General features: G+C 44.2%; 7 protein-coding genes across 8 annotated transcripts in view; 3 read left to right on the plus strand and 4 right to left on the minus strand.

The window, feature by feature from the left end:
• Positions 1-1,030, minus strand: part of LOC134504152 (uncharacterized) — a 9,503-nt gene extending 8,473 nt beyond the window's left edge. Inside the window, exons 1-2 of the mRNA XM_063313210.1 lie at positions 812-1,030; positions 472-526 (exon numbers count right to left, since the gene is read on the minus strand). Coding sequence (XP_063169280.1) covers positions 472-526; positions 812-958 — 202 coding nt within the window. The 5' untranslated portion in view covers positions 959-1,030. The remainder of the gene's footprint in view (positions 1-471; positions 527-811) is intronic.
• A 12,946-nt stretch (positions 1,031-13,976) lies between these two features.
• LOC134503798 (C-signal-like) lies at positions 13,977-21,470 on the plus strand. The gene is made up of 6 exons (XM_063312707.1): positions 13,977-16,962; positions 18,169-18,220; positions 18,760-18,950; positions 19,749-19,907; positions 20,094-20,204; positions 21,111-21,470. The coding sequence occupies exons 1-6, from the start codon at positions 16,819-16,821 to the stop codon at positions 21,222-21,224; spliced, it is 771 nt and encodes a 256-aa protein (XP_063168777.1). The 5' UTR covers positions 13,977-16,818; the 3' UTR covers positions 21,225-21,470.
• An 804-nt stretch (positions 21,471-22,274) lies between these two features.
• Positions 22,275-29,722, minus strand: LOC134503799 (C-signal-like). The gene is made up of 6 exons (XM_063312708.1): positions 29,531-29,722; positions 27,626-27,677; positions 26,919-27,106; positions 26,212-26,370; positions 25,543-25,653; positions 22,275-23,063 (listed from the first exon to the last, which is right to left on the minus strand). The coding sequence occupies exons 1-6, from the start codon at positions 29,672-29,674 to the stop codon at positions 22,950-22,952; spliced, it is 768 nt and encodes a 255-aa protein (XP_063168778.1). The 5' UTR covers positions 29,675-29,722; the 3' UTR covers positions 22,275-22,949.
• Positions 29,723-32,019: 2,297 nt separating this feature from the next.
• On the minus strand, positions 32,020-38,220 carry LOC134503800 (C-signal-like). Its single transcript, XM_063312709.1, has 6 exons — positions 38,077-38,220; positions 36,316-36,367; positions 34,622-34,812; positions 33,770-33,937; positions 33,324-33,434; positions 32,020-32,133 (listed from the first exon to the last, which is right to left on the minus strand). Exons 1-6 carry the CDS (start codon positions 38,218-38,220, stop codon positions 32,020-32,022), a joined length of 780 nt encoding a protein of 259 aa, XP_063168779.1.
• Positions 38,221-42,056: 3,836 nt separating this feature from the next.
• On the plus strand, positions 42,057-61,749 carry AARS1 (alanyl-tRNA synthetase 1). Of its 2 annotated transcripts, none has more exons than XM_063313164.1 (22): positions 42,057-42,078; positions 42,161-42,226; positions 44,210-44,370; positions 46,143-46,331; positions 46,774-46,919; positions 47,964-48,155; positions 48,881-49,025; positions 50,305-50,450; positions 50,669-50,777; positions 50,983-51,133; positions 51,907-52,031; positions 52,276-52,420; positions 53,264-53,442; positions 53,724-53,837; positions 54,080-54,286; positions 55,575-55,759; positions 55,936-56,044; positions 56,270-56,383; positions 56,869-56,988; positions 57,611-57,697; positions 57,937-58,050; positions 59,670-61,749. In XM_063313164.1, exons 3-22 carry the CDS (start codon positions 44,230-44,232, stop codon positions 59,853-59,855), a joined length of 2,904 nt encoding a protein of 967 aa, XP_063169234.1. In that variant the 5' UTR covers positions 42,057-42,078; positions 42,161-42,226; positions 44,210-44,229; the 3' UTR covers positions 59,856-61,749. The 2 variants fall into 2 exon arrangements, with proteins under 2 accessions (XP_063169234.1, XP_063169235.1); XM_063313165.1 differs by having other exon boundaries at positions 42,065-42,082; positions 42,164-42,226.
• A 5,336-nt stretch (positions 61,750-67,085) lies between these two features.
• On the plus strand, positions 67,086-69,024 carry EXOSC6 (exosome component 6). The gene has a single exon (XM_063313003.1). It carries the CDS (start codon positions 67,120-67,122, stop codon positions 67,969-67,971), a length of 852 nt encoding a protein of 283 aa, XP_063169073.1. The 5' UTR covers positions 67,086-67,119; the 3' UTR covers positions 67,972-69,024.
• A 1,351-nt stretch (positions 69,025-70,375) lies between these two features.
• LOC134503813 (RNA-binding Raly-like protein) lies at positions 70,376-88,465 on the minus strand. The gene is made up of 7 exons (XM_063312723.1): positions 88,375-88,465; positions 86,442-86,520; positions 75,936-75,986; positions 75,610-75,758; positions 74,535-74,648; positions 74,114-74,268; positions 70,376-70,753 (listed from the first exon to the last, which is right to left on the minus strand). The coding sequence occupies exons 1-7, from the start codon at positions 88,409-88,411 to the stop codon at positions 70,715-70,717; spliced, it is 624 nt and encodes a 207-aa protein (XP_063168793.1). The 5' UTR covers positions 88,412-88,465; the 3' UTR covers positions 70,376-70,714.
• Between the last annotated feature and the right edge of the window lie 27,877 nt (positions 88,466-116,342).

Here is a 116,342-nt window from a genome sequence, read left to right on the forward strand (position 1 = left end):
ACTGCATTTACACAATCTTATCGAGCTTAAACCTCAGAATTACAGAGAACAAATAAATTCCTTCCATTTTTGCAGCTTTCTTTGTAGTCCTTTAAATATCCAGACTATCCTGATCAATGCACCATTTGGGAGACAAAGCGAATTAACCAAAGGAGAAACAGCAGACCTTTGTGCAGAGTTTTATATCCCACTAACAGAATTATAATCAGGGCAAAAGATGTATGAACTGGGTGTAACAAATGCCTGCAATAAATGAAGGACTGATGCATGTTGACATCCCTGCCGCCACCCACAAAAAGGGACCCCTTGCATGTCAGCTCTTGGCCCATCAGGACAGGGGTGGGCAATCAGAGGCTGCTCAGCCCCACTAGGAGGACAATCTTAGCAAAGGCCAAGAGTTAGGATTCAGCAGTATCTGAAGGGCTGTGCGTGTTGCCTGGCCTGAACCAGGGGCAGGAGCCAGGAACCTACCAAGTTGGATGATCTGTACTCGGGGCTGGTGTTGGGCAGCCAGGTTCTTCAAGTCCTGAAAGACATGGAAATGAGAACCTTTGGGAACAGTTTCAAGGCTGGTGGAGAGTGTGACACTGAACAGGAAGGAGGGGGCTCAGTTCCTCCTGGTTTGTGTTCCCGCCATACAGCTTGGTTTTGTCTTTGCAGAAAAGAAGAGAATGAGAAACTCGGGGGTGGGGGACATCATAAGAGACTTCCACCCCATTCCCTTCCCCAACCACCCTGTGCTTGTCATCAGAGCAACGTCTCTTAGGCAGTTACTAATTCCAGTATAAAGTTGATTCCTTCTAGAGCTCACCTTTGCACGTGGTCCCTCTGGGTCCCGGCAAGTGGCAAAGATCCATTCTGGTGGGTTGCTCTTCCCCACCAGCTGCTTCACCAGCTCCAGGCCGATGCCCCGATTAGATCCTGTCACCAGGACACTGCGTGGATTCAAATCGCCCATCTTCCTTGGCAGCCAGAGTCCGGCTGGAAAAGTTATTGACCTGGAGTTAAATAAACCAGACTTTGGCCTCTTTCCCCTACCTCAGCTTCAGTGGACTGTTTCTCTCCTTCCTAGTTCTGCCGCGTATGCTGGGCGGCACTTCAGAAGTACTGTAGGTGGCTGCCCACACCCAACAAGCAAAGGAAGGGAAATGGTTGTAGAAACAGCGGGTTGCTTAGCAAGGGAGGAGACTAGAGAGAAGATTGTGTGTGTGTGTGTGTGTGTGTGTGTGGAGGGAGGGAGGGAGGGAGGGAGGGGTGATCTTTAAAAGTTGCTAGGAAAAGTTGGGTATTCTTTTAAAAGATATAATTTCAGACTCCAGCTTACTATAAAAATTGGACAGCTGATGCATGGCTTGCCACAAATGCAAACAATATTCTGCTGAGTATGATAAAGGGTGTCACTTACTGGATTGTTGTTAGGTTTATATCGCGCACCCTCCTGCCAAATGGACCAGGCAGACCATGTACGTATGTGTGTGTGGGGTGGGGGGTGGGAGTCACTGAGGATTCCATTCGTTCTCCTGAGGGGGGCTAAGAAGCTAGGAAAGTGACCCCGTTAGCCCCTGGTTTGGGCATTCAGCTGTACTGGGGATGAGGAAAGGACAGATGTGCAGCCCAGCTTGTCCTCTGCCTGTTCCAGTGGGACGGCTTGAGGCAAAGGAAGGCTTGCTGATGCTCAGAGTGTCTGGCCACCCTGCAAAAGGGACTAAAGGGAATTAATGCTGGGGCCTGACATGGGTCTCATGATTTATTTTACAGGTTAAGGTTAGGATTACTCAAAGATATAAAGTCCAGAACTGGTTGATCTTGATCTCTCTGTTTTCAAGATCTCTCTGGATCTCTCTGTTTTTATTTCTGCTCCAGCAGAAATAAGAACGTTTTGATTTCTGGGCAAAAATGGTGCCGTCCCAAATAGGGCATCCAAAAGCAGCCCTAACCATTAAATTCCACCCTGAATCTCATGGGGGTATTCATTTTTCCATTCGACAAGATTCCACCCGGCTCATCCCGGGAGGTCGCCGTGACTCCGCGGTCAAGAATTTTTTGATTTTTGGGCAAAAATGGTTCCGTCCCAAATAGGGCATCCGAAACCACCCCTAACCATTAAATTCCACCCTGAATCTCATGGCGCTCTTCATTTTTCCATTCAACAATATTCCACCCGGCTCAACCCGGGAGGTCGCCCTGACTCCGCGGTCAAGAATTTTTTGATTTCTGGGCAAAAATGGCGCCGTTTAAAATCGAGGAACCAAAAGCACCCCTAACCCTTAAATTCCACCCGGAATCTCATGGCGCACTTCATTTTTCCATTCAACAACATTCCACCCGGCTCATCCCGGGATGTCGCCCTGACTCCGCGGTCAATAATTTTTTGATTTCTGGGCAAAAATGGTGACATCCCAAATAGGGCATCCATAACCACCCCTAACCATGAAATTCCACCCTGAATCTCATGGCAGTCTTCATTTTTGTATTCAACAATATTCCACCCGGCACATCCAATGAGGTCGCCCTGACTCCGCGGTCAAAAGTTTTTTGATTTCTAGGCAAAAATAGTGACGTCCCATATAGGGCATCCGAAACCACCCCTAACCCTAAAATTCCATGCTGAATCTCATGGCGCTCTTGATTTTTCCATTCGACAAGATTCCACCCGGCTGATTCCGGGAGGTCGCCCTGACTCCACGGTCAAGAATTTTTTTGTTACTCGGCAAAAATGGTGCCGTCCCAAATAGAGCATCCAAAAGCACCGCTAACCATCAAATTCCAACCTGAATCTCATGGCGGTCTTCATTTTTCCATTCGACAATATTCCACCCAGCTCATCCCGGGAGGTCGCCCTCACTCCTCGGTCAAGAGTATTTTGATTTCTGGGCAAAAATGGTGGCGTCCCAAATAGGGCATCCAAAAGCACCCCTAACCATTAAATTCCACCCTGAATCTCATGGCGGAGTTCATTTTTGCATTCGGCCTGATTCCGCCCGGATCTCCCCGTGAGGTTTTCCTGACCCCGGGGTCAAGAATTTCTTGATTTCTGGGCCAAAAATTGTGCCGTCCCAAATTGAGCATGCAAAAGCACAACTAACCCTTACATTCCACCCCGAAACTCATGGCGGTGTTCATTTTTCCATTCGGCCTGATTCTGCCTGGCTCACCCCGTGAGGTTTTCCTGACCCCGGGGTCAGGAATTTTTTGATTTCTGGGCCAAATATTCTGCCGTCCCGAATCGAGCATGCAAAAGCACAACTAACCCTTACATTCCACCACGAAACTCATGGCGGTGTTCATTTTGGCATTCGGCCTGATTCCGCCCGGCTCACCCCGTGAGGTTTTCCAGACCCCGGGGTCAAGAATTTTTTGATTTCTGGGCCAAATATTCTGCCGTCCCAAATTGGGCATGCAAAAGCACACCTAACCCTTACATTCCACCCCGAATCTCAGGGCGGTGTTCATTTTTGCATTCGGCCTGATTCTCCCTGGTTCACCCCGTTTGGTTTTCCTGACCCCGGGGTCAAGAATTTCTTGATTTCTGGGCCCAAAATTGCACCGTCCCAAATCGAGCATGCATAAGAACACCTAACCCTTAAATTCCACCCCGAATCTCATGACGGTGTTCATTTTTGCATTCGGCCTGATTCCGCCCGGCTCACCCCGTGAGGTTTTCCAGACCCCGGGGTCAGGAATTTTTTCATTCCTGGGCCAAAAATTGTGCCGTCCCAAATCCGGCATGCAAAAGCACACCTAACCCTTACATTCCACCCCGAATCTCAGGGCGGTGTTCATTTTTGCATTCAGCCTGATTCTCCCTGGTTCACCCCGTTTGGTTTTCCTGACCCCGGGGTCAAGAATTTCTTGATTTCTGGGCCAAAAATTGCGCCGTCCCAAATCGAGCATGCATAAGAACACCTAACCCTTACATTCCACCCCGAATCTCATGACGGTGTTCATTTTGGCATTCGGCCTGATTCCGCCCGGCTCACCCCGTGAGGTTTTCCTGACCCCGGGGTCAGGAATTTTTTGTTTTCTGGGCCAAATATTCTGCCGTCCCGAATCGAGCATGCAAAAGCACACCTAACCCTTACATTCCACCACGAAACACATGGCGGTGTTCATTTTGGCATTCGGCCTGATTCCGCCCGGCTCACCCCGTGAGGTTTTCCAGACCCCGGGGTCAGGAATTTTTTCATTCCTGGGCCAAAAATTGTGCCGTCCCAAATCCGGCATGCAAAAGGACAACTAACCCTTACATTCCACCCCGAAACTCATGGCGGTGTTCATTTTTGCATTCGGCCTGATTCCGCCCGGCTCACCCCGTGAGGTTTTCCTGACCCCGGGGTCAGGAATTTTTTGATTTCTGGGCCAAAAATTGTGCCGTCCCAAATTGAGCATGCAAAAGCACACCTAACCCTTACATTCCACCCCGAATCTCAGGGCGGTGTTCATTTTTGCATTCAGCCTGATTCTCCCTGGCTCACCCCGTTTGGTTTTCCTGACCCCGTGGTCAAGAATTTCTTGATTTCTGGGCCAAAAATTGTGCCGTCCCAAATCCAGCATGCAAAAGCACACCTAACCCTTACATTCCACCCCGAATCTCATGGCGGTGTTCATTTTTGCATTCGGCCTGATTCCGCCCGGCTCACCCCGTGAGGTTTTCCTGACCCCGGGGTCAGGAATTTTTTGATTTCTGGGCCAAAAATTGTGCCGTCCCAAATCCAGCATGCAAAAGGACACCTAACCCTTACATTCCACCCCGAATCTCATGGCGGTGTTCATTTTTGCATTCGGCCTGATTCCACCCGGCTCACCCCGTGAGGTTTTCCTGACCCCGGGGTCAGGAATTTTTTGATTTCTGGGCCAAAAATTGTGCCGTCCCAAATCGAGCATGCAAAAGCACACCTAACCCTTACATTCCACCCCGAATCTCATGGCGGTGTTCATTTTTGCATTCGGCCTGATTCCGCCCGGCTCACCCCGTGAGGTTTTCCTGACCCCGGGGTCAGGAATTTTTTCATTCCTGGGCCAAAAATTGTGCCGTCCCAAATCCGGCATGCAAAAGCACACCTAACCCTTACATTCCACCCCGAATCTCAGGGCGGTGTTCATTTTTGCATTCAGCCTGATTCTCCCTGGCTCACCCCGTTTGGTTTTCCAGACCCCGGGGTCAGGAATTTTTTCATTCCTGGGCCAAAAATTGTGCCGTCCCAAATCCGGCATGCAAAAGCACACCTAACCCTTACATTCCACCCCGAAACTCGTGGCGGTGTTCATTTTTGCATTCGGCCTGATTCCGCCCGGCTCACCCCGTGAGGTTTTCCTGACCCCGTGGTCAAGAATTTCTTGATTTCTGGCCCCAAAATTGCGCCGTCCCAAATCGAGCATGCATAAGCACATCTAACCCTTAAATTCCACCCCGAATCTCATGGCGGTGTTCATTTTTGCATTTGGGAATATTCCCCCCGGCTCATCTCGGGACGTCGCCCTGACTCCGTGGTCAATAATTTTTTGATTCCTGGGCAAAAATGGTGCCGTCCCAAATGGGGCATCCGAAACCACCCCTAACCCTGAAATTCCACCCTGAATCTCATGGCGCTCTTCATTTTTCCATTCGACAACATTCCACCTGGTTCTTCCCGGGAGGTTGCCCTGACTCCGCGGTCAAGAATTTTTTGATTTCTGGGCCAAAAATTTTGCCGTCCAAAATCCAGCATGCCTAAGGACACCTAACCCTTACATTCCACCCAGAATCTCATGGTGGTGTTCATTTTTGCATTCGGCCTGATTCCGCCTGGCTCACCCCGTTTGGTTTTCCTGACCTCGGGGTCAAGACTTTTTTGATTTCTGGGCCAAAAATTGTGCCGTCCCGAATCGAGCATGCAAAAGCACACCTAACCCTTAAATTCCACCCCAAAACTCATGGCGGTGTTCATTTTTGCATTCGGCCTGATTCCGCCCGGCTCACCCCGTGAGGTTTTCCTGACCCCGCAGTCAAGAATTTTTTGATTTCTGGGCAAAAATGGTGCCGTCCCAAATAGGGCATCCGAAACCACCCCTAACCCTGAAATTCCACCATGAATCTCATGGCGGTGTTCATTTTTGCATTCGGCCTGATTCCGCCAGGCTCACCCCGTGAGGTTCTTCTGTCCCCGGGGTCAGGAATTTTTTGATTTCTGGGCCCAAAATTGCGCCGTCCCAAATCGAGCAAGCAAAAGCACACCTAACCCTTCAATTGCACCCCGAAACTCATGGCAGTGTTCATTTTTGCATTCGGCCTGATTCTGCCAGGCTCACCCCGTGAGGTTTTCCTGACCCCGGGGTCAAGAATTTCTTGATTTCTCGGCCAAAAATTGTGCCGTCCCAAATCTGGCATGCAAAAGCACACCTAACCCTTACATTCCACCCCGAAACTCATGGCGGTGTTCATTTTTGCATTTGGCCTGATTCCGCCTGGCTCAGCCCGTGAGGTTTTCCTGACCCCGGGGTCAGGAATTTTTTGATTTCTCGGCCAAAAATTGTGCCGTCCCAAATCCAGCATGCAAAAGCACACCTAACCCTTACATTCCACCCCGAAACACATGGCGGTGTTCATTTTTGCATTCGGCCTGATTCCGCCCGGCTCACCCCATGAGGTTTTCCTGACCCCGGGGTGAGGAATTTTTTGATTTCTGGGCCAAAAATTGTGCCGTCCCAAATCCGGCATGCAAAAGCACAGCTAACCCTTACATTCCACCCTGAAACTCATGGCGGTGTTCATTTTTGCATTCGGCCTGATTCCGCCTGGCTCACCCCGTGAGGTTTTCCTGACCCCGGGGTCAAGAATTTTTTGATTCCTGGGCAAAAATGGTGCCGTCCCAAATGGGGCATCCGAAACCACCCCTAACCCTGAAATTCCACCCTGAATCTCATGGCGCTCTTCATTTTTCCATTCGACAACATTCCACCTGGTTCTTCCCGGGAGGTTGCCCTGACTCCGCGGTCAAGAATTTTTTGATTTCTGGGCCAAAAATTTTGACGTCCCAAATCCAGCATGCCTAAGGACACCTAACCCTTACATTCCACCCCGAATCTCATGGTGGTGTTCATTTTTGCATTCGGCCTGATTCCGCCTGGCTCACCCCGTTTGGTTTTCCTGACCCCGGGGTCAAGAATTTTTTGATTTCTGTGCCAAAAATTGTGCCGTTCCGAATCCAGCATGCAAAAGCACACCTAACCCTTACATTCCACCCCGAAACTCATGGTGGTGTTCATTTTTGCATTCGGCCTGATTCCGCCTGGCTCACGCCGTGAGGTTTTCCTGACCCCGTGGTCAAGAATTTTTTGATTTCTGGGCAAAAATGGTGCCGTCCCAAATAGGGCATCCGAAACCACCCCTAACCCTGAAATTCCACCATGAATCTCATGGCAGTCTTCATTTTTTCATTTGGGAATATTCCCCCCGGCTCATCTCGGGACGTCGCCCTGACTCCGCGGTCAATAATTTTTTGATTTCTGGGCAAAAATGGTGCCATCCCAAATAGGGCATCCGAAACCACCCCTAACCATTAAATTCCACCCTGAATCTCATGGCGCTCTTCATTTTTGCATTCGGGAATATTCCCCCCGGCTCATCACGGGACGTCGCGCTGACTCCGCGGTCAAGAATTTTTTGATTTCTGGGCAAAAATGGTGCCGTCCCAAATAGGGCATCCAAAAGCACCCCTAACCATTAAATTCCACCCTGAATCTCATGGGGGTCTTCATTTTTGCATTCGGGAATATTCCCCCCGGCTCATCACGGGACGTCGCCCTGACTCCGCGGTCAAGAATTTTTTGATTTCTGGGCAAAAATGGTGCCGTCCCAAATAGGGCATCCGAAACCACCCCTAACCCTGAAATTCCACCCTGAATCTCATGGCGGTCTTCATTTTTCCATTCGACAACATTCCACCCGGCTCATCCCGGGACGTCGCGCTGACTCCGCGGTCAAGAATTTTTTGATTTCTGGGCAAAAATGGTGCCGTCCCAAATAGGGCATCCAAAAGCACCCCGAACCCTGAAATTCCACCCTGAATCTCATGGCGGTCTTCATTTTTGCATTCGGGAATATTCCACCCGGCTCATCCCGGGAGGTCGCCCTTACTCCGCGGTCAAGAATTTTTTGATTTCTGGGCAAAAATGGTGCCGTCCCAAATAGGGCATCCAAAAGCACCCCTAACCATTAAATTCCACCCTGAATCTCATGGGGGTCTTCATTTTTGCATTCGAGAATATTCCCCCGGATCATCACGGGACGTTGCCCTGACTCCGCGGTCAAGAATTTTTTGATTTCTGGGCAAAAATGGTGCCATCCCAAATAGGGCATCCAAAAGCACCCCGAACCCTGAAATTCCACCCTGAATCTCATGGCGGTCTTCATTTTTGCATTCGGGAATATTCCACCCGGCTCATCGGGAGGTCGCGCTGACTCCGCGGTCAAGAATTTTTTGATTTCTGGGCAAAAATGGTGCCGTCCGAAATACGGCATCCAAAAGCACCCCAAACCCTGAAATTCCACCCTGAATCTCATGGTGCTCTTCATTTTTCCATTCGACAACATTCCACCCGGCTCATCCCGGGACGTCGCCCTGACTCCACGGTCAAGAATTTTTTGATTTCTGGGCAAAAATGGTGCCGTCCCAAATAGGGCATCCAAAAGCACCCCGAACCCTGAAATTCCACCCTGAATCTCATGGCGGTCTTCATTTTTGCATTCGGGAATATTCCACCCGGCTCATCCCAGGAAGTCGCCCTTACTCTGTGGTCAAGAATTTTTTGATTTCTCGGCAAAAATGGTGCCGTCCCAAATAGGGCATCCGAAACCACCCCTAACCCTGAAATTCCACCCTGAATCTCATGGCGGTCTTCATTTTTCCATTCGACAACATTCCACCCGGCTCATCCCGGGACGTCGCGCTGACTCCGCGGTCAAGAATTTTTTGATTTCTGGGCAAAAATGGTGCCGTCCCAAATAGGGCATCCAAAAGCACCCCGAACCCTGAAATTCCACCCTGAATCTCATGGCGGTCTTCATTTTTGCATTCGGGAATATTCCACCCGGCTCATCCCGGGAGGTCGCCCTTACTCCGCAGTCAAGAATTTTTTGATTTCTGGGCAAAAATGGTGCCGTCCCAAATAGGGCATCCAAAAGCACCCCTAACCATTAAATTCCACCCTGAATCTCATGGGGGTCTTCATTTTTGCATTCGAGAATATTCCCCCGGATCATCACGGGACGTTGCCCTGACTCCGCGGTCAAGAATTTTTTGATTTCTGGGCAAAAATGGTGCCATCCCAAATAGGGCATCCAAAAGCACCCCGAACCCTGAAATTCCACCCTGAATCTCATGGCGGTCTTCATTTTTGCATTCGGGAATATTCCACCCGGCTCATCGGGAGGTCGCGCTGACTCCGCGGTCAAGAATTTTTTGATTTCTGGGCAAAAATGGTGCCGTCCGAAATACGGCATCCAAAAGCACCCCAAACCCTGAAATTCCACCCTGAATCTCATGGTGCTCTTCATTTTTCCATTCGACAACATTCCACCCGGCTCATCCCGGGACGTCGCCCTGACTCCACGGTCAAGAATTTTTTGATTTCTGGGCAAAAATGGTGCCGTCCCAAATAGGGCATCCAAAAGCACCCCGAACCCTGAAATTCCACCCTGAATCTCATGGCGGTCTTCATTTTTGCATTCGGGAATATTCCACCCGGCTCATCCCGGGAAGTCGCCCTTACTCTGTGGTCAAGAATTTTTTGATTTCTGGGCAAAAATGGTGCCGTCCCAAATAGGGCATCCAAAAGCACCCCGAACCCTGAAATTCCACCCTGAATCTCATGGCGGTCTTCATTTTTGCATTCGGGAATATTCCACCCGGCTCATCCCGGGAGGTCGCCCTTACTCCGCGGTCAAGAATTTTTTGATTTCTGGGCAAAAATAGTGCCGTCCCAAATACGGCATCCAAAAGCACCCCGAACCCTGAAATTCCACCCTGAATCTCATGGCGGTCTTCATTTTTGCATTCGGGAATATTCCACCCGGCTCATCGGGAGGTCGCGCTGACTCCGCGGTCAAGAATTTTTTGATTTCTGGGCAAAAATGGTGCCGTCCGAAATACGGCATCCAAAAGCACCCCAAACCCTGAAATTCCACCCTGAATCTCATGGTGCTCTTCATTTTTCCATTCGACAACATTCCACCCGGCTCATCCCGGGACGTCGCCCTGACTCCACGGTCAAGAATTTTTTGATTTCTGGGCAAAAATGGTGCCGTCCCAAATAGGGCATCCAAAAGCACCCCGAACCCTGAAATTCCACCCTGAATCTCATGGCGGTCTTCATTTTTGCATTCGGGAATATTCCACCCGGCTCATCCCAGGAAGTCGCCCTTACTCTGTGGTCAAGAATTTTTTGATTTCTGGGCAAAAATGGTGCCGTCCCAAATAGGGCATCCGAAACCACCCCTAACCCTGAAATTCCACCCTGAATCTCATGGCGGTCTTCATTTTTCCATTCGACAACATTCCACCCGGCTCATCCCGGGACGTCGCGCTGACTCCGCGGTCAAGAATTTTTTGATTTCTGGGCAAAAATGGTGCCGTCCCAAATAGGGCATCCAAAAGCACCCCGAACCCTGAAATTCCACCCTGAATCTCATGGCGGTCTTCATTTTTGCATTCGGGAATATTCCACCCGGCTCATCCCGGGAGGTCGCCCTTACTCCGCAGTCAAGAATTTTTTGATTTCTGGGCAAAAATGGTGCCGTCCCAAATAGGGCATCCAAAAGCACCCCTAACCATTAAATTCCACCCTGAATCTCATGGGGGTCTTCATTTTTGCATTCGAGAATATTCCCCCGGATCATCACGGGACGTTGCCCTGACTCCGCGGTCAAGAATTTTTTGATTTCTGGGCAAAAATGGTGCCATCCCAAATAGGGCATCCAAAAGCACCCCGAACCCTGAAATTCCACCCTGAATCTCATGGCGGTCTTCATTTTTGCATTCGGGAATATTCCACCCGGCTCATCGGGAGGTCGCGCTGACTCCGCGGTCAAGAATTTTTTGATTTCTGGGCAAAAATGGTGCCGTCCGAAATACGGCATCCAAAAGCACCCCAAACCCTGAAATTCCACCCTGAATCTCATGGTGCTCTTCATTTTTCCATTCGACAACATTCCACCCGGCTCATCCCGGGACGTCGCCCTGACTCCACGGTCAAGAATTTTTTGATTTCTGGGCAAAAATGGTGCCGTCCCAAATAGGGCATCCAAAAGCACCCCGAACCCTGAAATTCCACCCTGAATCTCATGGCGGTCTTCATTTTTGCATTCGGGAATATTCCACCCGGCTCATCCCGGGAAGTCGCCCTTACTCTGTGGTCAAGAATTTTTTGATTTCTGGGCAAAAATGGTGCCGTCCCAAATAGGGCATCCAAAAGCACCCCGAACCCTGAAATTCCACCCTGAATCTCATGGCGGTCTTCATTTTTGCATTCGGGAATATTCCACCCGGCTCATCCCGGGAGGTCGCCCTTACTCCGCGGTCAAGAATTTTTTGATTTCTGGGCAAAAATAGTGCCGTCCCAAATACGGCATCCAAAAGCACCCCGAACCCTGAAATTCCACCCTGAATCTCATGGCGGTCTTCATTTTTGCATTCGCCAAGATTCCACCCGGCTCATCACGGGACGTCGCGCTGACTCCGCGGTCAAGAATTTTTTGATTTCTGGGCAAAAATAGTGCCGTCCGAAATACGGCATCCAAAAGCACCCCAAACCCTGAAATTCCACCCTAATCTCATGGCGCTCTTCATTTTTCCATTCGCCAAGATTCCACCCGGCTCATCCCGGGAGGTCGCGCTGACTCCGCAGTCAAGAATTTTTTGATTTCTGGGCAAAAATGGTGCCGTCCCAAATAGGGCATCCAAAAGCACCCCGAACCCTGAAATTTCACCCTGAATCTCATGGCGGTCTTCATTTTTCCATTCGGGAATATTCCACCCGGCTCATCCGGGGAGGTAGCCCTGACTCCGCGGTCAAGAATTTTTTGATTTCTGGGCAAAAACGGTGCCGTCCCAAATTTTACCCAATCTCGCTGTCGTAGCAACAGGTAATAACAGTCCCAGCTCTTGAAAAAAGTGCCTGTTTGCAAAATTGCTGTATGCTTCCCTTTATATAAGCTTCTTAGATATCTTGCAAGCCACCAGGGAAATGCACACAAATGCATGTTGTGAAAGGGAGAGAGCCTTAGGAAATGTATTGGACAGGTAGTCCTTGTTTAGTGACCACAATTGGCACCAGCCACTTGGCTGTTAAGTGAAACAGTCGCTAGATGAAACATCACGATTTTATGCTTACTTCAGCTTTCCTTTGCTTTACAGACCTGTAAAGGTTGTAAATGTGAGGACTGGCCGCAAAGTTACTTTTTCATCACCCTTGTCATGCGAATGGTTGCTAAACAAGGACTACCTGGATTTCCATTTTGGGTAGAGTGGGAAGAGGAGATTTTGTTACTCTATGAGCAGTGGTAAAGCAGGAAGCAGGCCACTGACTGAAAGATGTTTTCTGCGCTCAGGTGGGAATATCCGAACTGAACTGAAATTTCTTCACAAACTTGAAAGAATCTCTCAGGGCTTATGTTAAAAAGTATGAACTCTAACATTAATTTGAGCAGGTCTGAGACTAAAAGACTCAGACTTCTGAGGTTTATTTGACACACCAACACACACACCCCAGAGCAGAATGCTAATTTTTCTTTCACTACATCATAGGTAATCTTTTTTTCCATTTTTTTTTCCAGTGAATCTAGTAGTTCATTAAACAGAAGTAACTTGAGAAACCCCAGATGTTGAAATGAAAGATGAATGATCAATCAGATTTCAATTCTTTTTAACTGGTTATGCTTTGCTGCCTTGAATGAAAGTCATTGGTCCATCCAGCTCTTTCAAATGGTGAACAAGCATTGGAGATGGCTTCTTGTGTATACAAGGTCTGACGGGAGCGTTGTGGGGGGAGGTAAAAAAAATCAAGATGGCTGCCAAGGCTGCATGACCAACCCCCCACTCCTTGTTTATATATTGTATATTGCATGAACAATGCAGATAACCCAGGGCTGGGATTTTAATCATGCAGTTTTGGTGCCCATCTTGCCTGCTTTGCGCTTTTAGCATTTTCTTTTGCCAATGTATCATCCTGGGCACAGATTCACTAGCATCCCATATCCTATCTGTAATAAGATCTTGCTCTGATTTTAATGCTGTATGGGTGGCTGTGAAGTTTATGAAACCATTTATCAAGTGGGGGATCAATATATGGGGGTCACTTAAGTGCAGAACATCTTGATACATGGTTGAAGTCTGGACTTAAACCTTCTATGGTGTGAGGTAGAAGAAACACCCTGAGATGGAAGACTTTTGGGGCCTGATGAACAGATGGCCAAGAGCAGGACCCAAGATACTCGAGATCTCCACAACATTTGGACCAATCCTGTGATGATGGATTGGCTGCTACAAACAACTTTGATCCTGAGGTTGTGGACCTGCAGCCTGGGAAAAGTTTAAGAAATATGGCTGTGCAGATCTCAGCCAGAGGTTGCCTCAGCTTCCTGCCCACTGCTGTATCCTCTACCTTGCAAATGGCTACACAAAAGAGACCTGGAACTTGGTGACATTAATTTGGGCTTTGTTGCTTCACTTGATCAAACACAGGAACTCACATTGCTTTTATTAGCATTTGGAGTGTATTTTATTTATTTATTTTATTTATCTAATTTGTCCCCGCCCATCTCCTCCCGTCGGAGGCCTCTGGGCGGTTTACAACAAGTGATTCAAACCATCACAATAATACAAAAAATAAAATACAGTAAAAATACTATAAATAGAAATAAAGAATAAAGAATAAAAAATCCAAGCAATGAAACATCTATTCAGTTGATAAGCAAGTGTTCAACTGTTTTTTGCTTCTCCTTGGTTCTTTAGAGTTATAATTGCTGCTTGCCCATAAAAATGGGAGTTTGTGTGCAGACTTCCTATATCAAGCCATTGGTTTGAGAGAGGGAAAGAAATGTGTTGGCAGCCGATAGCAACTCTCTTAGTTGTTGCTTTGGCAATTCACTTTGCTAAAGCTTTAAATGTCAGATAAAGTTGCACTGCTTATCACTCAAAGTTTTTATCTGTGAAGGCTCCAGCCTTGAACTGAAGATTATTACCCTGTCTACAATTTATAGACTGGGCTGGATATAGAAGGTCATATCCAGTGCACTTGGAAAGGGATAGTCTTTGATCACAAGACGTTGAGTTGTCCTGTCTATCTGGGCTTGTTGGATTATAATATATTGTACCCCTTTTAGTTTTTCCCTTTTAATTTTATATTTCTTGTATTTTTTGTACTTTTATCATGGTTTTTATGACCTTTTGTTTGTAAGCTGCCCAGAGTCACTTCCATAGTGAGATGGGCAGTCTATATATTTAATAAAAACAAACAAACATAGCATAACATTTGGGGAAAGGTGGTTTGAACTGTTGGGCTGCCCATTCCAGTCATAGTAAACACAAGCACAACACAGTAAGTGCCACTGTGATGCAAATTTTCACCAGTTATTGGAAAGGGAAGGCAGGAAAGGAAATATGTACTCCCATCACAGTGATCATAATCACTAGCACCACTATGCAAGGAGAAGGTCAAAAGAAAGACTGCAGTGATGAATCAAGTTAAAGAGCTCATCCTAAAAGCCTTGGCTGAATTTCCAAAAACTCTATAACCCTTGGATTAATGGGATATCTTCCCTTGGGTTTACCATCTGTTCTTCGTCATAAATATGTATAATTTGTGGGTGCTCTTAAATCGTAGGCTCTCTGCAATGGGTGGCCCCTTCCTTTTGAGCATTGTCTTGACCAAGCAACCTAGGCTGTGAGCAGGGAAGCCAATGTCCAACATGGCCACCACCTCCTCGTACATGACATACCTTACTACATTTTCCAGATGAATTAAGCAATAGTCAATAGTCAATAGCCAACAACACCAACTGCAAACTCTTAAGGCTGGGAGAAAGCACAGCTGAGTATCTTCACTTGCTGCCCTAAGCCAGGCTCTATCTGGAATTCAGCCTGATAGGGACAGGGAATATTTGGGGCTAATGCACTGGACAGTTGATGAGTTCTGGGATGTGGCTGCAGGCTCAGACCCATAGTACACCTCCCACATTGGCCTTTGCAGGCCAAAGCATTTCTTCATGTTTGATGCATCAAAGCATTCAGGAAATAGCACTGCAAAGGCACGTAAAGCCAAGGTGGCTACTGTAACATATAATAAGGCTATCAAAGTCTCTGCCAAGGAGAAGAGAGGGGCATGCAGCTGAATAGGACAATCTCATTTGGAGACCAGTGAGAAGTTGGCCGATGAAAGGTTGTACAGAGTAGGTTTAGAAATTGTAAAAATTTCCACAACTGATCTGCTGGGAAGGTCAGCCCACTCATAGATTGTATCACACCCATTACCACTCTCAGGAACAGCATGACAAAGTCTGTGATGCAGCAAACAATCATTTTCTTGTCCCAGTTGCTTCAGTTCCTAGAGGAACAAACATGTCTCCATGCCAATTATACATGAAAGAGAAATAACATGAATCACTTGCACTCTCCCCCACCCCCCGAGTTTTATATCCCACTATGTGCATTTGTCTGGCTGCATGCAAAAACAACCCCCTCAGATTGGGTCCTATGAAGAACAGCTGCAAAGCTGTCAACTAACCTTTCCCTTCAGAAGACTTTAGGGTGTCTGAAGCCCTTAAGTCAAGAGGAAAGGTAAGGCTGCTGAATCAGAATGCTGCTGAATCAGAACACTGCTGAATCAGAAATAAATCCAGTCAGCTCTCAAACATAGCCACATTCACAGGATCACTGATCTCTGGAGCTAATTTTGAGCTGGCCCGATGTAGGAAAATGTCCCCTTAATTCCAGTTTCAGGCAGTTAAAATCAAACAGCTGAAGATTGCATTGAATCTATGATCCTGAATCTGTGATCCCAAGGTGCCACAAAAATTTAGAATCAAGCAAGCAACTTCCCATGTTGGTTTACACACCTTAGGTCACTTTTTCCTGCATACCTTATTAGGAACCAAAAATGGTTCACTGAGGAAAGAACAGCTTTGTCTTTGACCACACGTAGCTAGTTTTAATTTGCTTCTTTCTCTAATAATTTGTACAAGCAGCCGTTTGGACAAAGAAAACTTGTTTCTAAGTCTAATTCTCGTATTGCCTGTACTTCTTATTGTTTATTCCCTTCTCAATCAATACTTTTATTTTATGCAACTTACCTGCTATTGTCATGGCTTCTGGCTTGTTTTATTGTTTGTCCAAATATGGCTTTGATTATAGCTGCACATGTATACTGATTTCATAGTCCAGCACCAGAGCCACCACAGGACTCTCCTTAGGTTAAACAGTCCATTTGTCTTCAGCTATCTAACTGCAAATGGCTGTTCAAGACTTTGGGCAGATATTCGTTTTCTTGGCTTAGAGATTCCAAATAATTAAATTTCAAGTACCAAAGGTTGAATTTTAATCATGCAAAGTTTGTGTGTAGATCATCTCACCTTCTACACAGAACGTCATCCCTCTGAATAGAACATCCATTCAGTTCCTCTTACAGAAATAGTTAACCAAGTTTCCCCAGATACAGTACATCTCAAGTGTCAGCACCGCAGGCAAGTGAGAAGGAATCAAAGGTGAGCACACCCCTTTTCTGAGCCTCACAGCCTCTATTTAAACAATCGCTGTACAAAGTCCAGGGAGTACAAGGCAGCAAACTATGGCTTCGCTGGCTTTTAGTGTTTTGGTGACAGGCTCCAACCGAGGTATTGGGTTAGAACTGGTGCAACAGCTTGTAGAGATGCCTGAGCCTCCAAAACACATCTTTGCCACCTGTCGGAAACCTGATGGACCCAGAGGGAAGGTCTGTAGAAAGTCAAAATGCTCTTGGAACATATGTTTGTAGTGATCAGTGCTCCTGGAGAACATGTTCTCCATAGCAGAAGTATGTTTATTGTAGCCAAAGTTCCCAGCATTAAGGCTGCTGTTCAAGTCCTTCTGTTTGCACAGAGCATCTGATTTCTGTGTTTATCTGGACATTGTTCAAGGTATGACCAATACAGGGTACTATAGAAGTGGCATAATTTTCTGGGCAAGAGCATTAATGTTCCTTCTATTCCAATATTTAGATACGTGCTCCTGCCCCAACAGTACTTTATAGGCAGGGATCAATACATTTAGGAGGCTTCCAAGTATTTTTTAGATCCTAAAACTGATCTAGTGAAAGCTGAGTATCTTAGTAGCCTCAAGGTGTTGGTTGATCGTTGGGGAGAGGAATAAAATATGGGAGAGATGTGGGGCAAGTTTGGAATGGCTTGTCTGAACAGTAACAGAAGCCACCATTGGCCCAAGCATGGTAATTGATAATCTACATTTTTTTAAAAAATAATGCATTGATTGCAATATATTTTATATTTATAAAGCTAGGAGGGAACTAACTTGGTTTGAATACACTTCAGTATCAGTCAGTCTGTTCTGATGTTAGAAAATTCAGTCTGTAGATGATTTGTCCCAAGAATAAGTGTTGGCAAAGTTTTAAAACTGAAAATTGTGCTGTAGGATAATTCAGGTTATTGAAAAGCATCATTTTTCTCTTTTTTTAATATATAATTTTTATAAAAGAAATTTTTAAAAGAATAAAAACAATAAAAATTTTGAAAGAAAAAGGTAAGGAAAGTAAAAAAAAAATCAAGTAAGTGAAAAAGAAGTGCAAAGAAAGAAATAGAAAAGAGAAAGAAGGGAAGGGAAGGGAAGGGGAAAAGTTATAAAGAAGTATCTTCTAATTTTCTTAACAGGAATTACAAGTACATTTATATTTTACCCTCTCTCTCTAAGGTTACAACATAATTTCCTTTTTTCCATAGTCTACCCTTCCTCATCATCAAATCCATAAATCACAGATTCATTTTTTCCTTGTTTCAGCAAACAGTCCATAAGGGGTTTCCCGTCACTAATAAATGTAGCTATTGTTTTTTCTCTAAACAAACAAGTCAATTTTGAAAAGCATCATTTTCCCCCATCCATTCAGTCTCTCATTTGTTTCTTAATTTCTTTCTGTCTTCTATTCCAGGCTCTGGAAGAATTGGCCAACAAGCACACCAACATTCATGTGATTCAGCTAGGTATGAAATGCACCCCTTGCTTTTCTATCCCTCCAGGACTCAATACTTTCATGAATTCCACATATGTATTTATGGAAGAAAGCTTGGCAGTGTAATTGAGGACACACCTTTGGAGAGACAACAGCTCCACTTAAAAAATGTAAACCTAGAATCAAGCGTGCCTTCTCCGCTATAGTGCCTGTCCGCCAGAACGATATCCCCCAGAGATTTATGTGGCTCCTGTCCTTATGATGTTCCAGAAATTACTAAAAACCTGATTGTTCTCCCATGGCTGTGAAATCCGGTGGTTGTAGAGCCCCTTTTAGTTTAGCCTAGTTTTGTTCTTCTGGTTAGCCATGTTCTCTTTTATTTGTATTTGTATTGTATTATTGTATTTTTTTTTTATTTGTAAGCCACCTAGACTCTGCAAGGAGTTGGGTGGCCTCGAAATTGGAATAAATTAAAAAATCAGCACATCCAAACTTATCTTCCACAGAAATCATCTTTCTACAGTATTTAAGTATAATTCCTCTCTTGTTGCCCTTCTTCCCTGCTTGCAGATGTGGAGGACCATTCCAGTGTGAAAGCTGCTGTGTTAGCAGTGGAATCCTGTCTTGGTGGTAAGGGTCTGAACCTGCTCATCAACAATGCCGCCAAAAATTCCAAGCGGTTTCTGCTGGAAGCTGTAGAGCAGCAAGATATGCTTTCAGTGTACAATACTAATGTTGTAGGACCCACTCTTGTGGTCAAGGTAAGAATATCCTTATCTTCTGTTTAGAAATTAGCAGGAATATATTTTCTTGTACATGAAATATATTTATGCTTAGGATCTAGGGACAGTAAATGTGATGTGCTATTCAACAGGGAGGAAATGGAGTTTCAAGGAGCCACAGCATCAAGCAAGGACAGGAACTAATGGGCAAGAATCACTATGTAGCTGAATAGTGTTTAGTTACAGGAAGGACAGTTAAGAGAGTTGGTGCCTTCCCATCACCTGTGAACCTTGAGATAGTCTGCATGGTGATCAATATGTGCTAATGGGATGTTATTAAATAATGGAGTAGAGGTGGTCACAGGAGCAAGACAGTAGCTGGGATTAGTGCAAATAAAAATGGGACTGGATGATGCTAAGGAGCAAGAGAAACAGAGGTAGGTTTTGATTCGCAAGAGCAGTCCTGAGAATGCATGAAGACAGGCAAAGCCCATCACTATCGCATAGGAATATTTGTTTGTTTATTTAAAGAAGTTACTGTATATGGCCACCTATCTCATAGTTATCCTAGGCAACTCACAACCAATAAAAACAATAGAATAAAAGCAGAACAACCCTTCTCACCAGATGCCAGATCAACCAAACTATTAGCCTCCTAACTCCCACCCTAGCCAACATTTGGAGGAAGACCCAGGTCTTCACGGTCTCCCAGAAGGCTAAAAGGGGAGGGGCCCCTCAAATCTCAGACTATTCCAAAAGGCTGGGCACATTACTTAATTTAATTATCCCATTCCACAGCCCAAAAGTTTCTAGCCTGCTATTTCATATGCATTTTAGGAATTCCTGCCTCTCCTGAAGAAGGCTGCCAAGGAGACTGCAACAGAAGAATTGGCTTGCAAGAGAGCAGCTGTCATCAACATATCTTCCTTAATTGGCTCCATTGGGCAGATATTTGATGTTTTAGTTCCCCCAGTATATGCATACTCTGCAAGCAAGGTAAGCTAAAATTCTGCTAGCAGAACAAGAACCACCAGAATTTATCCAGTTAGCCCACCTGCTAGTTTTTAGTGCCAGTAGCCTTTGGTTTGCAAACTGAAATTGATCTTTGGACCAAAGAATCAGTTGGTTAGCATCTGGCAAGAGAAATAATTGGCAGTGTTAAAGATTACTTTTGTTTTATAGGCTGCTTTAAATATGGTCACTGCCTGCCTCACTCTGGAACTGAAAAAAGATGGAATTTTATGCACTTCGATTCATCCAGGCTGGGTGAAAACAGACATGGGAACAGAGGAGGTACAGTGAAGGCTGCAAGATGGTAACTTCTTGTAGTTTTTGAAAATTTCTGAGGGAGAGAGAGAATTATATTACATGTAATTAGGAATTCTTGTTACACCCTTTCTTCACCTCTTAAATTCAGGGATTATAGCTGAAGGGTAATAAGATTTTGCAAGTCAACAGGACTGAGATGAAATAATCAACTGCATCTCTTTGAACTATAGGTAGAGGCTCAATTTGTAGACTGTTCACCTACGTAAAACGTTCCCACTGGCAGAAATCTATATTATTCTAAATTTATATTACCTAAATTTTCTGTCTTCAGAAATTTTCCTTGGAAGGAGGCTGACTCAGTCAAAACAGATTTACCGTCTAGATTAGTATAGGTTGATATTGGATTATCACCTCAACTGCTGTTCAGGAAAGGTAGGCTTAATTTTCAGTAAAAACTCAAGTCAGTTTCTGCTGATGGTCCCAACCCATTTGGGACCTTTTGGTTCCTCCCAAACTTCCTTTTGGCATGATGCCTGAAATAAGCAGGAGAACATTTACAGGTGGGAAGTCATATGAGTCTTGTGGTGAATCATCAGCTACACATTTATACAATGAGGGACAAATGGCATCAACTGAAAAAGGAGTCTGTCTTCTAGAGGGATCCAGGTTTTTCAACATTTAATGTGTTTTAAACATTTACTGTTTAAACTAATCCTTAGTGGTTTATATTTGTTTGTAACAATGTTTGATGAGGGTATCAATTGTATTTTTTTTAAGCCACCTAGAGCCAGGTCCACCCTCCCTCATCTATCAATCTATCAATCTATCAATCTATCAATCTATCAATCTATCAATCTATCAATCTGGCACTCCTCAAAATGCTGACCTTTCTGGATGGTAAAACTCTGTTCCTTTCTTTTTTTCTCAAAGGCACCCTTGACAGTTCAGAACAGTGTGCAGGGTATTCTTAAAGTGTTGGCTAGTTTATCATCCTCGTCTGCAGGAACTTTTCTGGACTGGGAAGGGAACAGTGTCTCCTGGTGAGCGTTCCATGGACCATGATCTACAGGAGGCCCTCAGACCCCGGAACTGCAATCGGTAGAGCCAGAATTTTGAATTTTAACACACTGAGAATATATTGTTTCAGTTTTGTGTACTTTTTTTTTCATATCAACCTATCTATGGATGGAAGGAGCAGGAGATATATTGAACTACATCATAAAATCTGCCATGTTAGACCAATGGCCCTATGAAAGAGATCCCAAAAAGGGAGTGAATGCATCTTTTTATTGCATTCTCCAACATATTTCCTAAAAAGTTTTTCAATCTAGTCCCTCCCCATGTTACATCTGTACACAATAAATACGTCCTCACACATCCATGTTTTAATGTTAAAAGTCTTTAAAATATGACGCTCTGACCTAATTGTTGAAGAGCAGATAGCTTTATGCAGCAGGAATCATGCATGGAGAGGGAAACTATGACTTGGGAGGGCAACTATATAAACAAGTATTCCTGAGGCTGGTGCTTGCACAAAATAAAATGAAGATAAGCATAATAATAACAACAACAACAATAACAACAAGCTGAATTCAGACAGATAAGCATCTGCCACACAACACCCCAGGCTTAACAGTTGTTGATAAGAAAGATAAAGAAGTCTGGATAGTGGACATTGCGATACCTGGAGACAGCAGAAGAGAAGAGAAAGGACTGGAGAAAATCACAAAACACAAAGACCTGCAGATAGAAGTAGAATGACTGTGGCAAAAGAAAGCAAAGGTACTACCAATAGTAAGAGGTGCCTTGGGTGCGATCCCAAAACATCTGGAGCACCCCTTGAACACCATCGGCACTGACAAAATCACCATCAGTCAATTGCAAAAGGCAGCTTTACTTGGAACAGCTCACATCCTGCGACGATACCTTTAATATTATTAAACAACTTCTGCCTATCCCAGGTCCTTGGGAAGGACTCGATAGGTGGACAAAAATGCCAAATCCAGTCTAAACATCTGGCTAACTATGTGACCAACCATAATAATAATAATACATTAACTGGGTAAGAATCACAAAAACAGAGCTGGAGAATACTTCAAGTTGCATGATTCCCAGCAGAGGTAAGTTATATTTACGGACGGCAAACCACAACTAATTTACTATTTAAGTTGATTCCAGCAAAGGACTTTGTCTACAGTACAAACAAGTTAAACACTGGGTGTCACTCTATAATGAAAGTTTCCATCGCAGTTTGTTTGTTTATTAACCATGTTTCTGTGCCATCACTATCAGAACTACCTTGGCAGATGATTCCAAATGCAATATAAAGCATACACAGTACAAACAATAAAAAAACAAGAGCAATACAATATAGGTAGTCCTTGCTTAACGACCACAATTGGGACTGGAATTTTGATTGCTAAGCAATGCAGTCATTAAGTGAATCCAATATGATTTTACCACCTTTTTTGCAGTGGTTGTTAAGTGAATCATAAAGGTAATTAAGTGAATCATGCAGTTCCTCATTGATTTTGCTTGCCAGAAGCTGGCTAGGAAGGTTGAAAATGGTGATCACATGACTGTGGGATTCTGCGACAGTCGTAAGTGTGAGGACTGGTCGTAAGTCAGATTTTTCAGCACCGTCGTAAGTCCGCACCATTGCTAAATGAATGGTTAAATAGGAACTACCAGTAATACAAAGAAAGGACAGAAGAGGATAAGTAAAACCAATTCCTCCTTTTTTTTCTTGGAGGAAACAGCAGCTGCATCTCACCAAGGGAGTGTGTTCCCTTCCCAGTCAAGAAAGGCTCCGTTTGAGGCCAATGATAAATTGGCAAGCACGTTGAAGATGCCTCGCACACTGTCCTGCACAGTCACAGGGGCCTGCGAGAGGAAGAAAGGCAGGGTGACCATCCTCAGGGAAGAAAGCTGGCACACTGAACTCTCATCCATTTGTAAGAGGAGTCCTCGCTGGCTAAAATAACAGCAACAGAAGGGTGGCTGCTACAGGCACTGCATAGCAGGTCAGGCGGCCCCAGTATGAGAAGGCTCAATGATAGAATAAGTTCCAGGTTTTTAAGGAATAAAGAGATTTAAAGCACTTCTTTTTGCACCTTAACCACCCCTCTCCAAAATTCAGAAAAATACAACCCCAAAGCTGAACATTTCGATCTCATCCATTCTGGCGGTAGGTGACCCATGATTTAGGACTTGAAGGCTCAGCTCTGGGACCCCACTTAGCAGAGGCTCCAAAACGCACTAGGCTAGGGCACCAGCCTTTGAAAAGCAGAGAATGCAGAGTGTCATCTGAAGAGGACAGGGGAGAACACCTGAGATAATCTCATGCTCTTTCAGATATGAATGGTTGTCCATCAACTTACTAGCCTCTCCCCCCACCCCCATCCAAGGGCCTCTGGGCAGGTTGACTTATACAGAAACAATAAAATCAACAATAAAACCCGACAGGGTTCCCTTCACCCAGAGGACACAACATCCAAACTCTCTCCCCACTATCAGAGCCAAAAACAGACAAAAAGATATCCCTAGCCATGCTAACCCAAGGCCTGGGGGAAGACCCCTGTTTCAGTGCTCTTTTACAGGCTGGTAAGGTGGCAGTCATATGACTCTCTAGGAGGATGCTTTCCAGTTGGCAGGTGCCACAACACAGATGTCCTGCCTCCTGGGTCCTGCTAGATGAGATAGCTTAACTGACAGGACCCAGAAAAAAACCCACCTCTGTCAGACCTTCCTGGACAGGCAGAACCCATAGGAGACCATCATAGGCATAGATCAGTTCCCTGATCCAATTTTTCTGGAGTCTACAACCCACATCTTTAGCACAGAATGACTGATAAGGTCATCTCAATTAATTTTAATTTAATTTCCAAATTCAGAGGTTGCCTGACTCCTTGATGACTTTGGGTGGCTTACAAATAAAAAAGAAAAACAACATGGCAAGATATAGGTATAAAAGAACCCAGGCCAACTGGAAAACAATACCCCTCATCATTCAGCAGACATAATAGTTTCCTAAATATCACAAGGGTGGGGGCTGCACAACTCTGTGGGGGGGATGTCATTCTAGATGGTGGGCATTGCAACAGAGAAGGCACATTTCCTGGGTCCTGCAAGATGACATGGTTTAATTGATGGGCCCCAGAGCATACCCACTTTGCTCGATCATAGCGGACAGGCAGAAACAATTGGAGATAGTCAGTCTCTCAAATGGTCAGGATTTAAAGGTGATATCCAGCACCTTGAACTGCACCTGGGAGCCAACTGGCAACCAATGCAGCTCGCAAAGCAGTGGGCTCCTGTGAACATAATGCAACAGTCCTAACACTGCCTGCATTACATGCATTCTGAACCAGCTGTAGCCTCCAGATGATCTTCAAGGATCTTCACGTAGACCCTATTACAATAATCCAATTGTCAGGTGACCAGGGCGTGAGTGACTGCTTGAAGGGCATCCTGGTCCAAGAACAGGTGCAACTAACACACTAGAGGTACCTGTGCAAAGAGCCTCTTGGCTACAACTGCCAAGCAGGAGCTGAAGAGTCCAAGAGGACCACAGATTGTACACTGATCTCAAAAGGGGAAGTGCAGCCCCTTTGAGAGTTAACAGTGAAATATCCCTGGAATCCAGGGTCCCAAATAAGCACAGCCATTGGGTCTTGTCAGGATTGAGCCTGAGTCTGTTCTTGACCTGCACAGCTTTCTGGCACAGGCTAGGGCTTTGACAGCATCACTTGGTGTAATGGTATGAGGGAATGACCTTGGGAGACAGGAGGGAGAGCCGCAGACTAGACAACTGGCATGTAAAAGATAGCCCACAGAAGGAGGAAGGGCATGACAAACATCTCAGGAGGGACCCTTCCTAGTTTCTTGGGTGTAAAGGTGAGGGGAGGAGAGATGTAACCTTGCAAGTCTTGCAAGATTCTGTTAATGTAACCTTACGGTAAAGACAGAGCTCATATTCCTGGTTGTGCTTCTTGTCTGGACTACCTTGAAGGACTAAAACACAGCCAGCCCAGGGTTGAGATGTGTCCTGATGGTACCTGACTCCAAACTGATAGATGACCTCACTTAACATGGGTTAAATAGAAGGGGCCCCACCAATAAGGCAACAATTGCAATCTCTCCCCACCCATCAACATTGACTGAAACCAGCCACAGAGAAAGAAGAACTGCCGCAAAATGGTGCCACCACCCCCAGTCCCTGAAGCTGGTTCAACAGTATCAAAAGTTGCTGAGAGATCAAGGAGCACTGGGATGGATCCACCACCCCTGCTCAGCTCCAATAAGGCACCAATGCTGTCTCTGCAGTAAACCCTGGCTTTCCCTCTTATGTCCTTTATGGTACCTGCTCCGTTCCCATGTCTGTTTTCACCCAGCCAGGATGCATCAGCGTACACAAGATCCCCTCCTCTTTTAGTTCCAAAGCAAAGCATGCAGTCACCATGTTCAAAGCAGCCTGCAAAGAAAACTGAACTTTTAACATCAGCCCCTCTACTCTGAGGCCCAGACCAGGTGCAGCTACCAAAATATTGACATGATTTAAAGCAGGAGAGACAGTTTTATACCTTTCAGATATTCTGGACTATAACTCCCTAACCTCTGGATGCATTGGACAGGGTTTATGTGAATTGTAATCCCAAAGAACTAGAGGTGCTGAAAAGGTGAAAGGATTAAAGGATTAAAGGGTGCAGATGTGAAAGACTTAAAGGAGAGCGGGACAAAGACTTCAGCAACTTAGGACCAAGGTGATCTGCAGTGGAATCAAAAAAGTAAAGATGGTACCTACACAGAGCTCTGACCCTTCTTTACATGTGTCGCATCTGCAACACATTTTTAAAAAGGGAGGTCATTGATTGCAAGTGCATGGGCACCATCTGACTATCTTAACTCCCACCCAGATGTTCCCAACAGGGGCCAAGATCTGATAGACCGGACCCATAGGTATGTTCTGCTGTCCCTCCAAGTAAGTCTTCCAAATGAAAGAAATGACTTGACACCCCCAAGGAAAACTTACCTTGCTTGCACGATAAGGGTACATGGGTCCCTTCATGACTTCAAAGCCCCGTGCAATGGAGGCCAATTTGGAAGTTATATTGATGATGGCTGCCCTCTGGCAGCTCATCTCCTTTGTGTCTGCCTCTCGAGCTGCTTTCTTCAGCAGGGGCAGAAATGCCTGAAGTAAACAATAAACACCGAGTTGTGAAATGAGGACATGACGACCCCAGAACAGACTGGCTAGTATCAGCATCATTTATTTATCCCCAAGATAAATAAATTGCCCATTGCTTCCATTGATTAAAGCTACCTTTGCTTCTGATTTTCTTTGGGCTCAGCAGCCCACTTCTTTCTTACTAGTTTCTTTCACATCTCCCTAGTCACACGTCCATGGTTCATCTCAAGTACAACTGGTATTCCCAGTGATCTTCACACATTTCTGTGATCACTGAGCCCACTTCAGTTTTAACCCTGAATCCTCTACTTGTTACATAGAACCTGTCCCTACAATGAGGCCAGGGACCAATGGTCCACCAGACATTGCTAAATAACAGTTCCAGCTACTTGCTTGGTCAGTGGTGATGAATATTGGGAACTGTGGTCCAGCACCTCCTAGAGGGCCATAGGTCCTCCAGCATTGGCATAATCTACAGTATTTTATAATATATGAGCCCAAATGTTCATGCCCTTGTTTCTTTCCCAGAGAGAAGACAATGATTTTCTTACCTGAACCACCAGGATGGGCCCCACTACATTGGTGTTGAAAGCAGATAGCATCTCTTGCTGCTCCACAGTTTCCAGCGTGGCATAGGAGTTCACACCGGCATTGTTGATCAGCAGATTTAGGCCTTTCCCATGCAGAAGTGATTCAACCGCTAAAGCGGCTGCCTTCACACTGGATTGATCCTCCACCTCTTCCGTGTCAATATGAGAGAAAATAAGACCCTTATCAGAGAGGCCAAAAGCTGGTGTGGGGCCTAGAGGATTGTGGGTCAGCACATGGGAAGGAACCAAGTTTCAAGTAGCCCTAGCTAGTGCCTACATGACATTTTGTACTGAGATACAAACATTTTAAAGCTAAAATACACATACCGCACTGTTAAAATGTCCAATTTTTTCAATCCATTCAATCATGTCTGCTTTTCGGAGACTGCCTGGACTAGTCCTTACAGTTTTCTTGGCAAGTTTTTCAGAAATGGTTTGCCATTGCCTCCTTCCTAGGGCTGAGAGAGAGTGACTGGCCCAAGGCCCCCCAGCTGGCTTTGTGCCTAAGGTGGGACTAGAGCTCCCGGTCTCCCAGTTTCTAGCCTGGTACCTTTAACCACTACACCAAACAGGCTCTCAAATTGTCCATAGTCCATGTGGATTTCCCAATGGATTTAAAAAAGATGGAGGCCAAATTGGAACAGAAAAGAAATGGAAAGCTCCCATACCTAGCTGAATTATGTGAATGTTGGAATGCTTGCGAGCCAGATCATTCAGGGTCTGGAATTAAAGAGAATAAGTCAAGACAAGAAAAGGGGATCAAAGAAACAATGGAAAACACTTGTTTTCTATACTTGGTTCCTATGGAACATTCTCCCAAGCAATTCCAATCGCTCTTCAATCGTTTTTACTTAACCAGGACTGTGTTTCTTGTTTCTTTTTTAAATCAGTTTTATTAAAGAAGTTTTCAACGGAATAAAAACAATACAAATTTTGAATTGAAGATAAGAAGAGGAGGGCAAAGTAATAAGAATGTGAAAAAGAAGTAAAGAAAAAGATATAGAAAAGAAAGAAAAAGGAAAAAGTAATAAAGAAGTGGATTCTGATCTTCTTAACAGCAGTTATAAGTACATTTGTATTTTACCCTCTGTCTCTAAGTTTACATCATAATTTTCTTCTTTCCATAATCTTCCCTTTCCAATCATCAAATCCATAAATCACCGGGGGGGGGGGGTCTTTTTTCAGCGAAAAAGTCCTTAAGGGGTTTCCAGTCACTAATAACTGTAGTAGTTGAAACCAGGACTGTATTTCTGAAAGCAATTGATTCTTGATGCCTACTAGTTATGCAAAAACAATTTAATCTAGGTTTTCTCTTTCTCTTCCTGTTCTGTATCTCATGTCAATAAACGTGCGTTGATCTTATTTTAAAACATGTCAAGACAGGCAGGCTTTTAAGAGTGGCGAAGCTTCTCGTTTTGTTTTTGTTTTTTTAATAATAATTTTCATTAGAGTTTTAAAATACAAAGATAAGAAACGAATACAAACTAAGAAAAATATAGAAAAAGAAAAAGTGCCGAGAAAAAGAAAAAGAAATAAAGAAAAAAGATATATAAAGAAATGACTTCCCCCTCCATCAAGACAAGTACAAACGATTTCAGTAACTTATCACCTTCTCTGACATTTCAGCAAACGATCTCTTCTTCCCATATCTTATATCTTATCTATATTCAAATTATAAAGCCTTGTCATTCAGTTCTAATCAGCAAAAGTCCATTAAGAGTTACCAGAAATAACAACATATACTGTATATTTTAACCTTTACAAAATAAATCAGTTTCACGTTTGTTGATTTTACTGTTAACACTGTAACTTATCACTTGCTCTAACAATAGAAACAAAGCTTCTCATTTTGCTTTCTGGGTGGTGTTCCACTTCTGGGTGTCCTGTGGCTGGGAGCCATATGTGATTCCCTGTTTTCTTTTGGCCCCAGAGTGCTTGGGGATCATATTTCCTCACTGTTTCCCATCATTTCAAGATGGGGAATGCACCAGAAGGCACCATTTAAATATCCAATGAACAGGGTTTACTCTGCCCAAGTGCTGAATTTGAGCTGGTCTCCTATGCATCATTGCCTTGTCCCGTGTGACCCTTGACAGCCCACCCCATCCCACTTCTGAGTTCCCAGAGGGTCACACCTGATTTACAACTGTTGTTTAGTTTACTGTTTTGCTATTTCAATCTCCTCTGGCAGATGATGACATCTATTCCACAGTAATTGCCAGCAAGATGGAGTTCCCCAGCAGCACTGATTTACCTGTAGTGTTCCCTGCTTAGGGAGGCCCATGCAAATGTTATTCTTTCAGAGCTAAGTGAATGCCTTGTTTCTTCCTCGACTTCTAGGAAGTTGGCTTTTTCTTTGTTTAAAAACCTCGTATCTTACTTCCCTGGAGTGAGCACTTATCTCTGTAAGTGCTGCTATCTTCTGTAGCTTTACTCCTGCAGCAATATGAAGGTAACTGCAGGAGCCTCCTGTGTCACCTACACTAAGAACTTAAAGGGAAGCTGCTTCAGTGGCATGGAGTGCCTTCTCCCAGATACTCCCTGCTCTTCCGTCATGATGACTTTCTACAAACCTTCCCTTGGGGTCCGGCAGGGGTCCGGCAAGTTGCAAAGATATGTTCTGGAGGATCAGCCATTTCCACCAACTGTTGGATCAGTTCCAGTCCAATTCCCCGGTTGGAACCTGTCACTAGTATGCTGCGAGCTAATGGGGCCATCTTCTCACTGCACTCTTACGTTTTGTACTGCCTGGACTTTGTTCAGTGATTTGGTAAATATAGTGTTAGGAATCAAGAAAGAGGTGTGTCCTTCTGACACAAACTCTTCATTGGCCTGGAGCTATGGCACCTGTTCCTTTCTGTGAGAAGAGCAGATCTTCATGCATTGTTTCTGCAACATCTCGTTGCATGGCTGTCTCAAGAGCACAGTGGGAAGAAGAGGTAGGAAAAATAGGCCTTGCACTTTTTTGGCCAATCCTTGATACTTGCATTTAAGGTGTCAAAGATTGTAGGGTTGAGAAAAGCATCTCCAAGGGTCAGCTGAGATGTGAAGGCACTTGTGCATCCTCCTGCCTGCTACCCACCCAATTTGCACCTACTCTGTGATGTTTCTAAACCTGCCAGTTTAGATCTGGATTCAAAAACTACTGTAAATCAGGAAAAAGTGGCTTTAGACATCAAAATGTTGATCTCACTCCCAGCTTCCTCCATAATGTGAAACTCTGCAGTAATTGGGTTATTTTCCCCCTTGTTTGCTGTTGGAAAGGGAAGGGAGAAGGGAAAGGGTAGAGAAATGCCCCTTCCCCACCATTTATCTATGTCTTCTTACTAGGACGGTTGGGACTTATTGAGATGCACAGACACAAATGTTACACTGCTTCTATGTAGGACATCAGAGCCAGTTTGGTGTAGTGGGGAAGGCACCAGGCTAGAAACTGGGAGACTGTGAGTTCTAGTCCTGTCTTACGAACTAAGCCAGCTGGGTGACCTTGGGCCAGTCCCTCTCCCTCAGCTGGAAGAAGGAGGCAATGGCAAACCACTTCTGAAAAACCTGCCAAGAAAACTTTAGGGACTTGTCCAGGCAGTCTCTGAGAATCAGACATGATTGAACGGATTAAAAAATAAATAAACATCAGTGCTAGCTCCCTTCAGCAGAAACCAACAGATCAGGAGCACTAGAAGGGAACCAGGAAGAAACACCCATCCCTGCTTTCCCCTTTCTCCTTTGGTTTATCCTTGGTTCCACTTCAAAGCTCTTTGTTTCGCCAATCCTGCTTTGCTTAACTTTGACCCAATCTATGTTACTGTACAGGCTAAGTTTGGGGAGATTTTCTGCAGCAGAGCATAAATCCCTCCCTACTTAAGTCAAGAACAAAAGGCAGGGGGTGGGAGGGGAGAGACCACTTTCTGTTTTTAAAGAGGGAGCTGTTAATTCCTCTATGAATTAAAAATAAAGTGGGGAGTGGGTATTGGGGAAGGTAGCTCTGGGCGCTTGGAGAAGCTAGTTGACCATATCAGCAGAAAGCACAGTGAAGGATCTAGAAAGGGTTGAAAAAGAGAGAGAATGAGAATGAGAATGAGAGAGAGAGAGAGAGAGAGAAGGCAGAGAGAAGGACTGAAGTGGGGAACAGGTGAGGAATGCAGTGGCAGATGAGTGGAAAAGTAGGATCCTGGGGTCAAGGGGTGTCACAGGCCATATCCAACATCCATGTGGCCCAAGGCGATACTTTTTGCATTCCCTGGTGCTTAGTTCCTGTGGCACATTCCTCCAGCAAAAGAAAGATAAGGGACTGAGCCTTCTGCCCCACTATTTCTCATCCTATGGTTAAAATGTCATAGGCAGAAGTCCATCTCTTATCCACTGTATAAAGCAGGGTTTCTCAACCAGGGTTCTGTGGCACCCTAGGATTCCGCGAGAGGTCCCTAGGGGTTCCTTGGGAGTTCATGATTTATTTAAACATTATTTCAAATTCGGCAACTTCACATTAAAGAGGTAAGTTTCATTCTTTTCATTTAAGAATACTCTCAATGCATCTATACAGGCCTACCCATGAAACGAATATAATAATATAAATACATATATATAATATTTATTTATAAATAAATATAATAATTTGGTAACTTCTGGCCTATATTTGAGCCTGAATGTGCAGGGGTTCCCCGAGGCCTGAAAAATATTTCAAGGGTTTTTCCAGGGTCAAAAGGTTGAGAAAGGCTGGTATAAAGCCTATGTTTGTGCCATGGATCCCAACAGCTTGGAAAAGTAAACAAAGAGAAGAATGACCCAATCTTTGCCCTCCCCAAATAAATAGCAGCAGCATCCACAGCAACCAACAACACATGCTGGAAAGAACCTTCCCCCATACGGCATTTGGAAGAAAAAGGTTGTGGCAAGATTTTCCATGACCATTGTGCATTTATTGATGACAAAGGCAGTGAAGCAGTCACACTGTGCTTAGGAGCAGGTTTCTCCTGCAGCAAAAACCAGAGGGAATTTCTCTCCTTCCAGTCCCTGAAGGTCTGACGCTTTTCCCCAGCAAGAAGGTCAGGGAGGCCTGTTCTGTTTACCAGGCCACTTCATTCCCCTCCCAGTCCAGAAAGGCACCAGATGATGATGGCTTTAAATTAGCAATGACCTTCAGCATACCCTCGGCACTCGTCTGCACCGTCAGAGGGGCCTGCAGGGGAAGGAGAGCGGGATTATGGTTCCGCAAGTAGAGAGCTCTAAGCTCTGAATGGGCTGGTTCCAAAGACAGGTCTTGAGTGTGCAGCCTGGACACACACACATAGCCCATCAGCACATGGACCAACCCAAAATATAGCACGGCTAAAGTACCATATTTTGAAGTCAGTGGAGAAGATGCAGCTCCATGCTCAGGAGCGCTCTGGATCCTCAAAGTGATCCTCCAGCAGTCCTTCCTTTCTGAGGAATGTTTTTAAAAGATGGCCCTCATTTATACAATATCCATTGTGAGAGCATCTGGTCAAACTTGGCCTGATTTTGAAAAAGCTGGATACCCGGTTAGTCTATGGACTATAGACTAGACTGGACTTTTAAAAAAAAAATCCCAGAAGGCAATAGCAAAACATTTGCCAATAGAATAATACAGATGTGCCCATCTAGTCACCAAGAGTCAAACCCATCTTGAAGGAGATATCAGCTAACACAAGATCGCCCACCAGGAGTCCATGACTCCATCCACTCAGCCACAGAAAATTCATTTTCCTGTCAATCATAGGATCAATGGCAAAGGGAGAGGTGCAAACAAGTCTAGGATAGACTCGTGACGAAGTTCCACCATCTCCATGCCTATCTCTACAATTTGAACTTCCTCATATTAGGAATTCTCACCAATGGAAGGCAAAGGGGTAAACTGCCACAACTCTAGAGCAGCCAACGGAGAGACACCTTCCCCGTAATACTTGGGTGGAAAATGAAGGGGTAGATTGCTGTCTGTTTTGTCCTCCCCCTACAACCCACCCATCTTCCATCCGCATTTCTTATATTCTATTTATTTCTGGTGGCATTCTTCACAGAAGAGTTCTTCATGGCTCACACAGCCATGAGTCACTCAATAAACATTATGTTGTGGTTGACCTGCCAAGCTGAAGTATAAAGCTCATTGGCTGGGGTTCCATGACATATTAGGTTCAGGTACGGTTGGTTTAATGGGCTATGGGAGTATTATCAATGGATTTGGATCCATAGCTTTAGGAAACCTCCATCTGAAATTACCCTAACTATAAGATTGATCCTTCAAGGTCCATTCCTTCCATTGTGCTTGCATTACTCTGAAGTGGAATCAGTCACCACATTACCAGATTTTTTGAGAATATACACATTCCCTCCCCTCCCGCCTTATAGTACCTCTTCTGATCCCATGGCTGTTTTCACCCATCCAGGATGGAGCAAAGCACATAAAATTCCATGTTGTTTCAGTTCCATTGCAAGGCCAGCAGTGATCATGTTCAGGGCTGCCTATAAAAGAAAGCCATCTTTTAACAAGTCTTTCCTTGCCAGGTACACATCTTCTGAAGCTTTGGTCCCAGGGTCAGTTTTGGTCTGCAGAGACTTTATATCAGAGTTTCTCAACCTTGACAAGTTTAAGTTGTGTGGACTTCAACTCCCAGAATTCCCCAGCCAGAATAAATTCTGGGAGTTGAAGTCCACACAGCTTAAACTTGTCAAGGTTGAGAAACACTGCTTTACATTGATCGCAGGCTACAGGAGGCAGAGATTGGCAGGCAGGATGGCTAGAAAAGGTCTGGACTTGCCTATTGGTTATGTTCAGAACAACAGAATTTCTGAGTTACCTTGCTTGCACGGTACGCATACAGTGGGGGAACTGATATCATTAGGGCAGAAAAACCCGCCCCAATGGAGCCAATTATGGAAGATATGTTGATGACCACTGCTTTGTTGCCTCCTGAGTCTTTTGTTGTCATCTCCTTGGCAGCCTTTTTCAGCAGAGGCAGAAATTCCTAAAATGCATAAGAAACAGCAAGCCAAACTATTAAATTTCTGTTCTTCCTGGGCCTCACCCAGATCTTTTTTATTCTCACTGGCTTATTTTATTACCCCAGTCATTCCTTTCTCTTGGTGCCACCCCTGATCCCATTGGCTGATGGTTGACCTTATTGGCAAGTTTAATAGTTGCTGATTACTCCGTATCAGTGGTAAAAGATAACGCTCAGTTTCTTTGATTGCCTACCAGCTCCTTCCCTCCTAACTAGACGCTATTTGGTCCTTCAGTCCCAAGGTGACTCTGCCAATAGCTTGGCCCTCTCCACTTCTTAATATCACAGAACGCTACCCCTACCCCTAACTCTACATACCATGTCTGCAGAGAACTTCCTCCCATATGCATTGCCGTAAGGAAGCAATTCCAAAGAAATTTAAAGGTTCTGTATATGAGCCTGAACTGTCCTATCTACTGATCATCATACAGAGAGAAGATAAGGATGCTCTTCCTTGTTCTTGTTACGGCCACCGAGTCAATCCTGACTCCTGATGATTACAGGGTCAGGTCCCTGCAATATTCTTGGTAATATTTTCAGACATGGTTTACCCAGTGTCACACAACCAGCTCCCATGCCTAAGTCTGGGTTAGAACTCACAGTCTCTTAGCTTCCAATCCAGCACCCTAACCCCTAAACCACACTTACTTTGACAATGAGGAGGGGTCCCACTGCATTGGTGTTATATGTCAAAAGCATATCTTGCTGATCCACATCTTCCAGAAATGCAGCTTGGGAATTTCTGCCTGCATTGTTGATTAGCAGATTCAGCCCCTGACCCTGCAGATGGGATTCCACTACTGACACAGCTGCCTTCACAGTGGAATGGTCTGTCACATCTACCATGCACAGAAGAAAGCAAATGGGATAGGTATCAATAGAACAGTCTGGTTCCTCTTTTGACATGTGCAGGCAAATTGTAATGGTCTGTGGGAATGACCTTGGAAGACAGGGAGAAGAGCCACAGCTTAGACAATGGTGTGATATATGAAATTTGAGTCTGAAGGAGGAGGGGTGGCGAAAGTGTCTCAGAAGGGACCCTCCCTAGTTTTCAGGAGAGTAAAAGTGAGGGATGGGAGAGATACTTTCAGACTTGCAAGATTGATGTTAGCCCTGCAATGTCATCCAGACAAGGAGCACACCCAGGAGTACTAAGAGCTAGTACTCTATATTGTAAGGTTACATTAACAGAGACTTGCAAGTCTGAAAGTACATAAACTAATCAATCAAATACTTAATTTATTCCAATTTATTGTATACCCAGAATATTTTCCATATTACTGTACAACCACCACAAATTTCAGTAAAGAGCTTTTCATCATTTAAAAGGGCCATAATGTTGTCTACATATATAACTTGAATTCAGTTCCTACCACCTATGTACAATGAATGTCACAAGAGTCTGTAATAATAGAAGCCAATGAGTTTAATACCCAATTAAATCTAGGAACAGGCAAGGGACATCCTTGATGAGTCATGTGGTTCTTCAGGGTATGGGGGAAAATAATCCCATTACTAATTACTCAAGCAGAAGGAGTGGAATAATAATTTTAAATTAAGAAATAAAGTTTGACAGGCATCAATTTTTTATAATTTGTTCCAAAACTTTAATTTGCACCATATCATGGGCCTTTTTTGCATCCAGCAAGTCCACTCCCACCACTTAGTAAGTAGAATATATTGCTAAAATATATATGAATGACCTTACTTATCCTTTTACAAAGAAAGATTGAACAGGATGAATTATCTGTAATCTTCATGCCAAGATAGCTGTTGAAATCTTTGAATCTTTGTTTCATAAAGGTGTCAGGGGATTGCTTGCAAAATGTGTAGGGTTCTTTCTCATCAAGTGGTAATAAATAGTCTCTTTCCCAAAGGAAAGGACTCATATATGTCTTCAGCAATATGCAAGCCAAGTTCTCTTCATACTTTTTGTACTATGGAAGCCCATCAGATAGTTGACTTCATAAAGTCAACTATCATGACAAATCTGTCCTGCATGGTTATATGTGGCTAAACTCTAAACATGACAAATCTTAGGAAGTTTTATTCCATTTAAAAAACTATTCACCTGCTCAACTGATATCACTACATTTGTACTAAAGAAATGAGTATAAAAATCCAAAAACTGAGAATTAATTACACTTGATTTTTTATATATTGCCCCTATGGAATCTATGATTATAGATATGATATTACAGTATATTATTTCAATTGTTGCAGTCAAGAAGCTAACAGTTGGCCTGGTTTTTTTCCTGACATATTATGCCATAAGAATGTGATAAAGTACCACATGTGTGGCTTTCACTGCAATAATTACCCAGACAGTAAAGATCCCATACCTAACTGAACCACATGAATGTTGGGGCATTTAGTAGCCAAATCCTGCAAAGCCTGCAAATGAGAAAGAAAAATGTTAAGAACAGGCTGAATGGACAAAAGAAAAAAAAAAGTGTTTTCTACAATCTCAATCCCTTTATAGCAGAATGTCCCAGTAGATTGTTTTTATCAGCAATTATTCTCATTTCTGGACTGTATTTTTTATAACTAGAACTAGCTGGTTATATACACTATTTTTGTTTGTATTATCATCATTGTATTGTTGCTGTTTGTGTTAAATTCACTTCAAAACCCAGTTTGTTACTGGATGATGTTTAAACTAATTTTAAAAGTAGTTTAAACCTAGTTTACTTCCCCACCTCTATCCTTTTTCGCTGATTCAAGATATGCTTGAATGGGCATCAATGGACTATTTAGAAACATGCACCTATAGGCACATTATCAATGGCCAGACTTCCTCTATCACTGCGAGGCTGTCCTCCCAGACTGGAATGGGTGTTAGAACAATCCAGAACAATATTAACTGGTATGCTTGTCTGAAAAGTAGAATTGGAAGGCCTTGTGGAGAAGAATACTAGTCGTCTAGAACTATTGTACTCTGATACTTCCCTAATGGGAATTGGTGCACTCCATAACACTGAGCATGAAAACAGAGAGAATGCAAGATTGCACTCAAGTTATGCTACTTCTCTGCCTTCAAACCAGCAGTCCCTCCTAAGGTAGCATGAAGCTAAACATAAAAGTCAGATACTCTGGGACAGTTTGTTTATTTGTTTATTTATTTGTCGTATTTTTACTACTGCCCATCTCCCCCACTCAGGAGACCCTGGGCGGTTCACAATAAAACAGTTTAAAATTCAATAAAATCAGAATCAGTTTGAGTCTGCAAAAACTCAGACCCCCCACTGAAGCCCTTCTGTGCTGCCAGCCATTTGACTTTTTAAAAGGCGTCCTTCAGGGCTCCAACAAGCCTCAGAGATGTGTTCTGAAGGAGCAATCACCTTGGTTGGAACCAATCATCAGAAAGAAAGACACAATAAAGCCAAAATGCTCACTCTCCTACTGCCTGGACTTTGTGCAATGACTAAGTAAATATAAACTGGAAGGTTCAAGGAAAGGGTGTTCTTACTTTTTATTTTATGCTCAGGTCTCTGACACTTGAGTCTTAAGAAAGGCAGCTTCATAATCTATTTTCTAAAGTGCTCCTACCTCAGGCTGGTAAAGTGAGATTAGTTAGAAGCCAAACTGTGACTTAGCATGTTGTGTGAATCAACCCACAGGAGACTCGGTCCTTGAATTCCAGGTGGGTCAGATTATCCAGTTTTTCTGTGACTATGCCTTTAGCTGCTCTTTCTAGAAGCCAGTTTTGGGTTTTGCCTTGGCTAAGAGGGGATATAGAGGGGCAGGTAAATACCATAATGCATTCTAGTCCCTTGGAGAGTTTGAAAAGTCCAGAACTTGGAGGCAGTTCTATTATCAAAGCACTGCTGATCCAGAAAACTCACCTGGTTTACATCTCATGATAAACCATACTATGATTTTATATGGGTCTTAGTGTGATATGTGAAACCACTCAGGATGACTTAGCATGAGGTCTGAACCCCAAGCCACATTGTATTATTCAACAGACTGCAATTCAAAACATCCTGGCTTGTTATTTTGGTCAACCATGCTTTGTTGATGCCAGCTGTGAAAGCCCACACCAGTATATTACCCCAACTCCTATCTTAAAGATGTTTAATTCGTGTTGACCTTCTACATACCTTTCCTTCAGATCCAGTAGGGTTTCTACAAGTTGCAATAATATGGTCTGGAGGAGGGTTCATTTTCACAAGCTCTTTCACCAGGCCAAATCCAATTCCTCGATTGCTGCCTGTCACCATGACATTCTGAGCTACTTGAGTCATCCTGGCCCTTGGCTTTTGCTCTTCAATACTGTTCACCTTTTTGCAGGTTGTGACATCTCCAAATGAGAAGAGGTTACCAATATTATGCTAGACTGAAGAGGATTCTCTTGGAAGTATAAGTACAGTATGCACAGAAGAACATTAATTCTGACATCCACACAGTTCTATACTATACCATATGCTTTGTATCTATAGACTTCATTCTTGCACATACATGGGTGTGTATGTTCTTCCTCTCCAATTAATGTTAGAAAGCGAGACCAGGCTATGACTAGGATAAGATTAAACTAAACCCAGGACTTATATGTGCCCTTGTATACATACAATATTTCTACCATTTCTCACTGCTTAGGCCATTTAGTGAATGTGGATTAGGGATTTCCTGCCATGTCACAAACTTTAAGATTGGCTTTGCTATTCCACAGCCAGTAGGAATTATCTTCCTGACATCAGTGGTTTGTGGAATAAACCACAGCGGTCTGGTTCACAGAATATACCAAACCATAAACCCAGGTTTGAAAACTTCAGTAGCTGGGTTCACACAACACATTACACCAAAGCCAGAACAACCACATTATAGGTTAATACAATATGTGAAGTAAGTCTCCCTTGTTCTTATAAGTCAGTCCAATGCCACTTTGTAGGCTGCAGAAGTTTTGCTACACCAGATCAAACCATCTATTATCTTTTGACATACAGATAGGGCAGGGATTATTTTACTTTTTAATATATTTTAATGTTGAATAATGATCGTTTTATATTTTTATAATGATTGTATATATATAATTGTTGTTTTTATTTGGTTGCTGTACACCGGCCAGAGTCACTTCTTGTGAGATGCATGGCTATATAAATTAGATAGATAGATAGATAGATAGATAGATAGATAGATAGATAGATAGATAGATAGATAGATAGATAGATAGATAGATAGATAGATCTTAAGAGAAGCAAATGGAATAGTCTCAAGTACATTGCCCTGAACAACTTAGACCAGGGAGGAAGAATACTTCTCTGGTCTCTTGGGATCTATGACTGACCTACAGCCCCAAAGGTAGAATTAGCAGCATTACATAGCACTTCCCATCTCTTTCTTTCTCTGGCACCTTCTCTGTGTTTCTGTTCTCCACTTCACTTGAAATTATGCTTCCAGTTTCTCACCTAGTGAAAAGCCATCCCAACAGCTGTAAGCACAGAACTATAGTCTCCCCATTGGCTGCATGACTATTATTACATCATCTGTCTGTTCCCACAGCCATTGTGGAATGCACTTTCATTCTCTTTGCCGCTGTTGACTTCCTTATCAAATGGAAGAATGCAACACTTGGGCACCTTTATGGTTACTGAACTGGATTCTGCAGCTGAGTTCACACACTGCGCTAAGCTGTGCTATGTTTTAACAACAGTTTAACAATGTTTTGTGGAATAAACCACAGTGGCGTGGTTCACAGAACATACTAAACCATAAACCCAGGTCTGAAAACTTCAGTAGCCGGGTTCACACAACACATTACACCAGAGCCAAACCAACCACATTATAGATTAATACAATGTGTGAACCAAGTCTCCTTTGCTCTTCTAAGTCAGTCCAATGTCACTTTGTGGGCTACAGAAGTTTTGCTACACCAGATTAAACAAATCTATAATCTTCTGACATACAAATAGGGCAAGGATTATAAAACAGATGCAACCTCACATTCCTGGGATTAAGTAGGAATAGAAATTATCTCATTTTAAGCATCACCAGAAATTTATTTAATGCTGCTTTGGGGTCTAACTAAAGCATTCTTGTTTTAAAAAATGTCCCTTTCCCCCAAATTGTGCCAAAAGTTTTAAAAGCTGCAATCTATCCAAATCTTCTTCATAGTCCTGAAGCAATTTGCTTCCTTTTGATCCTATCTTCTAACCTCCAAAGTCCTTCTTCAGTCAGATTTAACATATCCCACAATTTCCATCACCTTTCCTTTTAAATCCAGCAATCCAAGTATTCTCTGGATTCCATTCCAGGAGCTCTTTGACTTCTGCTGTTCCTCCATCCATCCTTCCCTTCTACAAATGGATGTTTTCAACCAACTGGATGGTTCCTTTTAAGGGCAATTAATTTCTTTTTCTACAGCTGTTGACCAACCCTTGTCATGGACTGATATATAGAACTGAGGAGCAATGTCTAATTCAGGACAATATGAGAAATAAATACCTAGTGCTAGTACGTCAGCAAAGGAAATCTGCTATTGTGTCTTCCAGGAACATAAGGACTGAAATCTCTGCTGGCAGAGGTAAACAATAGAATAGCCCTTAACTGCCCAAGGTACAACTAGGAACCTATGAGAATACAATATGGTCAGTGACAGTTACCTACCAGAAAAAGAACAAATGGAGGTAAGTTATTGTTTAATTGCAATATTTTATTTAACAACAATCCAGAGGCAGATATGAACACCTAGAACATGGCCATATGATGTAAGTGAGCCACCTCCCTTGGCTTGTCAAATTCAGTATCTATTGATCCTATTAGAGGATGTCTTTGGGTCTGAATGGCAAGGGAACTGGAGTAGATAGGAGAGGTTTTTGTGAGTTTTCAGACTGGGAGGAGTTGGAATGTAAAGACTGGATGCTGGGGAAAGACTCCATCATCTGCACTGGAATAAGATTTAGAGGCAAGGCCAGTTCTGTATGTGGAAGTTGTGGGGAAAGGCCAAATGACCCAAGATTTTGAAGTTCAGCAAAACGTCTTTGGTCAAATTGAGGTCCAGGGTGAGGAATGAGAAGATGGTCTAGGATCATGTGAAGTCATGGCTGTCTTAGCTACTATGATTTATTGAATCAACTGTAATTGGCTGGGTTCCATTACTACAAACCGAAAAACTACAAAACTAGGTTTGCATAATATGTAAAGATCAAGGCCAAGAAACCCCATGATGACTAAGGGAACTGTGAGAATATGTATCTGCATTTCTGTTTCCATATCTTGTGGGTTATTCATTGCATGGGTGGACAAAATGAAAAGAATCTCCCTTTGAGCTGCCAATAAATATCTTCATTCCTTCCTCCATTCCACCACTCTTCTTTCTCCTAGTTGCCATAGTTTTATCTTTTTATTTAATTTCAAAGATGCTCTGATAATTCCTTGTTCTAACTGATGGTTTCTTGTTTGGCTACATATTTTTCAGCTCTCAAGCAGGTGACCCTTTGACATTTACATTCCTCACTTTTCCATGTTTTCGTGCATTGCTTCTGTTTGCAATGGTTATATGTCCTTTCCTAGCCTGGGACAGAAATAAAAAAATAAAACAGAATTGTGGGCATTTTTACCACATTCTCCCTCCCCCAGCATACATTATCCTATCCCTGTGTTTCTCAACTCCAACACCTTCAAGCTGTGTGGACTTCAACTCCCAGAATTCACCAGCCAGCAGGTCTGGCTGGGGAATTCTGGGAGTTGAAGTCCACACAGCTTGAAGGTGCTGAGGTTGAGACACACTGCCCTATCCAATCAATCTAATACTGTTTACTAGCCCTCCACTTCCACGCCTACCGGACCAGTCCCTTCCCTTAATGGCGGCCCCCTTGCCGCCTTCAAGCCCTTCCCTGAGCGGCCACGTGACTCCAGTTTCGCAGCCATTGCATCAGCCGCGCTAAATCCTCAATCTTAGCGTCATGCTGGCAAGTTGGCGTGACTCGGCCAATGTTGAGCTGATAGACAAGACTTTGGGCCAATCGCCGCCCACCTCTCAATCTTTAGGCCAATAGGATGCGTAAGCTAAAAAAAGATCTACATCGAGCCCGGTTGCGTAGCGCAAGCGCCGTCGCAGCTCCTGAAAGCGACGTCGCGTGTTGGGGGAGCGGTGTAAGAGCGAGGTAGGTGATTGAGATTGTTTGAATGAAAGGAAACAAAATGAATATGTTTGTTCTGCTTCAGTATCCCCTGTCTGTCTTCCAGGAGCTCAAGACGGCGTCCTCAGTGGCTCCCTCCCCCTCCAGTCTATCCGCACAACAACCCTGTAAGGTAGGCTGTGCGGAGAAAGAGTGGCAGAAGCCTCAAGCGCTCAATAAACAAGGTGGTGAGATGATTGCTTGCAGGCATGTGGGGCCATGGAGCTCCCTCTGCATTTTTGCCCCTTTGCTCAACCCTGCAGAGGATCTTAGGAGTTGGGCTCAGGTTGCTGGCTTGGGGGTGTCAGCTGCCTGAATGCCCCATCGTGGTTTCCTGCTGGGTCCTCTTGCAGGCCATCTGTGGGGACTGGGTGGGGGTGTCTCCAAAGATAGCAGATCAGGTGGCCCTTGGGCTCATAGTGGCTAAGGTGAGTTTGATTTATGGCCAAATGTACCTCAGCCACGGACCAGAGTGATGCACCACATCTTGGGCTCATCACACACCTCTTGCCCTAAGTTGTAACATGGCTTCTTCATATCCTATCCCAGGAGCTTAGCCATGGTGGTTTGCAAATTTTAGTTTAAGGGGTAGCATCTCTTGTGAACCCCACTAGGGTGACTTAGTATTCAGTATGTTACAGGGGAGCAAATCCTCAGTTGTTGACTGATAATTATGTGTAAGGGCTTCGGCTTTTATTATATGTTTATTAGATAGAGTTTTCTTTTTTATGCTTTTTTAAGTATTATTTTGGATTGTGAGATGCCCAGAGTTATTTGTGAAGATGTGTGGCCATCTACATTTCTTAAAGAAATAAAAACCTGTCAGAGCCAGTAAGTCTTGAAGACTCAGAGGGACTTCTGGGTGGGGAGAACAATGGTGGAAGAGGGGTTGGTGTCCATCTCTTGCTTTGTGAGCACCTCAGAGGCATCTGGGTAGCACTGTGCGAAATGAAATGCCAGACTAAGGTGCACCTTGACCTGGTGCAGAAGGGCAGATATGAAGTTGTGATGACCAGAGGATTACAACATTCCTGAAGAACACTAGAGTGTGGGAAATGTTCAGGTAATGTTCAGAGACCATGCAACTCCCAAGTCTTTAATTCACCTGGTTAATCGTTTTGTGCAAACCTAAGCAGTTGGTAGATAAGATTTCCTTTTCTGCTTGACCTGACAGTATCAACCAGCAATTTTACTTGTGGTGGCAATCAGTGCCGAGTTAAGTTTGATCACAAGGCCAGCAGCCATCAACACTCACATAATAAATTATATTTCCATTCTATGCCTCCACAGTCCTGGAGTCAAGACCGTTAGATTTTCTTTCCTGCCTTCCACTACCACCTTTATTTTTGCAACTAAATCACAGCTGAGGGAAGATAGCCACTCACCAAAGGTTGGAAGATGTGACTGTATATCTGTTCAAAGGGTTTCAGAGGCAGGTTTTGTAATAGGTTTTACCTGTCTTGCTTGCAGTCTTTGAGGACTGGAGCATCCTTTTTTGTGTGTGATTAGTTAAGTTATTCTGAGAGAATTTCCTTCAGACTGAAAAGGAGGACTACTTGAAGCCATCTGGATCTTCCAATGATACATCTTTTGATTATTGCTGGAGATCTAGCTTGAAGAGACCACTATTTTTGATTGCCTCATGCAGGGTACAGCAAGAATATTGGGTCACTATTTTCTGTTGTTTCTTCCCTGAAACCTGCTGCATCCTTCTTTCATTCACCATCTTTCAGTTTGGATGAGAATCAGATGGAGTCTGTACTTGCAAGTGGGATTAAAGAGAAGCTAGTAAGATTTGTGGAAAGGTTGGGCGTGTCCTTTTTTTCACCTGCTGCCACAAGGCCAATGTCTGGATATTCTATACCACTTTTAGGACAGTTCTCCAGTTTTTATTATGGCTTAGGGGTTTGTTTTTGCAAAACATCATGTTCATATAGGTGCTTAAGAGAGCCATTTGAAGATGGATATCCCTTATAGTGTGAATCACTTAAGGGTTGCCTGCTCTTACAGATGAAAGTGGAATATTTACTGCAGTTGAATGGTCGCCCATGACTTTTTTATCACCTTTCATTTTCTTCAAATCTGATGCTATATCTTTCCACCTCTCTCTCATCAGTACTGAGCAGCAGTCTCACAATGGAGACACTGACAGCCAGCGAGATCCGCCAACGGTTCATCAACTTCTTTGTGGAGAACCAACATACCTACGTGCACTCGTCTGCTACCATCCCTCTGGATGACCCCACCCTCCTCTTTGCCAATGCTGGCATGAACCAGGTCAGTTCCAATAAACACCTATAAAGAAGAGGGAACTGTACTCCCTTTCTCATAATTCTGGAACGTAGGGCCAATGAAAGAGCCTATTGTTTTACTTCACCCATGTCCTTAGTTTTGCAATTCAGTGCTATATATTAATGGAAGTCAGTTTATAAAAGAGGCTTGGATAGATTTATGGAGGTTGGGTCTTACAAATGGAAACTAAGTTGAACCTCTATCTCTCTGTGAATGTATGTATATAATATGCAAGGTAATGGAACTAATATATTTCTGAAGTACAAGATAATGGAGGCACATAATGGGGGAAAAACCGTTTGTATGTTACCTGGAAGCATTTGGCCATCTCTTTTTAGAAAGAGGAGTGGTTAAGGCTCCAGGCTAGAAGCCAGGAGGCTGTGGGTTCTAGTCCCACCCTAGGCACGAAAGCTGGCTGGGTGACCTTGGGCCAGTCCCTCTCTCTCAGCCCAACTCACCTCACAGAGTTGTTGTGGGGAAAATAGGAGGAGGAAGGAGTATTGGGTATGTTCGCCACCTTGAGTTGTTTATAAAAAAAATAAAGGTGGGATATAAGATAAATATTGAACTACTATGACCTCCCTATCTGATCTAGTACAATTTTAATGATAATGAATTAATCTGTAGCTGACTGATGTAAAGAGAGGTATCCATTTTTATATTGGTTAATCTTAATTGTTGTCAGTTTTGGGTGCCACATACTCAGAGTTTTCTGATTTGGATGCCCAACAGCTTGCCAGCATTCACAATTTGAAAAATGCTTTAGTTTTTAACTTATTTTGTCCTTACCATAATCTTGTGTAGTAGATCATTTTACAGAAGAGGAGCTACACAACTGATTAATTTTAACATGGTTGATATCAAGGGCACCATAAAATTGAGCTTAAACCAAATTTCCCATACTATGGGATTTCTGTTTCACATCCAGCGATACAAAATGATAGGCGCTAAGTCAACGTGTGCAATGCATTCTGATGCATTCCTGATGTTTTGGGTTGCAGTTCTCACAATTCTTGCTAGGGCTGATGGACACTGGAATCCCAAATATGTGGAGGGCGCCAGGGTGCCTACTCCTGAACTATTCTGACCTTAAAGGATGTTAAATTAGGACTAAATAAAGCATTTACGCTATGGAAGGGACCATCTTCTGTTCTGTATATATCTGCTGCTTTGATTCAAATAAAAATAGCACAACGTTCAGAACTTTTGTTTGTTACAACTTATATTTCCTTCCATGTAAATATTTGTCTAGAAACATTACTCAATTATTCTTTATTATAGTCTATATCAGATAAGGAAGGACTGAAAAAAATATTCAGGAACAAAAGCTGATTAATTTGTTCCTGGACAGTAAGTTTCTTTTTATATGATGACAAGAAATCTCCCCCCCCCCATTATTCTTTTAAAGAGGAATAATTAAAAAGGGAGTTGTGTGGCAAAACCCTTGGTTTACACACAGCACAAAGTGTGATTCATTAAGTAAGCCATGCTTGGTTGAATTTAACTTTGCACTAAGCTATGAATCAAAGCCAAGTGGCTGAGTTTGAACAGTACAATAAAAGCAAAACTGAAGTTGTTACATTATAGCTCAGCATAACATGCAAATCCAATCAGTAGTTCATCTTAGAAGGGAATCTGGAACTTCTCCCCCAAATCTAAACCTAGTATTTTGTCCATCGCTCATAGATCTGCAAGCTCATCCACCTAGTTTGCATGGAACTCCCAAGTTGAGAATTGTTTTCTTACTTTTCTCCCAGTTCAAACCTATCTTCCTCAACACTATTGACCCTTCCCATCCCATGGCAAAGCTGACACGAGCTGTCAACACCCAGAAGTGCATTCGGGCTGGTGGCAAACACAACGACTTGGATGATGTGGGCAAGGATGTCTATCATCACACTTTCTTTGAGATGCTGGGCTCCTGGTCTTTTGGAGATTACTTCAAGGTACAATAAGGGCACTGCAGGAAGCTTTCAACTCAAGGGTACGATGTGGGGGGCGTTGTTTTTGCTTTATGCACACATAATTTTTCCATCTTTGGCCTTTTCAAATAGGGCTGGAAATTCTCCTCTGTAAAAGCTTGGGAGCTCTTGCCAGAAATCATTGACAGTCATAGCCAAGATGGACCAGTTATCTGATCTTGCATGTTTTGAGTGTTTGGGATATTGATTTGGCTACTGCTTGATCATCCAAAAGAACAGAGGCAGCCTGCTCATATTTCCAGACCCATAAAATGCATTCCAAACTATGTACAGTTACATTGGTTGTTGTATTTGTGATGGCTTGGTGATGGTGTTATAGCATTTAGAATAGGGGAGACATTGAAAGAAAGGAAGAGCCTTTTGTCTGACAAGACCTTCACAGCCCTGTTTTTCACTGCCAACTCAGGAACTGGCTTGCAAGTTTGCTCTGGACCTGCTCACCAAAGAATTTGGCATCCCCATTGAAAGGCTTTACGTGACTTATTTTGGTGGCAATGAGGCAGCTGGCTTGGAGCCTGACTTAGATTGCAAACAAATTTGGCTGGATCTTGGGTGAGTTGGGATTACCCAGGAAATTTTTCCTTAACATCTAAAAAGGAGAGACTGTCAGAGAACACCCTCCCCCCCCAAAAAGAAGCTAAGGGGGATAAAGATCAGGCAGGGAGGGGTAAGGTATATCATCTCTCTTGGTCTTTCCAAACTAGTCTGTGCCTTAAATTTCCCCTTTCTTTGCCTCATACAAATTCCTGTGCCCTAAGAAAAAGAATAAACCAGGAATAGGTTTCACTGATTCCAGGTTTGTTGTTACATTTGAATTAAGAATTGTGGTTTAGAAACAAGGTTAGTGCAGTGTTTCTTAACGTGTATTCCTAGGTCCCCTTTCCAGGGTCTGGGAAATTGAAGTTATTTGCCAGCCTATGTTTAAAAATAATACAATATTAAAATCCCATCAAACAGTCTGGAGAAGTGGCAGCGAATGCGTCAATTTTAATTTTTAATATGGGAAATATTGATAAATATGACCCATACAAACAAAAACTCTTTTGGGGTTCTCCATAATTTTTAAAAGTGGGAAGGGATCCTGAAAGAAAGAAAAAAGCTCTGGTTTACTGGAAAACAGGCCATTCAGAAACCACATCTTGATCATCTAGCTTGCTTCTCATATTAGAGGTTTTAAACTACAGTTCTAGTTGGCTTTTTGCCAGGAATCTTCCAGAATGGTTTATTCTTTGGCTGCACAGGAATTGAAGGGAGTATCAGCCCAGCTCATGGGGTATTCCCTGACAGTGTTTATTGTTCTGAAATATTCTTTAGTGCTATCTTAGATTTGCTAGTGTGATGACAATGTTACTTTTTAAAAAACGAACCTGCTATGTACCCTTCAAATATCAACTTTCCAGCTTCCTACCATCCAGATGTGATGGGGCTCTGGTTCTCTGCTCAGAATTCCATGTTCACAGGGTCACATCTGGAGGGCTCAAAGTGGGGGAAAGCTGTTTGAAAATATTTGGGGCTCCTAATTAATCCAGAGTACTGAAGTTATGACTTGTGGGCTCTTTCTTCACCCTGTTACTCATGGAGCATTTTCTCCTTCAGTCTGTCGGAGAGTAAGATTCTTCCAGGTAGCATGAAGGACAACTTCTGGGAAATGGGAGACACAGGGCCCTGCGGCCCTTGCAGCGAGATGCATTACGACCGGATTGGGGGCCGAGATGCTTCCCACCTTGTCAATCAAGATGATCCCAACGTGCTAGAGATCTGGAATTTGGTGTTCATACAGTTCAACAGGTGATGCAGGAATTGGTTTCCTTTTGCTTGATGTCTGCTAGCTGTGGGTTTTCTCCACTCTGCTTCCATCAGAAGAAGGGCAATGTACAATTTCATTCCCACCTTTATATTTATGCATATTTGTGCATCATGTATCCATTTATGTACGTGTGCATACAGTGTGTGTGTGCATGCATACATGCATGTTTGCCTGTGTGTGATAGGACTCCATCATGGCTTCTTTTCTCACTCTCAGCATCTCCCTCCCTACCTCCACCTCAGTGATTGAATATCTTTAACAAAATACTAAATATTAGGAACTTCAGTAACCCTTAGAGCATGCTGGCTAGGGAATTCTGCGAGTTGAAGTCCACACTGCTTGAAATTGCCGAGGTTGAGAAACACTGCCTTAGAGCAACAGTGATGGTCAGTGGTCCTTCCAATGTTACTGGACTACAATTCTCAGCATTCTTCATCATTGGCCATCCAGGTGGGGGCTGTGAGATGCTGAATGGACACTTTTCCCCTATTGTTTCCCTTTCTCCTTGGGCAGGATTTTGCTTTATTACAGAACAGATTATTCCACTGCTGTATATTGGTTTTAATTTGCTTTTTCCTTTTTAGCACCCAGTCTTTATGAATCCAGTGGTGTTTCTAGATTGCATAAAGTTGGGACGAGGGGGAAGGACTGAATATCTGCTAGTGTTCCCTAGTCATAATGGTTATATTTCTTCTTCCTGGACCAGAGAGGCTGACGGGACCTTGAAACCGCTGCCAAAGAAGAGCATTGACACTGGCATGGGGCTGGAGCGGCTGGTGTCTGTGCTGCAGAACAAAATGTCCAACTATGACACCGATCTCTTTGTGCCTTATTTTGAGGCTATTCAGAAGGTATGCTCCAAGTGCATTGTGGGTCACTTTGTTGGTACATGGTTCGGCCTCTGGATAGCATAGGTCAGGCTGTCCTGAAAGCCTCTTTGAGCCAGTACAGCAAATGAATTCCTCCCTCATTATAACGGATTCTGCTTTCCAGGCTTTTTATTTTTTTGCTTTCAGACATAATGGATATTTATTGCTGCTGAATTTGGCCTCGTTGGCTGGAGCGGCGATGGTTTTGAGCCAGGACTGCAGATAGGTAGAGGCAGATCAGTAGCATGAACTAGCTGACCTTAACTGGAAGTCTTCCAGATAGATGGGCTTCAACTTCCAGAATTCTCTACGGCAGCTATACTGGTTGGGGAATTCTGGGAGTTAAAAGTCCACACATCAGGAGGGTGCCCAGCTTAGGCAAGGCTGCGATAAAGAATGAGATGTGAGCAGAGTCTTATATCCCGGGGCATCAGAAGTTGAAAAATCAGATTTGGTTAATGATGCAAATACAGGAACACAACAGTATCCATGGGATGGTATGAGAAAGTGAAATCTGGTAAGTAGGGACTGATCCAGGACAGGGGCTACTCCGTGGAGCCAAAGAATGGCATATCCAGGAGGCTGCCCAGAAGTACTTTCAAAACTAAGCCATGGGAGATTGGTGTAAGTTTTGTCAGAAACAGAGAAGGAAAACCAAATTTTTAATGGCTTTATACACTTTGGACCAGAATGTATAATTAGGCTAGCCCTTGAGAGGACTCATCAGTGAGTGAACTGAGCATTCCCAAGAGCTAACATACTTTAGCCATTAGTAGGGGTGTCAGAAGATAACAGACGTGTTCTCTGTTGCTCAGTTACAGGCCTAGAAGTAATGGAGAGCAGTTGTGTAGTAGCAGGTTTTGACTGAACGTTGGAAGAAACTTCCTAATGTGACAAATACTCAGCTGTGGAAGCGTCTCTTGGAATCTAAGGGGTTCGCTTTAAGTTGCATTTAAGCCAAGACTAGATGGCCACTGGTCACAGAGCTGCAGTTATATCCTGCATGGGGCAAGGGTTAAATGGTATGATCACCAGGCTTCCTTCCATCTCCCATTATTCTGCAAAACTGCTCGCATATGAACCTGGCCTTTCAATAAGACTTTCCCTCAGAGGTCCTGCTCCTAAAAGATCTTTCTTAAGAGGGAAAATGGGCTCAACTGCAAACTTTCTGTTGTGATGCCACCACGGTTTGGAACGTGGTACTCGCAACATAATTCTCACATTCATGAGAATTTCCAGTTTTCTTTCTTCTTTTTCATAGGGGACTGGCTGCCGGCCTTACACCGGGCAGGTTGGCGAGGAAGATGTCGATGGCATAGATATGGCTTATCGGGTCCTGGCTGACCACGCCCGAACCATCACCATAGCCCTTTCAGATGGGGGGAGACCTGATAACACCGGCAGAGGGTGAGGCTGCTTGTAATTCGGCTGATGGGGCTGTCCCTGTGGTAAGAGCTGGGCCAAAACCAAAGGGAATTCCTTGTAATTGAATTGAGGCCCTTGAACCCCATTTGAAGCTTCTCACCTAATGCTCTCATAGTCATTTCTTCCGGGGTCTTAACGTTTTGAGAAATGTGACTAGCCAGAATATGTAACAGATTCTTACCTTCTGTTCCTTCCTGCAGGTATGTTCTGAGGCGCATCCTCCGACGTGCTGTGCGCTATGCCCACGAGAAGCTCAATGCTCCCAAGGGGTTCTTCGCCACACTGGTTGATGTGGTGGTACAGTCCCTGGTAATCCTTCTCTCATGTCCCCAGCCTCCTGCCCTCTAGCTGCAATAGAGTGATACTCTAAGCTCAGTAGAGTCAAGGGAATTCTCGGAGTTGTAGTTTCAGCACACCTAGAAAGCATCAGGGAAGGCTGCTCTTCACACTTTCTGGACGCATGGATGGCTGAGCAGATGAGATGATCTGCCTTCACTGTTCCTGTTCCTCTCAGGGTGGAGCCTTCCCCGAACTAACAAAAGATCCAGATATGGTAAAAGATGTTATCAACGAAGAGGAGGTGCAGTTCTTGAAGACACTCAATCGAGGACGACGCATTCTTGACAGGAAGATTCAGAGCTTGGGAGACAATAAAATAATTCCTGGTATGTAAGACATCACCCTTCCTATGAATAGTCCCAGTGAACTCAAGAGAACAGGTGAAGTCACACATGTCTCGGGATAATCTTTCTCCATCCCAAAGGTCACTAGTTAGAATAACATGGTGGCGCTGGACATGAATCTTTCTCTTGATTTTTGCTTGAGTCTTAAGCATGAAGGTTTCTTGATGTGAGCAGAATTCTTCCATCTGGTGGAGAAGGAGACCCAGCATATATTGCATGTCTGGTCCAGACACAAAATGAATAGCCTCTTTTCCACCTTCTTTCTGTGTTTTACCACATCATTTAATTCTTCACTGCTAAGAACCTAATCAGCAGGCTGCTCTGTGAACTGTTTTGACTGCTCATGAGGTTCATCATCCTTGCTTATTCTGTCAACGACTTTATTCTTTCTCAACTTCCAGGTTTATGCAAACCACCAATTTAGGTGCCCTAATCAGGGGACAAGTGTCCTTCATCCTTTGGTGTGAAAAGGCTGACCGGAGTCTTCCTTCACTCACATGAACTGTTTCTTACCTTTTGTAAGATCCTGTGCGTTCCTCCCACTGTTTCTTTCCATAGCCAACCCTCAGTGCACGTTGCACAAGAGCCTTCCATTCCCTTCTCCTCTTACTTAGCGTAAGGAGAAATAGAAGCTCAACTGTTACACAGGATGATCCTTTCACAGGGTGTAGAAATCCCACAAAGAGGATCCTTTTGCACTGGGATGCTTCCATGGTGCCTTGACCATTGGCTCTTTCTTTCTGGCCCCTATTCAGGAGACACAGCCTGGCTACTATATGACACTTACGGTTTCCCTGTGGATCTCACTGGGCTTATTGCAGAAGAGAAGGGGCTAAAAGTTGACATGGATGGCTTTGAGGAGGAGAGGAAGACTGCTCAGGTAGGGCTTGGCTGTGATCCGCAGTCTCAAGTTACACAGGGCTTGTGTATCTTTCTACTCATGGCCAGGATTGAGGAATTACCAGAATGTAGGTGAAATGCATACTGATTAAAAATCGCCAACAACCACACTAAAGCCATGTAGTTCATTTGTATGCAGAATGGAAAAGATTGCCTTTGGCGGCAAAATCTCTTGTCCTGTCCATCTAATCCACCTTTCACGTTTGGGTTTGTTACATTTCCAGTTGAAGTCCCAGGGCAAGGGAGGTGGTGATGAAGATCTCATCATGTTGGACATCTATGCTATTGAAGATCTCCGCTGCAGAGATCTGGAGGCCACAGATGACTCCCTGAAGTACAACTATTCGTCAGATCCGAACGGCTCCTACGGTGGGTTCCAGGCTGTTCCTTCAGTGCTACATATTCTGCCTGTCCCAGTGCATTGGCACAAGGCCTGCCTTGAACACATTCAAATGAATTGCCTTCCTTGTTTTCAGATTCAGAACTTTTTTTATCGCATGATTTTCCTCGTACATCCAGTGTCTAATTCAACAGTGTGAACAAATAGTTGAATTGGGAGATGATGGATCTAATTTTTTAATAAGCAAATTCAAAGTAGGAGGTTTTGTGGTAGAATCCCCACCCCCACCCCAGTTATAATTTTGTCTCTGTTTATGGGGAAGGACCATCATTCAACAGAAAAGCACATGCTTTGGATACAGAAGATACCAGGGTCAGGCCATGGTATCATGAAACAAGATTAGGAAAGACTTTGATCCGAAACCTTAGAGAACTGTTGCTAGGCCCAATCTCAGAATTGGAGTTCAAGTTCTGACCCGATGCAAAGCAGCAGCTTTTTATCTCTCAGCCAAAGTATCTTGTTCTAAGATTGTTGGGATGTTTCCCTTAGCCAACATTTTGATCTTTTTTTTTGCTGGGGATCTTTAAGATAAGTGCATTTCTTTGGGCAAGAACCACAACCTATTTCCTTAGCTGTCCAAAACAGCTTCAGATGTGTAGGACCATGCAGGCTGGAAGTTCTGGGAATTGTATCCCAACACATCTGGATGGCATCCAGTTGAGGAAGGCTGGCCCTGAATTTGGTATTCTGCAAATACCAAGGCTGTCCTTGCCCATCTTTTGCATTGATCTTATTGCTGCCGGACAACAAGAGGCTTACATGTTTTTACCCTATTTGGGTGTTTTGTTTTGTTCTGTTTTTTTCACATACAGAGTTTGATAGCCCTAGGGCCACAGTGAAAGCTCTCCGACGGGAAAAGACCTTTGTGGAGGAAGTTCATACAGGCCAAGAGTGTGGGGTTGTACTGGACCAGACTTGCTTCTATGCTGAACAGGGTGGACAAATCTATGACGAAGGCTACTTTGTTAAAGAAGAAGATGGCAGTGAAGATGTAGGTTGGCCAGATAGATTTGGTGGGAACCTTGATCTGCTTCATGATGGGAGGGCTTTATGGACAATTAAACTCTCCTCCTCCCCCTCACTCTTTCCTTTAGGGTCTGGTGACTACAGCATGTTGGAGGATCGTAACTAGTTCTGCAATCTCAGAAGAGATTATCAGAAGAGGTTCTAGAATCTAGCATGCTCTCAGCTTGTTGGGATCTGTCTCCATTATCAGCCTTCCTGATTGATTTGATGAACTACATCCGCTGACTCTGTTTTTTTGCTTTGCAGAAGACGGAGTTTACAGTGAAAAATGTACAAGTCCGAGGGGGTTACGTGCTCCACATGGGCACAGTCTATGGGAACCTCAAGGTGGGAGATTCTGTGCGCCTGTTTATTGATGAGGTGAGTAACTCACAAAGGGAAGAAGATTAAAGGAAAGTTGAGCTTGGATTTTCCCATTAAATCCTTCTTTTAGAGTCAAATCTTGATTAAAATTGGATATGATAGCCTATTGCCCAGATCATTTATGGACCAGAGCTGGCTGACTTAAGTTGAGCCTGGCTTCTTTGGATCATTGATGAGAAGGACCCTTCCTTCCCCTTGCAGGTCCTCTCATCTCCAGTCACGTCTCTCTTACCTTTCAGCCAAGGCGAAGGCCCATTATGAGCAATCATACTGCCACCCACATCCTCAACTTTGGTTTACGTTCTGTGCTGGGGGAAGCTGATCAGCGAGGATCCTTGGTGGCTCCAGACCGATTGCGGTTTGACTTCACTGCCAAGGGAGCCATGTCTACACAGGAAATCAAGAAGACAGAACAGATTGTTAATGGGATGATTCAGGAAGCCAAGGTACAGTGGGACACGGTTCCAGTGTCATTGGGTTGAACCAGCTTGGAATATAATGACTTCCCTGGTTTCTGGAGACAGGTGCATGAAACTCTATCCAGATGAGTATGTGGATATGCAGAAGAAGATAGGTCACTCTCTACTTCCCCCACCCAATTGGTTGTGCATAGAATTCCATCCTGTTCTTTCTGGAAACACTGGGCTGTTAGAAAGCCATTTCTCCATTCCTCCCTTGCCATCTGCTTGCATTCGGGCTGGTAAAAGAGAGGCGTGTCTGTTCCTCTTGGCCATCCCTTTTTACTACATCCTGCACAGAAACCAGGTGGACTGGTGGGGGAGAAACAGCTCATTTTATGAAAGTCAGTTGAGTTGAAATTTTAGAAGGCTAGCATTTTTCCCCAGGTAAAATATTTCTTGGCTTTAATATACAAGACTGTATGCAGTTAGACAGCTGCCCTGCAGAATCTGGCCTCACAGCCTTAAAAATGTCCAAAATCTTTTTTTTTTCTTTCCTCCTTAAATAATGGGTTGTTTTCTGCCAGAGGTTTTCAAAAAAACATGCTTTTGGCCTGCAAAGACATCCTTTTTCTTGAGAAAGATGAAAACAGTGAACATCTTGTTGATACGTATGGGATGGTTTTTGTATACATTATTCTAACAATTCTTCCAGGAGCCTTGCAGTAGACAATAGCATTATCTGAAAATGGCTGAGTTTGGCAAAATACATGAAACTAAGCTAAAACACAACTGGATAGTTGCAGGTCAGGTATTGTGAGAAACCCAGCTATTCTCTCTCAAGGCCATGCTATGTAAGCACGGGTATTACGCTTTCTTAACCCAGGTTTATGGCTGTGTTCACACAACCTGCTTAGTCTGACTCATTTTCTGGGTTCGTACAATACATTGAACCATAGATTAATAACATTGGCTAGGTGCATACAGTATGTGAGAAAAATTTCCTAAGCAATACCGTAAGTTAAAACCAACCAAGTCCGTTTATTGCATGGAGGCAGCTGCTAGGTTTTTGGCCTGATGAGGCTGAGATAACTTGGAGCACATTTCCCTGTGTGATTATATAGAGCTAAAGAGCTCCTCGCCTGCATAAAGGAAATTAAACTGAAGCGGTGTTGGCTTCTAGTATGGTCAGAGGCCAAATTTCACTTATCTGTAGCGGGGCTTTATACGTTGGCAGAAAAAGAATGGTCTTGGGACAGTTGCACTCAGGGTAAACTTCTGGATCACTTTCCCTAGAATCAGCTAATCTTCAATGTCCCTGTGATCAATTTCCCAGATTGTGTATGCCAAGGACTGTCCCCTGGCAGCTGCCAAGGCCATCCAAGGCCTCCGAGCAGTCTTTGATGAGACTTATCCTGACCCCGTACGTGTTGTCTCCATTGGCATACCAGTGGAGGACATGCTGGCTGATCCCTCCAGTGCAGCGGGTGCCATCACATCGGTCGAGTTCTGCGGGGGGACGTGAGTACCTCAGGGTTGCAAAGAGGGCCACCGTTGGGAATCCAAAGCTACAAATCCTGTACATGCATGTTCCTACCTAGCAGGACAGGTCTTTAAATCCAGACATTTTTTTGGTTTCCAAGGTGGGAGGTATTAAAAACTCACCTGGAGCTTCTTAACCTGCAGTGTTTTTACAGGCATTTGCAGAACTCGAGTCATGCTGGACATTTTGTCATTGTGTCGGAAGAAGCGATAGCTAAAGGCATCCGGAGGATAGTGGCCATCACTGGTGCAGAAGCACAAAAGGTAAGTAGAGAAGAAAGGGAGCCAGATGCTGTGGGGAAACTGAGGGAGCTGAGAACCTGACCTGTGTAGGTACAGCTAGAAGGATACATTTGATCCCTGTTTAATTTTAAGCTAAGAGACTGGTCCTCATTCACACTTGTAGTCAACCTGATCTCCTTCCATTTTGGCATGCTGGAGAGAAGATGGTCTTCCCTTCCGTAACCCTGCGTCTCCTTTCTCTTCAAGGCGTTGAGGAAAGCAGACAGTCTGAAAAAGCAGCTGGCTGACCTGGAAACCAAAGTGAAGATCCAAAGGACTCCCAACAAAGAAGTCCAACGTGAGATTGCAGATCTCGGCGAGGTAGGAAAGGGAGGGGGAAAGAAAAGGCAGTTGTCGCCACCCTCCTAGGATTCTCTAGTCGGGCTGGTCATTTCCAAGCTAGCTAAAGAGTTGCAGTTTACAACTTGCTGGCTAGGTTTATAGCAGTGTTTCTCAGCCTTGGTGACTGGAAGATGTGTGGACTTCAACTCCCAGAATTCTGAAAGTTAAAGTCCACACATCTTCCAGTCACCAAGGCTGAGAAACACTGGTTTATAGGCAGGACTTTACATATCAGTTCCAAAGTGACTAGAGGATCTCTGCATAATTCAGTAGCTGTTATATGCTGGGGTGGAGAGCCTCCAGCCACTTGGCTAATGGTAGAGGGACTTCTTGTTAGATACCTATCTTTCTTGCATGCTCCAGTCCTTGATCAGAGAACTTTGCTTTTAGTGATGGGAACACACCAGATGGGTCTCCTGTGTAAAAGTTGAAGTTGTAACATCAAGTTATTCTTCCATTTGCAGGCCCTGGCTACTGCCGTCATTCCCCAGTGGCAAAAGGATGAGCTCAGAGAGGCCCTAAAAGCACTAAAGAAGGTTATGGATGATTTGGATCGGGCCAACAAGGCAGACATCCAGAAACGAGTGAGCTTGTCTCCTGATTTTCTTTCTCCTGCTGTTACTCATGAATTGCTTAGAAATTGTTCTGTTTCCCTTTGAAACACAGGCAGGTGGTGAGCTGCAGAGAACGGTTCTGCTGCTTGTGTCATCTTAAGGGGCAGCCTGCCTGTTTCTTTTCTCATGCATTGTTGCTGTCATCATCATCTGCTCCTCTTTCTGGATGAAAGACCTTTAACTTGGTCATCTTTAGAAACACCGAAGTCTGAAGAGATCTATATAATCCTAAGAGAACATTTCCTAATCTGGGGTTTTTTGGGTGCAAAGACTAAACTTCTAGAATTCCTAACCGTTGCCACACTGGATGGGAATTTTGGGATGTATAACTCTAAAACATCTGGAGGACCTCAAGTTGGCAAAGGTTATCAAACTTGTCAGATCTTCTGTAGTGAATCTTAACTGTAGCAAGCCAGACTTGGCTGAATCGTCGGTGTATTTATTTTTCTTGCCGTTGGAACCCTGACTAAGTACAAAATGTAGCATAAGAACTTTCTCTGTCTTGGCAAGGAGCATCGTTTTTCTGTCTCTGTCATTTGCTAGCCCAGGAGGCAACCCAACATTTGTCTCACGCTTATCTTTGTTCTCCAAGGTGCTGGACAAGATGAAGCAGCTCATTGAGGCTTATCCCAACCAGCCCCTAGTCATTCTGGAAATGGAGAATGGTGCTTCTGCGAAGGTAGTTTCTTCAGCTGTCTTTTTCCTGTTCAGGCATCCTTTGTGAAATAGGCAGAAGTGCTCAGGGAAAGGGGAGCACATTTGGTTCTCATCTAGAGGACAAGATGAGGCTGCAAACAAACATCATCATCTTGGCATGAAATGACCTGTGGGCTTCCCTCTGGCCTGACCTGGATTGCCAAACTGTTTTTTCCTGATCCAACTTCAAACGCCAGTTCACAGCATGCTCTTTCTGTACAGGCATTGAATGAATCCTTGAAACTCTTGAAAACCCATTCTCCTGAGACCTCAGCCATGCTTTTCACCGTGGATAATGAAGCAGGCAAAATTACCTGTTTATGCCAAGTCCCTCAGGTAAGTAAGGCGGGAGCATCTCTAAGACCATGGGTGGCCGGGGAGAAATAATATGGATAACTCAAAAAGCAGAAGCTCCATTCTTTCTTTTTAAAGTTGTAGAGCTAGAGCAAGATTAGAGAGCTTCTGAGATCCCCCAGATGTTTCTTGAATCATAACTCCCAATCGCCCCAGCCAGTATGACCATCAATGCTGGGAATCTGTACACTGCTGAAACTCTTGTGTCTGTTTGATACTTTGTAACTTTTAACTGGGCAAAACGGTACATCATAGGGCAACCATTTTTTCTGAACCAAGGTACTTCATGTTGGCTAAATTACAGAATGCGTACAAAATCCAGGATCCATTACTCCCGTGGGACTGAAATTTGGCAAATTTTATAAAACATTTTATGACATAAAAATTATTGTAAAATATTTTATGACATAATACAAAATGTCATAAAACATTTCCTGTGATCAGCTCCTGATGTTTGGCTGGGCTATACAGTTCAGCGGGGGCTACTTTCAAGGCAGATCCATCTCTCCCTGAATTTTTAAGAACTTTTCCAGTACGTTAGAAGCTCTGCCATTGTTGAAGGCATCGAGGAATCTGGTAAGTATCTCTAAAACGATGACCCAACAGGTCATGGGTTATCTAGTTGCATCTAAAAGGCAATACCTTCCTTTAGCATGGTTTGTTTAACTGCTGATTTACTAAGCCACAAGTGGACAAGCTCATGCTTTATAGCCAAGTTTGCATAAGATGGTAAGCCAACACCAAACATTAAGAGTCAGCCCAGTGTTGAAACCCAGCTGTTGTAATTTGGACTTGAGCTGTTAGTATCATTTGCATGCATTTGTAAACAAAATTGACTGGTTGCCCTTCAGCAAGCTCTTCTGCCTGCTACCCATAGCCTCTTCACATTCCCTGAATCCAGGGAGACATACAGAGAATCCTGCTGGATCAGATTTAAAGGCTGACCTACCACCAGCCACCACCTCCCAATGGCCAGCCAGTTTATAAGCAAGACTGGAAGCCAAGGGCCCTGGTGGCTTTCACCAGCTGATATTCAGTGGCCTGTGGCCTCTGAGCACAGAGCTTCCAGCGAGTGATCAATTTATCTATTTGTCAAATTTAGTTGGCTGCCCATCTCACACAGAGTGACTCTGGGCAGTGTACAACAATTCATTAAAACAATATATATAAAAACAATCATCGTTAAAATATAAAAACCACAAGGCACAAGAACAGTGAATATTAATCACAATAGGGGAGCCATCTCAGGATTGCACTGGTCCCCTGGGATCCCCAGGCCTGATAACACAGCCAGGTCTTGAGGGACCTCCAAAGCTAACCTCACTTCAGGGGTGAGAATATTCCATAAGGGGGGCACTGTGGCAGAGAAGGCTGCAACCAGTTGTAAAAGCGAGCGGGTTGCCAAGCACCCAAATCATGATCACGTGACTGTGGGGGTGGTGCGACGGTCGTAACTTCGAGGACAGGTCGTAAATAACCTTTTTTAGCCCGGTTGTATCTCCAAACTGTTGTTAAATGAATGGTCGTTAAGTGAGGACTACCTGTACAATCTCTTTCTTTGGGGCATGATTTCTTAATAGGGCAAATGTTCTGTCTTTCAGGAAGTTGCCAGCAAAGGGCTGAAGGCCAGTGAGTGGGTGCAGCAGGTCTCCAGGCTGATGGACGGCAAGGGAGGAGGGAAAGACCTGTCAGCCCAGGCCACAGGCAAAAACACCGGTTGCCTCGAGGAAGCTCTGCAGGTGGCCACAGAATTTGCCAAGCTCAAGCTTGGCGAGCTGAAGAACTGAACCCCGCCTAGGATCAAACTCCAGAAGGATGTTCCTTGCCTGCAGGCCAATAGCTTAGAAGTTTATTTTAGGGGCATCTGCGGAGGACTAGACTGTACCTGGTTATCCGACATTCATCTGCTTTTGACACTAACCCAAGAGAGGTGGTTGGAAAGGGCAGTGATCTGGATACCCGGCCATGAAACCAGGGCTGTGCCCCTTTGAGTCCCATCTCCTGGGAATAGCCCAGCTGTCTCAGGACACCTGCTGCTGAGGGACTGACCTTCCTTTTGTACACCCATTGTCACATAAGTGTATCCTTTGTTGCAATGCCACTGTGCAGTTTAAAGGAAATTCCGCATTGTTTCCTTCTCATCTGTGGTTTAAGCGCTGAGGTTGGGGTGTCATAATGTGAGTATGTGCAGGGATGACCATTGCCTGCTGTCATCACACGTCTCCTTTCTAACTGTGGAAACCCTCCCTCCACTCATTTTATTCACCTCTGTTAGAGCAAGCCTGCCCTCCCCGTGAAAAATTGTGGGTCAGATAGGGCCAGTGTTATGAATAAAGAAGCAAACACCACATATTGCATGCTGGAAATAATGAACATGTCATTTTACTGGATCAGCACATTGCATGCAAGCAGGGACAAAGTACAAGCTTCGGATCTACGCAATTCATTCTCCACTTCTTTGCATGGGTTTGGAGAAAACATTAGGAAAATGAAGCCTTATCGCAGTGTTTCTCAATCTTGGCAACTTTAAGATATGTGGACTTCAACTCCCAGAATTAACTCTGGGTAATCTTAATTACCCTATTATGCCCAGCTAGATGTCAGCATCCAGCAAGCCTTGGGTGATCTTGAAAAAGCTAAGCAGGGTGAGGCCAGGCTCCTACTTGGGTGGATGACTGTCAGGGTTGTAGACTAGACTGGGAATTTGGAAAAGCCTCACTTGGGAGAAGTCAGTATTGAGCCACTTCCATGTTGTTGCCACAGAATTCACCTGAACACGGTCGTGGAGTCACCTGGAATCAAGCTTGACTCAAAGAGGTCTTGACTTTGTTAACTCAAATGACTGTTCACCTCTTTCAAGCCATACCAGAGGAAGAAAGACCCACTAATCTCAAAATTTATTGCAGCTTAATTTAGTGTTATATAAATACTGATCTACATGATGCTACTGTATGGGTTGAGGAAGTGTTCTCAGAGAAGGAGGACTTAGAGATGAACATATAATTAGCTTTCTTCTCTTTATACTGCAAGTTTCTTAGACTTTAAAGGTAAAGAAGCCTTAAGTCAAGTCAAGCTCCACTACAGCCAAGCAATCTTCTTGGCAGCATTACAGAAATGGTTTGCCATTTCCTTCCATTTTTTTCTTTAAACTTCCCAGTCTGGCCTACAGCCCTGGAATTCTCAGGTGGTTCCGCATCCAAGTACTAACCTTGGTTGATCCTGCTTAGCTTCTGAGATGAACTGATCCTAAAGCCTGCTAACCTTCATTTTTACCTCCATCTTGTAGATGCATAGCATCGGGCTGTTAAGAATTTGTAGGAGCTGTGGCATTAGACCCAAAGGCCAGGAAAACCAGAATGATTAGAAGTGTGGGTTCTGCCCTTCGTTGGTTTTATGCATTTCTAAATTAATGGCCCTTGTGTGGTTTAATTGCCTGTTTCAAAAGTATCAACAGGTAGAGGCAGTGAAAAATGTTTGCATGCTGTCTTGAGTCCTTGTTAGCTCACAGCTACATGCAGTTCACAGGAGAGGCACTTAAAAGGAAAACAAAGTGACTGCATCATTTAGCAGTGGCATTCTGCTTGAGGAAGAGTTCTTGAAAGCCTGCACATCGCTTGTAAGTGTAAATGAGACTAATAAAGCTGCTGTTGTTGTGGGCAGTAGGTGAATTAGAACAAGGAACGGTGTGATGAGTTTTGTCACTCTGAAATCATTTAATTTCCATGCTTTTGAGGTATGCAGCCTACAAATACTCAGGGTAGAGTATTGGCAAGCTAGGTAGAGTTTGGCTGTCTTCAAGTAGGCAGCTACTCATCCAGTGCATAGTTAAACCTAGCAGTGGCTACTAAAAGTAGGCATTTTTTGAACATGATCTAAAAAAAAAAAAAGCCCTGGGCCTCACCTGAGTCCAGCACCTACCAGCTATTCATTAAAGCAGCCCTAAAAAGTTGCAGCTGCTTTAAAGAATCCACTCGTTCAAATGAATGCAGTTTTGGAGCTTGGGCAGATGCCTGAGAAACTGTAGGCTGCTTTAGTAGAGAAATGCTGGATGGCTTTAAAAGGGACTGGAAAAATTCAGGGAAGATATTCGTGTCAGTAGGTGATGACGCACGTATGTACACGCACATAGAATATGGGAAGCAGTGTGCCTGTTTTGATTGCTGAAGGAACCTATCACGTTGCTGTTTAACTCGTGCCCTTGATGCTGCCATCATATGTGATAGTCACAGATTGGCACAAACACAATGCCTCTTTATTGCCACCACTTGTCACCAAATTGGATGTACAACATGGGGAAAGGGCTGGGTCCCTTGAAAGCTTGCAGTTGGGACAGCAGTGGCCTCTGGCAAAAGAGATAGAAAGATGAGAACTAGTCTAGCAGCTTAGACCAAGCTGACTTCTGTGCTTAATTTATGGTTCAGGGAGCTGTGCAACCTGGAAAATAGGGTAAGCTGTGTTTCTGTTAACCATGAGAATGCCATGTGAACACAGCCCCAAACCTGATGTTTCTAATCTGCTCTCCTAGTATAGTGGTGAGTGCTGCCAAATTTGAAATAAGGCCACTGAGAAATAGCTATTACTGGGTTTAGTGGAATCCAGAATTGTATGGGAGAGGAAAATTATCCAGAAGGGTGCAAACTCGAGCCAATACTGGGTTTCAGAAATAAAATGGGATGTGCAAGAAAACAGGAAGACTGGCTTGCATTTGTCTTCCTAAACCCTCAGACAAATCCAGCTTTCCCCTTAAACATGTTTGTTTGGAAAATACAGGCCCAAATTGAATGAGAGTTTCTACTTAAAAAGATTTAAAATGGTGTTTTTGTTAAATACAGATAGAGAGCACGCTTGTGGATGCTGTAAAAGAGCTGTGCTAGTCTGTGGTAGCACCTTTTCCAAATAGATTTTATTAAAAATGCGATCCCTGGGGAAGGTAATGGCAACCCACCCCAGTATTCTTGCCGTGAAAACTAAATGGATCAGTACGAACAGAGATATGTCAGTATACCATCGGAAGATGAGACCCCCAGGTCGGAAGATGGTCAAAATGCTACTGGGGAGGAACAGAGGATGAGCTCAACTAGCCCCAGACGTGATGACGCAGCTAGCTCAAAGCCGAAAGGACGGCTAGCGGCCGACGGTGCTGGTGGTGAACGGCGAATCCGATGTTCTAAGGATCAACACACCATCGGAACCTGGAATGTAAGATCTATGAGCCAGGGCAAATTGGATGTGGTTATTGGTGAGATGTCAAGATTAAAGATAGACATTCTGGGCGTCAGTGAACTGAAATGGACTGGAATGGGCCACTTCACATCAAATGACCACCAGATCTACTACTGCGGACAAGAGGACCACAGAAGAAATGGAGTAGCCTTCATAATTAATAGTAAAGTGGCTAAAGCAGTGCTTGGATACAACCCAAAAAACGACAGAATGATCTCAATTCGAATTCAGGGCAAGCCATCTAACATCACAGTGATCCAAATATACGCCCCAACCACGGATGCTGAAGAAGCTGAAGTAGAGCAGTTCTACGAGGATCTGCAGCACCTACTGGACAACACGCCTAAAAGAGATGTTATTTTCATCACAGGAGACTGGAATGCTAAGGTGGGCAGTCAAATGACACCTGGAATTACAGGTAAGCATGGCCTGGGAGAACAGAATGAAGCAGGACATAGGCTGATAGAATTTTGCCAAGACAACTCACTCTGCATAACAAACACACTCTTCCAGCAACCTAAGAGATGGCTTTATACATGGACTTCCCCAGATGGACAACACCAAAATCAGATTGACTACATCCTTTGCAGCCAAAGGTGGCGGACATCTATCCAGTCGGTAAAAACAAGACCTGGAGCTGACTGTAGTTCAGATCACGAACTACTTCTTGCGCAATTTAGGATCAGACTAAAGAGATTAGGGAAGACCCACAGATCAGCTAGATATGAGCTCACTAATATTCCTAAGGAATATGCAGTGGAGGTGAAGAATCGATTTAAGGGACTGGACTTAGTAGATAGGGTCCCGGAAGAACTACGGACAGAAGTTCGCAACATTGTTCAGGAGGCGGAAACAAAATACATCCCAAAGAAAGAGAAAACCAAGAAGGCAAAATGGCTCTCTGCTGAGACACTAGAAGTAGCCCAAGAAAGAAGGAAAGCAAAAGGCAACAGTGATAGGGGGAGATATGCCCAATTAAATGCAAAATTCCAGAGGTTAGCCAGAAGAGATAAGGAATTATTTTTAAACAAGCAATGCGCGGAAGTGGAAGAAGACAATAGAATAGGAAGGACAAGAGACCTCTTCCAGAAAATTAGAAACATTGGAGGTAAATTCCAGGCCAAAATGGGTATGATCAAAAAGATGGCAAGGACCTAACAGAAGAAGAAGAGATCAAGAAAAAGTGGCAAGAATATACAGAAGACCTGTATGGGAAGGATAACAATATCGGGGATAGCTTTGACGGTATGGTCAATGAGCTAGAGCCAGACATCCTGAAGAGTGAGGTTGAATGGGCCTTGAGAAGCATTGCTAATAACAAGGCAGCAGGAGATGACGGCATCCCAGCTGAACTGTTCAAAATCTTGCAAGATGATGCTGTCAAGGTAATGCATGCTATATGCCAGCAAATTTGGAAAACACAAGAATGGCCATCAGACTGGAAAAAATCAACTTACATCCCCATACCAAAAAAGGCAAACGCTAAAGAATGTTCAAACTATCAAACAGTGGCACTCATTTCACATGCCAGTAAGGTAATGCTCAAGATCCTGCAAGGTAGACTTCAGCAATTCATGGAGCGAGAATTGCCAGATGTACAAGCTGGGTTTAGAAAAGGCAGAGGAACTATTCGGGACCAAATTGCCAATATCCAATGGATAATGGAAAAAGCCAGGGAGTTTCAGAAAAACGTCTATTTCTGCTTTATTGACTATTCTAAAGCCTTTGATTGTGTGGACAATAACAAATTGTGGCAAGTTCTTAGTGGTATGGGGATACCAAGTCATATTGTCTGCCTTCTGAAGAATCTGTATAACAACCAAGTAGCAACAGCAAGAACAGACCACGGAACAACAGACTGGTTTAAGATTGGGAAAGGAGTACGGCAGGGCTGTATACTCTCACCCTACCTATTCAACTTATACGCAGAACACATCATGCGACATGCTGGCCTTGAGGAATCCAAGGCTGGAGTTAAAATCTCTGGAACAAACATTAACAATCTCAGATATGCAGATGATACCATTTGATGGCTGAAAGCGAAGAGGAACTGAGGAGCCTTATGATGAAGGTGAAAGAAGAAAGTGCAAAAGCTGGCTTGCAGCTAAACCTCAAAAAAACCAAGATTATGGCAACCAGCTTGATTGATAACTGGCAAATAGAGGGAGAAAATGTAGAAGCAGTGAAAGACTTTGTATTTCTAGGTGCAAAGATTACTGCAGATGCTGACTGCAGTCAGGAAATCAGAAGACGCTTAATCCTTGGGAGAAGAGCAATGACAAATCTCGATAAAATAGTTAAGAGCAGAGACATCACACTGACAACAAAGGTCCGCATGGTTAAAGCAATGGTGTTCCCCGTAGTAACATATGGCTGCGAGAGCTGGACCATAAGGAAGGCTGAGAGAAGGAAGATCGATGCTTTTGAACTGTGGTGTTGGAGGAAAATTCTGAGAGTGCCTTGGACTGCAAGAAGATCAAACCAGTCCATACTCAGGAAATAAAGCCAGACTGCTCACTTGAGGGAATGATATTAAAGGCAAAACTGAAATACTTTGGCCACATAATGAGAAGACAGGACACCCTGGAGAAGATGCTGATGCTAGGGAGAGTGGAGGGCAAAAGAGGGGCCAACCAAGGGCAAGGTGGATGGATGATATTCTAGAGGTGACGGACTCGTCCCTGGGGGTGTTGACGACCGACAGGAAGCTCTGGCGTGGGCTGGTCCATGAAGTCACGAAGAGTCGGAAGCGACTAAATGAATAAACAACAAAAGGCAGCAGCTTTCTCGAGCTTCAGCACTGAAAGCTGATTGATTATGTCCATCAAGTCAGTGTCAGCTCCTAGTAGCCACATCAATTTTCTCCGTGACAAACTGAAAGCTTATACCTTATTATGCTGGAAAAGGTGCTACCAGATGACTCCTGATCCACAGTTTATGGGGCTCTGTCAAGGGTCAAATTAAGCTTTGCGCGTTTGAAAAAGCAAAGGTTACGGTTGAACAGGCTTATGGCTGCATAAACAAGTAGCAATCTGTTGCTGCCTAAAAATAAAAAATACGTGCAGTGGTGCTCTTTGTCAGCAGAAAATAGGCACACTGCAGAGATTGATTGTGTGCCATCAAGTCATTTTCGACTCCTAGCAACCACATAGGTAGATTGGTCCCTAACCTGGTCTTTCAGGGCTCCCAACAGGGTACCCATTGCTATTGTAACTGAGTCCCTCCACCTTGCTGCTTGTCCTCCTCTTTTTCTCTTTCCTTCCACCTTCCATCAAAGCCTTCTCCAGAGAGCTGGGTCTTTGCATGATGTGTTTGAAGTAGGATCATTTGAGCCTGGCCATTTGGGCCTGGAGTGAGAACTCGGTTGATTCGTTCGATGATCATCAATTTGTTTCCTTGGCTGTCCGTGGTAATCTCAGGAGTCCTCCAACAACAAAGTTCAAAAGCACCAATATCCTGCTTCTTCAAAGTCCAACTTTCGCTTCCATGGAGGGTCACAGGGAACATCGCGGCTTGCACGATTCTGATGCAACACAAGCGAGCACATTTATACTATCCGCGGGAGGGTGGGCGGGGTCCACGAATCGGAAAGCTGAGCTGCAGCCCTCCAAGCCCAGCGCGAAATGCTCTTGCGGCAGCAGCCGACAAACGACGCGGCGGCGGAGACGCTCCAGCCGGGGCCCGAGGACCGTCCGCCCGCCGCTGAGAAGCAACCGAGCGCCGCGGAGAGCCGGAGCCAGCAGGGGGAGCTCCCGGGAGCGCTCTCGCCCGGCGGCCTCTCCCCTTCGCCTTCCCCTTCCGGAGCCGGGCGCGCCAAGAGACGGGGCCATGCCGCTGGACCACAGGCGGGTGCCGGGCCCGGAGGAGTCGCAGTCGCTGCTGCTGTACGTGGCTGCCGGCCAGAACGACGGCCGGGAGGGGGCCGACGCCAGCCGGGACCCGTCGGCGCTGCAGCCGCTCTTCGCCCGCGTGGGGCTGCTGAGCCAGGCCAAAGGCTCGGCCTACGTGGAGCTGGACGGCGGCACCAAGGTGCTGTGCGCCGTGACCGGCCCGCGCGAGGCGGGCGGCGGCGGGGCCAACGCCCCGGGCGAGCCGCGCGGCCGGCTGGTCTGCGAATTCCGCCGGGCGCCCTTCTCCGGGCGCGGCGCCCGCGGCCGGCCGAGCGAGAAGGAGCCGGAGCTGGCCCTGGCGCTGCAGGAGGCGCTGGAGCCGGCCGTGCGCCTGGCGCGCTATCCGCGGGCGCAGCTGGAGGTGAGCGCGCTGCTCCTGCAGGACGGCGGCTCCTCCTTGGCTGCCGCCATGTGCGCCGCCGGGCTGGCGCTGGCCGACGCCGGCATCGAGCTCTACGACCTGGTGGCGGCCTGCGCGCTCTGCCGGGCGCTCGGGCCGTCGGGGGGCGAGTGGCGGCTGCAGCCCACCGAGCCCGAGGAGCGCGCCGCCGCCGCCCGGCTCACCGTGGCGCTCCTGCCGTCTCTCAACCAGGTGGCGGGCCTGCTGGGCAGCGGCGACGGCGGGCCGGCCGACAGCTGGGCGCAGGCCGTGCGCCTGGGCCTCGACGGCTGCCAGCGCCTTTATCCTCTGCTGCGCCAAAGCCTCCTGCGCGCGGCCAAGCGCCGGGCACCCGGTCACCCGGGGCCGGCGGACATGGACACGGCGGAGCCCCCGGCGGGGACGACCTGAAATCGCCCTCGGGGCTTTTCCCCGCGCGGCGTTTTGCGCAGGAACTTGGCAGCAAGAGTTCGCGGGAGCGGGCCGCGCGCCGGACTTGGATTTGGGATGCGAGGTGAAGACGAGGCAGATGCGGAGCAAGAGACCTGCCTGATCCACGTAGCGTCGGCCTCTGCCTCCATTACTCTGGAAATCTCCGCTGCCGCCTCCACTTTGGAGATGTGACTTTGCTGCTAGGTCTCCCCAGAGAAGGCACCCTGAGCTGTTGCTGTTGGACTCCAGCGTTGCATGGCGGACTAATTTGATTTGGGTTAACTGGAGGCTCTGCAGACTCTCTCGATCCCGCAACCACTACCCTGTGCTGAAAGTCCACCTGTCCCAGGGAGGATGAGAGAATGTTGGTCATTTGGGGGCTTCCTCTGTCCTGTTTGTTACTGTGGTCATTTGGAAGGAAGGAGGACTGGTTCCAGAATATTTCTTGTAAATCAGGGTTAGGTTGAAATGATGGCTGTACTTTCACTATGGTTAACAAGATTAAGCTAAAACAAAAGAAATGGTGTTATGTCTTAGAGGGCTGTGGGTATCAGGTTATGACAGTAAGCAGTAACATGGCTTGTTTGGTTGTGCTTGTGAGCCCAGTGTAATTGGTTAACCACAGCTTGTTTAGTGCATTGGACAGGTACAGCCAGTAGGTTTGTGTGAATGGACATTTTTAAAGGTCAGATTCCTTTTGATACCATCTTCCAATCTTTACTCAAAAATGGGGGGGGGAAAAGCCTGCGTGTTTGTTTTGTTGTGTTTTTCCTGGCTTCTTCTGTCCAGGAAATGAGCCACGTTTTATTTCTTTTTCTTGATCCTCTTCTAGGTTGACTAAATCCTTGTTAGAACATTTTTTTTCTCTTCAAGTCTCCTTTGTCACTCTCCCAGCATCTACATTCAATGTGATTTTTCCTCTGATAAAGGCTCACTGGGGCTTCTTCATGACTTTCTGGCTGTTGTTTGAACAGATGAGTTCAACAGACCGGTTGTCTTGTTTATAATTACACAACTCTTTGGTGTAACTGGCTTTGGTTTTTATGTATGTTGCTTTGAACGGAAACATTTTACAAAAGGAAGCGTTTATTCATCTGGCATGAGACTGAGATGTGGCATTTTGAATGCGAAGGTGAGGGGATGACACTGGCTTTGTTTCCTTAAGAGATAAGAGGCAGCTTTCAATGGTCCCCAGCTATGATGGCTACACAGTAAGTCTGTGGTCTGTTTCTAATACCCAATTGCTGGAGAACTTTTGTGGGCTTCCCAGAGGCATCTGATTGGTCACCTTTGGCCTTAGCAGCAAGGATGATTCTTAGGATGGATTCATGCATTGCATTAAGCCATAACCCAAATTAGTTTTGTATGTTGTGTAAATCCAAGTGATGATCTAGAGCAGGATATACTATACACTATATGCTAGATAGGGACGCAGTGGCGCTGCGGGTTAAACCGCTGCGCTGCTGAGCTTGCCGATCGGAAGGTCGGCGGTTCGAAACCGCTCAGCGGGGTGAGCTCCCATTGCTGGTCCCAGCTCCTGCTCACCTAGCAGTTCGAAAACATGCAAATGTGAGTAGATCAATAGGTACCGCTTCGGCGGGAAGGTAACGGCGTTCCGTACAGTCATGCCGGCCACATGACCACGGACGGGTCCTTACGGACGCCAGCTCCAAGGCTTAGAAACGGAGATGAGCACCGCCCCCTAGAGTCAGACACGACTGGACTTTACGTCAAGGGAAACCTTTACCTTTACCTTTTATATGCTAGATACAATACACTATACACTACACTCAGGATATTACTCTAATGCAGTGTTTCTCAACCTCGGCAACTTTAAGATGTGTGGACTTAAACTTTAAGCCAGCACAGGGAATTCTAGGAGTTGAAGTCCCCACATCTTGAAGTTGTCAAGTTTGGAAAACACTGATCCAGTGTGACAGGTAACTCCAGCCACTGTAGTTAATTCAATAAACTGTTAAAATAAGCCATGGTGAGTACAAGAGCAGACAAGCACTGTGCAGCCATTTATGACACAGATTGTTTTCAGACCATTCCTGGAGTAGGCAGGGCCAAAAGTGTGTATGTGCAGCTCTGAGGGGGTTTCTTGGACACCTGCTTTTACCCCTTAAACCACCCAGAGCAGGTCTTTCCTGTGGGGGGTTAAAGTAGTCTCCTCCCAAAGAGCCCGTGTGGTTCATCATTAGTCACCTAAGAGCTGCTCCAGGCCATAACATCCTTGTTGTGCCTTGCTTAGAACAATGTATGCATCTCAAATCTCAGAACTACATCTCTGCAGGAAAGATGAATCTGGACCCGAAGCATCTTGGGCCTGGCATGTGATTGCTCTTTGGGCACCCATAAAGCAAAAAACACACATTTGATCTGTAGCCCATCGCTACTGTTTATTTTGGAGCAACAACGATTGGTTCAAATGTGCAGTCACAGGGCCTGCTTTTCCTCCCCTCTTTCTCCCATCCTAGGGCTATTTTTAAGTTTTTTTTCCACAACAGCACATGAGGTTCTCCCTTGAGTTGAAACAGGAAGCTCTCCACCAGCTCAGAGGCCACAGCAATGCTGCAGCTGAACCTCTCTCTGTCTCCTGTGTACCAGCACGGGTTGCAGGGAAGCGATGTTGGAGGCTGCACAAGCTGAAGGCATGGAAAGAAATGCAACACAGAGAAAAGGAAATGCTCGGCGAGGGGTCCCAGCAGGGTAGCCCTCCCTACTTGCTTCCTTCAGGATCCAGTGTGTGATTTCTCATCTGCAAGGGAACAAAATACTCAAATGGTAACTCTGGGCTTGGTCCCACAGCAGCTTCCCTACTTTTAAGCATGCTGGAGGTCAGTGAGAGCTTATTCAGTCCACCATGGCTTCCTATGACATCTGAACCAGGTCACCGTGTCTAGAAGTGTTGAAGCATATTATATTTCATCGCTCCTGAATGTTGGATGGTATGGAGAGACCCACTGGGAGTTGGAAAGGAAAACATCTTCAGTTCTCAATACATCTCCAGAATTGTTTGGGTGAGCATCTACATACATAACAGAGCGAGTTTGGTCTAGTGGTTAAGGCTCCAGGTCAGAATCCAGGAGTCTGTGAGTTCTAGTCCCACCTTAGGCATGAAAGCCGGCTGGGTGACCTTGGGCCACTCCCTCTCTCTCAGCCCAAGAGCCAATCAGGCGTGGTAGGAGAGTTCTAGTCCTGCCTTTGGCATGAAAGCCGGCTGGGGGACCTTGGGCCAGTCCCTCTCTCAGCCCAACGCACCTCACAGGGTGGTTGTGGGCAAAATAGGAGGAAAGAGTGTTAGGTATGCTCCCCGCCTTGAGTTATTTAAAAAAATCTTTAAAAAATAAATAAATACCAAGCCTCATTATAGATTTCTTGCAATAACAAACATCCCCCAGAGGGGGCAGGGTATACTTTTAAAGCAGTGTTTTTCAACTTCGGATGCTTTAAGCTGTTTGGACTACAACTCCCAGAATTCCCATCAGCCATGCTGGCTGGAGAATTCTGGGAGTTGAAGTCCACACAGCTTAAAGCGGCCAAGATTGAGAAACACTGCTTTCAAGGGTACAATCATAAACATACTTCCTAACATAAGAAACTACATAGGCTGAGTCAGGTCCTTGACCTGTGTACCTCAGTGATGATCCAAACCTCATCTCAGGTTCCCAAGAGGCTTTGCTAGTGTTACCTTCCAATGCTGGGCAGTGAACCTTTTGCAGACAATGCAGGTGTTCTGCCATGGAGCTAAGGCCTTTCTCCAAAATAGTTATCCCAGATAACACAGTGAGCTATCTTTCTCTTAAATCCAGCCATTTGTCCAACTAGCTCAGCATTGTTGATACTCTCACCTGGTTTGTGCACTCTCTTAAACCAGGAGTGGGCAATCTTTATGTGGCTGTGGAGGAGGCTGCACTTTGGGGTGGTGGGACCTATGCTGGGTGGGACTAGGAGTATTGGAGAAGGATTGAGTTAAGGTGGAGGTTGGTCTTCATTTTAGTTTTCTTTTTTTTAAAAAACGGTGTAGCCTATTTGAGGAATTACACCATCCCTTTGGCATATTTTCAAACTCAAAATGGTAAGAAGTCACACCACCAATTTTTAACAACTGGATTCAGAGATGGTTTAGGAGCTGCAAAGAAGGGGAGGGAGTGTTGAGTTGTGGAATCTCAGAACGCCCACCCTAGTGTTAAGCCATGGTTTAGCTATGTTTCATTGAGCAAACCACAATAGCTCAATTCACACAACAAGTTGAGTCATGAGCTATTTGGTTTATAGACCAAATGGCTGGATTTTTATAATTAGAGAAGCCGAAACTGAAAAACTGCATTATGGTTTAATGGGAGGGATGAACTCAGTCACCGGCTGGCAGCAGCTCACCAGATTTTAGCTATTTTCTTTCTGAGCCCTATTGAGAAATAAAGGAAATCAAGTTTCCTATGAGTCAAGCTTGACTACTTGTGTATCCTTGGGCATATCTGAGTTGCTCTCTTCCTAGCAATAGAGAAGTGGGTTTTTCATTGCTGTCTACTGGGCTATTGTTTCAATGTCTAGCTTACAGCTCTGGGATTCCCTGGTGGTCTCCTATCTAACAGTAAACAGGTTGGATTTGGTTGAGCTGCAGTTGAGTTGGTGCTGAGCCATATTCTTCCCATAATGAATGCAGCAGGGCTGTTTTCTGAACAAGCTTCTACAAGCACATACATGACATTTGATTTGGTAAGGAGTCCATTCTTGCTTCTTTGCGTGGCCCTCGAAAGCCTGTGTGCAATTCCCAGAACCCTCCAAACATTGCTGCCAAACTGGAATTTTTAATGTCATGGAAGGAGACAGTGATTAGATGCAGGAGAAGCAACGTTAATTGTCTAATTAAGTTGAATTTAATTACAATTAAATCAGGGGCATTATTGTCTTGGTTCTGCCTCCCTTTTTAGGGTCTTGTTCTCACCCACCTTTTGGAGCACATACACACCTTTGTGTGGTCCTTAGCCTAAAAAAGTTGGGCTCCTCTGTCCCATACTGTGAGGCACCTGCACCTCTCCCTGTTCTACTTCATAAATCTCTTGGCAAATGAACCATCTGAGCAGCTCAGGCCCAGGCATTAATTCAACAGCGAAGTCTTTTCAGCTCGGTGTTTTCCAGCCGGGCTACCAAAGCAAGGACCTCTGGAATAATTTAGCCCACTTGCACCCTGAGCTTCTGCCTGCCCCCCCTCCTTTTCAAGCTTCTGAGACATCTCACAACAGGAGCAGGAGTTACAGCAACATAAATATGCCATGAGGCAAATGGGGATGGATGCTCTGAAGTGTGAAGGAAATGCAGCAAAATCCCAACTGGTGGAATAATGCGGGCCACCTATCGGTTGAGAACAAAGTCCGCTTTGCATGTTATCACTGCTGTGGGAATGGGGATGTGTGGAGCAGAGAAGAAGATTCATTTCATAAGGTCTTCATCCCTCCTCCTCCTCCTCCTGGTTTGGTGTTCCTCAAATGACACAGAATAAGAGAGGTGAGAAGGCAACAGTTCAGCTGCAGAAGAGAGGAGCTGTCTTGCTAACTGGAGGTCCATTAAATCACAGGTTTGCTATACTGGTAGTCCTCAACTTATGACCACAATTGGGACTGGGACTTAGGTTGCTAAGTGAGGCAGTTGTTAAATGAGTCACCTGATTTTCTGACCTTTTTTGCTGTGATCATTAAGCAAACCACCGCAGTCGTTAAGCAAATCCATTGACTTTGCTTGTCAGAAGCTGGCTGGGAAGGTTGCAAGTGGTGATCACATGACCCCGGAATATCGCAATCATCGTAAGTGCGAGCCAGTTGCCAAGCGCCTGAATTTTGATCATGTGGCTGCAGGGATGCTGTGACGGTTGTAAGTGCAAGGACCGGTTGTAAGTCACTTTTTTCAGCGCTGTTGTAACTTCAAACGGTCACTAAACGAACAGTCGTAAGTTGAGGACTACCTGTACTGCCTTTGCAAAAAAAAAAAAGATACCAAAGGACCATTTCTACCCCTTATTTTACAAATGCTCTCCACGTATTGTAAGACAAAAAACAGGTTTCTGCAAATTATTTCATTTTTGCTGTGTCAGTGGCATAAAACGCAATGCCCCACTTACTGCTTCTTCGGTGTCTGTGCTCTCCTCAGCACTATCAACATCTTGCTGAGTGTTGGGACCCTCATTTCCGGGGCTTTCGTTCCTCCTGGTTAGTACCCCTCCTGGATAGGATGTGTCCACGCTGGCTAAGAATTTTTTCTTGCTCTCCTTGGTACCTGCGAGATCAGAGATGCTCACAGTGGGGTTTCGCCCACTGTTCTGGGTGAGAAGGAGCAGGGTGTTTTGCAGCTCACCCATCTTTGATGTGCATTTGAAATACCTTGGGCCAGGGATTTAGTCCAACCCCCTGCCTGAGGATTTCTGCCTTGGGCAGGGGGTTGGACTAGAAGACTGCCAAGGTCCCTTCCAACCCTATGATTCTAAGGTCTGAATCAACTGCATTTTGGGGTCTTGGCCCTTCCAATGCCCTTCTCCACCTCACCTGTGGGGTGTTCCCGCCGTTGATCCATCCGATTCAAACTTTCCAGCAAGTTGTCCACCTGGGCTTTGATCTGGCTCAATTCCCCTTTGATGGAGTGCAGTTCTTCTGCTCGCACTGCAGGGAGGAGGGGAGAGATGGGGGAATGAGCTACGCTCCCTCAAAGGCCCTCTGCAGAAATCGAACTGGGAACCATTGGCTGGGGGAGGGGGTAATTAACGGATTTTATCCTGCAGCCATTTGCATCCATGCTAATGAACGGGATAATTTCCCAGCTTCGAAAATGGCAACATCTGAAAAGCAACTGCTGCAAAAGACACAGCCATTGGGATCAGGAGAATTGTTTCCCCACGCATATCTGCAGGCACATTCACGCAAAAACGATTGGGCGCGTATTGGGTGTTGTGTTTTACACCCAGAAATCCTGTTCTTCAAAAGAAGTGGGTTTGTATAGGAACGGCTTGGAGATTATTTCTGGTCCTTCGGGCATTTGACTGAATTGGCTGGCTAGTTCAGATCACTATGAAATGCTGCTTTAGCTTCTAAATTTCGTTCCACCATCATCCCTCCAAGTTACATTTCGCTTCCTGTTCTGTCTCTTTCCTTAAGGCAGCTTAATTCTGTTTCTCTGTCTTTATAGCTTCTGCCATCCTTGTAGACTGCCTCCTGTCTTCTACTTGCCCACAAATGCTAATCCTTTCCCCCATTTTCCTTTCTTCTCTAGAGAAGATGAACTGCAAGCAGGTGGCCAGCCCTGCTGAGCATCCCAAATATTTGTGAATATTCTGTGCTCAGCCGATCAGCACTGGTTGCTTGACAGCCAGTGTGACTTGCAAAGGAGTGTTTAACCTTGAATAGACAAACATGTCCAAGACCACTCTGCATCAGATGAAGTGAACTGCAGCTCATGAAAGCTTATGCCTTTTTATAAGAATGATTAGTTGGAAACGATGCTACCAGACTCCTCCTGGATTGTGCTACCCTAGACTAACGAAGCTGTCGTCCTACAGTGCCCAAGATCCAATAGACCATCTTGCCACCAAAGTTTTCTCCAAAATCTGGGTCCCCAAACACCTACATTTTGTACGGCCTGTAGTGGAATTGCTGTTGTTTCTTAAGTCTGTGTGGGGGCCCAGGCTGGTCTTGCTTCCAGCTCCTAGGTGGCTTCGTCTGGTCTTGATAGGAATGTGGCCGATAAGAGGAGGGATCTTTTGGTATTCATAGATCCTGCAGGAAACGTGGGCAGAAGTTCATTTGCAACAATTCTCTTAAAACATAAGCCTAGATTCAAGACAGAGTCGTGTAGAAGTTTAGGGAGAAATAAAAGCCAAGGAAATCCCTTCAGTTGCCATCTCAACGGCTGAATCACACAGCAAAGAGAAGAGATTAAAGCACTAAACTCACCTGCATGGCAAATCGTCTTTATAAAGCTCATAGTCCAGGTCACAGTTGTTGCTGCAAGGGAGAAGAAAGGCTTATAAATGCTCATGCATTTGCTGTTTGCCAGAGCTGGTGATCCACCCACTCCTCAGCAGCAGATCTGAACCAGCCTCTCCTCAAGCTTAATCCCGTTCTCTGTCTTTTTTTAGTCAACCTAGTTATCACCCCCCAAATGCCTTCACTCAAAGCACTGCAATATCATCCATCTCTATGCATGTTTGAATAAAAGAAGACTGGAAAGCATTAAAATGCAGTATAAATAAATCTGCTCTTTTAACCAATGAACACTGCAAAATGCTAGACATTTTGGTTGAATGCCATATGGTTCCACTTTGGCACTGAAGCTGTTGTATCTTCCTTTGCCTTCAAAGGTGGGGGAAAATGGTGTAAAGCTTCTTTAGGGGGAAAAACCTGATTCACTCCATCAAAACTGGATCAGGCAGCCACTTCTCGGCATTCTGCTGATCAAGACTTCCAGTGTTAAATTTAACTGCTAGTGATTTTTGCGCAGGGGGAAGAAAAAGGCTGTCAGCTTATATTCTTTCCTAAAGGAAACAGACATGCCTGTAATAAATCTCACACTTCAGAACATCAGGTCCAGGAACAGCATAATGAGGAGGTTTCCAGAGAAGCTTCATCTTTTGGAACAGAGAAGGTAATATAATGACCAGCTGTTAAAAAAAGGGGGGGGGGGTGAACTTGCAAGACCTGTTTGTGTCTTGCTTGGAAATGGAATTTTAAACAGGTGGAGTTTTTTTCTCTACCCTGTGTGGCTCACAACATCTGCCAACATTCCCTCCTCTATGCAACTATTAAAAGATGCATGAGCAACATGTATGTTATGGCTTGGTTTCTTGGGCAATAAATTAGACCATGTCTTCTCCAGGACTGAACTAGAACGCTCCATTTTATGAGTGCCGGTACTTCTGACACAGCTTCTACACAACAGATTTCACAAACATCTGCTTGTGTGAACCAGGAACATGCTCAAAAGAACAAGAGAAAGTATTTGAGCCAGGCATTCCTGTTGACCTTTCCATATTCCAGTTAGGGAATGCATGTATCGGTTTGCATGTGTGGGTGTACCACTCAACCTGGTGTAAGAAAGCTATCCAGATGCGTCAAGAGAGTGTGGGAGCAAAGTTGCCAGACGTACGCTTGGAATACTTTGCAGAATAATTGAATTTTATTCTGCTCGGAAGCCTCTCCTACTCCCGGGTCAACCTTCCGATTTCATGGCTTGATGGCAAAGAGAGAAGATTGGGTGACGCTTCAGCTGCTGGTCTCCTCAGTGACATTCCCTGTGAAATGTCCTTGCTGATTTCGGTTCATCTGTTTTCCAAAATGGAATCGCATTGGCTTAATGGGCCAGGCAGACTGATTTGCTTCCCTCCCTTTGTCTTTTTCTGCTCTTTCTATGGCTTGGCCACTCCAGGCTAACCTGGTCTGTTTGTTGGAATAAAGTTGCACCTCAGAGGGATAAGAAGCGCTTCTAAACCTCTTCAAAGCTTAAGAGAAAAAAAATCTAGCTTTGTGTTCCATGGCATATCACCAGTTGGTAGTCTCAGTTGCTACCCAGGACTCTGGAATTACAGATAGTCCTTGCTTAACTACCACAATTGGGACCAGAATTTTGCTTGCTAAGCAAAGCAGTCATTAAGCGAATCCAACCCAATTTTACAACCTTTTTTGCGCAGTCGTTAAGCAAGTCACTATGGGTGTTATGCAAACCACATGGTTGTTAAGCAAATTTATTTATTTATTTATCAAATGTGTCACCACCCATCTCCTCCCGCCAGGTTCCCCATTGATTTTGCTTGCCAGAAGCCGGCCAGGAAGGTCAAAAATGGTGATCACGGGATGCTGCGACAGTCATAAATGCAAACCAGTGCCAAGCACCCAAACTGGGATCACATGACCGTGGAGATGCTGCAATGGTCCTAAGTGTGAGAACTGGTCACAAGTCGTTTTTTCAGCACTGTTGTAAGTCTGAACCATCACTAAATGAATGGTTGTTACATGAGGACTATAAACAGTATGTTTCCAAACTTCTAAAGGAAGAAAACATCTTTTAGTTTCCCCTTTCTAGAAGAATGAGAGAAAATTGTCTTGCAGTTCTTGGAAGTGATCCTATCGTGAATGTGCAGGTTTCAGTTTTGATATACCACTTTTCCTTGGATTTTAAGGTGTTTTGCTTGCTTTTTATACTGCTTAGAGAGCAACAGCAATTGCAGAGCACTTTAGATACCGTGTTTGAAGAGAAAAACCCTCCATGATTATGCAGAACAGACAGTCTTTTGCAAACAGTGGCTTTTACTGGCATTCACTTGGCCAATAGCACTATAAACAAAGAGGAACCATACTGAACAAGTGAACTAATTTTCTAGTTTAGGATATATTATTTCCAGCACTCTGCACTGTGATTGCACCAGGAAATGGATGCAGAATATGACCGTTGCTATTACAATAATAATAATTTATTAAAGGTGCATGCCACCTGATTCTCAGCGACTCTGGGCAGTTGCTGCATGTTTCAGTGGAGCAATACAAAAATAGGGTTCTAGCCTTGAAATCGAAAGTAGAAATCGAAAGTACTTGGGGGGAAAACACACAAGCTCAATACGCAAATTTTCCACTAGTAGGCACCACTTGCTAATGACTCATAAAAGCAGAAAAACGTGCCAACCTGGACCTATTTGCTCCTGTAATATTGACACCCACAGCAGAGCGCAGTGTTTCTCAATCTTGGCTGCTTTAAGATGTGTGGACTTCAACTCCCAGAATTCCCCAGCCACCATGTCCACACATCTTAAAGCGGCCAAGGTTGAGAAACACTGGCATAGAAGTTTGGTTAGCTACCTTTTTTTTAGGGCAAACCTCGCACACAACCCCTGGATAGGGGGCGCTTTTCTTCTGAGGCATAGCTCCACTTTCTCTGGCTCCAGCAGACCAGAGAGCCCCAGGGCCATTCCTGCATCCGGCTTTCAGTAGAGCCAAAAGGCAGAAAAGCAAGCGCAGGGCATTTGAAGAGGAAGGGATTGATCTCAACAGGACCTCTGTATCAGTGTTTCTGAACCTCAGCAACTTGAAGATGTGGGGAATTCTGGGAGTTGAAGTCCACACATCTTCAAGTTGCTGAGGTTCAGGAAGCACTGCTCTATATGAAAGAGGACATCAGCTGGGACAGACTTTCATTTGGGAATGCTGGTGGCATAATAAATTCTGGGGAGTGTGTTTCTGTGCACGTCTGGTGGTTTTTCTCCCCTCCTCCTCAGCCTCTTTGTACCCCCAAGAATGGCATCCAGCTCCTCCAGATCCATCTGTGCCAAGCTCATACCCTACCCGAACACTGAGACCCAAAAGCAGGAAGGCGCCAGCTCTCAGGATGTCTAACACTGGAATGGAGCAAGAACAGGGTCTGGCATCTGGTGGGGGGAAGGGGGATTTACGAACCGCTAAGGGCGGCTGGCAGAAGCAACACTCCTCCTTTTAAAGGCACAGACAGGCTGCGAGCTGGCAGCTACAAGAAAAGGCCAAGCCAGGAATTCTGGAAAGCCTGTCGCAGGGGAGCTATTGTTTGCCCCTGGAAGTTATTTTTGGATCCTTTTGTTTTTCAAGCGTCCATCTGTTGGCTGCTCCACTGCTGAGAGGGATGGGTTTGTGACTGGAATGAGAACTGCTGGACGCATCCAAATTCTCTCAAAAGGCACCGTGGTTGCAGTTTGCTGAATGTCCTGGGATTGGGGAACTGGGGTGGCTTCCTATGTCCCACAGATACTGTGGCTCCTGAGCCATAAACACCCGGGCTACCACATCTGTTGGCCTTCCCTGCTGCCTGCCTGCCTTGTAGATGAAACTCATTCCTGTTTGTGTGCAATGCATAAGAGGCTATGGCTGCATTCACACAACCCACTTAGCCAGGTGAGCTAAATAACCTGTGTGACTGCATTCACGCAACACCCTAAGCTTGGTTAGTTTTAGGCTTGGTTAAGCTTAACACGTGGCAAAAACCCATTTGTTCTTTTGTGATCCAGTGTACTGCAAAAATCCGGAAAGTAGGTCAGTTCAGTAATCAGGTAAAGAAGGCAGTGTGAACGCAGCCTGGGGGTAGGAGAGAATATTTGAAAGTTCCTATACTTCTCCATTCATTGTCAACTTGGAATTCAGCTGAGATGTTACAGATTAGGAGCATGTATTTGCATGTGAAAAGTTAGCAGTTCAATAATCTAATTAATTCATATTTAGCTTTCACTGCTTACCCGCTTTTTTAGCCTTTCGCTGTAGCTCTACCTCCTTTTGCATTGTAGCCCATGATGGGCTGCTCAGAAGCTGGTGCGTCCTTTGGCTTTAAAAAAAGGTAGTGTAACCTCAGCATAAATATTTCATGAGTAACCCATCTCTAGATTTAAGGGACCTTGGCTGAGAGGATTTCCTTCCAAGCCTTTGATGTACAGTTCACCAACAGCTCCCAGTGACAGCATACTAGCTGGGGCTGGACAGCTCTCCCCTAAAAATCTCACAGCATACCCCATAAAGAAGTTAAGTTGGGCATTGTGGGAAATTGAAAAGAGCCAGTTACAGCTACTAGGACAAGGAGGACCATGAGGCACACAGACTTCAGGAGTTGTGCAGAGATGCTGGGTTTACTGCTGGGAATTATCATCTTGTAACAGGTGCCTCAGGTCTCTAAAAAAGTTTTGCACAAATCAGAAAACTCTCATTCTTCTGATTCTACAGGTAGTCCTTGTTTAGCGATTGCCCCGTTTAGTGACCATTTGCAGTGACGAAGATGATGAAAAAGCAACTCTGGAACCAATCCTCACATTTAAGACCTTCACAGGTCTGTAAAGCAAAGGAAAGCTGAAGTAAGATGGTAAGCACAGGTGCAGTTTCACTTAGTAACCACTTAACGACCAAGTTGCTGGTCCCAATTGCGGTAATTAAACAAGGACTACCTGTAGAGAAAGAGGAAGTTCTACCTTTACATTTAGGCAGGCCTAAGTAGTGCTGGTTAAAATAATGAGAACTGACCAACACCTTGCTCTTTTGCTGGAGATAATCTTTCTTGTCAAGCCCACTTTTGCCAGTTGACTTATCCTCCTGCAAAACTGGCCTTCTAATAGCGAGGGCCTGCAGGCATATTTGAACCATGCCTGCATTTTACTTTAGAAGAGTACAATAAATCAAATGAGAAGCTGGCTTGTTGCTAAGCAAGGCACCAGCCCCCAGCATCACATAAGCCTGATGGACATTCTTAAGATAGAAAAACAGTGGGCAGGTTTGCTTGAAAGTGTCTCCACTCCCCACCCCATCCCTACCCCACCAAAAAAGAAAAGACCCTGAGGAGATACAGCATATCTCAGGGAGAGGGATCTACAAAGGAAGGGAGAAGCCTCATCCATTTACTTTCTGGAAAATGGGAGATCAGTTTAAAAATCTCAATGCTGGGGCTGTATCCCTTTTTTAAAAATTTTAAGCCAAAGATTTGGGATCAGTCCTGCCTTCCTCGGTAGCCATTTTGTGAACTATCACAAAAGTCTACCCTGGGCATCCATTCGGTGCCATCTCCAGATTCCAAAGGATTTGTTGGCTCCCCAAAGCTGGCCTTGCTGCTGTAGCCTGTTCAGTTTCACTTTGCCCAGATCTGATTCTCTTCTCCTCTAGAAACAGATGCACATCAGAGCTGGCAGGGGCCCTTGGCGCTGAGAGATCACCACGAGATTCCTCCTAGTGAATGATCCCAGATTCCACTGGAATCCAAGGGGGTGGGAAGCCAGCTTCTTCCAGCAACTGCATTCTCTTTCTTTTGCTTTGTCCACCCCCCGCCATGCACTGACTTCTGACTGAAATATCAGCAACCACATCATTTTCCTCTCCAGCCCTAAATAAATATATAAATCCCATTAAAAAAACAAAAACAAAACCTATTCCATCATCCCCTTCTAATCTGTTTTATTGGCAGTGAAAAGGAGGCCCTTGGGAGGATCAAACCGGAGGAAGTCCATATGTGATAAAAGATCACACAGCCTGCTCTTTTATCTGCAGCCATTTCTGAAAGCAAGCGGAGTGAGGCAACGGCTGTCAGAGAATATCTCTTTCTTGCTGACAGACCAATATTTCACTCAGAAAGAAAGTGGAGCTTATCCAGGGCTGGCCCAGGGGATAACATCTCTTTCTGCCTAGTTTTATATGATTGAAGCTGAAAAAGGAGTGGAGGCGTCCTAAATACATTGGATTTCCACCAGATACTAACTCGGCTTTTCTGCTGGTCCTATCCTTTTATGTGAGTTACTCATTTATTGCATTTCTATCCTGCTTTGTCTCTGAGGGCTCAAAGATGGAGGTGCCCATTATTTGGAGCCCTGCAATGACAGCACTGTGAAATAGATTAGTCTGAGAGACAGTGGCCCAAATTCGCCCACTCCTTAACACCGTACACTAATATTAGTCAACTTAAAAGCCTAGTAATATTATTACAATTCTCATTGCCTGTCATGACTGCTTATACACCTTTCCTACCAGCACCATATTAGCACCTTTTCTATTATAGGTAATTATTACCAAAGGTTGTACACACCAGCTGATAGCCTTTGATGAACTCTAAAAGTTCATGACCTGTGTTTCTTGCCCCAGTTTAATACACAAGACAAAAGTTTCCATTACTGGGAACTTCAGAGATATGGAGAAACCATCCTATTAGACAAAACATCAGAATGTACAAATGAACCTAAAACTGACCACTTTAAGCCCTTCAAAAGCACAGAACTCCAATAGATAGAATACAAGATTGAACCACCACCAAGTGATCCTTCATGGTGCTGAACCTTCTCCATTAGCAGTCAGTGAAGATTCTTGGGTTAAGAGGAACTCCTTTGGCCCATCGACTATGTTGGTAGTAGAAGTACCTCCAAGCTGCAATGCAAGGCTGGATTGACACTGGAGAACTTTTTTAATTGTATGCAGCACCATAGAGGTGTCAGTTTCCAAAAACAAAGTCTCAGCTCAGTAGGCACATGACGAAGAGTGCAGCACAAGGTCTGCTGCGTTTAGAACACAAGCATAGACACACAACTCATAAGTGTGGGAGGTGGATGGTTCAGTGTCCAATAACATTGTTTTTGCACATTCCAGCTGTTGTAAGTTTGTCATTTTTTCAATTTTCAGCTGGGCTTTTCAAACTATCATTCTTCTTTCCTGCACTTGTGATATAGCTTTAAAAAAAAAAAAAAGGAAAAGGAACTGCTATTTTCTGGCCTTCTCTCTTCCACTGTTCTCTTGATGCTTTGTCTATTTTCCTGTCAACATCACAAGCAAACCTCTCTGAGAACTGGATCTAGTCCACTTCATCATCCATTCTAGTCAATTTCATGGAGAAATTGTAATGGAGAAATTCTATCTATGGGGACACCAAGAGTCAAAAAATGACTTGATGACACTTAATCAATCCAGTCAATTCCACAGTACAACAGACAACTTTCTGCCTTGGTCTTCTCTGCTCATAGAAGAACTGTGCAGACTTTCCCTAGCAGTGTCCAGAACCAAATTGAAAATAGGATTATGCAAAGCTTCTAAGGAGACATTTATGATGCCTTAAGTAAAACGCCCCTTTCATGCTTTTTGCAAAACGTCATGCCCCCTTGCTTTTAAACAGCAAAGCAAAGCATTGCTTTACTTTATGCAGCTTCTGGGGTCTCTTCTGGCTTCTGGAAGTGTCAGAGGAGGCCCCACAAAGTGAAGCAAAGTGTGTCGCAGTCGCATCTTGACAAGACGAACAGCCAGACATATGCCGCACCAAGTGTCACTTCTAGCAAAGCACAATCACTTTGCACAGCCGAACAGACAGTCTCGTGACTTTCAATCATGCTGGCAGAAAATGTATTGTTTGTGGATGGAAGCTTTGAATGCTTGATCACAAAAAGCAAGTAAAAAAAAAAAAGCATGTTTTTAAGTAAGTGTCAAAATGTCAAAAGAACCAAATGGAGCATGAGTCACATGCTCCATGAGTGAAGCACATTGACAGGCCCAAACATGTAGATCAGTGTTTCTCAACCTTGGCAACTTGAAGATGGGTGGGCTTCAACTCCCAGAATTCCCCAGGCAGCCTAGGGATTTCTGGGAGTTGAAGTCCACACATCTTCAAGTTGCAAAACACTGATGTAGATAGTACTTCCATGGCCCTCCCCTTCTGTTTTTGTTTTTGCAGCCCATGTTGGAAACCCTAGTTGTTGTTGTCGTTATTAGATTTTATTATTATTAAATTATTTTTTTATTATTAGGTCCCACCTTTATTTCATATCTATCTATTTTATATCTATCTATCTACTCCTGCCTCCTATTTTCCCCACAGCAACAACCCTGTGAGGTGGGTTGGGTTGAGAGAGAGGGACTGGCCCAAGGTCACCCAGCTGGCTTTCATGCCTGAGGAGGTCCTAGGCCTCAGTTACCTGGTTTCTAGGCCAGCATCTTCACCATTACAATGGATTTTGCTGCCTTTTTCCTCTGCCTCTTTTCCTGTGCCTCTGAGCAGCTAAAAGCTTTCACTGCTTCTCCTTTATTCCAAGAAGTTCTTCCTTTAAAAATGTCTCTGTGCCTGTCTACTATTTACACTTGTAGCTTAAACAGACAGAAAAGAAAAATGGCATTTCAATTGCTTTGTTTTCTGCTTTAGCATTAGTTCCCCATATGTAAACACCTGCATGGCTAAGGTAGCAAATAGGATGGGGTAACACTGACTACACATCACAGACATACGCCTGATTTCTAAGAAAACAACAGTGAATGTTGCATTAGACTGGAGCTGGTGCCAGTAATCTTAGCATGATATTTATCCATATTTCTCTTCTCTGATTGAGATTTCCCACAGAAATCGGCAGGATGGGGGCGGGATTCTCCAGAGAAGGAGATATTCTCAAGCAGGGCTCGCCCTTAGAACTGACAATAGTAGTACTCCTGAAAAAGCCCTTCCCATAATCTTCCTTTGGAGTTTCATGGAATCCCAGGAAACCCTAAAAGCTGATAGGCTCCAAAACTATGATTTCACAATGAAAGGGAGGATATTCACATGTGCTTAATGAAGGGCAAGCATCATACACCCTCCACGAAAATTTCTCCAAAGTATCTGTTCTCCTAAATATCTAAAGCAAATTTTCTCCTGTCAAAATGAACGAAAATGACTAGGGAAAAAAAACTGCAAGATTTCTCTGCTATGCATGCATTTGACCCTCTGTAAGTAAATCCAATTTTAGTTTACCAGGCCAAATATTTAGTTTACTACTGCCAATGTTTGGTCTCTGTAAACAATTATTATCCATCCTGGGATAGATCATGAACTTAATCCATCCTTGTCCAACCTAGTGCCTTTAAGTTGTTTTGAGACTACATCTCCCCAAACTCATAGCCAGAAAAGTCGGCAATTCCAGGAATTATAATCCCCAAGCTTTGAAAGAAGGATGTTCCTAGTCTCATAGAAACATACTTGCCAATTGCTCTCCAGGTTGTTAGTTTTAATTCTAAGAGCTGTAAACAGCTTAGGTCCTGCCTACCTAAGAGATTCTTAGTCACATTACAATTTGTGCCATACAGAGAACTTCCGAAGCCATTTCACATTAGGTTCAGTGAGATCCATCCCCAGTATATATGGAAAAGCCACTTGGTTGGTTGAATGGACTAGAGAGAGATCCAAATCCCCATTCAGCCCTGAAATTCACTGGGGGATTTGGGGTCAGTAACCATCCTATTCTATCTCATAGGATAGTTATGAGGAGACCGGGAGAAACCATGTATGTCCTTAAGGCACTTAGATGGAAGATTGGATAGAAGGAAGCATATCTTGACCCATGCTCCACAATTCTCTGCTTCCAAATTGGTTGCTAGCTTTTCATATTGCTACCAAGGGTCATTTGGGAAAGCTACATCCCATTCCTTTGCCATCCAGCCTCAGTTATGCATGTGAATACCCAATATACAAGATCTGCTGAAAGGAGTTATTCTGCAGCTAGAAGGGACAATGGAGGTAGAAGTTAAGAACTGGATGTTCTGTGCCTCAAGCAGTTCTCACCCTAGGGCAGTGTTTCTCAACCTTGGCAACTTTAAGGTGTATGGACTTCAACTCCCAGAACTCCCCAGCCAGCTTTGCTGGCTGGGGAGTTCTGGGAGTTGAAGTCCACACACCTGGGAGTTGAAGCCCACACACCTTAAAGTTGCCAAGGCTGAGAAATACTGCCCTAGTGAAATCAATCTACTGGTCTTACATTGCCTATTTGCATACTCATCTTTGAAATACACCTAATTTGGTATATCCAATCCAGTCTCCAGGGAGATTTGATTTTGACTCCAGCCCTATCTGAGTTTTGGCCAATCTGGAGATTGTTCATGGAACCATTCCAAGCAACTTTAACTAGAAATAAAGGGTTAGTGTTGGGGGGAACAGCGATGATGTGGGGAGAAACGGCAGAGGTGGGGCTGACTCACGGATACAGGCTTCCGGTGTGCTGCCTCTTCTGACCAGGCCTCGTATGGCTCAGTTTAGGCTCTCGGGCCATGTCTATATCTAGAGAAAAAGAAAAATTTGGCAAGGAGGGAGAAACAGCAGAGCCAAACAAGAGCCCAAGCAGGAGAGGGCAGATTTGGCAAAACAGATTACCCTTTGAGTATTTGTGAGGAACAAAGTTCAAGGCAAAATTCAGAAGGAAACGAGGTGTGTACCTCTTTTCAACCTATCGGTGCTATTTTATGAAATATGGAATCATCTGAAGTCAGAATTAGACTCTGCACTCAAAGGACAGAGAGTATCAATGCAAAAAGTCATCAGCACCATGAACCCCCCTTGGGAGGGCAAAGATGCTCATCCCGAAAAAAGACCAGCTTTCTTCTTTCCCATTTGGCTTGCCAAGGATGACCAAAAATATTTTTTTTCTGATAGAGAATTAATGTTTCCTAATCAGTGGAGAGAGAAAAGAGCTGTGCTTCTTGCTGCACTAAAAATCCAAAATGCATTTTAAAGATGAGGTACCTTCTTAACCATGAACTGGAATTGGGGCTGCTTGATATACTTACTTGGATGAGAATCGTAGAGCAATCGGTATGACTTGTACTTTGGATCTGAGTATTCATGTGAACTTGGGAAGACCAAATACATGAGACAAAGTTTGTCCTTTCCAAATCTACTTCTATCCTTTTTGGCCCATCCAAATGGACTCCCATCCACCCCCAGCCAATGATGGCACCCCAGAATCTATCTCTGCTTGGGACATTCTCAAGGTATACCCCAAAGTGCTGTTTGGCTTGCTATCAAACTCTACATACCATCACTTCTGAAATGTGGTCTCTGCTTTTTTGGGATGGTGGGAGGAGGGGTTTACAGTTTACAATTACAAAGCAGGCTCAGAGCCCTTTAATATGAAGGAAATTGTTCTAACGCTGTAGGTAGAATCCCGGTAGCATAAGCTATTTATTCTATGAGGGACAAAGAGAGGCGGATTTCTGGTCTTCATTCCTTGCCTTGGCAAAGCTACCATGCCCAAAAGTGTTTCCCAATTTGTTCACAGACACACTCACCCATGGCTGATCCTGCCCAATTTTCCAAGCGTAGTGGTCACAGTGAACCATAAACCGATTACCCAAGCTGGGGTTCCACCAATCTCTAAGCTAAAAGGTAGTTGACTGGTATGTCATGCAAACCAAGCTGCTTGGAAAGGCGGAACTTCAGTATTTAGGGGAAGGCTAGACCGAAGCTTGCGAAGAAGAGCAAGAACAGTGAGTACACACACACACACACACACACACACACACACACACACACACACCCTCTGCCCATATATGCCACACACACACACACACACACACCCTCTGCCCATATATGCCATGATTTGAAAAAGAGAAGTTTCAGAGATGCTGATTGCCTTCTGGCTGCGATTTGGTAGGTCAAACGCACTGCCCTAGACGCCCTGACAACCTTCCAGCCTTCCATGGCCAGGTATATCGATCGTGCCCATTTTCAATGCCTCTTTGATCTAACTTTCTTTCACCAAAGAGACGGTTATATGGAGAAGAAAAAGAAGGGGAGGGTGGGCAAATGGCATGCTTTGCTTCCAAGCAAGAAACAACCCCCCCTTCAAAAAAACCCACCACCACCCACTGGCTATTCTGCCTAGCAAAATACAATACGTTGGTTTGGGGTGCCTTCTTGAAATGTGCCCAGCTGTGTATCCAGAAAAGAAGGGGGTTGGCTAGTAAATGTGAAAGGGAAAGCCCCCCCCACAAGGCTCAGTTCTCCCTCCCCCTCTCCATGCCTCTTCCCCGCCTGCTTTCCCCTCGCTGCCTCTGACTGGCAGCCAAATTCGTGCCACCTTGCCTTGGGGTGAATCCCTACATCCAGCCCAATGAACAAAATAGGGTTACTCACATCTCCAGCACCCTTCTCTGTGCCCAAAAAGTGCCATGCCACCCAAGAGAGATAGAAGGGGAGGAAGGGAGGACCTGGTGCCAAGTGCGGGAGTCTCAATCTCTCTCCAAGCCCTCAGCAAGGTTTCTGGGCAGCAGTCCCCCCCCCCTCAGAAAGAATGGATCTCCAGCCTGAATGCTGTACCAGAGGAATGTACCAACTGGCGTTGTGAGGGGGGGTGCTGGAAAGGAGGGGGAGGGGTCAGGCAAAGCAAACCATCTCCACATCATGAGCAGGGGAATTTTTACAGCCTCAGATTTCCATCATGATGAGCAGCTCCATATTATTATTATTGGTTTTAAAGTGGGGGGGGCACGTTTTAGGACAGGGTCTTAAAAGTGGGTTTGTATCTGGGGAGGCAGAAGATACCAAGGAGAGAGAGAGAGAGAGAGAGAAAGAGAGAGAGATTGCTGCTCTCTAGCCCTCTATTCCTCACCTTTTGGGGCTGGGGGTGGCAGATGCTTAGGTTGGCTTTTAAAGATGTTGGAAGGGTTCCCCAGCCTTCTGCAGTCTGGTGCCCTCCAGGGGTACGCTGGGGCCAGCTTCTACTGTGGAATGGTTGCTTCCCAACCTTCTCCAATCTGTGTCCATCAGAGGTGCCAGACTTATCCGCAAAGGACTAGAGAGGAGATCCTAAATCCAGAGGAGCATAACCCACGATTAGAGGTCCAGGTGAGCAAATTGGCTTAATGTTCCTCATGGAAGGAAAGGTACATTAGGGCTAGCATAGCCGATCTGCAGAATGTCAGACCAGCAGGAGGTGGCAGCAAGTAGATACAGAAACATGTCCCTCTGTTCTGCCATCTCGTGGCCAGCTGGATTTCTGCAGAGCAGAGATTAACCACAGCCTTAACTAACATTCCTCCACATTGATAGCTTTCTTCTTAAGGCTTTTACACAGAAGCAGCAGAGGATTCTGGCCAGGTTCCTTGGTGCATATTAGCTCCTAAGGAAGAACTATCTTCCCATGAGAAATGCCTGACTTTGAAGTCTTTATTTTCAAGGTGCTCAACCTTGAAGGCTTGTGCTTTTATCTTTTCTAACTCTCTTCTAATTCTCCATCTCCCCACTCTCCATCTTCTGAACAGCCTGGACAATACTTCAGAAACGGTGAAGAATGCCCCATCGTCACTCTTTGAGATAGATGAAACTGTCATTCAGGCTGGCTTTTGTTCTTTGAGTGAGAAGGAGCGTGCCATCTTTATCTCTGAGGCGGAAAAATGTCTTGTCTTCTGCAGGAATTGTGGGAAGCAAACTTTTTTAGATTAGAACAGTGGTAAGGATCCTTCTGAGCCACAAGGTCTGAGGGGGATGCAGTAACAAACTTAGCAGCCACAGTAAATACAGCCAGTGACAAAATTCCCATTCAGGAAAAGATAAATTAGCCTGTCTTGATGCATTCAGTCACCCAAGTGGGATCTTTCTGGGGACCCAAATAAATATGGTGCTAGAAGCTGATTTTTTTGCTCTGCATGATGTGAGCTTCCCTTTATTTACTTCATTAATATATATTTTTAAAAAATTAGAGCTTGATGGTGACCAAAGGAGATGCCACAGGCATGTTGGGGCATACAGGATCCATGTTTACTATGGTTTTATGGTGCCTAACACCCTCGCCCCACATACTTTGTTTCCATTCCCCCTCCAATGGTTTCACATTAATGCCTGAAAGTGACAGTCATTTCCATGTGGGTGTAAAGAGCAAGAAAAGGGGAAAATGGCAAAATTCTGGAATCTTTAATTAAATCAAATCTTTTTTTTTTTTTAAATACCCTAAAATACAGAAGTAGACCTATAGTATAGAAAAGGGCTAAAATTTTAGATTACTTAGCTGAAAAATTAATATAATTCTATATTGCTATATGATAGTCTATTACGATATTAAAACAGTAATTTAATAATTGTTCAAATGATAGGATTGTTTAAAAAGTAATCCTACATGGATCTAATTAAAAAATCAGGTTACTGGACACATAAGAGTGGTTAAGATACTGCCTAGACCAGGTTTCTCAACCTGGACCACTTTAAGATGTGTGGACCGCAACTCCCAGAATTCCCCAACCAGCCATGGGAGAATTCTGGGAGTTGAAGTCCACACATCTTAAAGTGGCCCAAGTTGAGAAACCTGGTCTAGAAGGTCTCGACATGGAGAAATTGGATGGTGGGGTCTGATGATATGATTCCTGAGCATCGTTTCTGTAAGATGTTGTTGACTTCTGTTTAAAAGCAGAGTGCCAGATCATGGTCTTCTAAGTTTCCACAGTAAAATGGCAAGGGAGGAAGATCTGATCTTTGCACCCATTGTGAGTAAAAAGAACAGTATGTGAGAACGTGAGCAATTCTATCCATAGTTGCAGCCAAAGATGTTCCTCCAGAGATGTGCCATTAAATAGCCTTGGAGCAAGCTGGCTTTAGGGAAGACTAAAGTCACATTAAAGGTAAAGGTTTCCCTTGACATTAAGTCCAGTCGTGTCTGACTCTAGGGGGCGGTGCTCTTCTCCATTTCAAAGCCGAAGAGCCGGCATTTGTCCATAGACGCTTCCGTGGTCATGTGGCCGGCATGACTAAACGGAACGCCATTACCTGCCCGCCGAAGTGGTACCTATTAATCTACTCACATTTGCATGTTTTCGAACTGCTAGGTTGGCAGGAGCTGGGACTAGCAATGGGAGCTCACCCCATCACGTGGATTCAAACCGCCGACCTTCCAATCGGCAAGCTCAGCAGCTCAGCGGTTTAACCTGCAGCGCCACCGCATCCCTTTAAAGTCACATTAGGTCAACCCAAAGTCTAGTCCTCCCCCACCTAGCTAAAAAAGGAGATGTCCCACCCCCACAAGGCAAACTTTGTGTTGCCTTGATTGATTTGAAGTCTGCCTTTGACTCAATTCCCAGAAATAAATCATGCATGTTTGTTACAGCCCACAAGAGTTCCTTCTTCTTCTTGACCCTCCACCCATCCGAAAAGGGCTGAAACAGGGCTGTATACTGCCCCCCACCCTTTTTTACTTCTACATAAACTCATGCGTAGAAGCTTTGTCAAGCATGGAATTCTACCTGTCCTTGTAGCCAATAGACCTATGTTGACCCACCTGCAGGCAGATGATGCAGCCATTCTTTCATCCCTAGTAGGTGTGAGAAGATCCCTACAGGCCCAAGTCCCCTACTGTAGAGATAATGGCCTTGACATCAGTGATGCTACAGTAAAAGAAAATTCCTGCCCTTTGATGACACCATCTTCCTCTGGATGCATTTTCATTTATCAATATCTTGACCAGGCAGAATTGTACCATTACTTCTGATTTCAACACCATATTTCTCATGATCCAGCCTGGAATTGTATTCATCTTTTCAGCTGCTGCATCTCATTGCTGGCTTTAATCTAGCTTGTTCTGCAAAATTCCTGCCATCTTTTTTTCCATGCTCTGGTCTGGTATTGTGAAGGCAGAAGTAGGAGCCTATATAAAGGCAGATAGTAAGCTTCATTGAAATTCATCATTATTAATTTTATAACACATTTCCAGGCATGGGGGCCAGAGTGTTAGTGAGAGCCCATTACATGCTCTTTTGTGTAATGTAGTTTGGTCTCTTGACTGATGCTTGTTACATTTGATACTGTTTTGTATTGTTTTTATCCACAGTAAGCTGCCCAGAGTTGCTATGCTCATGGGCAGCTATATCAATCAAACAAACAAACAAACAAACAAACACATTTTAATTGTCCTCCATGATGGTTTTGAAGATGTCCCTGACTTGAACAGCCCAATTTTTCTTTAAAGATAAGAGGGAAAATGGGTGTGTCTAGGGGGGAGGGGTCCTTCAGTTAGCCATTCACGGATGTACTGGGACCAAACAGATAAACCCTTCACTTGAATGCAGTTTTCTCCACTATGGTATAACCAAACTTCTAATAGAATATAGTAATTGTGACTAAATTTGTGCCTGTACTTATAAATGTGCCTATATTCTGTGCTAAGCCGTCTATTTAGTCTGCTTTTTGTTAGCGCGTTTCTCTCTTCTTGATGACTAGACATCGTCTTGTCTCTTTCTGAAATTCCCATGTGAGGGTGGGAAGGGAAATTCACCCTTCTCACACCTTAAATGTGCTCCTGATTTCAAAGGAAACAAACTATAATATTTTAAAACCTGAACGCTTTTAGAAAGGTTTTGCACATTAATACTTCTCCACTGATTACCAGGAGATGGCGCTGTGAGACCAGGGATTAATTTTCTTTTATCCTAAGGGCAATGAAAAGGAACTGAATTGCAGACTTGAATTGAATCCACATACTTGGATATGTATAGGAATTCCTTCAGGCCGTGGATGCCATGAACCAAAATATATTTTGTACCTATTCCATTCCTTCCACCCTTGAGAGATTTCTTGAGTCACTAAAAACAACTGAAGAAATTGGGAAAATGCAGATTTGCAAATGGAAAATATAGGGTCTCATAGTAATTATACAGTCAAAGTCCTGCCTGGAGAGACACATTTCGATTTTTTTTCTGCTGGAAATGAAAAAGAAAGGAAAGTTCACCACCCAGAATCTCAAGAGTAATAAATCTTAGAATAATAGCTAGATAACCATTTCATAAATATTTGAACTGGCTGAGTTCAAATATTATGCTAGGAACAAATGTGATTTTTTTCTCTCTCTCATTTTGGTTTAGCATATTGAGAGAATGCAGCCATTGTGGCTTGTCAACATTGGTTATGGCTTAACACCCTTTTGGCTTATTCAACAGACCATGATTAAAACAAAGTGGCTTTCTACAGATAAGGCCAAGGTGATCTTTGTTCTTTAAAAAAGCAGAGTAGTTATGTGAAGCCTCCAGCACAGTGTTTCTCAACCTTGGCAACTTTAAGATGCGTGGACTTCAACTCCCAGAATTCCCCCCCACAGCTGGGCAGGGGAATTCTGGGAGTTGAAGTCCACACATCTTAAAGTTGCCAAGATTGAGAAACACTGCTCCAACAGCTTAATACACCACTGTTCCGTTTAAAAAAAAAATTAAGGAACCCAAGTCTTCAAATAGATAGGGGTGGGAAGAAAAGGATATTCTGCAACTTCTCCACAGATATAATTACCCTTTTGTTTCCCTCAATTGCTGAAAGTACATAATCTTTTTTAAAAGAAAGCAGCTTTACCATAGGTACTCCCTGCTTAACAGCCACAACTGGACCAGAATTTTGGTTGCTAAGCGAAGTGGTCTTTAAGCAAATCCAATCCAATTTTATGACCTCTTTGGGGTGGTGGTTAAGCAAATCACTGCAGGCATTAAGTGAATCAGGTGGTTTCCCCATTGATTTTGCTTGCCAGAAGCCAGCCAGGAAGGTCAAAAATGGCAATCACGTGACCACAGGAAGCTGCAACAGTTGCAGGGATGCTGCAATGGTTGTAACTGTGAGGACTGGTTGTAAGTCAGTTTCTTCAGCAACGTTGTAAGTCCAAACCATCACTAAACGAATGGTTGTTAAGTGAGGACTACCTGAAGTCCTCATGGCTCCAAGTCATCTTCTATATTTCTTTGGGAGCTTTTTATCAAGGATACGTCCTTGAAAAGAGAGTTACTTGCTCCTCACCCTGATTGTGAACTTTCTATATACACACACACATCTGTATATATATCCCTGTACATTTAATTTTAAAAAAAGTTATTTCAGAGGCAGGGAGGGGAAAAACAGGCCAGCGATTGCAGCAAGCCTTTTAAAAAAGCACCTGGCTGGTCTGACTGGCCTTTTTCTGCTCGTTGCTACGAGGCGGCTGCTTGGCCACGAAGAACTCTGCTTTTTTTCCTCTCCCCGTTTTTTTGCTTACCAACATTTCATCATTCAGGGGGAACAGAGCCTGTTCAGCTTTGACTGCCCAAAGGAAGTCATTACTCCTGCAAGTTGACTTTGGGGAGACGCTCACTGGGCGGGTGGGTGTTGCTTGAGTGCCCCGGGGTCCCCCTCCTCCCCCAGAAAGAGATAATTATATTAACGGTGGACTAAGGATGCAGCTTTGCTAAGGCAAAACACAAAAGCCTGCTTCATCTTAATGCGCACTGCAGTGCCAGCAGACACCAAGTCCTGCTTTAAAAAGAAAAAAGAAGGAAAGAAAGGAAAGGAGAAGGGGGAGAAATGCCGTTTATTTGGCATTCTGTATGGGTCATCCTTCCTACTGGCTTTTGTAACCACTGCCTTTTACAACTGTTTTTTCAAAAACCCCTTTCTCCTTCACCCTGCGGTTCAAGCGACAAGGCTTATACGCACCAACTTGCGAGTCAGCTCCAATTAAGCAGGGGCGGGGGGGACAGGGAGCATGCTGTAGTGCTTTGCTCCAGATTTGGGTGTATGCAAAACTGGCATCATAAGATACCAAGTCATGGGTTTGTTCTGAGTAAATTAAAACAGTAGTAGTGACAGTAGTAGTAGTTATAATAGCTTGCCAAGGGAGACCATCTTTAACTAAAGATATTCCAAGTAGGGTGTCCTTAAGAACTATAGCACATTTCTTCAGTCTTTTCCTTTTTTTCCTGTCATTAAAAAAAAATCTATTCTTCCAGAGATAGGAAAACACTATAAGCCTGGAGATTTCCAAATGGGAGATGATACTGCTTGGACCACCACAAGCTTATAAAAGTAATTATGATAAGTAAAAATAGTAAGAGAATCCCAAACAGCAGATAGTCATAGAAGTAGAGGACTTTAAGAGATTCAGAGGTCATCTAGTCCACAGCCATGCCCAGTGTAGAATACGCCACATAGTATCTCCCTTCAGGCAACTTTTTGACCTTAGGAGAGTCAAGAGAGTGGCCATGACTCAGTAACTAAAGCCCCTCCTCTTTTTATGAAGCCCCTCCCCTTTTACACACACAGATACACACCTGGTTCATTCCCTCTTGAAGCACATCTGCTCCCTTGTTCCACTGTTCATGCTCTGAGGAAATTTCACCCAAATCTATTTCTTCCTATATCTTGGTTTCCAGCCCGGTCCACTGTTAGCACAGCAGAAGTATCCATTCTCTCTTCTCTGTGATACTCCTTCTGAAATTGCATGGTTAGTGAAGGTCCCCGGTAACGTTCTCCTGGTTCAGTGAAACCACATCTTTCAAAGTTCCTCATAGGACTTGGTCTACAAAAGTCTTATCATCCAGTTCATCTTCCTTTCAATGTTCTCCAGTTTTTCCATAATCTTCTCAAAATGAGATGTCTTGGTCAGCATCAAGGAAGTTTATTTATTTTATCTTTTATTTTAAAAGGAAGTTTTTATAGCTAGATGGCACACTTTGCTCTGCTGTTCGGAACGGAAAATTAATAACAGTATAATTTTTATATTCCTATTTTTATACTCCTAACAAAGTTCCATTGATTTCAGTGGGACATCCTTCAGCCTCAAATTGTAAAAGTCACAGTAACAAGTATTTTAACAGGCAATAAAAAACAAATCCATTTTTAAAAACTCAAAAATCATAATAAAAACAATCCAAAGACTGCTTTAAAAAAGATTAAAGCAGCAGATTAAAATAAATCCATTTGAGAGCAAGAACATTTAATCCTAAACTCTGAAAAGGGCCCACTGAAATAAATTAAATCTCTTTATCACAACCTGTTGCTAGTCCACATTAGAGTGCGGTTGCCTACCAACAACACTTAATAATCAACTAAACTCCTTAAGAGCTTATTTTTCTGCAAATAATGGAAGAATTTACTGCAGTCCAGCACAGGTTTCTGTATTTGAGAAACCAGCACAACAGGGAAGAAGGTGAGACTTAAAATTCTCCAGTCTCCTGGGCAGCAAGTCCCCTCAGCAAAGCTGAAAGGTGAAAGGTCCCCTAGGCAAGCACTGAGTCATGTCTGACCCTTTGGAGGGACGCCACTTTCACGATGTTTTCTTGGCAGACTATAGCAGGGTGGTTTGCCATTGCCTTCCCCAGTCGTCACCTTCCCCGGCAAGCTGGGTGCTCATTTTACCAACCTCAGAAGGATGGAAGGCTGAGTCGACCTGAGCCGGCTACCCGAGAACCAGCTTCCGCTGGGATCGAACCTGGATCGTGGGGAGAGTTTCGGTTGCAATACTGCTGCCTACATTCTGCGCCACACGAGGCTCTCCCCTCAGGGAAGATACAGATATTTTCCAATAACTCAGGGGCTGCAACTCATGATCTTATGGCTGCATCTGGATTGGCACCTACAGGTAGTCCTCAATTACCACAACTGAGACCGGAATTTCGGTTGCTAAGTAAAGTGGTCATTAAGTGAATCTGACATGATTTTACAAGACTTTTTGTGGCAGTTGTTAAGCAAATCACCATGGGTGTTAAGTGAACCATGTAGTCATTAAGTGAATCACATGGTTCCCCATTGATTTTACTTGCCAGAAACTGACCGGGAAGGTAAAAAATGGCAATCACATGACCACTGCGACAGTCATAAATGCGAACTGATTGCCATGCACCCAAATCATGATCATGTGACCACAGGGGATGCTGCAATAGTCACAAGTGTGAGGACCGGTCATAAGTTGGTTTTTCTAGGACTGTTGTAAGTTTGAACCACCACTAAATGAATGGTTGTTAGGCAAGGACTACCTGTAATTTCATTCCCTCTTTGCAAGAAATCCAAACTCAGAGACACACTCCCTTCCCCATAGAAAGAGAAAAGAGTCCTTCTCAGTGAAACAGGTATCTCACCTACTTTGGACTCTGCCCCCCCCCCACTGCTTCTTCTAGCCCCACCCACCACAGAGCCCCACCAGATTACTGAGAGCTAAAAATAAAACTAAAATCAAGTTGCCCACCCTGGCCTCCAGCCCTTCCTTGGGATGATTGTCTCAACAGCCAAATAACCGGGACCAAGAATTCAGCCTCACCAGATTTTTCCTGAGGTTCATGTGCCAACAGGGTGGCCAAGCCCTGGCATCCGTTCTCCTCCTGGCTGCGTCTGCAGCTTCAGTTCATTTCGGCCTCCCAGGCACCGGGAAGAGTGAGGAAAAGCAACAGCAAATCTCTCTTCCCTTCCCTCCCTTCCAAAGCCTGCCTTCCCCAACCAGGTGTCCTCCATGTGTAGAGTAGCCTACAAGTGCCACCATCTCTTGTTGGTCAGCCACGGAGGCCTCAGGTTTGGAAGGCAGGGGGGGGGGAGGCTTGAGGGCAGATGGGGACCAGAAGGTGGTGATGATGGAGCAGCGCAAGGAGGCAAACTCCTTCAAGAAGGCATTTTGCATAAGAACCCTGGAAGAAGAGCTGAACGCTACTCTATGTTATGACTTGTCTCCTGTTCAGATGCAAACATCCCTCCCTCCCACATCGCTCAGTCCTATTTGTTCAGTGGCGTGGGTCTGTGTGACCCTCTTTGTGACGGGCAATCAGGTGTTTGGTTTTGTCTTCTCAAGGCAAAATATGCCCAGTTCCTTCAGCTTCCAAGCCCCCATTACCCCATCACTTTTCTCTAGGTCTTTCCTAGTTCCTCTCATCCCTTCTTAACATGCCATGCCCAGAACCAGGCAGCAGAGCATTCAAGGTTCGCTTGACCAATGCAGAAGAGAAGGGAATAATGGCTTCCTAAATTTGGGGACCTGCATTTTTACAGATGCAACCAAAATGGCCTTTGTTCTTTTAGCAGCCACATCATGCTGCTGATACATATTCAGCTTGGGATCAACTGCAATTCCAGGATTTTTTTGTTTTGCATGTATCGTTATGAAGCCAGATATCCCAACTGGGCATCCGATGAGTTTCCCTTAAGTGAAGAACTTTGCATCTGTTACTGTCCAGTCTCTGTGACTTTCAGCCCATTTCTTCATCCTATCACCCTCATTTTGAATTTTCTTTCTGCCTTTTTTTTTTAATCCATTCAATTGTGTCTGATTCTCAGAGATTGCCTGGAGAAGCCCCTGCAGTTTTCTTGGCAAGGTTTTTCAGAAGTGGTTTGCCATTGCCTCCTTCCGAGGGCTGCGTGACGGGGACTGGCCCAAGGTCACCCAGCTGGTTTTGTGTCCAAGGCAGGACTAGAACTCCCGGTCTCCCAGTTTCTAGCCTGGTGCCTTAACCACCACACCAAACTGCCTTCTAATCCAACCCAAGTTTGGGGCATCTGAGAATTTGATATGCATTCCCTCCATCTCTTCATACAAGATGCCAAAGAGCACCAGTCCAGGGACCAGCTTTTGTGGCACTTCATTTGCTCTTTTGCTCCAGTTCAAGGAAGGACCATTGGGGAGCACTTGTTCAGCATTGCTTTCGGGCCAGCAGTGGGTCCATTTAACAGACAAGCCATGGTCTAAATGCACGATGGGGAGATAACCCCAAACCTCAATTTGGGAAATGCATTGATTAGGATCAACAAACAGCACTAAAGCTTCTCAAAGTTCTCCAGAACCTTTCATCAGTCAAGAAGTTACCAAAACAAAAAAACAAAAACAAGCAAAGCATACACACGGGGGGGAGGGGGGGGATGGATTATGAACTGCAGATCTGATAGAAATCCCTGGTTTAATGGGGGGGGATTTCTGCTCCTTCTCCAAACCCTCCCCCTCTTTGCCATCGCTGGCCTGATGAAGAGCTGTGAAGGACTCCAAAGCTTGCCCTCTCTTTGGGATCGGTCCTGACGCAAGTTCTGCAAACACCGCCCCCGCCAAGGGCGAGGTGGGGGCCGGAGCTTGTCTCCCCTGGCCTTTTTGACAAGAAAATCGAAACGCCGTCCCCCTTGGCAAGGGCGCAGGTTGCTGTGCCCGGCGGGATGGCTTCCTAGGAGGGCAGTGGGAAAGGAGGGGTCCCCACCCGTGCCCCTCTTCCACAAGCCCCTCGTCCCCAAAGTTCCCCAGCTACAGAGATGAACACCCCCACACACACACACAAACTCCAGAAAAGTTCTTGGCGCGGCGATGGGGCCAGAGCTGCGCATGCGCCCCCGCTCACTCGCTCTCCAGCTGAGCCCCGCGGAGCTGAAGCGCGAGCGGCCAGGGCAGATCCGCACCAGCGGCCGGGCAGAAGGCGATGGCTGGGGAGAACCAGCAGCGGACACTTCGGAAGAGCATCGCGGCTCAGCTGCCGGCCCCGCAGTCGCCGCCGCCGCCGCCGCCGCCGCTCCGCAACCCCCCGGGCGCCCCCCGAGCGCCCAGTCCGGGCAGCGGCGACACGGACCGGGTGGCCCTGAAGAAGGAGATCGGCTTGATCAGCGCTTGTGCCATCATCATAGGTGAGGGAGACCCCCATCTCCCGGGGAGAGGCGTCCCCGAGGCAGGGGAAAGCATCTTCCCCGGCTGGAAAAGTTGCTCTCGGTGGCGGCGGGGACGCGCGCAGTCTTTTAAAGGGGAGGGGGCCGGAGGACAGCGGAGCTGCTTTGAGGAGGACCCCCTCCCCTCGGTCCTGCTTTTCTCATGCTCGGAGGGACAAACCAGGGGGATCTTGGCTATCTCGCAAGGTTCCTCCCTGCTTTCCCTTTTCTTTCCTCTTCTTGGCATCTGGCAGATTGGTGTGTGGCTGGTTTTTAATCCAGCCTTTGGAGAGTCTTCGGGTTGGGAAGAGTGCCCCCCCCCCCGCAGCCTCCTGCAAGAAGATCAGTTATCCTGGTTGTCAAATTCTGCTTTCTGGTTTTGACCAGCATGGGATGAAATGAGAGAAGGGGGGCTGGAAAATAGCCGGTTCACACAACCTTCTAACCAGTTCAATTGATGACCCAGTGGCTTCATTCACACGTTTTAAACTTGGTTAGTTTTAATCTTGGTTAGGCTTGCAGTTGGCTTGATGGACTGTGCCAACCCAGCCCATTGGGGGATAGTATATGATTCAGAGTTGGGGCCCCCAAATTCCATCAAATCCATGGGCAGCCACATTGGTTTCTCCTGGAGATATCTGAGCCCTTGGTCACATCACTCAGCTGCACAGCTGGGTTTGGGGGCACTCAACAAGATGCTTCAGTCAATCCTGGCTTCTTAAATAGCTCTGGGTGCCCTCGAAGCACCTTTTTGCCCTCTTCATGCTTCCCATTTGTGAAGGCAGATATTTGGAGGCAAAGTATATGGTCTCAATATATTAACTGTGTTCATACAACACTCTGAACTGCAGTCTGTCCACCACATTTTAGCCAGTCCTGTTGTACAAACCAAGCCAGTGTGTTTAGTTGTGGAAACCCAGAATTTTGGTTAAGTCAGTCAGCCGTGGTTCAGTTAATCCTGTCTAAATCTATCATGCGAGCAACACTAATGCATGAAGATGCCATGGTCCCGGAGGGGGCAAATTAACCAAGTATCTGAGAATTGTTTTGTTTTCGAATCAAAGAGCCCACTGAAAAAGGGCAGACCCTTCAGGGGACAGTGCTGGGAGAGAGACCTGCTTTTATTTATCATTCCAATTATGTAAATGCCACAAACGATGCCTCTGCCAGCCTGCGGCACTGGATCTTTGTGAGAGCAGCTTTGCATTCCCTATTTAGGGCCTTTTCCAAGGCAGCACATCAATACAGGGCATTTTAGTTGTCTTTGGGTAAGCTTCTGTAGAAAAGTAGGATATTCATCTAAGCCATAAAGAAATAAATATACATGTGCGCCTGTGAGTTCATTGTGATGTTGTTTTTACTTACTAGCTTACTCTTTTTTCAAAAACCTCAGGGGGGCATATTTGGTGATGCTTCTCTACCTTCCTTCTGTCTTGTCCACCTAACAACCTCTTAGGTGGGTTAGGAGAGGAGGAAGAGGCAAAGAGAAAGAGAGATGACCCCAAGATCAGATTTTGAAGAAAGCTCCCTTGTGATTTGAACCTAGGTCTTCCTGACTCTACAGTGATCCTGTAAGCCCATCATGTCTCCCAGGCACATTGGAGAACAGGTGTCATCACCCAGAGTCACCTTCCACACCATGATGTCTTGTGCTGTTGGGAGTTTTAGCCACAGTACATACATCTAGGGGACATCAAGTTGGTAGAAAATCTATGTAGCCACGGCACCTCTGTGCCTTTAATTTTTGAGGATCTGATTTCAAAAGCAGTTGGGCACCTTGGACATCTGGTTCTCCTCTTTCTTCCAAACCTATTTCAGACAGGAGAACAGTGATGTGGGACCCAAAGTACTATGGTGGTCTTTCATTGTGGTTGCCAAGCTAGGCTTGGTCTGTTAGGGTTCTGTTTTACTGAACCCATGATGGGCAAGGACTGTGAGCCATGGAACTTGAGGGGAGAACATCAATATTGGCAACATAAAGTGCTTCATTCATAAATAAAGGCAATGTGAAAGCAGGAAGAGAGGTGAGAGCGTCCACAATTGTGTGGGAAAAAGCCATTTTGAAGTAAAAAGAAACTATTCTGAAAAGGAAGCGCTAAGCAGGAGTCTCTGTAGAGTATGGTCAAAAAGTCAAAATGGCAGCAATGACAGGGCAAACGAAGCTCCATCCTCACGTGTGATGCACATGAAAAAAGGTGGAGCTTTGATCGCACCATTGCAGTGGCATCTTGACTTTTTAAATCACACCCTGCCAACATCCCTGGCCTCAGGATTGAAGAAAGTTTATATTACCAGTCAGGAGTTTGCATCTGGACAGGAGGCAAAACAGTTATCCCCACTAAGGTAAGATGGATTGCATTTCTATTTAAGTCATGGCCATTATTTCTAAATAATATAATTAGCATTTACTGATCTTATAAGCATAAGTATTCCCTTGAATCCTCTTTTTGAAGGTGATATTTTATCACTTTTTTCCCCCAATACTGAAGTGATTATTATAATGTTGAGCCAGAAAAAGCTACTGTACATCCATTGAATTTCTGCACTGGTGCCCTGCCAGAAACAGAGGTAGGCTTATTTCCACAAGACCATAGATCCGCACTCTGATTTAAGGATTATACCCAGTTTTCATTTACAATCTATGGTAAGTCACATGTTACCATCCTTATCAAATATATCCCTTCTGGTATCCATGGCCAACCACAAACTCAGCATTAGCTGTTGGCTAAATCGAATTCAGCAGATTTCTCAGGAAGCCTTTTTATGTGTGTGTGGCATGAAAAAGGAGGCTGTAATTTTTTGTACCCTGTGTACTCTTGATAGAAAAACACTAACTTGAATTAGGCTGGGGAATTCTGGGAGTTGGAAGTCCACTGATCTTAAAGTTGCTGAGGTTGAGAAACACTGGTCTAGTCCAACCCTCAGCAATGGGCAGGAAAACCAGTTAAACCCAACATGAAAACCGGTGGTCCAGCCTCCACTTAAACACTTCCAGAGATGAAAAACCCACAACCTCTGTAGGTAGACTGTTCCACTGTTGTACAGATCTTACTGTCAGGAAGTTTTTCCTTATAGTTAAACAAATTCTAGGCAGCTGCAACTCATGTCCATTATTTCTAGTCCTAGATTTGTGGCGATGGAAAATAGGTCCTTGCCATTTTCCCATGGCACCTTTTTATGTACCTGAACACTGATACCATGTCTCCTGTTAGTCTTTTCTCCAGAATAAACATCCCAAGTTTCTTTAGCCTGTCCTGGTAGGACATATCCTCAAGTCCCTGTATTATCTTTGTCATCTTTTTCTGAACCTGTTCCAACCTGTCAATATCCTTTTGGAAAAGTGGCGTCCAGAAATGTACACAGTGCTCCAGGTGTGGACTCATCAGCGCAGAGGAGAGGGGAGTAAGGCGTTCACATATCTTTGATGCAGTGTTATGTCTAATGTAACCAAGACCTGTTAGCCTTTCTAGCAGGTCTAGAATTCCATAAGTGATGGAGTTGATTTGGGGAAAAAAAAAGATCAAATCCAACTTGACAGGTTGCCTTGATTATGGCTAATGGATACATCCTTCAGATATTTCACCATCATGCCCATCATATTTATGTTACGATGAAGACTGTAGCAGGGTTGGGGCCAGGAATATCTGCAGGAGAATCAAAGAAGTTAAGTTGTTGGCCCCAAATGCATGATCGAATTCACCATTTTTGTTTATGTGTGTGGTGGCACATGCAAAAGAAGAAGATGGGGCTTCAATCACACAGTCTACAGCCACCATCTTGAATATTTGATTCCTCCTGTGGACACCCCTGGGATGCCAGTTTTAAAGTGTAGCTTCCATTCAAAGCCTGGTGCTGTCCTTGTCCTGAAGAAAGCATATGTGCCTATCTAGCTCCTACCCCCAAGTGCTCCACTACCTGATTCATTTTTTCATAAGCTGGCTGGGAATTGTGGAAGTTGCAGTCCCAATATTTGAAGGGTGCTCCTTTTGGGAAGGATGCTCCTAGCTCACGGCTTGATTGGATGCTGGTTGCAAAGCATCACCTCTATCCAAAGATCTCCATCTTCCCAATGGGAAGTCCTCAAAGTTCTCTTCACTAGCTCACCTGTGTGGTCCAAAAAAAGTCAAAACAAAACCGAGGTCCATTGCAGTGAAAAAGAACACTGAGCTCTAATTAGAACTTCCTTGGCAGAAGGAAAGAGGAAAACAGTCCAGCATACATCGCAGTGTTCCTAATTGAGCCCCCGCGGGCACAGAAAACAACTCTGTCCACTTCTAAGTCTCCCTGCCACTGCTAATCTTCATCCAGCATCAAAGACCCTTATCCTAAGTACAAAAGAAGCAGAAGCAGAGGCCCATCGATATATTCAGGGGTGAACGCAGTGCCAGTCATGAAGTAGGAGAAACTGTTGCTTTGAGCTGTTCATTTTCTTCTTCCTCCATTTAAAGTGGGGGAATGTAGACCAGTGTTTACTTTGGGGAATGTTAGTTATGGCCTCTTTTAATCAACTGGAAAAATGGCCATTTCTTAGATCAGGAATGAGATGCCGTGCATATCCTACTGAATGGAAGGTTTTTTAAGCTGATTAGGTCTTTATATAACCATTGTTAATAATTATTTGTTCATTTTCTCTCTAAATTTTTATACCACCCACTGAGATGACTCTAGGCAGGGTACATAATAAAACACAGATATAAAGCCATCTCAGAATAATCATCCCCAGTCCCCTAAACTCCTTACAAGCTACATGGCAATATAAATAATAAACCCTAATAAAATAAAACAGTTGCCAAGTTATTATTGTTAATTTAGCAAGAAAAAGTTTCAGCAATCTTTCTGTTTTACGGTTTAATGCAGGCAACATAAAGGCAGCATTTGTAATTGCTTTATCACAAAATAAAAATAAATATCCAGGCACCTTCCATGACATTCTTGTTCAAGGTCAGCTTAGTGGGGGTTACACCTTGAACTCACGAGGTCAGGGTTTCTCAACCTTGGCAACTTTAAAATGTGTGGACTTCAACTCCCAGAATTCCCCAGACAGCATGGCTGGCTGTGAAATTCTGGGAGCTGAAGTCCACATATGTTAAAGTTGCCAAGGTTGAGAAACACTGGAGTAGGTGATTTGAGGCAAGCCATTCATTTGGTTCACGCAACATAGAAGCCTTGTTGCCTTTAACCATGGTGAGCTGGATCAACCAAAGCACTTACCAGTCATAGCATAGTATAGGAAGCCAGCCAGTGTTAAAATGCTTTTCTTTATTATCAGATAGGTATCTGGCAATGTGGCAGTGTCTGTGCCACAAAGGAAACAAATGCAACTGGATTATGTCTTTCTAAGCCCCTAAGTTATTCAGAGGGGGGATGTCAAAACAGTCCAGATGGTGGCAGCAATCATGTCATCAAAGTCTTACCACTTTTTTATCTGACACATTAAATGGGCAGGGCTTCGGTCACACAGTCTCAGCTGCAGTCTTGAATTTATTTTGCACCACCACCACTCCACCATGGATACCCCTGTAAGCCGCGATACAGGGAAGGCTCTAAATGAAGTGAGTCATCAAGCAAGATAAAAATGAAATAGGCTTAAGCTGCCATATGTTTGGCAGTAAAACAATTGATCTTGACTGTTGTGAGAGGACAACAAATTGTTTATTGCTGTTGTATTTTCACTGCCAGGAAGGGGAGAAGTGGCCTGGGACTGTCTGTCTCAAGTGTCTATAAAATTTAACCAGCCTTGCCTAACAGGAATTCAGTTGGGAAGGGAAAGAAGAACATTTGGTGTTTTTCCTCAGGTGTAAAATTTCTATAGCAGCTTGTATTGAATCACATAAACCACCATGAGGTTTGCTTGGGTTTGGTGTGGTGTGTTGGGAAAACTCATGTCCTTGTGGCTTATTTAGTAAACCTTGATTGAATAAACAATGCCTTGAAATGGGGTATGAACCAAGTGAACAACTTGCCTAAGAAAAGTTTACCACTCACACCTGCAACCTATTCTGTGTCAAATCCTGAACAAAAATCCCTGTTGTGCAAGATGCTTGAATTTATTTTATTATTTTGCAACAAAGAAGTAACAAACCATGCTTTTATGTTGCCTTCATTCAGTCTGAAACTAGGAAGACAGTTTGTCTCATTTTGGATCAGTAATTAGGTTCAGAATCAGTTGTGCTAAGCCATCATTTGTTTTAAACAAGGTTGTTTGGATAAGCAGTAGGTTGGTTCATATACTATGCTAGGCCATAATATGGTTGTTTTGATTTTGTCTTAGAATGACATGTGAGCCTAGCCATTGTGGTTTGTAAATCAAACTAAGTTAATGGCTTAGCATGAGTATAAACTAGGCCATGATTGAAACAAAACACATAGTTTTGTCTGGTTTTGAACCCAGAGAGTTTTCCTGGTTGAGGTTCCAAGTAAGTACTATAGGGATAGAGGTCCTAACTGCTTAACATGGAACGTCTATTCATCAGCACAGGAAGTCCTATTTTATTATTATATATAAAGGACTTTATTCTTGTAAATAATTCTTTATTCTTGCAATTCCTGGATTGCAAGCAGCAGTATAAGTAAGTCTTATCAATTCTGGAAAGTAACAAATAAAGAATAATTCTAAAACTGTAAAGGAGTCATTGGCAAACTATATAGACCTGGTTCCATACTTTGTACCAAGCCAAGATTTGCTTAATTGTGACTAAATCACAACTGGTGAGGTTCATAACCCTGCTGAGCAAACTCCAACATACCACATTATGGATTAGTGGGAAGCCAATAGTCTTGACCCAATTTTCTTCATCATCCCTATCTACGTTGATGCTTTCCAGATGTGCTATGCCTAGAACTCCCAGCCAGCATGGCTTGGGTCAAGATGGGAATGAAACTCCAGAACATATAGGGAAACTAGAGTGGAGAAGCTGATTTATCTTGTAATTGAACCAATACAGTGGCCTGATTCGCACAACATACTGAGCCTCTAATATAGTGTTTCTCAACCTTGGCCGCTTGAAGGTGTGTGGACTTCAACTCCCAGAATTCTCCAGCCAGCCTCCCAGAACAAGTCCATACATCTTCAAGCGGCCAAGGTTGGGAAACACCGCTCTAATAAAAGAGAGCCTCTCGGAATAAGCAAAGTGAGAAAAATGTAGTGGAGCTTCTCACAGCACCTGCAAGGTTTGCCATTGTTATTAGTGTATTCAGCTCCATGAAATTCCCCTGAAAATTTTAAAAAAGGGGAGTTTGGGCTGGATTGTGGCAGCAATGGATGCTATAACTCTGTGCTTAAAAGTAGGAATGCTGAAAATATAAGAAATGTAAATAGTCGAGAGCTTTAAGGGAAACTTGCATGGCCCTGTTGAGAAATCTGAGCCACAGTTAGATTTATTGTTCTCAGTCTACTAAAGCTGGTAGTGTTTATGACAACTTTTTTTAGAAAATAATTTTATTAAAAGTCTTCATTGCAGTAGTAAAAGATAATACAAACTAAAAAAGAAAAAAAATAGAACAAAAGGTGCAAGAAAACAAAAAAGAAAAAAACCCTAAGAAAGCAACTTCCCACCCTCATCACAACAAGTATAAGCCATTTCACTATCTCTTCACCTCCTCTTAATTTGCAGATAAAAAGCTCTTCTTCCCATAACTCAACTCCTACCTATAAGCAAATCCAATAAGTAATGTCTTCTCCAGTCCAAGAATCAGCAAAAAGTCCAAACAGAGTCCTAAAATAATAACATTAATTAACAAATGTAAAACTCATAGTTCCGTATCTACACCCTTAACTGGAAGCAAATCCACATTTAGAAGGCATAAAGTGGTCCCAGTATCCTATTATAAAGAAAAGACTGAAATTTAACACAACAAAGAGGGACAGTTTCTCCTTTAAATAGAACAAGCTTACACAGTTGGACTCTGGCGACTGCCTGGACAGGTCCCTGCAGTTTCCTTGGCAAGGTTTTTCTGAAGTGGTTTGCCATTGCTTCCTTCCCAGGGCTGAGAGTGACTGGCCCAAGGTCACCCAACTGGCTTTGTGCCTAAGGCAGGACTAGAACTCACAGTCTCCTGGTTTCTAGCCTGTTGCCTTATCCACTACCACAAAATGGCTCGCACCAAGCTTGGGGTGGTGGTGGAATTTTTTGATTTTGCAGTGGTTGTTTATAAATGTCATTTTGGATTGTCGTGTTGGTTTGTACAGTATGTGCTTCCTATCTCAAAATGGCAGCTAACTGAAATATAGCCGTCCATTCTGAGGGGTTCTAGCCATTATGAGAACGAAGATGGAAACAAATCAGTACCTTCAAAAATAATCCACAAAGTGTGTCCACAGCACTTGGCATCTCATCTTCCTCTGTACCTGTCTCAACTCAAATGGGATCCCAAGGATCTCCTCCTTTTCTTTCTCTTCCTCCTTCCCTTTCACCTTCCCCAAAGACCTCAGGTAGGAAATTGTAAAATCACTGGCTTCACGCAAAAATCCGCTGCGTGGTCTGACTTTCTGAAAGTTCAGGTGCAGCCTCCAAGTGCTGAATCAGAAAGCCAAAATGCTGCCAGCTACTCTGCTTTTTAATTACATGGGCAACACAAGATTAATTTGCCTTAAGTCAAAATTTATTAATTTCCTCCAAGGCTTTATCAGGGGCCCAACTGGCTTTGATTCCTCCCAGTTGCAGTGGCATTTGAGAAAGATGATTTGTTTCCAAGTTCTTAATTTTTTATAGGGCACCTAAGCCTCCCTCCAAGAACTATAATGGTGCAGGCTGGCAGGGGGTGGGCAGGCTGGAGCACAAATGTGCATTTTCTAACAGTATGCCTGGTATTTTTGGACCAAATACTTTCATTTAGAGCACAAACTAGCTTCACCTACAACAAGCCAAGGTGTTTAAGCCTGCCAGGTTCTTGGCAAAACAACACCTGCGCATTCATACACCCCCACACACACACTTTTCCAGCTGTAAGAAAGTCAGGCCTTGAAATGTACAGCCAATCAGTTCCCTCAAGAATAGACTTCATGTTGGCTGGGAACTTGGGGTTAAATACAATCTTTCTACAGGCCCTCATTTGGGATGATGGTGGTAGCATAGCAAATAAATCCAGGGCATGACTGGAAGTACAGTATGTGATTCTGCTGATGAAAATCAGAGTGATTAGAACCTGGATAATAAGGATCTGCTTTGAATTAAAAGATCTAATGCAGACCATCACCTGCTTTTGAAGTCCAGTCAAATTGAGAATGTGGCTACAGCCAGTCTTTGTGCTGATTGCCAGAAGATCTGAAAGAGAGATTTAAATGTCAGTTTCACTGTAAATACTCCTAGATGTCAACAAGCAGCTAAATACTGTGGCAGGACCTGTGTGGATGATCTTGTCCTCCTGATTAGTCATCTTCATGCTGCTTCTCTTCTCTTCTCTTCCTTTTCTTTCTCTTTCTCCTTCTCTTTCTCCTCCCCATCTCTTTCTCCTCCTTGTCTTTCTTTCTCCTCTTTCCCCTCCCCCAACTCCTCCTCCTCCTTCTAGCACCATATGCTAAATTCTACAGATTTTAGAATTCTGTGACTCTGTGATTAAATCCTTGAGTGGAAGGCAGATACATTTTCCCCAGTATGCATAAAGTGTGGACATAGTACATAATGCCAACTGTTTTTCTATCCCATCCTGCCCAGGAGTGGTAAACATTGTCAAGGTTACATAAATCACAGCTTTTGGGTAGAATACCTCTTGCATGGCAATGGAGTAGACTCTCTCCTCCTCCTCCTCCTCCTCCTTTTCCCCTTTTGTGGGGGGCAAAGTAATGCACAAAAAAACATGTTGTTCCCCATTTGACATGGGGCATGGCATGCTTTTATTTATTTATATAAACAATACAAATGAAAACAGTTAAGAATAAAATGTGTACATTTCATTCTAAACTATTAAAGGAAAATGAGACTTGGAGAAAACTCAGCACCGCAAACAAAAAAACCAAAAAAAAAGTAAAAAGCACTAAAAATAAGAAAAAAGGAAAAAAAATAATACCATTCCATTAAATTTTCAGAATTTTACTACTTTTCTATAGGATGAAAATACTAACACGTTATTTATACGTGTCCCCTTTTTGGGGGAGATGGGCGGCGATGGAAATTCGAAAAATAACTAAATAAATAAACATACAAATGGGTACAATTAAAATTTTAAACAGTGAATTGATCCAGGGCATACAGAATCGTGTTGAGTGATCTCCCTTCTCCATTGATACCGTACAAAGCCAGTTCAGAGGCTAATAGTTGAGAACTGACATTGTGTGATGCCAGCAGTTGGGGAGAATGATTAGCCCAGGTTAGTGGCTGATCTGGTGAGCCATGTTGTGCAAGCACAGTCACACTTTCTACCACAACTGCTTTCCCCTTTCTCCTGCCTACATTCACCATCAACATATTCTGCAATGTTACATGAGGCTCTCGGCCCAAAGAGATAGTGCATCTTTGGTGTAAACCAAGAGTGGCAAACCACCATCCTTTTAGGTGTTACTGGCCTACAACTGTCAGCAGTCCATAGTGAAAGATGCTGGCAGCTGTAGTGCAACATCTGGAGAGCATTTTGTCCTACCACTCCCCAAGTTCAACAGAAGATCTTCCTTGCTGTCTTTCTTCCTAGCTCCAGTATATAGTTAGAGATCCTCTAACATGTATTGATTTTTTAAAAGATTAATAATTATTATGGTTGGCTTAACACTTAGCAAGCATAGAAGTCCACTGAGTAATGTTTCACTTCCTTGCTGGCAACTTTCCAGAAGCTGGACAATAAGGTTCTAGTTTTTAGGATGGCCTGTGGTCTCCTCTTTTTGTACCTTGCTGGTTTTAATAGTTTAAACACTCTGGAGGAAGGACTCTTATTTTGTGTACACGTATGTTTTTCAGTATTTACATTGACAGTCCTTTTATTTAAGAGCAGTGTTTTAAAATAAACAGCAAAGTGATCCAACAGGGAAGGATGGACTCCAGGGAGATTACCACTGATTTGATAAAATTGGGATATTGACAACAGTTTGCCCCAGATTCCCTTGCTCTCATTTGTAAACTGCTGGAAGATGATCCTATTTTGATTTGCCAGACCTGCCTTGGAGCTTCGTTTTTCCCATTTGAACCTCAAGAAATTCCCTTGCATAACTGTCCAGACTGTGTCTCTGGCCTTGTCGAGCGGTGCAACTTTTTTTCCCCCTAATGAAATGCAAGCCGCATCACCTAACATTGGCAAGTTGTAAGGAGCAGGATGTCAGAAACCGAAGAAAAGGCAGAGGATTCGGAAGAAGCTTAAAACACACATCACAGAACCTAGGCATTTGAAACAGAAGAATGAAGGATGACCAACAGCAAAAGGAAAGCAATTATTCAAGAGCTGTGTATAACCAAGGTGGACAGAAGATCACTTAAAACTACATCTCATTCAGAAAGATACTTCTCATGTCTGTAAATGAAGTGAGGACTCCAGGTTGCTAAATTCAAAAGAGTTTTAGGGCTGTGCAAAACCTCTGAAGGGACGCCTTTCAAAGCATGTTAGTGTGAGTGAAGCTTCCCTCCTCCGAGCACTAAAGCATCCATGTTCTTTGGAAAGCTCCTGCAGCTGTTGTGCCCAGTTCCCTATGTGTGTGTGCACACAAAACACTTCATTGGGATCACCTTTGCACACATGCAGCTTTGCACACGTGCAGACTTCTGGAGACGGTCTTTGAAACAGCCCTGTGAGTCTTCCAAAGAATGCAATTGCTTAACATTTGAAGAAGCACTATGTTGCTCATATCAACCTGCTTTGCAAAGTGTTCTGTTCAAATGTTTTGCACAGCTGTACCAGTTACGCTTTAAAACTAATAAGTGCACCACAAGTTGACCCCTAGTTTCCTGAAATCATTTCTTCTGGCAGTGAAAGAGATTTATCTCCACCCCCTACTCCACCCCCTTTCTTGGGAGGCTTGAAAATTTCTCTCGAATGACTTTGGTAGTGTTTTAAAGTTTGGTTCACTGTGGTAAAGTAAGAAAAGCTCTCTGGTCTTCTAAAATATTCCTCGTACTTTTTACTGTATTCAACTGAGTGACATATATAGTTACTCTACTCTTAGGACTCTAATCTTACCTGTTTGGATGTTACAGCCGTTCTTCCTTTGGACCATCATAGTTTTTTGCGGCCATTAAGTGAGAAAATATTTGATCTTATATTGTACAAAGTCAATTATCAGGTAGATCAGTGTTTCTCAAACTTGGCAACTTTAAGACATGTGGACTTCAACTCCCAGAATTCCCCAGCCAGCCACATGTCTTACAGTTGCCAAGTCTGAGAAACACTGAGTTGGATCCTAGGGCATTGAACTCTAACATGTCCAGTGATGGCCAGTCACTCTTTCTCAGGCCAACCCACCTCACAGGGTTGTTGTTGCGGGGAAAAGAGGAGGAGGAAGGAGTATTAGGTCTGTTTGCCACTTGAGTTATTTATAAAAATAATACAGGTGGGATAAAAATCAATTAAATAAATAAATAATTTATGGGTCGGGGGATATGGTTTCTCCCTAAACTCATGTTCTCATCCAAAATGTAATGATGCTGTGATTGAATGGTAGGCATTACCCTGTCCAAGCAAGGATATTTTAAGGCTGGAATTCTATGCACCCAAATGCTGAGGGTCTTCCTGAATGAGAGATACGCAAGGAATTGAACCAAAAGCCTGGCTGATTGTCAGCAAGAAGATGAGGTACATGGTTTAGAATCAAGCAGGGGATGGGCAATGGCTTGTTGCAAAAAGAACAGTTTGGGAGAGTTTCCCTTGTAGACCTCACCTAACATTCTCCCTAAAGCTTTTCTATGCTCTTGCTAGACTTGGTACTATCTCACACCTTCAGCAACCATCTTCATAGTTGCTGTTGTGGCTGGTACATTAGGGACCACTACACTGGTCGTGGCATGCTCCTTATACCTTGAATCCAGCCCAGCTGTGATTCTAAGTGTGGAACTGATTGTCTGTGCTTGAAGGGTGTGAAAATTGGACATCAGCAGTGATGGAGTTTTTAAAGGTTAATAAAATAACTCCAAGCAGCTAACAGCAATCTTGCAGAGTAGAAGCGTGAACCAAAAGAGAACTTGCACATCAAGCTTAATTAGGTGCAGAAATAAATTCAGTCTTCACATAATATTTAGATGAAGAAAAATAGAGATAGCTTACCTTTATTCAGTAGATCTGGATACAGGTAAATTCATAGTAGAAGGCACTTCATCATCACTGGTTCTTTGTAGACACTTTCTATGTGGAATAGAAAGTCTGCGTGCAAGCGAGATGGTAGGGGGAGGACTGCATTCCTGCAGCACCCCTTGCTTGCAGGTCTGCCAGAAGGGTAATGGAGATTGTTAATCACCAAGCCCATGAAGAAGGAGGAAGTGAAAATCAGGTGACCCACGTGACATCCCACAAGCACAATAGAGATATGTCTACTAAAGAAACCCCCTTACTATGCTTGTGAGACAATGCTGAGTTGACCCCTGATAATTCCAACATGCAGAACCAAAGTGGAGTCAAGACGGGGCTCATGACAACCAGAACCAATTTGTCCCAAAAGGCTTATAGATGTAGATAGGGAAATTCAGGCTACCAGTTTTACTGCACTACCATTCATAGCTTCGCTAGCTATTGACCAGACTGCAAGTTTGAATTCAGGAACATCTGGGAGGCCACAGATTTCAATGTACTTATTAAATATTAATTACTGTTGAATCTCCATAATGGTCATCCTCTTGCTCTTCTCTACCGTCAAATATTGTCTTGTATCCCAAAATTGAACATGTGAATAGAATTGCTCAGTTAGGTTTTTCTGACAGATGAGACAAGCCATTTGGCTGGATTATATGTTTTAGTTATATTTTAAATGCTGTGATGAAAATGCTTCAAAATTCACCAGGGCAGAGGCTAGCATTTCAAGCTGTAGTTGAAGAATGTCTTAATGAAAACCAGACTCATTCAGTGAAACAGGGGGACATGGGCACCACTAAGATCAAGTTACATATGTTCTCTTTTCCCTAACATAATATCACTCCCTGAACCATGCTGCATTTATTGTAAATGGTTTTCTTCACCTTGGCAGTGTTACAGGAGGTCGTGTTTTCACATGAATGACTGAGTCTGGAATGATTTATGGTTGAATTTCTTGAAGTTGTTGGGAACAAAAAGGGCTTTCTTTAAGATCAAATATGCCCAACTGCTGTGTTTGCCAATTTTACCCGTACCAACTCATCCTGGCTTTGGAGAATATTATCAAAGTATTTTAGGCAAAGAAAAAGATTTGTGGTTTGTTTGTTGTTTTGTTAACTTGGTTAAAATCAACAGTGGGAAATGTTTCTTTTAAGGCATGGGGAGACGAAGTTAAATTCTGGTTTAAACATCTGAGCAAATGTGTGGTCAAGCCATAGGTTTTAGAATGTCCAGCTCATTTCCCACCTGCCCAAAATTCTTGAGTATCAGAGATAGGCCTATGGTTTGTCATGCCAAAGAGTGGCTTAGGACAACCATAGTTTGCAGACCCAAATCCGACTACGATTTTGGATGCTGGCTTGGCAGCTTACTTCAACCAAGTTTTTGTCAATATCAAGACATAACAAAGATTAGATTCCAATCCCACTTTCTTAAGAATTATATTTAGGGACAGACTGGCAAGGAGAAAAGCTTTGTGGTTGCTAAGAGTTCACACCATTTTGATAGCACATATTAAATCAATCAGTCAAGAGTTATCTTATTTACAGGAGAAGATGGAGACTCAGCCTCATATATCTCTCAGTTTCATATGGGTCCCCTTCCTCCTCCTTGCTGTTGTTCAAAAGCTCTGTTACTCAACTAGGTGATCCTGGGACAAATATTAACATGCTCATTGTAATACAGCCATGCATCCTGCTAAGCCATAACAGTTTCTTTGTTTGTGGCTAGCCATGATATATGGCTTAGCACATAAATCAAGTGTGGCTTCCTCAACAACCATGGTTAGAAAAACCGTGTAACCCAGGTATTTCAAGACCGTCAAAGCTGCTTTATTCCTTTGATGTGGTGCTATCTCTTTAGAAGGTGAGGGAAATTACATGAAAGATGGTGAACATCTCAGGTTTTTGATACAAATGCTCAGGATTATTATAATTGTTCTGCTTGTCTTCTTGTCACCTCTGCCATTTGACTTTCTCCTCTTGAGTAGCTGTCAGCTGATTGTTCTCCTACAATGAGGAGTTGCTCCCATAGGGGCAACAAATACATGTTACAAATAAAATTAGTAAAAGAGATTGCATAATTTTTACACAAGCTTCAATACAGTATGTTTTTACTAAAAGAACATTGTTTGGGTCAGCCAAGTCTTCTCATGCTTTCTTAACATCTCCTTACATAACCCATGATGTTGAAAAGAAACATCCAAACCTGTTGGTCCATCTCTTGGGTTTTTTTCAGAATCCCATTTATTTCGCATTGCTGCGCTTGCCCTATGCTCTGGAAATGTCAGGTTTTTTTCAGACTAGTTTAGCATTCCAACGAGGGTGACTGTCTTCCTTTGAGAAAGTTCTGAATGTTAATTAGACTTCTCCCTGGCTGGGTCTAAAATCTTTGCCAAAAAAGTCATTTAGCTGCAAGATTTAGAACACTTTTTTTTAATTGTTGCCCTGATGAATTTCTGATTGTACATTATTTTGTTATTGGGGAGAAGGGGAATATTTTCTTACAATAAGTATTTTTTTATTTACTGCTGACCTGGGATTTCCCTTCAAAAAGCATCAGTGGTTATCAGCCATTTTCAATGGCCATCAATTGTGCTTCACAGACAACAATGTAGAGAATATACACGTTTAAGGGCCACTTACATTTTTGTGAACTTGAGCTGTAACATATTGCTTGTGGACTGCCCAAAATCTATTTATGGCTTTTTCCATGATGGCCCCAAAGTGTATAGGTTTCATTCCCTTAGCTTTGGCTTTTAAGCAGGACTTGAAAACCCAGTTGTTTCAAGAGGTTTTGACTGAGAGAATGGGCTAACCCTCAGCTCATTTCTAAGTGACATCTTCACAATGGCTTAAATTGTTTTTGTGTAACTACGCTCCTGGGCTTTGAGTTATTTTTTCAATTATTAATTTAATGATTTGGATTTCTTAGACATTTGAGTTTTGTCTTTTATGGATGCAAGTTTTATTGGGAGGGGCTTGGCAGTCCCGTATAATATTTGTTTATTCTTCTGCAAATAGTAGTAATAGTAGTCTTTGGAAGCACTGGCTTTTTAACTGCAACAAGTAACAAAAGAATATGTGGCCAGCATAATCCTATTTTCATCTCTAATACTGTACGCTGGAGGGGAAATAATTCAGCCTGACATCTACACATATAATTGAAGGGTCTCATATAGAGTATGCAAGCAAATGAGCAGAATAGTCTACTGGCTTTGGATAATGGAAGTAGTCGAAGACACCTGTCCTTGCCAAGATTCAGAAGGCTGTTGCTGGCACAAATGATTACCAGGAGCAGAAACAGCAGCAGAATGTGATAAACATAATAGGCTTGTCCAAACATAACACTAAGAGGCAGGCAACCTTTTGATAGCTATGCCCATAATGGGTTTATTTTTGATACATGATGGGTAGAACATGCCTATATGGGTTGTTCAACTAATCTGGCCTGCTGTTATGTGTGAATTTGGCCAACAAAGCCCTTGAGGAAATGAAATTAGAAGTCAAGTCTCCCTTGTGTCAAACTCAATTGCT

Source organism: Candoia aspera, chromosome 11, assembly GCF_035149785.1.
Source record: "Candoia aspera isolate rCanAsp1 chromosome 11, rCanAsp1.hap2, whole genome shotgun sequence".
Lineage (NCBI taxonomy): Eukaryota > Metazoa > Chordata > Lepidosauria > Squamata > Boidae > Candoia > Candoia aspera.

Coding starts and splice junctions, on each gene's coding strand:
- LOC134503798 (XM_063312707.1), top strand. CDS start 16,819: ATGGCTTCGCTGGCTTTTAGTGTTTTGGTGACAGGCTCCAACCGAGGT. Junction 18,951..19,748: donor GACCCACTCTTGTGGTCAAG/GTAAGAATATCC, acceptor TATGCATTTTAG/GAATTCCTGCCTCTCCTGAA. Junction 19,908..20,093: donor ATGCATACTCTGCAAGCAAG/GTAAGCTAAAAT, acceptor TTTGTTTTATAG/GCTGCTTTAAATATGGTCAC.
- LOC134503799 (XM_063312708.1), bottom strand. CDS start 29,674: ATGGCCCCATTAGCTCGCAGCATACTAGTGACAGGTTCCAACCGGGGA. Junction 27,107..27,625: donor CATTCACATAATTCAGCTAG/GTATGGGAGCTT, acceptor TTGACACGGAAG/AGGTGGAGGATCAATCCAGT. Junction 23,064..25,542: donor CAGACATGGGAACGGAGCAG/GTACCATAAAGG, acceptor TTCCTCTCGCAG/GCCCCTGTGACTGTGCAGGA.
- LOC134503800 (XM_063312709.1), bottom strand. CDS start 38,220: ATGACTCAAGTAGCTCAGAATGTCATGGTGACAGGCAGCAATCGAGGA. Junction 34,813..36,315: donor CATTCATGTGGTTCAGTTAG/GTATGGGATCTT, acceptor TGTGCATGGTAG/ATGTGACAGACCATTCCACT. Junction 33,938..34,621: donor GACCCCTCCTCATTGTCAAA/GTAAGTGTGGTT, acceptor TATGCATTTTAG/GAATTTCTGCCTCTGCTGAA.
- AARS1 (XM_063313164.1), top strand. CDS start 44,230: ATGGAGACACTGACAGCCAGCGAGATCCGCCAACGGTTCATCAACTTC. Junction 48,156..48,880: donor GTGTTCATACAGTTCAACAG/GTGATGCAGGAA, acceptor TTCCTGGACCAG/AGAGGCTGACGGGACCTTGA. Junction 50,778..50,982: donor ATGTGGTGGTACAGTCCCTG/GTAATCCTTCTC, acceptor TGTTCCTCTCAG/GGTGGAGCCTTCCCCGAACT.
- EXOSC6 (XM_063313003.1), top strand. CDS start 67,120: ATGCCGCTGGACCACAGGCGGGTGCCGGGCCCGGAGGAGTCGCAGTCG.
- LOC134503813 (XM_063312723.1), bottom strand. CDS start 88,411: ATGGCACTTTTTGGGCACAGAGAAGGGTGCTGGAGAT. Junction 74,649..75,609: donor CACTACAGGCCGTACAAAAT/GTAGGTGTTTGG, acceptor TCCTCCCTGCAG/TGCGAGCAGAAGAACTGCAC. Junction 70,754..74,113: donor GCACAGACACCGAAGAAGCA/GTAAGTGGGGCA, acceptor GTTCCCTTGCAG/ATGAGAAATCACACACTGGA.